At 38.5% G+C, this 121896-nt stretch overlaps 2 protein-coding genes across 2 annotated transcripts; one reads left to right on the forward strand and one right to left on the reverse strand.

Annotated features, from left to right (window-relative positions):
• Nucleotides 1-13823: 13823 nt before the first annotated feature.
• On the reverse strand, nt 13824-14600 carry FGFBP3 (fibroblast growth factor binding protein 3). Its single transcript, XM_052661189.1, has one exon. It carries the CDS (start codon nt 14598-14600, stop codon nt 13824-13826), a length of 777 nt encoding a protein of 258 aa, XP_052517149.1.
• Nucleotides 14601-30270: 15670 nt separating this feature from the next.
• Nucleotides 30271-115032, forward strand: BTAF1 (B-TFIID TATA-box binding protein associated factor 1). Its single transcript, XM_052661211.1, has 38 exons — nt 30271-30560; nt 43794-43917; nt 49151-49265; nt 50969-51115; nt 59311-59474; nt 62099-62235; nt 63794-63923; nt 64183-64251; nt 65249-65338; nt 66219-66314; nt 66432-66608; nt 67317-67457; nt 68269-68393; nt 71118-71238; nt 79272-79376; nt 81094-81243; nt 81533-81672; nt 82269-82443; nt 83762-83965; nt 88876-89302; nt 90562-90752; nt 92620-92773; nt 93192-93301; nt 94676-94877; nt 95993-96141; nt 100848-101000; nt 101234-101355; nt 101446-101613; nt 103325-103402; nt 103535-103664; nt 104812-104953; nt 105092-105222; nt 107575-107700; nt 109072-109224; nt 111280-111491; nt 112702-112861; nt 113337-113507; nt 114880-115032. Exons 1-38 carry the CDS (start codon nt 30271-30273, stop codon nt 115021-115023), a joined length of 5823 nt encoding a protein of 1940 aa, XP_052517171.1. The 3' UTR covers nt 115024-115032.
• The last annotated feature ends 6864 nt before the right edge of the window (nt 115033-121896 follow it).

Genomic DNA, 121896 nt, shown 5'->3' on the forward strand with positions numbered 1-121896 from the left:
GTATTTATTTACAATCTGTTTTCTATGCATACAGACAGGTAATTTGTTGGTTTTAACAGTCAGATCATATTATTTAACCTGAATCTTTTAATGTTATAGCCAAAGTATAACTCCTCTTGGAAAAGCTTTCTAATGACTGCATTCTGTTTCATCATATAAAGTATCTCAACTTAGGTTGCTTTACCCAAAGTAGTATGTTTTACTTGAGGCGACAGTGTGCACAAACAAGTGTGTGTCACACAAACAAGATGGAGTATCAAGATTTTCCCCCGTGAATTCACATTACCTGATACTAAAATACACTACAAGGCTATGATAATTAAAACGTGCTGTTATTATAAGGAGAGATGGTTAAAGTCATCGAAAGAATGAAAATGGTATTTCCAATCAATAGGGAAAGAATGAATTATATAGAATTGTATAGAAGGAATTATATCTTCCTAGTAGAAGAAATTAACTAAGGAAAAGTTAAATTAGATATTTTACATCATAGTCTAAAATAAATTCCATGTGGATCTAAAAAATACTTTTTAGAAATAGAACTAAAAGGTGATAAAGGTGAATATATAATCTCAAGTATAAAAGCAAAAGTTGTAAATCAAAAGACAATTATGTTTAAAATTTTTAATTTTATATGTAAAAAATAGATTTAGACAAAATAGAAATATGGGAAAAAGTTCACTAGAATTAATAAAATGAAAGAATAAAATGAAAGTTAAAATAACTTTATATCAGTTTTATCTATCAAATTGTCAACTTTTGTTTTAAGAATGATGCTCTGTGGTGGAGGAGCTAAAATTAGGTATTCTTGTGGACTGCAGATGGGAGTGTGCGTTGGTACAACCTCTCTGGAGATTTATTTGTAGATCTGTGAATCATAAAACAGCATTTTCCAGCCTTTTCAGAGATTAAAAGAAATAATAAATGCCATTTATTGTGTGGTGTTACATAACTGGCTTTTTACCGAAGTAACCATTAATTTTCATAGCAGACCTTGGGGTTTTATCTATAATGATCCCATTTTATAGATGAGGAAAGGGAGTTAAATATTTGTCAGCTGTATGTATTTCATTGTTCTGATGCTAGTTCCCATGTGTTGTTTTTTTTCTTTTGACCTGATTAGACCCCAATACAGATAATAAAAGCATCAGCCCCCACCCCCACCCCCCAAATAAAGTTTAAAGGAAAATCCTTGTTCACAGTTCTTCATTTGCCTTCTGAAGTCTTCAGAGCTGCCCACTGGTGAGAGTGTGCGGGGAGTGATACTCTGCACTGTGAGACCCACTGACTGCAGTCAACATCGCAGCACCACGTACCCATTCAGGCCCCAGCCATAGAGACAAGGAATGGCAGAAGGTTATCTGTGTAGTTCAGATTCCACAGGAGTCCTCTAAGGAATGGATGGAAGGCAAGAAATGCTAAGAGAATAACCCTGTGAGTTAAGAAGCTTGGAGAATACTTCTTGATTCCCCAGAACTGCCACCAAGATATTTCATCCCATCTCATGGATAAGCCCTGATCTAATGTGCATCCAGAGTTGACAGCCACGATGTTGGATCCCTTGTTAACTGCCTTTCCAAGTTGGCTACCAACTCCGTATAGATAGGAAGCACATCAGTGTTATTCATGACTGTCTTCCAGCATCCTGCCCAATGCCATGGACATATGTTTGAGATGAGTGCAGTGATATCCCTGAGAGTTCATTGATTCAAGGCCTGAGTGGATTTTTGGGGGGATGCTGAAGGTTCTGAGACCCAGTACAGTTCAGTCGCTCAGTCACGTCCGACTGTGACTCCGTGGACTGCAGCACGCCAGCCCTCCCTGTACATCACATCTCCTGGAGCTTGCTCAGACTCATGTCCATCAAGTCCGTGGTGCCATCCAACCATCTCATCTGTTGTCCCCTCCTGCCTTCAGTCTTACCCAGCATCAGGGTCTTTTCCAATGTTAGTTCTTCGCATCAGGTGGCCAAAGTGTTGGAGTTTCAGCATCAGTCCCTCCAATGAATATTCAGGACTGATTTCCTTTAGGATTCACTGATTCCTGTAGGATCATTTATCTTGCAGTCCAAGGAAGGGACTCTCAGGAGTCTTCTCCAGCGCCACAGTTCAGAAGCATCAGTTCTTCTGCATTCAGCTTTCTTTATGGTCCAACTCTCACATCCGTACATGACTATGGGAAAACCATAGCTTTGACTAGACAGACAGTTTGAGCCAAGTTTGGAGGTACCTGGAGGAAGCAGGCGAAGATGGCACATGATAGGTGACCAGGGTATCTGGGGGTTTTAACAAGGATTAGGGGCAGGCTCAGCTAACCTTGAGTTCGAGAAGACTGATTCAATGTGAAAGGCAATTATTTATCCCTTGAAGGACTTGGGATGTCATCTGTATGAGGGAAGTGGGTTGTGGGGCCAGTTAAGAGTTTGCAGTTGAGAAAGAAGCTGGCCAAGCCTAGGGAGCTGTTGAGACACCCATGTATAGAGCTGTGCTTATGGTTTCCTATAATTCCAAGCACGAAATTGTGCTGTAAATCAGCTCTGGTGGCTCCAGCAGTTGGAGGAAGGCCCAAGGAAGATTGATGAGAGTTGAGTAAGGGCGGTAGGTAGGAGAAAGGGGGGTAAGTAGCATGGGACAATTCTGAAGACTAGGATGCTAGAGGAAAGAGACGCTGCCTTGGATTTTCTGCAAATCACTGTTTGAAAGGATGAAGGGAGGCCCAAGGGCTGCCTTCTTTAAAAGAGTTGTTCTGGCCCAGAACCAAGACCATAATGGCCATGCTGGGATAAAGGAGGGGGAAGCCAAGGAGTAATTTTTATAGGTTCATTCATTTTAAAACATGAGCTGTTTAATTTGTGGTGCAAGACTAAGGAAACACTAGACCCAAGAGCTCCCAGGAACTGCGAACCAAAGTGAAACCGTCCTGGGTCTTGTCTGGGTGACAAGCTACCAAAAGTGATTCTTAGCAGAATCACCGGGGCAATCTGCAGGTTAAAAATAGTCTTCCTAGTGCTGCCCCAGATCCAAGTGAAGTCTAAAAATCCGTATTTTTCATGAGGTCTGAGGGTGGTTTAAAAAGAGCTACTGATGGTGAGCCTGATACCCAATACTAATGGTACTGAAGAAATACAGTGAATAGAAAGAGCACTGTAAGTCAGACAGGTTCAGGGGCAGCTGTTCCCTACAGGGCACTCACCCTAAGCCTTAGTTTCTCACAATGTTAACTGTGGGCGGCAGGGAAGAGGTGGGTGGAAGATCATGCGTGCCCTGCCAACCTCACAGGGTGGCTGTGAGGCTCAGATGAGGTCATGTCAGTGAAAACACTTGACAAATTACAGACTGCATATAGACGGGAGGCGGTGTTCCCTCACTGTGCTCAAGAGAAAAAAGATCTTTGGAAGAGCCTGACTGACTGATTTTCAGGGCTTAGCAACAGCTCCCAGCTACCCTTGGGAAGCCTGCTGCAAAATCCACACTTGTTTTCCTCCATTCCTTCTCCTTCCCTGTCCCTGGGCTTTGCCTGGAACTGGCTTCATTTCAGGTCAGCTTCCACTTTGCACAGATTTATGCTGATTGGTTGGTTTCAGAGACTTGGTCTCTATTGGATCATGTATGGGACAACTAATGAAAAGAGTGCTGTCTCTCCAGACCATTCCCAGCCCTGATTGAGGAGCACCTTTGTGGCTTGAATCTAGGTCACAGGGATTTTTAATCCCATGGGGTCACAGTTGCAACCAGTGCTTGGTGGGGGGACGGGTGGGGGAATGGAATAACACCCAGCCCCTCGGGAAAAAAACAAAGTTCATATTCTGTGGTAACTGATCTGCTGAAAATGCTGCCTGCCTCAGTCTGGATTACAAGAGGCTTTCTTTCCCCCTGCCTTTTAAAGTGCCCTGGGCTCCCTAGGCAGCTCAGTAGTAAAGATTCCAACTGCTAATGCAAGAGATCCAGGTTCGATCCCTGGGTCGGAAAGATCCCTTGGAGAAGGGAATGGCTACCCACTCCAGTATTCTTGCCTGGGAAATCCCATGGACAGAGTAGCTTGGCAGGCTATAGTACAGTGGAGTCGCAGAGAGTCCCACGCACCTGAGCACACAGGCACAGCATGCAGGCATGGAACTGCCATTTATATCAGTCAGTCAGTTCAGTCGCTCAGTCATGTCTGACTGTTTTTTCAACCCCACGGACTGTAGCACACCAAGCTTCCCTGTTTGTCACCAACTCCCAGAGCTTACTCAAGCTCATGCCTATTGAGTCAGTGATGCCATCCAACCATCTCATCCTCTGTCATCCCCCTTCTCCTGCCACCTTCAGCCTTTTCCCAGCATCAGGGTCTCTTCCAATGAGTCAGTTCTTCACATCAGGTGGCCAAAATATTGGCGTTTCAGTTTCAGCATCAGCCCTTCCAATGAATATTCAGGACTGATTTCCCTTAGAATTGACTGGTTTGATCTCTGTTCGTTTCCAAGTCATTTATATAACAAGAGGTAAATTCCAAGAGGCTATTTCATGCCCAGGTAGAATAGCATCTCAGAGAATGCTTAACTAGGAGAGCTTGATGGGCAGATCCTGCTCCTAGAGCAGTGGGCAGAGAAAGTGGCCCCTGGGTGGAAGAGCCCTAGCTTCTGCTCCGCATGGATTACCTCCACTCACTTGGAGGAACATTCTTTCCAGTGGCCTCTTCCTCAGGTTTTTCTTGACAGTTCATGATTAATGTACCCATAACAGCAGATGTGGTGCTTTTTTTAAAAGGGGACAGCCATTTTCAAGATAGAAACAATAATCCTGTAACTTGTCTGAAGTCAAAGTGTTAGTTGCTCGGTTGTGTCTGACTCTTTGCAACCCCACTAATTGTAGGCCACCAGGTTTCTCTGTCTATGGGGTTCTCCAGACAAGAATACTGGAGTGGGTTGCCATGCTCTTCTCCAGGAGATCTTCCTGACCCAAGGATCAAACCTAGGTCTCCTGCATTGCACGTGGATTCTCAGCCACAGGGAAGCCCAACTGTTGCCTGAAGTCGCTCAGTTGTGTCTGATTCTTTATGACACCATGGACTGTAGCCTGCCAGGCTCTTCCGTCCATGGGATTTTCCAGGCAAGAATACTGGAGTGGGTTGCCATTGCCTATGAAGTGACAATTACACAATTCCCCCCCTAGTTGTCAGAATGTTGCATTTTACCTTGTCTTTAGGGGAGGACCTACCATTGTAAGTTTCAGACCCTAAGGAGTGACAGCTGGCATTCTTTTGGAGTGCCTGGTTTTCTTATACATCCAGATTTTGATTGGCTTTTTCTCCAACTTCAATAAACATTTCCTGAAATGTGTACTAGAGGCAGGCGGTACAGAGGAGAAGCTGGAAGCAAGAACAATGAGTAACAACTACTACATGCCTGCTGGGCAAACGTTTTCCTTCAGGAAACTGAAAAATGTCAGCTTCCCTCCATTTGTCTTAGTAATTCCCACAAGTTTGCTGTACGTTGAGGTTACCTGGGTTTTAAAATACTTGTTAAAAACACTGTTGCCAGGTTCTCACCCCTAGACATTCTGATTTAATAGGAGTGTGACCTTGACAACAGGGATTTTTTGAAGCTCCCCAGATGACTTTTTTTTTTCCCCTGGGCAGGGGGCGTGCAGAGGCTGCTCTGGGTCTTAGTTGAGGCATGTGAGATACTTAGATGCTCTAATTTCCTGACTAGGCATGGAACCTGGCCCCCTGCATTGGGAGCCTGAAGTCAGCCTCTGGACCACCAGGGAGGTCCCTCTCCAGGTGAGTCTAATGTCCACAAAGTTAGGGAACCACAGGCCCAACTTCATTCTTCAGATTTCAGCTCAGTATTTCTTCCTCCAGGGAGCCTTCACTGATTCCCCCTTTCTGTCACCTCCGCACACATCCATGAGCCTGACCCAGTTGTATGTCCCTCCCATGGGCTCCTGCAGCACCTGGTACTTAACTCTTTAATTTCTGGCCCCCTCATTCAATGCTCTTCCTCAGGAATACTGGGAGATTCTGAAGCACAAGACATACTCTGAAGGGCAAGGGTGTCCCACACACTCTTGAATCGCCAGAGCCTGGGGCCTTGTGGGTTCTCTATTAATTGAAGGAGTGAATTGGACATTTCCTTTTACTCATTCTGTACATGCCAGTTTACTTTCTCTAGTGATAATAAATGTCACTTTGTATTGCCACTTAATCACACTTTCTCTAGTTTTCATGGTGGTTGGATAGGTGATAAAAATAAAGCATTCACATTATTTTATGTTTTATATATTCTGTAAAATATTTTAGGAAATATACCCAGCTGATGGTATCAAAAATACGGTTATTACAAAAAGAATAATTATTAGATTTGGTGGAGCACGATATATGATCATAATATATTATTTTCATCTAGGTCTCTCTAGCCTTAAAAACCGGTTCTATTATTTTTTTTTTAAGTTTATATTTTATGAGGTGGACTGCTGTCTATGGGGTCGCACGGAGTCGGACACGACTGAAGTGACTTAGCAGCAGCAGCAGCAGAGATGTGCTCTGTAAAGTTAGACAAGGGCAAATCGAGAAAGGTTTTTGTTTGGTTCATAGGGACTTAATGAAAGCACACACACACACATTTCTTAAATTGTAACACGCTTTCTTTCCAAAATTCAGGCAAAGGAACAGATCTGCAAACACAGGACCCCCTGTCACATCACAGAAGGGGTTAGATTACTAGGCTGGTCGACGACGGGGGCCTTCAGAACCCCGGTAATTGTCTCCACGTCTCTAGCCCAGCATTTCTAGATTCTGCGACGACGTCCTCAGACTTCTTAATGTCCCGCTTTGTAACCCCCGTCGGGCCGCGTGAATGGTGGTGAAGACAACGTGACTGCGGAGCGCAGGGTCGCCGGGAGGGGCTGGGGGCCTGGCCAGTTGGAAGGTTGTATGCGGAGCGGTGACATCACCCCACCGGAATCAGACCATGGCCTCCATTCAGTGGCGGAATGTGGGCGGGCATAGGATGCACGGGCCCCTCGGCCTGCAGTTAACCCTGTGCGCGCCCGCGGTGGAGCATTCCCAGGCGCGCGGAGCATCGCCGGACACGCACAATATGTCACCCGGGGTGCGGAGCATCTCTCGCTCCCAAGGACCATGCACAGTACTTTAGTTTGCTAAATTTATTTTCCTCTAGATATACTCGTGGCTCTTTTCGTGTTGCCGCCTTTTTCCCCCCACTCTCATCATTTAATCACCATAGATAGTTATATTTCTCAGGACCACGTTTTCTCAGTGCAGTTCAAATAATTTAGAAAACATTTAAGATAATCGTGGGGCTAGATTAGGATTAGGGTTAGGGTTAGAAAAGTTGAAAAGGTAATACAAGACAAATGAACGTTTCTCTACCCTTCATCTGCATTTACCATTTGTTAGCATTTTGCCATTAGCTTTTATCATATATCTGCATAGAGGTTTCTCTCTCCTGAACTACTTACAATTTCAGATCTAACATTTTGCCCTGAAATAATTCACATGAAGGAATTGCCATAAGGACGTTTTTCTTCATAACCACAATACTGTTATCACGCCTAAGATAATTAACTCTGCTTCACTAATGCCACTTAAAATAGAGGCCATATTTAAAATTTCTCAATTGTTCACAAAATACCTTTAAATTTTTTAAAAATCCAAAATCCAGTAAAATTTCATGTTTTGCGTTTGCTTTTTCTTTTTACAGTGATTATGTTATACAGTTGTTATTTTCAACCTCCTTGGCATATTTCTGCAGTTTAAATTTGTACACTGTGCCCAACAGTGCACTGTGGATCTTGACCATAATTCCGTATGCTCTGTGGTAGGGCCTTGTTTATCCATATTACACTTTATTTTTTAATCCTTCATATCACTGAGAATGAATTACTAGTCAAGATTGTGAGAGAAAATATCAAATGGAACTCATAGCAGGAAAAAAACTGAAGGAAAAAAGGAAATAGAACATTTTCAGAGAGATCTTTTTATTTTTTTAAACCCTAAACTATAGGTTAAGACCATACAGAATGTGAAAAAATATATATATAAATTCTTTAATGAATATTTAACTACTAAGTGCAGAAGTAATGACTAATCAAACCAATTAAAAATTTTAAAGAATTGTCCCTTTTAAATCACAAATCAAAACCTCAAATGCTATTTTGGACTATTACCTGGTAAAGAAAATTGCATCCATGAAGTTAGCAAGCTAGATGAAAAAGAGGAGACCCCTGGAACTTTTGGGGTTGTAGGGGAGTAAGGATCCTTGAAAATGACAATTACATCTTTCCAGCATGAAGATGTTCCTTGCATTACATTTTTTAAACTTAATTTTTAAAAAATTATTTTCTTGGCATGGCATGTAGGATCTTAGTTCCCCAACCAGGGACTGAACCTCACCCCTTGCATTGGAAGCACAGGATCTTAACTCCTGGACCACCAAGGAAGTTCCTCTTTGTTTTGTTTTGTCTTAGCCCCGCTATTCGGCATGTGGAAATCTTAGTCCCCCAATCAGGAATCGAACCTGTGTCCCTGCAGTGGAAGCACAGTCTTAACCACTGGACCACCAGGAAAGTCCTACATATATGTGAATTCATTTTCTTTGATATTTACCAACTTTGAATCATATAAAAATTATAGTTTTCATATGTATATATTAAAAACGTTTGTTGTTCAAAGGTATAGTTGAGACAGGATAGGCTGTTTACTAGCTTGTGTCATGATTATTTACTATTCAGACATACGATAAGTGGACTTCCCTCCATTGGAACTCCTGCTCCAGACTCTGCAACTGTTGGAGGAGGACCTGAAGAGGGAAATGCTACTTGGTGTGGTGTCTCTGCCTAAATAATCCTCGTATTCCCATCCCTGTTTTCACAGCTCTGAGAACCAATTCTTTACCCCCCGTAGCCTCCCCTGGCACATTTCCAGAGAAACTCTAGTGGGACAGACCTTCCTTCAGATGTGCTTCTGGGTTTAGCACAGCCTACCACTCCCTGGGGACCTAGCAGGGCCCTTTTCCTGGGGGTTAAGTGGGAAGTCAGTTTGAGCAAAACCACACAGTGCAGGATGCCTTTGATCCCCACCAGCTGTTCACCTGGGAGGTTAATAGGCAACCATTGTTCCCCAACACATGCTGGGTTCAGACTTGGGAACAGGCCACCAACGCAAGTTCACAAACTCGTTAACCCTTCTCACTCTTAGAACTGAGCTCTCACTTTCAGTATTTAACAAGGACCAGGAAAGACTATGAATTTCAATTAGGATCTAATGGCAAACTTTGAGATTAAACAATAGAATGACAAACAAAGAAACTTTTATGCTATTGATACAGAATTTTGTGAACCGGCATTCATTACCAAAATAACACACCAGTCCTGGAAATGGCAACCCACTCCAGTATCCTTGCCTGGAGAATCCCAGGGACGGAGGAGCTTGGTGGGCTGCCGTCTATGGGGTTGCACAGAGTTGGACACGACTGAAGCAACTTAACAGTAGCAGCAGCAGCCTGTCTAAATGGTTATGTCTAAGTTATTTTCAAAATTCAAGAAGATCATTGACATTAAACTATAGTTATTATTTAAATGGCAAATGAAACGTCATGGCTATTAAAAGAGAAGGCCTCCTCTACTATTTTGAACAATTTATCATTAAACAGTAGCCAGATTTTGAGGGTGCAGTCCAATGCCGCTGCTGGCCACTTCCAGCCCCTGCCCTGTTACATGCTACCAGCTGGTCCCATGAGGCTAATTATCCCTCCTGCAAATAACTTCAGCTCTCCCAGCTTCAGTCCGCCCCCAGCCTTCCTAAGCCAGCCAACCTGCTTTCAGGCAAGCATGCTGTCATCTTGCACTGAGGTCCTCCTTCATTCTCAGTGACTCACTCAAAGTTTTTATAACGGTGTAGGTGCCAGCCATTCACAGTTACTCAAAATGATTTCACCCTCCAGATTTTACTGAGGGTTTATGTTGTGGATTTTAACAGGGCTTTGCAGGAATATCCAAAGCCATCCAAGAAGCTGGTTGCCTACCCACATGGTAGAGACTGTTGGTGTGAGCTCAGGAATAAAAGATGCGACTGTCCTAACCAGCTTCCTCCTCTGAGGCACACTGCAGCAGTAAGTTTTGGAAGTACTCCAATCCTGTGTGTGTGTGTATTCTGTTGTGTTGTATGTTCTTTTGCTTTGCATTTTTAAATATAATTGAGAGCCCTCCCAAGCCTTGAGCAATAATCAGAAGGGAGGAAAGAGAGAAGGTAAAGAGCTGCCTCTAAATGCTGGAAAATATTTCATTCTGTGACACTCCCAAGGAGTACTGACACTTGATTAAAGGTAAACTGTGACCTCTCACCCTTCTGGGGATCCCACACTAGTCATCTTCCCTTCAACCTCTCTACCTACATCTTAAAATCAATGCATAAGGGCCCTCTCCCTGTCTCCATGTGGAGAAGAATCGTCCTCATTGTGATCATTATGCGTGGGAACAAGAGAACATACGGATCAAGCCAGGATCTCATGACCGCCCAGCTCAAAGGCGGCAACTGTCAACTGAAGTGCTGGTTGGTAGTTTCTGGCCTTTTATGGAGAGTCCCTGTGGTTACCTAGAAACCATGCCCTCACGTCATTTACACTGTTTTGCACTGTGCTGCTGACAGTCCTTTGGGAGATTCTGTATTTAGCCATTTCAAGCTGCGTCCTTAATGAAAGCATTCTTTTTTTCTCTTCCTCTCTGAAACATACAACCCTGCACCCGTCCAGTCCCCAGATTCATTTTGGTTTTCCTTTGGAACTTTAGAATCAGTCTACGTAGTTCTCACACCACAAAATCCTTTTGGCATTTTGTTACCATGTTTAAATGTGTAGATTAGTTGACATTTTTTAAATATTAAGCCTTCTTTAATAATAGTCATAATCACAATCCATATATGTTTTAATTTACTCAGGTCTTTCTGTTCTGCCCTCAAGTGTATTTCTGTGTTCTACATGTAGCTTTTGCATATTTTTTCATTGAGTTTATTCTTTGGTATTTTACCGTATGTGTGTGTGTTAGTCACTTAATCATGTCCAACTCTTTGCAACCGCCAAGGCTACTCTGTCCATGGGATTCTCCAGGCAAGAATACTGGAGTGGGTTGCCCTTTCCTTCTCCAGGGAATCTTCCCAACCCAGAGACTGAACCCAAGTCTCCTGTACTGCAGGCAGATTCTTCACTGTCTGAGCCACCAAGGAAGCCCAAGGTATTTTGCCTTGGCTAGTCGGAGAAGGCAATGGCACCCCACTCCAGTACTCTTGCGTGGAAAATCCCATGGACAGAGGAGCCTGGTAGGCTCTAGTCCATGGGGTCTCGAAGAGTCGGACACGACTGAGCGACTTCACTTTCACTTTTCACTTTCATGCATTGGAGAAGGAAATGGCAACCCAGTCCAGTGTTCTTGCCTGGAGAATCCCAGGGATGGGGGAGCCTGGTGGGCTGCCGTCTGTGGAGTTGCACAGAGTCAGACGCGACTGAAGCAACTTAGCAGCAGCAGTCATTATTAGTGGCACTTTACATTATCTTAGTTGTGCTGTTGTCTGTATATAATGACCGCTGAATAATTTTAATATGGCTGAAGCAGCTGTCTTGCTTTACAAAGGGGAAAGGAGAGCTCTGGAGCCTGTTTTTAATGATTGAAATGGGGAAGAGTTTGAATGTGGTGAGTCACAGGTCACAGGAGAGACGAACTTGGGGTAAGTTCATCAAAGCTCTGAAGTCCATAAGCATCCGGTGGGAAGTAAGAACTGCTCTTTGAAGTTGTAAGAGAGCCATGGAGCTGGGAGGGCAGCTGTGGTCCCCAAGCCTCCAAAAGCAGAAACATTCTCATCTCCTTTCAAGTCGTTGTCATTGAAAGACATCTCATCAATATCAATGTTTTGCCAACTATGTGAAGAATGTACAGAACAGGTAAAAGTTTACATTTTCTAGGGGCTGTTCAAGGAGGGAGAAGTTCAGGAGATATTCAGTATCTGTCAGATTGTTGCATTTACAATTGTTCTTCTCACAATTAGGTCAGCCAAAAACCCTTCTATCTGGTGGTGGCTCAAATGTCTCAGAGGTTGAGCCCTATAATATAAATGAATAAAGTCAACTGAGAAGATGTGCAGGAGCAGTGGAAAAACTCAGGAAAATATATCTAAGGGCTTCCCTGGTAGTCCAGTGGTTAAGAATCCACCTTGCAATGCAAGGGACACCAGGTTTGATCACTGGTCTGGAAAGATCCCACATGCTGCGGAGCAGCTAAGCCCAGGCGCCACAACTACTAAGCCCTTGTTCTAGAGCCTGGGAGCCAAAACTATTGAGCCCACTTGTAGCAACTTCTGAAGCCCACACTCCTGCAGCCCAGAGCCCCTGCTCTGCAACAAGAGAAGGCACTACAGTAAGAAGCCCTTGAACCACAATGAAAAGTAGCCCCTGCTAGACACAACTAGAGAAGGCTTGTGGGCGGCAACGAAGATCCACCACAGCCAAAAGTAATGAAATAAATAAATCTTAAGGAAAATATATCTAATCTAAAGAGGGCAGCCAACTTCAGCATCATGTTGCCATGTAGAAAGGTGTGTCGAATGTTGTCAGATCTAATTTTACACAAGAATTCAAACATCTGGCTTTTTATATGAAATTATTTAATTTTCAATGCTGGCAACAAATCCCAATTGGGAGGAAGGGAGGAAGAGCAAAAAAATGCTATAACTACATGTAGGGCAAACAGAGAAATGATAGGGCCCAGGTTTGCCAGTTTGTGATTTTTCCCTTATGCAGACTTCTTACTTCTTGTCTTCCCCCAGCAATTCAAGATATTTTTAGGAACTTAACTTCAACGTTTAGTCAGAACTAGATCAAATGCAATCAAAATTTCCATTGTCCTGCCAGTTCTTTAAATCTAGCCATACAATTTCTATTGAGCACCTAATGTGTGCAAAGTCTATTATTACGTCTTATTTAAAATGGAATATGTTAACAATTACATGAAACAGATATGACTTCCATTCTGAGATGTGTGCTTACATTTTAGCTGTTTTTAAAAACACGATCAAACAAAGAGAATTGTTTTTTAAAACCAACTTCTATAATTCACTTCTGAATTTGGAAGGTTAATGGGGAAGTTTCAGAATACCAGGCATCACTCTGTTTAAAAGCAATACTTCTAAAATAATTCAGAGGCAAATCATCTGGAAAATGTTTTCACTGGAGTCAAGTTTGAGCTCCCATTGGCTTTGATCCCTATAGGGATCATCTATGACTGGAGACAGCACCCAAGTTCATTCTAATTCCTAAAGAGAGAAAAAGTTGGTAACCTTGTCAGTCAAGTAGATGAGAAGACACTGAAAATCAGTCTGGCTCAGGTTATCAGTTGTAATATGAATGTGTTAAATAGTGTACGTTGTATCCTGCTTCCCACAGGAGTCACAGCATTTTAGTCACTTTTTCCCACTTCCTTTTTTCAGCCTCTCTCTGTACCCATCTTTCTCCCCAGTCTACAATTTTTGCACATTTAAGGTATGCCTACTTACGTCTGTTTCCACTGTTTCTTCTGCTCTTAATCAGGCTCGACTCAATAGTTTTTAACTTCTCTGCTGTCTCAGGGACTGTCCATACCCTCTACATTCCCATCCCAAGCCCCCCACCCCCACCCCCACTCTACCCCCAGTCCCCTTCTAGAACCGGTACTCTTCCCCCACTCTCCTGCATCTCCTGGCCTAGGATGCCCTTAGTCTTCCCTCCCTGGCTGGGCATAGACCCTCCCTCCCTCGCCCCCCACCCCTCTTCCCCAGGGTTCCCCAGGCCCTCGTCCTCAGCCATTCCAGAAATTGACAAAGAAGTTGCAGAGAGAGTGCCACTTCTCAGCACAGTAGGTGTCCGTGAGCTTCGCGTTCTCGTCCAGCCCATCGGGATCAGGCCCGGCCCCCAGTGGTCGCTCCTCGTCTGGGTCCCAGGCCGCCTTCCTCTTGCCCCCTTTGGGCTTCTGCTCAGAGGGCTTCCTAAATTTGGGCGGCGCGCTCGGGAGAGGCGGGGCCCCTGCCACCGGGCGGAGCGCGGGCTCTCGGGGCTGCCCCCGGCTCCTGGCCCGGGGCTTGGGATCCCGGGTTAAGCCCGCCGCCGCTTTGGGGTCGACGACCGGGAATGCCTGGGGCACCAGGCGCAGCTCCGCGCCACGGCCCTTCTTGCCGGCGCACAGGCGGGCCTTGAGCGGCGCGGGGTCGTGGCAGGGCCGCCGCTTCCTGCGCAGCCCGCTCAGCACCTGCTTCCAGTAGTGCGAGCGGCGGGCGGCGTAGACAGCGCAGCGCCCCGGCTCTCCGCGGTAGGCGCATTGGTGGCGCGCCCCGTCCGGGCCTTCGCAGCGCAGCGCCAGCTCGCTGCCGGCTTCGGGCCCTGGGGCGGGCGGCAGGAGCTGCCAGCTGCACGTGTGCCGCTCGGGGCTGACAAAGCGGCCGGAGGAGCCGCCGGAGGAGCCCGAGGCCGATTCGGCCGCGACGCCGGCCGCCCCCTGCTTTCTCCCGGCGGCCGCGAGGAGGCAGCCGCCCAGCAGCAGCAGAAGCGAGAGCGACGCTCGCCACCTCAGAGGACTCATGGCTTGTGGTGTCTGCGCTCAGGTCGGCTCTCCAGGGACCCCCTGGGCGCTTCAGCGGTAGCGGGGCCAGGAGAGCAGCATCCTTTGGTCCTGGGGACAGAGGCAGAGACGGCTACTGACAGAGTACAGGCATCTGCCAGCCCTCCTCCCCAGACTCCCTGGGCGCTGGTTTCCAGGGGGCAGTAGGAGCTTGCGAAAGGCCCTTCTGAAAAGTTTTCCTGAGAAAAAGCCAATTACTATCTAAACAATCTTCTTGAAACTATTTGCGCATTGAGGTTATCTCCCCAGTGCAAATACTGTAGCAAAGCGACGCCTGGTAATTACCACCTTCACCCATTCCCACCCTCCAGTAATTATATACAAAATCGTTTCAAATTATTCTTTGGAAAAATGCACTTTTACTGCACTTTGAACTTACCGAATTCTGGGAGAGGTGGCAGGGCCTTATTAAGATAGAACGAATTACTGCGTGAAGGATTAGTCTGTTTTAGCCGACTCCCAGTGAATGAACGAAGTTATCAATGGAACAGAAGGGGCCTCCCCCACTACGCCCCTCCCAAACTTCTCTTTCACTGGGAGATTTCCCATCACCGCGACACACACACACACACACACACACACACACACACACACACACACACGATGGAAGTGATGATATAACATGAAATATAAATCTTTTTTGATTCCAGGGTTTAATCACGCGAATTGTAACGTCATTCTTTTCTTTCCTCTTACATATTTTTTCTTACTTGAACTGTATTTATTTTAATTGAATTATCGTTGATTTACAATACTGTATTAGTTTCAGGTGTACAGCAAAGTAACTCAGATATACATATATAGCGATATTCCTTGTAAAAACTCTTTTCCATTATAGTTTATTACAAGAGATTGAATATAGTTCCCTGTGATCTACAGTAAACCCTTGTTGTATATCTATTTCATATACAGTAGTGTGCATCTGTTAATCCCATACTTCCAATTTATCCCTCCCTCCAAATCAGTTGTTCTCAGTACTCTTTTAAAAATAGGCATTCATAACTATATTTGCAGTAATAGAAAAAAAAATGTTTGAATAGTGCTTCCTTCATCTTTTAATAACAGCTTTATTTACCATTTTGCTGTGCTTAGTTGCTCAGTCGTGTCCGACTTTTTGCCACCGTACTGACTGCCAGGCTTCTCTGTCCATGGGGATTCTTCAGGCAAGAATGCTAGAGAGGGTTGCCATGCCCTCCTCCAGGAGATCTTCCCAACCCAGAGATCAAACCCAGGTCTCCCAAACTGCAGGCAGATTTTTTACTGTCTGAGCTACCAGGGAAGCCCTTTTATACAGTTCACCAATTTAAAGTGTAAAATTCAGTGGTTTTTAATATATTCACAGGTGCAACTATCACTACAGTTAATTTTGGAACATTTTTATGACCACAAAAAGCAACCCGTACCCTTTAGCTACTATACCCGCTCTCCTTTTACATATTTAATCATTTGGAAACGAAAGTTAAAACAGAAAGATCTGAGTTTTAAGAGTTAAATAAAATGAAATGAAGCAAAAACGACTGTAAATAGCCTAAGCTGGGCACTGTTTACACTCTGATTTTTGTATCATTCTGAATTCTTTATTTTCACCCACCACTTTGAATCATTTTTCTCATCCTAATAATATTAATCCTAATAACTGTTACTACTGATAAAAATGTAATATCCTAGTTTACTGACTTATTATATTGTCCAGCATTTCACCCAGGGGTGAGCATTGATCTTTTGATTATTTTTAGGTATTATAAATCAAACTTAACTTCTTACAGAAATTAGAAGTTTCAGTTCAGTTTAGTTCAATAGATCAGTCATGTCCAACTCTTGGTGACCCCATGAATCGCAGCACGCCAGGCCTCCCTGTCCATCACCAACTCCTGGAGTTCACTCGAACTCATGTCCATTGAGTCAGTGATGCCATCCAGCCATCTCATCCTCTGTAGTCCCCTTCTCCTCCTGCCCCCAATCCCTCCCAGCATCACAGTCTTTTCCAATGAGTCAACCCTTCTCATGAGGTGGCCAAAGTACTGGAGTTTCAGCTTTAGCATCACTCCTTCCAAAGAACAACCAGGACTGATCTCCTTTAGGATGGACTGGTTGGATCTCCTTACAGTCCAAGGGACTCTCAAGAGTCTTCTCCAACACCACAGTTCAAAAGCCTCAATTCTTCAGCGCTCAGCTTTTTTCACAGTCCAACTCTCACAACCATACATGACCACTGGAAAAACCATAGCCTTGACTAGATGAACCTTTGTTGACAAAGTAATATCTCTGCTTTTGAATATGCTATCTAGGTTGGTCATAACTTTTCTTCCAAGGAGTAAGAAACTTTAATTTCATGGCTGTAATCACCATCTGCAGTGATTTTGGAGCCCCCAAAAATAAAATCTGACACTGTTTTCACTGTTTCCCCACCTATTTGCCATGAAGTGATGGGACCAGATGCCATGATCTTAATTTTCTGAATGTTGAGCTTTAAGCCAACTTTTTCACTCTCCTCTTTCACTTTCATCAAGAGGCTTTTTAGTTCCTCTTCACTTTCTTCCATAAGAGTGGTGTCATCTGCATATCTGAGGTTATTGATATTTCTCCCAGCAATCTTGATTCCAGCTTGTGCTTCTTCCAGCCCAACGTTTCTCATGATGTACTCTGCATAGAAGTTAAATAAGCAGGGTGGCAATATACAGCCTTGATGTACTCCTTTTCCTATTTGGAACCAGTCTGTTGTTCCATGTCCAGTTCTAACTGTTCCTTCCTGACCTGCATACAGGTTTCTCAAGAGGCAGGTCAGGTGGTCTGGTATTCCCATCTCTTTCAGAATTTTCCACAGTTTATTGTGATCCACACAGTCAAAGGCTTTGGCATAGTGAAGAAAGCAGAAATAGATGTTTTCCTGGAACTCTCTTGCTTTTTTGATGATCCAGCAGATGTTGGCGATTTGATCTCTGGTTCCTCTGCCCTTTCTAAAACCAGCTTGAACGTCTAGAAGCTCATGGTTCATGTATTGCTGAGGCCTGGCTTGGAGACTTTTGAGCATTACTTTACTAGTGTGTGAGATGAGTGCAACTGTGCAGTAGTTTGAGCATTCTTTGGCATTGCCTTTCTTTGGGATTGGAATGAAAACTGACCTCTTTATTGTTGCGGCCACTGCTGAGTTTTCCAGTGAGTGATTACACTGTCGTGATTATCTTGGTCTTGAAGATCTTTTTTGTATAGTTCTTCTGTGTATTCTTGCCACCTCTTCTTAATATCTTCTGCTTCTGTTAGGTCCATACCATTTGTGTCCTTTATCGAGCCCATCTTTGCATGAAATGTTCCCTTGGTATCTCTAATTTTCTTGAAGAGATCCCTAGTCTTTCCCATTCTGTTGTTTTCCTCTATTTCTTTGCATTGATCACTGAGGAATCACTTATCTCTCCTTGCTATTCTTTGGAACTCTGCATTCAGATGCTTATATCTTTCCTTTTCTCCTTTGCTTTTGGCTTCTCTTCTTTTCACAGCTATTTGTAAGGCCTCCTCAGACAGCCATTTTGCTTTTTTGCATTTAAGTTTAAAAAATTGTTATTATAGTATAATATTACCAATTCAAATGATTAACCTTTAAGAATTAACATGTTCTTTTTTTTCTTTCTCCAATCTTAATTTTTTTAATTTATTGATTTTTTAATTGAAGGACAGTTGCTTTGTAGAATTTTGTTGTTTTCTGCCAAACCTCTACATGAATCAGCTGTAGGTATACATATTAAGAATTAACATGTTATTGAATCTTAAAAATATTTACATTTAAACAAAGCACTTTTTTCTACATTTCAGGATGCTCCATTATCTTTTTAAAACTGTTCTGAGTAATACATGTGATATTTTTTAATTCAAGAGTTTATGCCTCTGACTAAATGATACAAGTAAGTATTTTCCTGAAATACTCCTTCAGGAGGTCAAGAAGTCTCAATGTACTTCCTAATGTCTTCTTGTGGACAGTATTTTCTGTTGCTGAACTCCACTGGTATTATATCTCAACAGTTGCAATTTGATTACTACTATAAAAATCAGAATATTTTAGTATTAGAATGTATTTAAATATGTTTTTGCACAAAGTAAACATCCAATAGTGTATGTTGACCTAAGGAAGGACATTTCTACCACTCTGGTGAAATGAGAGAGATTAAAGGACTTACCCAATGTCACACATCATTTAGTGTTAAAGCCAGAAGCCACCTGACTTTAAAATGATCAAAGATCTTTACATTTCACCTTTAGATTTCACTACTATCACTTGCAAAGTTAGTTAGGTCTTGATTACACCAATTCAATTTAAACTGAAAAACAGTACCAATGAAGTTAAGAAATATTAATATAGATTTTATAAACAGTAGCTTATTAATCCATTTCACAGATGTAAAATGGATTCTCTTTCCCAGAAAACCTTATTTGTACAAGCAAAGTATTGTATACAGGATTTTATCTGATGCTCTGGTATTACTTATAGTTACTGGCTACTGAACCAAGTAGGAATAATTTTTCAGCTAAAGAGTGACATCTTGTGACATTTTTCACTAATTACAATGAAAAGTTTGTTACTGAAAAGTCCTAATTATTAAGGGAGATAGATATCTGCGACCACTCTTCCTGTCAGAAACATTGCCTGCAGAACAGAGGGGGCACATAGATGTGCTCTGCCATGTCAGAAAGGGGTAATTTCTTGTAAATTGTCATTAAATACACAAAACACAAAATTTAACGATTTAAACCATTTTAAGTGTACAATTCAGTGACATTAGGTACATTCACATTGTTGTGCAACCATCACCACCATCCAGCCCCAGGACTTTCCTCTTCTTCCAAAACTGAAATTCTGTACCCATTAAATGCTAACTCTTCATTCTTCCCTTCCTCCTCCCCTGCAACCTTCATTCTACTTTCCGTCTCCATGAACTGCCTACTCTAGGTACTTCATGCAAGTGGAATCGTACAGCATTTGTCCTTTAGTTTGTTGGGTTTTGTTCTTGTTTTGGCTCCGCTGGGTCTTCGCTGTGGTATGTGCGCTTCTCTAGTTGTGGCTCAGAGGCATTTGTCCTTTTGTGACTAGCATATTTCACTTAGTCTAACTTCTTCAGGTTTCATCGATGTAGTAGCGTGTGTCAAGATTTCCTTCCTTTTCAAGGCTGAGTAATATTCCATGGCATGTATAATCCACGTTTTGCTTATGCATTCATCAGCTGATGGACACTTCGGTTGCTTCCACCTTTTCACTATCGTGAATAATGCTGCTGTGAATATGTGTGTACAAATATTTGTTTGAATTTCTGCTTTCAGTTCTTTTGGTAATCTACCCAGAAGTGGAATTCCTGGATCATAGGTTAATTTTTTTTTTTAAGCTTTTTTAGGAAACTCTGAACTGTTTCCTATAGTGGCTGCACCATTTTACATTGCAACCAACAGGGCACAAGGGTCCCAATTTCTCCAAATCTTTTCCAATACTTGTTATTTACTTTTTTTTTTTGTTTGTTATCTTGTGTGTGTTTGCATGTGTGTCTTATAATGGCCACTCTGCTGGGAGTGAAGTAATTTTAATTTACATTTCTCTGATGATTAGTGATGTTGAGCATCTTTCCATGTGCTTCTTGGCCATCTGTGTGTATCTTCTTTGTAGAAATGTCTATTCAAATCCTTTGTTTCTCAATTAGATTGTTTTTTGTTGTTATCGAGTTGTAGGAGTTCCTTATATATTCTAGATATTAACCTCTTATAGATGCATTATGCAAATATTTTCTCCCATTTTGTGGCTTGCATTTTTACTCTGTTCATAGTATCTTTTGATGCATAAAAGGGATTTTTAAGCAGATTAATCTCAAAACTATAATGTTGAACAAATGAAGCCAAACACAAAAGAGCCCATATTAAAAGTGAACGTTGCTCAGTCATGTCTGACTCTTTGTGACCCCATGGACTACACAGTCCATGGAATTCTCCAGGTCAGAATACTGGGGTGGGTAGCTTTTGCCTTCTCCAGGGGATCTTCCCAACCCAGGGATCGAACCCAGGTCTCCCAAATTGCAGGCACATTCTTTCCCGGCTGAGCCACCATATCTATTTTAAGTTCTATATCTATATAAATTTCAGGAACAAGCAAAACTAATCAATGGTGGAAAAAGATCAGAACAGGGCTGCCTCTAGGGCATGAGTGATGCTTGCATTAACCAGGAAGGGATTAAAAAAAAACTTCTAGGGGTTATGGCAATATACTATATCTTGATAGAGGCTTGGGTTACATTTAAGATTTGTATAATTCATTGTATGAAAAATTTCCCAAAGAACAACCCCAAGCCTCTAAACAATTATTAAACCCAAGTTGTTTATATCCATGCTAACGTGTTTAGGGGTGAAGTATACAGAGTACATCATGAGAAACACTGGACTGGAAGAAACACAAGCTGGAATCAAGATTGCCGGGAGAAATATCAATAACCTCAGATATGCAGATGACACCACCCTTATGGCAGAAAGTGAAGAGGAACTCAAAAGCCTCTTGATGAAAGTGCAAGTGGAGAGTGAAAAAGTTGGCTTAAAGCTCAACATTCAGAAAACGAAGATCATGGCATCTGGTCCCATCAGTTCATGGAAAATAGATGGGGAAACAGTGGAAACAGTGTCAGATTTTTTCTTTTGGGCTCCAAAATCACTGCAGATGGTGATTGCAGCCATGAAATTAAAAGAGGCTTACTCCTTGGAAGGAAAGTTATGACCAACCTAGATAGCATATTCAAAAACAGAGACATTACTTTGCCGACTAAGGTCCATCTAGTCAAGGCTATGGTTTTTCCTGTGGTCATGTATGGATGAGAGTTGGACTGTGAAGAAGGCTGAGCGCCAAAGAATTGATGCTTTTGAACTGTGGTGTTGGAGAAGACTCTTGAGAGTCCCTTGGACTGCAAGGAGATCCAACCAGTCCATTCTGAAGGAGATCAGTCCTGGGTGTTCTTTGGAAGGAATGATGCTAAAGCTGAAACTCCAGTACTCTAGCCACCTCATGCGAAGAGTTGACTCATTGGAAAAGACTGTGATGCTGGGAGGGATTGGGGGCAGGAGGAGAAGGGGACGACAGAGGATAAGATGGCTGGATGGCATCACTGGCTCGATGGATGCGAGTCTGAGTGAACTCCGGGAGTTGGTGATGGACAGGGAGGCCTGGCATGCTGCGATTCATGGGGTTGCAAAGAGTCGGACACGACTGAGCGACTGAACTGAACTGATACTTATATTTGCAAGTTATTTTCAAACATATAAAAAATTAATATGGATGATATGAATAGACAGAAATGAGTATTAGAGTTATATGATAAAGCAAATATAGTAAAATATTAATTGTAGAATCTAGGTAGTAGTTATATGAGTGTTGACTGCATAATTTTCTTCAACTTTTCTGTATTTTTAAAAAATTCCGTGATAAATGTTGGAAAAAATAGAAATAGAAGATAAAACTATTTTGAAGTTACCAATAAAATTAACTATCATTCCTATAGTTAAAATTAATGTATATTAGTATCTTTTCAGATTTGCGTTACATAATTTTTTAAAGGAAACAAAGGTCACGTAATTCTTACATTTCCATTACCCTTCACAAATTTCATTTTGCTCCGCACCCTACTTCCACCCAGGGGTAATCAGCATTTTATCATAAGTTTGGAGTGTATTCTTACAATCCACTTGTAAAAATTTTATACTTGTCTATGCATGTATGTAAAGCTAATGTCAAGTACAGTCATTGTGTCTTCATTTATAATAATGAAAAATTGGAAAAACCTAAATGTCAATCAGTGGAGAAATGAATAAGCTATGGGTTTTCATATGATGCAGTTGATCTTGGAAACAATGTTAATTAATGAAAGCAAGCTTATAAATTATACTTTTATTGTTAATGGATACACAGAGAAACATGGGCAGGAAGTACACACACAGACTTTACAGCAACAGTCATTTCTGGGAAGGTAGGGAGGGCAATGTGATTAGAAAGGAGTAAAAGACCTCAGTCACACCTTTAGTTTTTGAAAACTTATTTGATGCAAATATGGTAAAACATTAACATTTGTTCAGCTTGAGCAGTGAGTACCTGTGGGGATTTATTTGTTGTGTTTTTCTGTATGTTAGAAATAATTCATAACTTGAAAGTACAATAGTGTAGCTTTGTAAATACAGGTTTTAGAATCTATAGAAATCATATGATAGTGTAAATGTTCTGCAGCATGCTTTTTAAAGTTCAGCTTATGGTTTTAAGTTTTGTCCATACTGGCATATACGGATCTGGTTGTCTAATTGCTGTTCTTGGTATCCAGTCATACAACTCTATCACATGCAATTTAGCCATCACTCTGCTGATGGACATTTAGGTCATTTCCATGAATATTATTATCAATACAGTTTTATGCAACAGACTCTGCATACTATAAATCTTTCTTGACAAGATATACAGACTGTATTAGGAGGATGAAGAAAGAAAAGAAGCAGAGGAGACTCTTGGAAGCAGCATATGTGTTCCTCAAAAGTCAAAACAATTGCCTGGTGATAATTAATGAGACATTCAAAGCAGATTAGCTTTCCAAGTGATTTGGATACCACTCTACAAAGAATGGGCTTCCCAGGTGGTGCTCGTGCCAGTGCAGGAGACATAAGAGATGAGGGTTCGATCCCTAAGTTGGGAAGATCCCCTGGAGTAGGGTATGGCAACCAGTATTCTTGCCTGGAGAATCCCATGGACAGAGGAGCCTGGCGGACTACAGTCCATAGGATCGCAGAGAGTCGGACATGACTGAAGCGACTTAGAACACAGGTTTTCTGAATAAATAACGCTGCAGTGAACAAGATCTTGTGTACAGGAGTGTTCCCTAGAGTGGTGATCTTTAAACTGCAGTGTGTGTACTCCTGAGAATACCAAAAACTTTTCAAGAAGTTTTTAGGCCTAAGTTGATATTTTTAAAACTCAATTTCAAGATCTTCAACCTCCATATGTGTGCTTTCCTCCATATGTTTATTTCAAGCAGTCCTGGGTCTAGGCCTGTGGTTGGATGCTGTGCAGGTTGTCATTTTCCACCTCCATTCACAATTGCTCTTCTCTCACCTGACTACAGAAAAGCGTAGTTCTCATCCATATCACCTTTCATTTGCTGTTTTATGCATACAATTTAATATTTCTGTGTTTTATATTAAATTTTTATTTTGAAAATTTAACCTATTTATCTAAAATATACTTTTGTTTTTAGCATGAGACAACAATGTAATTGTAAATCTAATGACTTTGACATAATAGTCTAAATAATACAACTGGACACTTTATACTCTAATATTCATATCAAAGTCTCTTTGATCTTATGAGAAGTATAAAGTTTATGGAAGTATCATTCCACTATCTTCCTAGAATTCCCTGAAGTTATGGTGGCCATATAAGACAGTTCTGGTCATGAGATATCATTCTGTTAAGAATTGGTGGAAGCTTTCTGCTTTCTTGAAACAAACGCTACTCCATTTCCTTCTTCTTTTTGGATGTATGACACCTGGTAGCAAAGGAGCCATCTTTCCAGCTCATCTTTCCAGTAGAGCTGTTATCTCAGGGGAAGCTGACTCCACTCTCATCTCCTGGATGGTCTAAGGATAACTCCGTCCCCATTGCCAAAGGTTGGTTTAGTTTTAGGTGTGACACAATTCTGTATGCTTTGTCCATGTTTGCAGTCAGCTTCTGGGAAAGTTTTTCCCTGTTCTTAAAAGAGATTCAAGGAAAGTCAATCTTTCTCCCCCTTCCCTTGGATAATTTTCTTTTGCAATATACAAATTTTACAGTTTAGTCAGTTCAAGTTTATGTTTTTTTTTCCTGAATGTTAAGGATTTTTTGTGCATTAAGAAATCCTTTTCTACCCTGAGGTAAAAATATTCAACATAGCCTCCTAATAGTTTCCAAGTTGTACTTTCAATTTCAGAACCTTAATCCACCTAAGATTTATTTGGGAATACGATATGAAGTAGGGATTTGATTTTCCCCTCCACATGGAGAGCCAATGGTCCAACATTCTTTATTTAATAGTTCTTTTGCCTTTGATCTTTGAAGCCACCTTTCTGGTGATTAAAAAAAAAAAAAAGCTAAAATTTATTTACCACTTAGTATTTTTTAAGCATATCATGTATCAACTCATTTGATCCTTACAACTACTTTATAAAGTACAGGTTCATGATCCATTATTTACAATTCTGGAATTGAAAAACACATGAACACGATACTTTTAAAAAATTCATTTGGGAGCAAAACCTGACCTAAACTTCCATGCCGCTATTTATTTATTTATGTTGTTGTTTTTTAAAGATATTTTCTGTTTATTTACATTTGGCTGTTCCTTATGGCATGTGAGATGTGAGACTTTAGTTCCCCATGGAACCCATGCCCTCTGCATTGGAAGCACAGGGTCTACCCACCGGCCCACCAGGAAAGTCCCTGCCGTGCAGCTATATATAGTCTCTTGTTTAGTCCTCTTAGTATGGCTATTCATACATTTTGCTGCAGAACTGTAAATATTCTTGATTATTGGGTGCAGCCCTAGAAGCTTTTGGGGTGCAACAAGGTATACGCATTGGATTACTTTTCAAAATCTAAAACATTCTAAATTCAGAAAACCATTTAACCAAGGTCTCAGATAAAGGGTTGTGTTGTTGTTGTTTAGTCGCTGCTAAGTCATGTTTTTTTCCAACCCTGTGGACTTGTAGCCCACCAGGCTCCTCTGTCTATGGGTTTCCCAGGCAAGAATACTGGAGTGGGTTGCCATTTCCTTTTCCAGGGTATCTTCCCGACCCAGGGATCGAACCTGCAACTCCTGCCTTGGAACACGGATTCTTTACCACTGAGCCACCAGGCAAACCCCAAAGGTTGTGTACTAGTACTATTTTTATCCGCATTTCACAACTGAGGAAATTGAGACATAGAATTTAAGTCATTTGCTTAAGGTTGCATAGTTAACAAAAAGTTTACTCAATGGAGTTAATAACATTTTTGAGTGCTTAAAGTTATAGTCACTTGGTTAAATGCTTTATATCCATTATTTCCTTTAAACCTTGTCCAATAACCTCAGATATGCAGATGACACCACTCTTATGGCAGAAAGTGAAGAACTAAAGAGCCTCTTGATGAAAGTGAAAGAATAGAGTGAAAAAGGTGGCTTAAAGCTCAACATTCAGAAAACTAAGATCATGGCATCCAGTCCCGTCACTTCATGGCAAATAGATGGGGAAACAATGGAAACAGTGTCACTGCAGACTGCATCCATGAAATTAAAAGACGCTTACTCCTTGGTCTAGTTATGACCAACCTAGACAGAATATTAAGAAGCAGAGACATTGCTTTGCCAATAAAGGTCCGTCTAGTCAAGGCTATGGATTTTCCAGTAGACATGCATGGATGTGAGAGTTGGACCATAAAGAAATCTGAGCTCTGAAGAATTGCTGCTTTTGAACTGTGGTGTTGGAGAAGACTCTTGAGGGTCCCTTGGACTGCAAGGAGATCCAACCAGTCCGTCCTAAAGGACTGATGTTGAAGCTGAAACTCCAATACTTTGGCCACCTGATGTGAAGAACTGACTCAATTGAAAAGACCCTGATGTTGGGAAAGACTGAAGGCAGGAGGAGAGGTGGACGACAGAGGATGAGATGGTTGGATGGCATCACTGACTCAGTGAACATGAGTTTGAGTAAACTCCGGGAGTTGGTGATGGACAGGGAGGCCTGGTGTGCTACAGTCCATGGGGTCGCAAAGAGTCAGACACGACTGAGCGACTGAACTGAACAACCCTATAAGGTGCTATTATTGTCCCCATTTTCCAGAAGAAGCAGTTGAAGCTTAGAAAGGTTATACAACTTCCCTGGACACACAACTATTAAATGTGGTAAGGAAGGATTTAAAAACAAGCTATTCTGACTTCAATATATTTATTACACTATGCCTTACCAGTCTGTAACACCTCTCTTCTATATGTCATTTAGAACTACAGATCGTATCTATTTACCTCTTGGATATTAAAGAGTAAGTTTTTTTTTAATGCATATCAGATCATTTTACTCCCATGCTTAAAACCCTCCTATGACTTCCTATTGATTTCAAATGCATGCAGCAGTAATTGGCAGCTTGCAGTGAGCAGTAGCTGGAAGCAAGATCTTAGTATCCCAGACTGGGAGTCCTAACCACTGGACCACAGGGACCAGCAGTTAGGGCTAGAGGCCCTAGTCTGTGCCTGCCTAATAAAGAATTAATTCAGGCAAGAAGGCAGAAGATAAAGAGTAAGTAAAAAGTTTACTTGAAAAGAAAAGTATGATCAAACTCAGAAGAGATTCGTGCCTTTGGGAAGTTTAAATCCTTTAGGGGACAGTTTTCCAGGTCTTTGTCTTCCTTCAGGCCAATCATCTTGCTTTGTTCCCCCACCCCTCATGGATTAATCTGTCTCAGGACCTTCCCCTGAGGTGTGCATGCACCCCTCAGCCAAGGTGGTCCTCAAAGTGCAGGCTTCTGGGAGGAGCAAGACTCATTATGGCCTGGAATTATCCCCTGACTTTTGACCCCAGTGAGCCTTTCTGCACATATGTAGTGTTTCCCTTGTCCCCAAAAGGGGGGAATGGAGATCCCTTAATCCTTTACTCAAACAGGGATTTGTCCCTGTTTGTCCTTGCTATGGGCTGAATGAAGCACAAGCTGGAATCCAGATTGCCAGGAGAAATATCAATAACCTCAGATATGCAGATGACACAACCCTTATGGCAGAAAGCAAAGAAGAACTAAAGAGCCTCTTGATGAAAGTGAAAGAGGAAGAGTGAAAAAGCTGGCTTAAAACAACATTCAAAAAACTAAGATCATGGCATCCGGTCCCATCACTTCATGGCAAATAGATGAGGAAACAATGGAAACAGTGACAGACTTTATTTTCTTGGACTTCAAAATCACTGCAGATGGTGACTGATCCATGAAATTAAAAGACGCTTGCTCCTTCGAAGAAAGCTATGACTAACCTAGACAGCATACTAAAAAGCAGAGACATTACTTTGCTGACAAAGGTCCATCTAGTCAAAGCTACAGTTTTTCCAGTAGTCATGTATGGATGTGAGAGTTGGACTATAAAGAAAGCCGAGCACCAAAGAATTGAGGCTTTTGAACTGTGGTGTTGGAGAAGACTCTTGAGAGCCCCTTAGACTGCAAGATCAAACCAGTCACTCCTAAAGGAAATCAGTTTTGAATATTCTTTGGAAGGACTGTTGCTGAAGCTAAAGTTCCAGGACTTTGGCCACTTGATGTAAAGAACTGACTCCTTGGAAAAGACCCTGATGCTGGGAAAGATTGAAGGCAGGAGAAGAAGGGGAAGACAGAGGATGAGATGGTTGGATGGCATCACCAACTCGATGGACATGAGTTTGAGCAAGCTCCAGGAGGTGATGATGGACACAGAAGCCTGGCGTGCTGCAGCCCATGGAGTCGCAGAGTTGGACACAACTGAGCAACTGAACTGAACTGTCCTTGCCATGATTATTACCTTGGCTATTGCCACGACTATTACCTTAAGGTATTTACAAGAGAGAAAGACTGGTTATTTACCCTGTTTCTGTTGTTACTTCCATTTTGGAGGGCAAAGGAGAGGCTGATTGTAAATTCCTCAACTAGAGCCCCTCTATCTTGTCTCAGGAAATGTAAACAAGAGGCTAATTTTAAATATCCAGTCTGAAACCCACTTCTTCGTAACCCATGAAATGGAAACAGGAGGCCAGTTGTAAACGTCTAACCTGGAGCCTATCTATCTCCTACTTCACTACTGCTAGACGAAAATCCAAATTCCTTACAATGGCGCCTTTCTACCTCTCCCATCTTGTTCTCCAAGACAGCCAGCTTCTTTTAGGTTTTTACCTGAGGTGTATCCCCTACCTGGAAGACTCCCCAGGTTTTCACATAGCTGACTCCCTCCTGTTAGGCCTCAGATTAAGCTCCTCCTTGGTTTTTCCCTAATTATCCAGTTTGGAGTCTCTAATCATGCTCTGTATCCTATCATTCTGTTTTACATAGCATATAAACATTATATTTTCTCATTTACTTGTTCACTCTCTTTCCTTCCATTAGAATGTAAGTTCAACTACAGTGGGCACCTTATCTGTTTTGCTTTCTTTTGAAGTCCTAATCTCTAGTATAGAGTTTAGCATGTGGTAGGTACTTAATTTTGGCTGAATAAATTAATGTAGTGTATGATCAGTAAATGTAGCTGCTTGTTAGTTTCAGTGGTGGTAGATGAACTGAGAAGGCAGGTGGAAGGAGCTGGTGAAATATGAAGGTATTTAAACATCAGTTTTTGTCTAATAGTACAAATAGTGTCTAACAGAGTGTTTGGCATAAAACAGGGGCCAAAGTAGTACTTAAGAATGAACAGTATATATTATTAGTAGCTTGGCTCTTGGGCAAATTTCTTAACCTTCCTGAGCTTAGTTTTCTAACCTATAAAGTGATGATTAAAACTTACTTTACAGGATTAGCCTACAAATTATATAAGATAATGCATGCCAAATGTCTAGCACATAGGTTTTTAAATTTCTTTCCCTTTACACTTTGTAAACTCTGGGAAGCTCTTCTAGCTGCATGACCTCATTTTATTTCTATAGTACTTCTCATTAGTCTTATTTTATGGATGAAAAAGACTCGGGGGCTGAGGCAAAGCTTCTTCAGGTAATGACAAGCCAATGGACAAGTTTTATAAGCAGAGGGGTGACTAAATGAAAGCAGTGTTTCTTGAAGATTCATCTGTTGGAGGCCTTTAAGATGGGCTCAATTGAAGAAGCTGGAGAAGTATTACTTTGACTACTATCATAAAAATCTAGTTTAAGGTGATAAGGGCACGCACTAGGTGACAGAGAACGTTTGAAAACCTAACAAATTAAGAGACTGAACAGCTACAGGGCAAAAAAAGGCACAAACGGCTGACAGTTTTCAAATACGGTTGAGAAAATGATGGTACCAACAACTTAAACAATTAAGATACCAAACTTTGCAAAATGGTTGGCAGAAGTTCTTCCCTCTAATACCTATGCAGAACATAGGGCGGTTACATGGCAAACATTTGAGCCGTGTCTTCACTGCCGTTGCACATCTTTGTGGATTTCACCCTCCCACTGGGATCGCCATCTGGACTAGAGCATCTTATGGACCCTGTGGATTCTGTTTTCTCTAGGAGCAGTCTGGTGAGATGAGAATCGGGGCGATGAAGAATCAGAAGTAAAGGTTTCGAACTCTGAGAGTCTCAGCTAGATCGACTTTTTTGCTTCTATGAAAATGAAGTCCTTGAAGACTAACGACCCCCTCCGGAAGAGCACAAACAGCCCTTTTGGCAGCTCGTGCCGCCAGGCCGCAGCGGCTCGTACTCCTCCGGCTCAACGGCAGAGCGGAGCACCTCGCGGTGAGCTGACGTCACTTCCGGCGCGCTGACGCTCAGTCCGGCGTGCCGACGCCTGCGTCAGCAAAGAGCGGGGCTGGGGGCACCCGGTTTGAAGTCGTGCGGGTCGGAGCACTGCCGTCTCCGCCGCTGTCTGAGACCCCCTGCTTCCGGGCCGCGGCGGGGAAGAGCTCGAGTAGGCGGCAGGGCAGATGCCCGAGGGCCCGCGCCGGGACGTTCCGCGCCGCACCGGCCGCTCCCCTCTGCTCCGCGGCCTGGGCCTGCGCCGCTCAGCTCTCTGGAAACTAGCGCCTCGGCTGCGCGGCTCGTCGCTCGCGGGGAGCTCCGAACCGCCGGCGTCCGGCCATGGCGGTCTCCAGGTGGGTCTAATTCCTCCAGAGCTAACAGGAGGTTCCCATTGTCACTGGGCTCGGGCGCCTTCCTGCCCAGACTCCGCAGTTCGCCCCTCAGTCAGCGGGGCTTTGGCCTCGGGTTACTCCACGTAAGTCAGTTCAGGAATGCCTTTTTCTTGCTGAATAGACCGTTTGGCACGTTAGAGCTAGTTTTTCTCTTTCCTCACCATGTTTCTCTTCTCTGGTTTCTCTTCCCTCTTTGAGTGCTAGGAGAATCTCTTCTATTTCTTAGCATTCGAAGGCCGATCCCTAACCTCCATTTCACGGGAAAACTTGGTAGTAACTGACGAAGTCGGGGAGACTTTGAGTTACAGTTATCTAAGTGACCTTCTAATTATGTTAAAATTTGTGTTTACGGCTTTAGGGATATGTTCTTTCCTGAGTACTTTTTTCTCACATTATAGTATAATTCTTCGTTTTGTTTGGCAGTACACATTAAGTCGTCAGCTTTGGAATCTTTAGCAAATTATTGTATTAGTATCATCTTCTTTAACCAAGGCGTGAAAGATGTATCACGAATCTTAAATTATTTTAAAGTGATGGCCCCTCGATAGGAACGTATAGGAGACTATAGGGAGACCAGCAAGACATTTCTTTGTATAGGTAGCAGGAAAGTCTTTTTCTCCGATATGAGAGACTGGGGTGGGGAGAACATTTTCTCAGAGCCTTGACGTTAGTGGACATTGAAATGTGTAAGTAGGGGATAGACAGAAGGGTTCACCAAGTTTGTTAGTTTTCATGAGAAATTGGTCCTTCTACCATATAGACTGAAAGGGAAAAATGATGACAGTTCAGAAAACATAGGTTTTGTTCATTTTTCAGAGTTAATTGAACATTCCTATTTTGCAAGCAAAAGGATAACCCATACCTCACAGGTTCCCTAGATAACTGATGAGAAAGTGTGTGGGAGAAACCCAATAGAGTTGAGTGTGAGTGTGGCAAGGTACCTGTAGTAGGGGGCAACTAATTTTTATTTCATAGATTATTTGATTCCATTCACTGTGAGGAAATTCTTATTTTCTGATGTATAAAATAGAGAAAAAAACGAAAGTTTAAAGAGACCCTAATCTGCTTGACTAATGCAAATCTATTTACAGAAGTTTAGGGCACCTACATTTCTGAATGAATGAGTTTTCCAAGCAGCTGCTTTTTGTTCTTGACATTGGATTTCAAAGATTGGTGCTCTCTTTTTTTCTGTAGATCTTTTTTATTTAGCTTGCCAAAATTCTGTTAAAGTCTGCTTTAAAAAGAAAACTTGTCATGGTTTTATAGAAGAGCTAGTCCTGGGCTTATTCTGATAATACAATAGGTTCATGGAAAACACTTCAGACACTTTCTGATATGGGGATACTGCCAGTCCTTGACTTTTTCATATGAGGATTCACTTTGAATAAAATACTTTAATTTTAAACTGACCTTCTCCATGCACTGAGCACACATGTTTATGAACTAAATTTCCTTTCTCTTCTTGATGTGAAATACAGGCTCATTTGGGCTTCCCTCATGGCTCAGACAGTAAAGAATCTGCTTACAATGCGGGAGACCTGGGTTTGATCCCTGGTTGAGAAGATCCCCTGGAAGAGGGCATGGCAATGCATTCCAGTATTCTTGCCTGTAGAATCCCCATGGATACGACGTGCCTGGCGGACTATAGTCCATGGGTCGCAAAGAGTCCGACATGAATAACCGCATACACATACATACACACTCATTTTAATATTTTATTGTAGAACAGGTTGAAAATGGTTGAAGAGATAAAAACCATTTGCGAGAATCAAATAAAAAATATTTTTTGCACTGTTTGTATCAGTGTGTGACTGAAAAGAAATGGTAATGTTTTTATAACCTTTAAATATTTCCAATAGGAGGGAAATGTTAAGTTCAGAAATCCAGATCCAGAGATCCAGGAATAATATTTGACTTTGCCCTCGCTTCCTTTCCCCCAGTCCAGCCAGTCCCCAGATCCAGTCTTGTCAGTTCTACCTTTCTAATCTTTCTCTGGCCAGTCTTTTCTTTCCAGGCCATGTATCACAGTCCTGCTCCATAGCACCATCATCTCTAATCCAAGACACCTGTCACAGCAGCCATTCTGCTCTTCCTGCCTCCATTGGTGTCTCTTTCTAATTTATTCTTTGCTTCTTTGCTAATGTTAATTTTAATGTAGCCTTTTTTTTCCCCTGTTTAAAACCTTTTAGTTTTCTGTTGCTTAAAGATAAAGGACAAATTTTGTAACAAACACATCTTACCAGATCATTTGTAATTTGGTTCCTGCTTTATCTTTTTAAGCTTCATCTTGTCAAGTTGTTTGAGTCTCTCTCTCTCTCCCTCTTCATTCTGAATCTTTGTTCTTTTTCACCTCCTAGTCTCTAAAACATTGATTCCTGCCTTAATCTCTGGAACATTAATTCCTACCTTCTCCTCCTACCCCCAACCTTAGTTTTTAGATCTAAACCCTAAGCCTATACATGTGTCACTGTATTTGGGAAGCCTTCTCTGGTATTACTTCATCTCAGCTGGTGAGATATTGTCTTGCCAGTCATATTTATCGTACTTTGTGATTGTTTAATTGTTCGCTTTCTTGCTTGAGTTAACATCAGCTCTGTGAGAGAAGTGATTGTCTTTACTTTTTCTTTCCCCAGGAGAGTGCCTTTTCTCATAGTTGCTCAATACACTTTAAAAAAAATGGGTGACTGTTTTCTTGTTTGATTCCTGTCATGATTTTTCTGTAACTTTTGTAGAGTATTTCTGGTGTTTTTCAGGAAGTACTTCTGAGTTTTACAGATTTCCCTAAGAGAGAAAAGCTTTCATTATAGGTTTGAATATTGACCAAAATTATAATTTAAAAAACAGTAAATATCATCAGAACTAGTTTTATAAATTTATAGTCTAGTACAATTCTGTGATAGCATGATCTTTTATAATGCAAATTGGATATAATGTAACTGCATTTTCTGTAATCAAAATTTTTAGACCCCCACTTAGTTTTTTTTTCCTAATTATTATTTATTTTATTTTTGGCTGCATTGGATCTTCGTTGCTGCAAGCAGCCTTTCTCTAGTTGTGGTGTGCAGGCTTCTTATTGCAGTGGCTTCTCTTGTTGCGGCCCCCGTGCTTAGATGGCTCCAAGGCATCTGGAATCTTCCCAGACCCAAGATGGAACTCGTGTCCTCCGTATTGGCAGTCAGAGTCATAACTGCTTGGACCACCAGGGAAGTCCCACACTTAGCCTTTATAAAGGCTTAGTTTTAATGTAGTACTTTGAATTATAAGAATGTAGCAAATGCTAAAATGTATGGTCAACTCTTGATCCCCTATGGGTGAGTTAACTCTTGCCACAAACACCTATCCCACCCCTCAAAAAACCCCACATATCTTTGTGACTCTAAAATTGCAAATACAATGATAGCATTTGAAGTTCTCCCATAAAATGCGGTGAAATACTACTAAAAATGTATGACTCTTTTAGACCGCTAGTAAAAGAGTATACACATGTGCGAGAACAATGTTGCCCTTAATAAGTGAATGCTGGAAAGTCAGCCAAACTCACTCACTAGCTGCTTGACTTGCTCTCATAATATCAACCTCAGCAAAAAAAAGAAAAACCGACAAACTAGTATATATTACAGGCTTTCAGTGTTGTTTGCAAGCAATTTAAATAATAATTATTAAATCTTTGAATACTGTGTTGTTTTGTAAGCCTCTCTCCCTGTATCATCTGTCACTAATTGGAGTTGAGCCACCAACAGTAAAGGTAATGTTAGAGGGATTGTTAAGTTATGTTCATTACAGAAGGTGGTGGGTGAATCTGTAACAGTGTTGGGTTCCACAGCTTAATTTTTTAAAAGATTATTTTTGATACCTTTGCCTGTTTATACCACGGTTGGTTGTTGTTATGCATCGATTAGCTATTATGAATTTAGTTTTTCCTTGATCATATACAGAGAATGTAAAAATATACTTTAGAGACTTTTCCATCAGTGATCTCTGCTATAAAGGTCATTTCTAAAATATGTAGACAATGGTTATGACTTGACTGTTTTAGAAGCCATACCTTAAGTCTGTGACACACATCTTTGCAGTTTAAAAATGATGCTGTGTTCAGAAAAGATTCTGAACATACCCTATTATGGAAGAAATAAATTGCTACATGTGAGCAGAACTTTGCTCTGTTGTGTTAATTCTCTCTCAACACTGCTGATGCTTCAGAGAAACATTGTTTCAGTGACCTAATCTGCACAGTAAAGGGAAGTTTCTTGATGTGGGGGTCCTTGCTCTTGACAGGGAAAACGCTAATATGATCTTACCTGTGGGAGAGCACAGGTGTTTTTTGTTTGTTAGGCCTATTCCTCCATTATTACTAATTTCTATCCATTATAAGATTGACAGAAGACACTGTTGTAAATTGTAATATATTGAATATTTTGTACTTTAAAAATGGGGACCAAAAGCTAGGAAAGATAGAGGAGGCATTATTTAAGTGTATCCATTTTAATTACTTTGGTTAAATTCCTCCCTGTTTCTTTAGTCTGTTTCTCAAAGTACTGTACACCTAACAATTCACCATTTTAACCATTTTAAAATGTACACTTTCAAATGAAGTTTTAATCCACTGTACACTTTTTTCCCCTGAAAAATCTAGATTTTTATGTTTAAGATAAAGTCATACAAGAGGCAGAGGTTAGGAAAAAAAAAGTGTCCTGAAGGAAATAATGTACCTTGGCTTTCCTTTTCAGCACTCATTTAACAAGTATTTACAGAGTGCTTTCTGTGTTCCAGGTGCTGGAGATACAGCAGGGAATAAAAATGGATTTCCCATTCTCATGGAGTTCCTGTTCTCGTGGGTGTGGGGAGAATGTAAATAACACACACCTGCCCTTGCATCTGGCTTTGGTGTTGTTTCACATCTTCATATCTGTTCTCAGCATTCTTTGTGGTATTTCAAATTAATCTACTTTCTTCTAGCATTAACATAGTTTCAAATAACCCACAGTAGGAACTTGAAGGCATTTTAAAACATCAGTCTAGGCAATTTCTTAAAAGACATTTCTTTTGATCATAACTTCCTTGCTTAATGATGTTATGTAGGACTAAGCACAGTGTTGATACCAGATATTTATGTTCTTATTCCCTAAGTAACAGAGAAAAGAAAAGCCTCACATAGTAAATGTAAAAAATGCATGACAAAATGGACAAACTTGACTGATCATTCCCTTTTGTTACAATTACAAAGCCATCTCTGACGTATTCTGTCAGTTGACCTCCCGTAATTTTCTTAGAGTGATTAAATTTATTCAGAGAATACTGAGATTGGAAATAGATTGTGAAAGTTATATTTTAAACACTTTCTTTTTCCACCCTCAAACAGCTTTTCCACCCTCAAATAGCAGAAATGCAATATATATATGTTTATTGGTGTTGAAGTAGTAGTCTAGGACATTTTTATAGTTTAGCATGCATATTATTTCTTTTTATATTCTTTTTGAATTATGATAACACAAACAGCTGAAGAAAAGTTAAATTATAGTTGCCAGCATAACCTCTACAAACTCCATGTACTTTCCTTTTTCTAACAGCCAGTTTTTTAAGCCACGTTTTCTGTTTTAATTTGAAGTATAATTAATTTTCAATATTGTATAAGTTTCAAGGATATAACATAGCAATTCAATGTTTTTATATTATATATCATTTAAAGTTATAATAAAATAATGGCTCTTTTTCCCTGTGCAGTACAGTGCATCCTTGTGGCTTATTTGTTTTATATATAGTAGTTTGTGTCTCTTAATCCCACATACCTATCTTCTCATTCCCGTCTTCCCTCTAGGCAGTCTTTAGAGCAGTTTTCTGAAATCACAGGTTTATAAAATAAACACGGATCATGTCTTTTATAGTTATTTCTCTGAATTAAAATCCAATTGAAAATGGGCCAGATTATCATCATCAATAGATTCAGAAGCATTTGTTGTCATTCAGTTGCTCAGTCATGTCCGATTCTTTGTGACCCCATAGACTGCACCATGCCAGGCTTCCCTGTCTTTCACAATCTCCCTGAGCTTGCTCAAGCTTACGTCCATTGCATCTGTAATGCTATCCAACCATCTTGTCCTCTTTCATCCCCTTCTCCTCCTGCCTTCAGTCTTTCTCAGCATCAGGGTGTTTTCTAATGAGTCGGCTCTTTGCATCAGGTGGCCAAAGTATTAGAGCTTCAGCTTCAACATCAGTCCTTCCAATGAATACTCAGGACTGATTTCCTTTAGGATTGACTGGTTTGATCTTGCAGTCCAAGGGACTCTCAAGAGTCTTCTCCAACACTACAGTTCAGAATTATCAGTTCTTTGGTGCTCAGCCTTCTTTAGGGTCTAACTCTCACATCCATACATAACTACTGGAAAAACCATAGCTTTGACTATACAGACTTCTGTTTCAAAATGATGTCTCTGCTTTTTAATACACTGTCTGGGTTTGTCATAGATTTTCTTCCATGGAGCAAGTGTCTTTTAAATTCATGGCTGCAGTTGCCATCTGCAGTGATTTTAGAGCCCAAGAAAATAAATGTGTCACTGTTTCCATTGTTTCCCCATCTATTTGCCATGAAATGATGGGACCGGATGCCATGGTGGTTGGTTTTTTTTTTTTTTTTGGAGGTTGTTGGTTTTTAATGTAATCAGTGGATACTGTCAAATATAATTGTACCATGTTTTATTTAATTTATGCTTCTACAGTCTCTGGTATCTTCTCTTCAGCTTGACAGTCTATTACCTCTTTTTCCTCCATTTGTCTATCCTTTGGAGAATGAAGAGTAGCATTAGCTGTTATGCTACATAAGCTTTAGCCAAAAGAAGTATTGTGGTAAGTACTGTGTTCCCTCAGTCAGCCCTTCTTTAACTTTCTTTTTCTTTTGATCACCTGGCTTCCTTCAGACCTCTCCTTCATCAAGGGCCCTGTCTGCCCTCCAGCATAATACTGGCTCTGTCTCATACCCTTTCCCTCTCCCCTACCTGTTCATTATACCAGTCTTTTCCATTGTGTCCTGACCCATGCTTACCCTGCTTGCCTCATAGCTGGCTATCCTGGTGTAATAGGTCACATTGCCCTCTTGTGAGATCCTGGTCTGCTCATCCTTTTGTGTTCCTTTTATGTGGCATCTAATCTGTTATCCTGGAGAGAAGAATGAAAAACTCCAAAAGGGGCTTTGAGTCAAGAGCACCAAAGAAGCATTCTTCTATTCAGGGAGTCAAATCTGACTATCATAAGGTGGGAGAGGTAGAATAGACAGGTCTGGAACTGGATGAGAGAATGAGCTGATTTACCCTCAGGGCAGCTGACTGGTGAGGGAGCGGAGGTGACATGACATGGCTTTGGGGTGTAAGACTTTGAAGAAAGGAGAGGCAGAAGGAACTGTGCGTTTGTGAGGCAAATTCAGCATTAAGTTAGAGGAGTAGAAGGTCTTTAGGCAGGAGTATGTGTCTGCAGAGGACTAAAGGAAGGTTTAGGAAGGGTAGAAATTATTGAAGGAATACAGTGCCTACTGCCCAGTCGTTTTCAGCTTGCTCTTTGCAGCAGCCGTAACTGCCTGATGTTCAGATTGCTAAAGTACTGCTGTAGTCATCTTTTTACTTACTGAAACATTGCTTTAGCATCACTTCTGTTATTTTTATAACTTGTTTTTGGGTAGTATAGCTATGACAGATTAAGGATATTTCTCAAAGGAAGCAAAAAAAAATATAGTACTCTCTTTGTTTAAAAATGGTGCTTCAACCTGTCCCCGAGAAACTTGAATTTTTCTTTATCTATAATTCTAATTACAGTAAATACCAGGTACTCAAAACAATATTTGAATTCTGTGCAGAGACACTTTGAGCAATATTGTGGGGGACAAAAAGAATCATTGAAGAAGGTGAAGCCTAATAAGCATAAGACAACATGTGACAATGTAAAGACACAAAAATGCATAATAAATGGAAAAATGGTTGTGCAAAATGAGAATCCCAGTGGATTTTAGAAGAGGATGTAATTGTGTAGTAGTCCCTGAGATGGTGTCAAGAAGGTAAAGAACTTGAACTGAGTCTGAGTGGATGGGAGTGAGCTGAAGAATTGGACCAAGAGAAGACATTCCAAGTGGAAGAAACAGTGTAGACAAAATTGTGGACACCAAAATTTGGGAGATACTTTCTTGTTTTTGATTACTACCTGGTAGGTAAGGGTGAGCCATTGAAAGTTTTAGATAATAATTTGATCACAGGGTGTTCTAGGAAGTAAACTTAGCATTAGATCTTATTAGTATGGAGTTTTGCTCATCAGGCAGTTGAAAGTTTGCACTTGAGCTCCCAGATGGGCTAGACTTGAGAATTATTTGTTATATGTTATAGTTTAAACAAATTACAGTTTCCTACAGGAGAAACTGATGAGAGATGGACAGCCAAGGATTGAATTTGGGAGAATGTTCTTATTAAGAGTGTTAAGAATAGGGAAACCATGGAAAGAATTAAGAGGTCAGAGAAGAACAGGGTAATAGAATGTTTTGAAAACTTAGGAAGGAAAGTATTTTAAGAATGGGGTATGTACTGAAATCAGATGTCACAGAAGAATCATGAAAATTGGATTTATAAAAAACAAAGCCATAGGTTTTAGAGCTTAGAAGTTCATTGGTGACCTTCAGGTATGCTATTTCAGTAGTAGAGAAGGATAGAAACTTGATTTATAGGGATTAAAATGTATGTGGTGAGAAGATAAAAGAAGTGATTTTAAACACTTGTTCAAGATGCTTGGCAGCAAAAAGAGTGTTCTAGAAGATGGAGGTCAAGCGGTTTATCTTATTAAAGATGGGGCTTCCCTGGTGGCTCAGGGTATAGTGTCTGCCTGCAATGCAGGAGACCTGGGTTTGATCCTTGGGGCAGGAAGATCCCCTGGAGAAGGAAATGGCAAGCCACTCCAGTACTCTTGCCTGGAAAATCCCATGGACAAAGAAGCCTAGTAGACTACAGTCCATGGGATCACAAAGAGTTGGACACGACTGAGCGACTTCACTTTCTGTATATTTGAAGACAGAAGAGAGTAGATTAATGAGGCAGTGATGTAAGATATTAGAGAAAGGATAATTGAATGAGGGTAGAAGGAGATGGTATCAAGAAAATGGTGAGACATTATGCAAGTCTTGAAGAAAAACAAGGACTGTCTTTTCATCTGAAATTGAAAGGATGAGTGTAAAGACCTTTAAAGGTAATAATTGAGATGAGATAGTTTGTATTCTAATAACCTAGGGATCTACTCAGTCCATTCATTTTTAAGGAATAGGTAATAGCAATTGGGACTTGAGGAAAGTGGAAATGATTGGGGGGGGTGGACTTGGAAAACTCAATTTTAACTATTTATACATAGACTTACAAACAGGTTAGTATTGTCACTTCCTTAGAGTGTTCATTTTGCAGCCAGCTTTTGCTTTTCATCGCAAAAGCAGAAACTCCATCACTGAAAAGGAGTTATGAAGTATTGGGCTGGTTAAAAAGTTTGGGTTTTTCTGTAAGATGTTACAGAAAACTCAAACGAACTTTTGGCCAATCCAGTAGTTGAAATATATCCAGAGGGGCAGTCTAAGGAACTTTGTATCAAATAGATCGAAGATATGACAAACATGGTATATAAGGGGGAAAAAACTATAAACATTTGCAGTGATGTGGAGCTGTGAAATATGACTGGATCTAGTTTCACCCTGTAAAGTAAGGGGTTAAGTGGGTTTCTTTTCTAAACCTTCTAACAAGTGACAAAAGTAATACTTTTAAAGATCTCCTAACTTCCAGTCTGGTTCTACCATTTTGCAACTTTTCCTGTAGGAAGGTCCTGGATTTATGTAAACTGTACACAGACAGTTTATATTATTATAAAGAATACATGCATCATATACAGATATAAGTCCGTTGTTGCATAAATATGACTTAAGACATAATTTTTATAATAAAACATTTAATTTTTGATAATTTTGCTTGCCATAGAATATAGATTTAAAATGAATGTTTATTTGCCTTGATAGAAAATTGTTCATAGATATTAAATTTTCTTTTTGCAAATTTCTTTTCATTCAGCAGAGGCATTCAAAATCAGTCCTGACAATAGGCATATATTTGTTGTGAAGTTTTAGAGACAGTTTCAGTAACTTTAACATCATAATCAGTTATAAAGATGAAAGTACATCAAAGAGCATTCTTAGAGTTATGTATGGGATGTATGAGGGAGGTAGTTTTATGGGAAAAGGATTTGGGATCTGACTTAGTGTTAGAATTTTATGAAAACCACCACTGTCAGAAGATTTTTTTTTTCTCCCTTCTGTCCCATTATCTCTGAGTCATTCTTCACCAAATCCTGTAGCAAAGCCTGAAGAGTAAATGAGTGCAGGCAAGTATTTAGGCAGCCTTGGGTGGATAAAGAGAAATATTATGTCAAAAGGTGGGGTGTGTCTATGCACAGCGTTTTTTCAAAATTAATTTCTTTATAATCACTCTGTGTGTCATTCAGTATATAGGAAGCAAAAATTGTTTTGTATTACTCTTTTTTCTTTATGTCACTGGCTTTAATTACCTCATATTTTGTTTAAAATATGTCCTTCTTACATACCCTTAACTGTAAAATTTGAACCTTGCCTCTTAGTGTTTTGAGTCAGTTGAAAAGTTTTCATGGTACCCTTAGCCTTCTTGACTGAAAAAGACCTATTTTGGTTGCATGTATGTGAAAGTTGCTCAGTCATGTCTGACTGTTTGTGACCCCATGGTCTGTACACTCCATGGAATTCTCCAGGCCAAAATGCTGGAGTGCGTAGCCTTTCCCTTCTCTAGGGGATCTTCCCAACCCAGGGATCGAACTCAGGTCTTCTTCACTGCAGGCGGATTCTTTACCAGCTGAGCCACAAGGGAAGCCCAGTTGTGTATGTATATATATATATATATATGTGTGTATATATATATATGTGTGTGTGTGTGTGTATCTTTATATATATATTTTACTAGTTGTATATATGTGTGTGTGTGTGTATATCTTTCTATATATATTTTACTAGTTACAATGATTTTGTGTTTATTAGTGACTGGCTAGTTTGATAAATACTGCCTCCTCCAAAGGGCTTCCCAGGTGGCTCATTGGTAGAGAAGCTGCCTGCCAGTGCAGGAGAAGATGTGAGTTCAATACCTGGGTTGGGAAGATCCCCTGGAGAAGGAAAAGATCACTCCAGAATTCTTTCTGGGAAATCCCATGGACAGAGGAACCCAGTAGTTCTATGGTTCATAGGGTTATAAAAGAGTCAGACTCAATGACTAAACAGCAACAACCCCCTCCAAAAGAAGAAAAGACCCTGCTTATTTCATGTGACCCCTATTTTGTTATATAAAGGGATTTTAGAACTTTGCTTTCTAGTTTTTTAGCTCTTTGCAAAAGAAAAATAATCCCAGAGGTAAAAGATGAGCCTCTTTGCAGTTTGTTAGTACTTAATATTCATGCTTAACTTTGGGACCTTGCTTGCTTTCTCTTCCTCATTAGATGAGATTTAAAGGTTTGTTCTCGAAATCTCCCGTCATATAGGATTGGGGCACAATTAATATCACCTTGCCCCTTTTCATCCTTCATCCTGTATAAATACCCATTTATTTTGTATGTGAGACTGCCTTCCTTTCTTGACCTGTGGTATCCATTTACTTCATTGAACCTGATGAACATTGTGGTGGAAGGCTAGACCTATATGACACATGGACAGCTGGTAGTAATTACTGGTTCCTTTCTCTTTTTCAAATCTTAGGACTTTCCTGTATCCCAGAAGCGAAGTGACACAGTTTTCCATGTTCCCCCACTTATTCCAGGTGTAAGACATTGTGATTTTATTCCAAACTATCTGTTGGATTAATGTCAGAACTGGGATTTGAATCGTGGTGCTGTGGCTCTGGCCCATAATGGTGTTTGTCTTTTACAGACTGTTTGCTCAGAGGTCTTACTGCCATTCTGTCATTTCTATACAAATGGCTCATTCATCTATATACCTTTCATCTCAACTTTCTTCTGAACATCAGATGTCTATTCCAACTGTTCTTTTTGCTTTCCCCTAGCTTTCCTGACCCGGCCACTGATAAACTTGTCATCTTTCCTCAGAGACATTTCCTCCACTAGTTCTTCCCATTTCTTTAATGACATCTTCATTCCTAAGTTTCAGAGTCTCAGAATCTTTGCATTTCCTTGACATCACCATGGTAATTCTGCAGCATTTTTCCCAACTTCTTTCTAGTCTTGTAACCATGATTGTAGCTCAGGTCTAAAAGTTCTCATAAAAGTTTCCTTTTTACTTCATGCTTCACCCTGCTGCAAGACTAACCTTCCTGAAGCATAGCTCCAGTCCCATGACTTTCTTTTTTAAAAAATAATTTTATTTGTTTTTTGGCTGTGATGGGTCTTCCTTTCTGAGTGGGCTTCTTGCTGCGGTGCGTGGGCTTCTCGTTGTGATTTCTTTTGTTGTGGAACCAGGGCTGTAGGGCGCAAGGGCTTCCGTAGTTGGAGCATGTGGACTCAGTAGTTGCAACTCCCTGGCGCTAGAGCACAGGCTCAGTAGTTGTGGCTCATGGGCTTCGTTTCTCCTCGGCATGTGGGATCTTGCCAGATCAGGGATGGAGCCTGTCTCCTGCATTGGCAGGCAGGTTCTTTACCACTGAGTCACCAGGGAAGCCCCCGTGTCTTTCCTGATCAGAGTCTTGCATGGCTGAGCTATAATTCAAGGGTCTCCACAGTAGGTCTCTCTCTAGCTGCTTTTGTAGCTACATCTCCTACTGTTCTCTTAAGTGTTCCCTGAATTACAACTAGACTGGGTTACTCACTTCTCTAAATGCAGCCTCCTTTGTCTTACTGCTGTTTGCTTCTTATTCCCTCTTCGAGATGTTTCTCCCCTTTTTCTCTTTTACCGCCTCATTTTCACCAGAATTGAATTTTTTTTGCTACCATTAAGGTTCAACTCATACACCATTTCTTTTAGAAAGCTCTTTTAGTATTATACAGTTGGGGATATAGTATTTATTGCTTCCATTCCATCTTCTCAAAGCACTTTCTCCTCTTCTGACATATGCTTGTTGAACATGTATATGCATGTACAATTCCTATATTATACCCTGTACTCTAATTATTTGTGTACTTGCCTTACTCACTCACTCCACCTCCATAGCAAGTTCCTTAGGAGTAGATTAGTTTGTCTCCTACAGCTCTGCCATAGCTCTTTCTTCACAGATGCTGAATATGTACATTTATTGACTCAAACATATATGAGGAAACACTTGAGAGTAATCATGACATTTTTATTATTTTAGGCTTGACCGTCTTTTTATCTTGCTGGATACTGGCACTACTCCAGTTACAAGAAAAGCTGCTGCACAGCAACTTGGAGAAGTGGTGAAGCTTCATCCCCATGAACTGAATAATCTATTATCTAAAGTAAGAACTCTTTTTCCTCTTTTAGTATAATACAGTTGCAGAAATTTATCCATGGGTGAAAACATAAAAGAGAAGGAAGTTGTCTTATTAGTGACAGTTTGTGGTCTTCAAATTCATTAAATAAGTTCGGTATTTTCCCAAATATTTAAAATTTTTTACTATCGTTTTGTCATAAGGTTTAAAGTACTTTGTTTTTTATGTAAAGTTTTATTGTCAAAGGGATTTGACAATAAAGAACCTTTGGCCTGTGGTACAAATTTGAATCTTATCCAGTGTGGTAATGAACTAAGTTGTTAATCTAGTTTGTTAGTGGTCTAACTTGTTCTTAGCAGCTAATAATTACATCAGTTGACAGTCTTCAAATGGATGAGTGCTCATGGGTAATGGTGGAAATATATGAGAAGCTACTTGTCATTACATTCTTTTAGTTATTAGCTCTTTGAAAGTGGAGGCTTTCTCCTTTGGTGGATAAGTGTTTTCACAATCCTAGCCCATGTTCTTTCCCTAAGCACTTGCTTTATTTTTAGTGACTCCTGTGGGCTTGTAGTGGAGAAGGCAATGGCACCCCACTCCAGTACTCTTGCCTGGAAACTCCCATGGACGGAGGAGCCTGGTGGGCTGCAGTCCATGGTGTCACCAAGAGTCGGACATGACTGAGCGACTTCACTGTCACTTTTCACTTTCATGCACTGGAGAAGGAAATGGCAGCCCACTCCAGTGTTCTTGCCTGGAGAATCCCAGGGACTGGGGAGCCTGGTGGGCTTCTGTCTACGGGGTCGCACAGAGTCGGACACGACTGAAGCGACTTAGCAGCAGCAGCAGTGGGCTTGTAGAAGTGTAACTGTATGATGTGCTCTGCTCAGTCTTATCCGACTCTTTGTGACCCCCATGGACTGCAGGCCACTCGGCTCCTCTGTCTGTGGAATTTTCCAGGCAAGAATACTGGAGCAGGTTACCATTTCCTACTCCAGGGGATCTTCCCAACCCAGGGATAGTAAGCAGCAAATTCCATGTATTTAATTCTCTGGCATGCAAAATAAAATCAGGAGTGCTTGATATATGTGTTTAGTGGGAGTAGGGGCAGTGGATAGCAGATGGGATGGGAAGCAATATGATAACCCAAATATTGGAAGACCCAAGATACCTCTATTCCCACCAGTCTTATCTCCTCCTCTAGTTCTGATTTGTCCCTCCCTGAATCCTATGAGTAGGAGTCCTAAGCCCTTGTCATCGTACACAAATCTGCCCTCTATTATTCCATCATGGGGGCGAACAGCAACTCTCTCCAGCACACTCCTCACTTAGATACTATCAGAACTTTCTAACCACGACGTAGATGGAGAGATAGTGATTTGACATCTATAGGTTCCATGTTCTCAGAATGAAGAAAGATGCACACTTGGCAGTACTAAACTCATGTGTTAGATGTGGGGATAGAGAGGCACCTGTTTCTTCTCATCCCAAGGGAAGAGGTGGAGGACTGAATGAACTGAGAAAAAGTTTCCAGCCTTCCAAGTGAGTTCTGTCCTTCTTAACTCAGACACCACCATATGACTGCCATCGAATAATTCTAAAAGAGGCAAAGTTTGTTTCTAGCACTTTTCTCATCTCCTATCCCCTCTCTGCCCTCAGTGTTTTCCTTTTGCCTTCGGTTTTATTTTTGTGAAAAATAGCTTTATTGAATAGATTTTATATACCGTGTAATTCATCCAGATGAAGTGTACAATTCAGGGATTTTTAGTATATCCACAGACACATGCAACTATCACCACGATCTGATTTTAAAACATTTTTGTGTGCTAAGTCATTTCAGTCATGTCCTACTCTTGGCAACGCTATGGACTGTAGCCCACCGGGGTACTCTTTCCCTGGGATTCTCCAGGCAAGAATACTGGAGTGGGTCACCATACCCTCCTCCAGGGGCTCTTCCCGACCCAGGAGCCAAACCCATGGCTCCTGCTTTACAGGCAGATTCTTAACCACTGAGCCACTGGGGAAGCCCTGAAACATTTCTGTCTCCCTCAAAAGAAACCTCGTGTCTATTACCAGCCACTCTCTGTCACTCTCCCTTCCATACTCGGTCCTAGGCAACCGCTAATCTCCTCTCTTGTTATATTAAATATGTGGTATTTTGTGATTGTTTTTTTCACTTAAATGTTAGTTTCAAGGTTCTTTCATATTGTGTGTGCTAAGTCACTTCAGTGGTGTGCAGCTCTTCGCGACCCAATGGGCTGTAGCCTGCCAGGCTACTGTCCATGGGGTTCTCCAGGCAAGAATGCTGGAGTGAGTTGCCATGCCTTCCTCCAGGGGATCTACCCAATCCAGGGATCAAAGCCCATGTCTCTCCATGTCTCCTGCATTAGCAGGCAGGTTCTTTACCACTGGCGCCACCTGGGAAGCCTTCTTTCATGATTTTGCATGTTTCGTTTTTCACTCTTTTTTATTGCCAAATATCGTTCTTTGTATGGGTATGGATAATATTGGATATACCACATTTTATTTATTTCTTTATCAGTTGATGTACATTTTAGTTGTTTCCACTCTGGGGCCTGTTTTAAATGATGCTGCTATGAAAATTTGTGTGCAGTTTTTTGTATGGATGTATGTTTTCATACATGGGTGTATACTAGAGAGTAGAATTGCTGGGTCATATGGTAACTGTGTTTAACTTTATGAGGAACTTATTACACCATATTACATTCCCAACAGCATGTATGAGAGGTCTGATCTCTTCATATCTTTGTCAGCACTTTTTTTTTAACTTTGTGTATTTTTGTCTGTGCTGGGTCTTTGTCGCTGCATGTGGGCTTTCTCTGATGGCAGCAGGCAGGGACCACTCTCTAGTTGTGGTGTGTGGGCTTCTCATTGTAGTGGCTTCTCTCGTTGCAGAGCACAGGCTCCCGCGTGCGAAGGCTTCAGTAGTTGCAGCTCGCAGGTCCTAGAACGCAGGCTCGGTAGTCATGGCACACAAGCTTAGTTGCTCCACGGCGTGGGGAGTCATCCTGCACCAGGGATCGAACTTGTGTCCCGTGCATTAGCAGGCAAATTATTAACCACTGTACTACCAGGGAAGTCTCCAGCATATAACTATTAACTGACTGTATATTCATACCAGTGTGTATGAAGTGATACTATAAGTTTTGATTTGCATTTTCATGACTAATGATGTTGAACATCTTTTCATTTCTTTATTGACCATTTCTATACCTTCTTTGAGGATCTGTCTGTTCAGATCCTTTGACCATTTTTAAGTGGGATATCTGTTCTTTTATTGATGAGATGTAGGATTCTTTATACATTTTAGATAGAAGCTCCTTATCAGATATGGGGTTTGCAAATTCATTCTGCTAGTCTTCAGTCTCTTAATGGTATCCTTTGATGCACAAAAGTTATTAGTTACAATGAAGTTGACTTTATCTTTTTTAAACACATGACTTGTGTGCTCTTGAGATCACATCTAAGAAACCTTTGCCTTATCCAAGGTTACAGAGGTTTATCCCCATGTTTTCTTATAACAGTCTTATAGTTTTAGTTCTTATTTTTAGGCTCTTGGTGTATTTTGCGTTAGTTTTTGTGTCCGGTGTGAAGTAGGGATTTTATTTTATTTTTTTTTAATGATTTTATTTATTTTTGGCTGTGCTGGGGTCTTCATTGCTGCACGGGCTTTTTTCTGGTTACAGTGATTGGGGGTTACTCTTTATTGCGGTGCACAGGCTTCCCATTGCGGTGGCTTCTCTTGTGGAGTGCAGACCCTAGGCGCTTAGGCTTCAGTAGCTTGTGGCATGTGGGCTCAGTATTGTGCTCCCTGGCTCTAGAGCACAGACTCAACAGCTGTGGCACACACGCTTGGTTGCTCTGAGGCATGTGGGATCTTCCTGGATCAGGGATCAAACCTGTGTCTCATGCATTGGCAGGCAGATTCTTTACCATTGAGCCACCAGAGAAACCATGAAGCAGGGATTTTAAGTCATTATTTTGTTGCTGTAGCACCATTTGTTGAAAAGATCCTTTTTCCCCATTGAATTGTCTTGACACTGTTGTTGAAAATTGGTTGACCATAGACACATAGTATTATTTTTGAACTAAATTCTTTTCCATTGATCTGTGTATCTGTCCTGCCCTTACCACACTGTCTTGATTATTGTTGCTTTGTAGTAAGCTTTGAAATAAAAAAGTATGAATCTGCCAACTTTATTATTATTTTTCAAGATTGTTTTGGCGATTCTGGGCACCTTAAATTTACATATAAATTTTAAGATCAAATAGAACTTGTCTATTTCTGCAAAAAAAAAAAAAGCTGGGATTTTGATAAAAATTGTGTTGAATCCATATTCAGTTTAGAGGGTATTACTATGCTAATAATATTAAGTCTTCTAATCCTTGGCATGAGGTGTTGTTTATTTGGGTCTTCTTTAATTTCTTTCAATAGTATTTTGAATTTTTTTTTTCTTTTTTTTTTTTTTAGTCTTCAGTATACAAGCCTTGCACTTTTTTGGTTAAATTTATTCTTAAGTATTTTATACTTTTTGATATTATTATGAATGATATCATTTTCTTAATTTCATTTTCAGATTGTGGAAAGTGTAAAAAAATACAGTGGATTTTTGTTCAACATATTGGTCTTATATCTTGCTCTCTTGCTGTACTAATCTTTTCTAATGGTTTTATAACTCTTGCATTAAGTAAAGGGGCTTAATGACTAATATGCACTTTGCTTTTTAGTATGTTAAAAACTTATTTTTTAAATTCACTTAAGCATTCTTTTATTTATTAGTTTCCTGTTCCCTTTTTTAAAAAGTTAATTACCTGTATTTATTTCTGGCTGTGTCCAGTCTTAGTTGTGGCATCTGGGATCTTTCATTGTGATGCTCGGACGTCTCTCTAGTTGTGGCACAGGGACTCAATAGTTGCGGCTCAAGGGTTTCGTCGCCCTAGGGCTTGTGGGATCTTAGTTCCCCAACCAGGGACTGAACCTGCATCCCACTACATTGGAAGGCGGATTCTTAACCACTGGATCACAAGGGACGTCCCCTCCCTGTCTCCTTTCTTTAAAGTGTAGCGATATTTCTTGGGACTGATAGAAAATCTTATAAATGATTTTAATAATTGCAAAGTGTTTTGTATAAATTTGAGAGCTGCTAAATTAGAAGTAAGTATATTTATGTTCCTCTCTTTGACTATTTGAACAAACAATATTTTTTGGTGTGTAACTTTTATTTTACAATTTTTTAAGGTATTGATATATTTAAGGAGTACAAATTGGGATACTCGGATTGCAGCAGGACAAGCTGTTGAAGCTATAGTGAAAAATGTACCTGAATGGAATCCCGTGCCAAGAACCAAACAAGGTGCTTTTAAGAGGAAAAAGTAGTTTGTAGTAAAAACTATACATTTTGTTTTAGTAATTCCACTTTTAAAGGCTGAATTTTCATACTTTTAGGGGCAGTCTTGTCAGGAAATAAAATAGAACAAGGTCCTTTTTCACTATGTTTTAAAAATTGTACTAGACAATCTCTTCTCATATATATTTTAAATTATTCTACAATATGGTTGATTTGCAGAGATTATTTCTTCCCTCAAGGATTTATGCCCTAAAAAATGAAATTAATTCAGTATAAATATTTTATATTTAAAAAAGTCAAATTTTTCTTGTTGCTGTGAGAATAGGGTAGTTGTTTACTATATTTAATAAGCACAATTATGTGTGGCTATTTGGAAAGGTCAGTCTTTAGTCTTTTTATGCCTTTTAGATGTCTTTTTACTTGTTTTCTGACTGCCTGTTATATACGACACTTGAAATGAATGTATGCTTTTACAAATTTATAAAGTTACACATTTTAATTAAGTGAGAATTTAATATGGTGTAACTGCATTTCATTTTCAGGTCACTTTTAGTAATACGAGTTTTATCCTGTTGTAACTCGTCCAAAATTTGCACTTTGATTTGCTGCACCTATATTTTGAGAGATTGTGTTAGTTTGTCTTCTCTCATCAAAAGAAATACATAACCAGAAGAAGTTATACATTGTTTTAGAAAAGAGCCATTTTCTTTCCAACTTATTACCCTGGCTTATTTTGGTATACAGATACTAGGACTTAAATTCTTTTCAAAAAAACTTTTTTTTCCTTCAGCACAGCCTTGTTAATGAAATCTTAGTTCCCCCACCAGGAATTGAACCCAAGCCCATTGCATTGACTACATGGAGTCTTAACCACTGGACTGCCAGAGAATTCCACCCTGCCAAAAAGCTTTAAATTAGTTATACAAGCTTTAAATTAGTTACACTAGCATTAAAATATATGGTATCATTAGTATCAAATATATAGTATCAAATATATTGTCATCATTAGAAAACATTAAGAAATTCATAGCAGTTCCCTTTCAATTTAGCAATTATACTTTAGTTTATAGAGAATTATATGCAAATGGCCAGCTAAACAAACTATTGTCAGTGAACAATTTATAGTATATATAAAAGTTTACAATGGCATAACCTTTTTGGGAGGAATACAGAACATTTTGTAAATAGTTTTAGGCCCCAGATAGATATTTAATTTTAGCAGTTTGCCAGGAGATTGTAATTGGCTTATATTATGAGAAATGAGTCCTATTGACTGAGTAGTTCCTTTATGTCCTAGATATTCCTAGGTATAGGGAGTGATGATGCTCATTAGTGTTATTTATGAAAATTTATATGAATATATTTATCTTTCAGTTTATAACTGTGATAAATTATCTTTCAACTGTTTAACATGATTTTTAATATACATATTTCAACATGGGGATACATTTCTTCCTGTAATATTGTGCTTGTATAGTCAAAAAGTTACACACCCACTAATATTCTGATAGTTTGTAGAAAGGAAGCCATCTGCTAAATAGTTTTTTCATAAATAAGAATTGATCATAAATAAATCCACAATAGCTTTTCTACTTCCTCCGCATTTTACTTTTCTTAAAATACTACCCACTCACCTGAAGTAATGCTATTTTCTTTCATTCTGCACTTTGGCTGTATAATCAAATTGAATGTTTTTAAACCTCATCTAGAAACTACTTCAGAAAGTGCTATGGAAGACTCATCTACTACAGATCGATTGAATTTTGACAGATTTGATATATGTAGATTGTTACAACATGGGGCATCACTTTTGGGATCTGCTGGTGCAGAATTTGAAGTACAAGATGAAAAATCAGGTATGTAATAGTCCTGTAGGAAAAAAATCTGAAATGTGCGTTCAAATCAGTTTGTTACTTCGTGTGCTATGTTATCAGTCATATAAAACCTAACAGATGCCATGAAATGTAAATTCACGGAAGTTTGCAGTTTGAGATGTGGGGCATAGGGAAGGTGACTAGGAGTACTTTGTCTAAAACAAATAGGAATATTTTTCATCCCTTAATTGAATATGTGCTATATATAGATACACACACACATATATATGCATCATTAATAGATACTAGTATGTCAGCATACATACTAATATTTTAGTATTTCAGTATAGAAATTGTAAAGTGGTACCTAAGAGCTTTAGTTGAATAGATTTTAAAATCCAGGATTAGCACAAGTTGTGGTAATGTTTTCAGAATTCTTGAAATTTAAGAGACTACGACAGTTCTTTTTATCATATGTTTTAAATATTTCAGTAATTGGATCTACTGATGCTAATGACCAAAACAAAAATGAAAAATAAGTCTTAGATAGGTAATTGTCCCATTATCTTTAAACTTACAGAATCCATCTGGATATAAAATAAATGTTTTGGCCATTCAAGATTGATGCCTTGAGTGGAAAAAACCTTGATGTTTTTAATGGATTTCTGTAAGTAAATAAATTGCTTTTTTGACTTAAACCAAAACAGAACAGTGTTTTGTTTTGTTGCTAATAAATCATTAGTCAAAGGATATCTATCTAGCTAGGTTAATGAAATGATCTTCAGTTTGTTCATCTTAAAAAAAGTCAGATATTCATTTGCTCTTGCCTAATATGCTTTCTATTGAAAAATCTAGTGTAGTTATTTATGGAGAGAATAAAGAGGAGACTTTGCTTAAGTTCCAGAAAAGCATAGTTTTTTTAAATAAGGGAAGTAGAAGTCTTCAGAAACTTTACAATTTGAAAAAAGTTATCTTTAAGTTTACTAATTAGTTTACCAGTCTTAGTAGTGTTCCCATAAACATCATGAGAGATTATTGGGCCTTATCTAGGGAAAAAAAGTCAGTGTGACTTTTGTCACTAAAAAAGAAAGTGTGCTTGGGACATGTCTTAAAGATGCCGATTTAATACATCTGTGGAGACTTCTGGGAAATTGTATATTAAATGAAAAAACTCCACAGATGACTGATATGTAAGCAGGATTGGGAACCCCAGTTTTTTTAGAATTCAGCTTTTTTCCCCTAAGTGCTCATTAAAACCCTCTAATTAGGTTTTCTTTAAATGTCTGTTCATCTGTGTTGACCTCTACGTATTTATAAATTACACGTACATGATTAGCATAGGTGCCAGTCTGTTTCCTTTGCAGTTGTGTTGATCATTTTCCCCAGTAAACTTTCCCTGAAATGAGAGGGCTGATTTGGAGCTCTTTGTGAGTGTACTGAATTTATGATCCAGAAGTTTTCATGTTGGATGCCTAGTGTTTTCCCTCTGAGGAGAGCAGCCTTAATTTTTTTTTTTCTTTTACTATAGCTATAGAGAGGTATAATTCACATACCACATAAATCACCCATTTTAAAAATGTACAATTCACTGAGTTTTAGTATATTTACAGTTTTGTGTAATTTTAGAACGTTGTCACTACCTCAGGAAGAAACTCCATATCCTTTATCACACTCCTATTCCCGTATACCCCTCCTTTTTCTTCCCAGCCCTAAGGAACCGTTAATTTACTTCCTTTATCTATTAGATTTGTCTTTTATGGGCATTTCATATAAATGGAATCGTATGTAGTCTTTTGTGTCTGACTTCTTTTTACATAGCAGAATTTTTCCACCATTTAACTATATTGTAGTGTACATGTTAGTACTTTTTAGATTTTTTTCCTAAATAGTATTTATTACTGTTACAGGGTATATCCATTTTTAAATTTTGATCAAATATAGATAACATAAAATTTACCATCTTAATCATTTTTAAGTGTATAGCTCAGTAGTATTAAGTACATTCATATTGTTGTGCAGCCAATCTCCAGAACTCTTTTTACCTTGCAGAATGAAACCTTATACCCATTAAACAATAATTCCCATCCCTTTCTCCCCTCAGACCCCCCACCCCACGCCGGCAATCACTGTTTTACTTTCTGTCTTTGAATTTGACTACTCGAGGTACTTCATCTGAGTGAAATCTATGGTATTTATCCTTTTTTGACTGACTTTCTTCACTTAACATAATTTCCTTTCACTTAACATAATGGAACAACAGACTGGCTCCAAATAGGAAAAGGAGTACGTCAAGGCTGTATATTGTCACCCTGCTTATTTAACTTCTATGCAGAGTACATCATGAGAAACGCTGGACTGGAGGAAGCACAAGCTGGAATCAAGATTAATGGGAGAATAACCTCAGATATGCAGATGACACCACCCTTATGGCAGAAAGTGAAGAGGAACTAAAGAGCCTGTTGATGAAAATGAAAGAGTAGAGTGAAAAAGTTGGCTTAAAGCTCAACATTCAGAAAACTGAGATCATGGCATCCAGTCCCATCACTTCATGGCAAATAGATGGGGAAACAGTGGCTGACTTTATTTTTCTGGGATCCAAAATCACTGCAGATGGTGATTTGCAGCCATGAAATGAAAAGACACTTACTCCTTGGAAGGAAAGTTATAACCAACCTAGACGTCATATTAAAAAGCAGAGACATTACTTTGCCAACAAAAGTCCGCCTAGTCAAGATGATGGTTTTTCCAGTAGTCATGTATGGATGTGAGAGTTGGACTGTAAAGAAGGCTGAGCACCAAAGAATTGATGCTTTTGAACTGTGGTGTTGGAGAAGACTCTTGAGAGTCCCTTGGACTGCAAGGAGATCCAACCAGTCCATCCTAAGGGAGATCAGTCCTGGGTGTTCATTGGAGGGACTGATGTTGAAGCTGAAGCTTCAATACTTTGGCCACCTGATGCGGAGAGCTGACTCGTTTGAAAAGATCCTGATGCTGGGAAAGATTGAGGGCAGGAGGAGAAGGGGATGACAGAGGATGAGATGGTTGGATGGCATCACTGACACAATGGACATGAGTTTGGGCGGACTCTGGGAGTCGGTGATGGATAGGGAGGCCTGGTGTACTGCAGTTCATGGGGTCACAGAGAGTTGGATACGACTGAGCAACTAAACTGAACTGAATCTCCTTTCATGTTTATCTGTATTGTATGTGTCAGAATTTCCTTCCTTTTTGATAAGGCTGAATAATAATTCCAGTGTATGTTTATACCACGTTTTGTTTATCGATTCGTCTGTCATTAGACACTTGGGTTGCTTCTACCTTTTGGTTATTGTGAATAATGCTGCTGTGAACACAGACATGCAAATATCTGTTAAAATTCCTGCTTCCAGTTCTTTTGGGTCTATGCCTAGAAGTGAAATTATAGGATCATATGGTAATTCTATTTTTGGTCTTTTTTTTAATTAGAACTGCCATACTGTTTCTGTAGTGCCTGTTTCATTTTGCATTCTCACCAACAATCTATGAGGTTTTCAGTTTCTCCACATAACTTTATCAACTGTTGTTATTTTGATTTTTTTGGTAGCAGCCATACTAATAGGTATGAAATTATTTTGTTTTCTGGCTGAATAACATTCCATTGTATGAATATAACATTTTGTGTATTCTTTCATTGTTAGAAGACATTTGGGTTGTTCCTACCTTTTTGGCTTTTAAGTAATGCTGCATTAAATGTTCACGTACAGATTTTTGTGCATGTATGTTTTCATTTCTTCTATGTAGATAACTTTTGTTGACTATGAGGGCTACTCCATTTCTTCTGAGAGATACTTACCACACTAGTAGATGTCATGGTCCTTTGACTGTGCAGATCACAACAAACTGTGAAAAAGTTTTAAAGAGATGGGAATACCAGACCACCTTACCTGCCTCCTGAGAAAAATGTATATAGATCAAGAAACAACAGTTAGAACCGGACATGGAATAATGGATTGTAAAATTGGGAAAGGAGTATGTCAGTGCTATATATCGTCACCCTGCTTATTTAACTTCTATGCAGAGTACATCATGAGAAACGCTGGGCTGGATGAAGCACAAGCTGGAAATCAAGATTTCCGGGAGAAATATCAATAACCTCAGATATGCAGATGACACCACCTTTATGGCAGAAAGTGAAGAGGAACTAAAGAGCCTCTTGATGAAAGTGAAAGAGGAGAGTGAAAAAGCTGGCTTAAAACTCAGTGTTCAAAAAAAATAAGATCATAGCATCCAATCCTATCACTTCATGACAAATAGATGGGGAAACAATGCAGTGTCAGACTTTATTTTCTTGGGCTCCAAAATCACTGCAGATGGTGACTGCAGCCATGAAAGTAAAAGACGCTTACTCCTTGGAAGGAAAGTTATGACCAACCTAGACAGCATATTAAAAAGCAGAGACATTACTTTGTCAACAAAGGTCCATCTGGTCAAGGCTATGGTTTTTCCAGTAGTCATGTATGGATGTGAGAGTTGGACTATGAAGAAAGCTGAGTGCCGAAGAATTGATGCTTTTGCACTGTGGTGTTGGAGAAGACTCTTGAGAGCCCCTTAGACTGCAAGGAGATCCAACCAGTCCATCCTCAAGGAAATCAGTCCTGAATGTTCATTGGAAGGACTGAAGCTGAAGATCCAATACTTTGGCCACCTGATGCGAAGAATTGATTCAGTAGAAAAGACCGTTGCTGGGAAAGGTTGAAGGCAGGAGGAAAAGTGGACGACAGAGGATGAGATGGTTGGATGGCATCACCAACTCAATGGACATGAGTTTGAGCAAGCTCTGGAGGTGATGATGGACAGGGAAGCCTGGCGTGCTGCAGTCTATGGGGTTGCAAAGAGTCAAACATGACTGAGCAACTGAACTGAACTGATGTAGATACCTAAGAATGGACTTGCTGGGTCTTGTGGTAACTGTTTTACTATTTGAGAAACTGCCAGACTGTTCTCCAAACTTGCTTCACCATTTCACATTCCTCTAGCAGGATACAAATGTTCCAGTTTCTCCACATCCTTGCCAATGTTTGCTTATTATTCACTGATTTTGACTATATCTATACCAGTGACTATAAAGTGATACCTCATTATACTTTTGATTTGCATTTTCCTGATGACTAATGATCTTGAGCATATTTTCATGTGTTTATTGACCATTTTTATATCTACTTTGGAGAGTTCTCTATACATGTTTGCCGATTTTTAAGTGGAATATCTGTTCTTTTATTAATGAGCTATAAGAGTTCTTTATATATTCTGTATATAAACCTCTTATCTAATAAATGATTGACAGATATTTCTTCCCATTGTATACATTATCTTTTCACTTTCCTGACCTTCGAGGCATAAAGTTTTTAATTTTGATGAAATCCTGTTTATCTTTTTCCTTTTGTTTCTCAAGCTTTTTGATACCGTATGTTAGAAGTTTTTGCCAAATCTGAGGTCATATTTACCCCTTTGTTTTCTCTAAGAGTTTTATAGTTTAGCTCTCACTGTTAGGTGTTTGATCTATTTTGAGCTTATTTTTGTACGTTCTGAGGTTGAGTCTTAATTTTTTTCTTTCTGAGGCTGTTTTGGATTGTTAGTTTAACTATCATTTCTTTGGTTGCACTGGCCTTCACTGTCGGGCAGAGGCTCTCTCCAGAGGTGAGGGGGGGCTCCTCGCTGCCATGGAGCACAGGCCTCTCACTGTGGTGGCTCCCGTGTTGCAGAGCACAGGCCCTGAGTGCATGGACTTCAGGAGTTGCGTCACGTGGGCTTAGTAGTTGTGGCTTGTGAGCTTCGGTTGCCCTGTGGCGTGTGAAATCTTCCTGGGCCAGGGATCGAATTGGCATCCCCTTCATTGGCAGGTGGATTCTTAAACACCGTACCGCCAAGGAAGTCCCCAGTATCATTTTTTTATATGTGGCTATCCTGTTGTCTCAACACCATTTGTTGAAAAGATTCTTTTTTTCTCCATTGAATTGTTTTTGCATCCTTGTCTGCAGACATGTAGTCTTATTTCTGAACTCTCAATTCTATCTGATTGATGTCTGTGTCAGTATTTCATTGTCTTGATCACTGTTGCTTTCTAGAAGTAATTTTTAAAATCAAGAAGTATGAGCCTCCAACTTTGTTGTTCTTTCTCAGGATTATTTTGGATATTCTTGGTCTCTTGCATTTCTGTATGAATTTTAAGATCAGTTTGTCAGTGTAAAAAACCAGCTGATATTGTGATAGAAATTGTTTTGAACCTGTATATCAATTTGAGAAGTACTACTGTCTTACTATTAGGTATTCTGATCCATTAACATAGAATGTTCTTCCATTTATTGAGATCTTTAATTTCTTAAACTAACATTTTGTAGTTTTCAAAATATAAATTCTTAAGTTTTGCTTTTGATGTTGTTAGTAGAATTATTTTGTTATTTTTATATTTAAGTCGTTTGTTTATTCAGATCTTCCTCCCCCTTCTCTGTTCTTTAGAGGAGGGATTTTGTATAGCTTTACCTTTAAATTCACTTATACTTTGTCCTGTTATCTCAATTAAGTTGTTAAGCACATTTGTTGATTTAAAGTTTTCAAGTGTTTTTTAGTTCCAGACTTCCTTAAAATAAACTGGCATATTTTGCACATATAAGTCACCCTTTTCAAGTATATGATTCTGTTTTTAAAAATAGTTTCTGTTTCTGTAATGAGGTATCCTATCTTCTCATTATTGTGACAGTATCTTCCTTTACATTGAATATTGTTATATTAGTTGCTTAAAAATTTTGTCTTCCAGTTCCAGCATCTAGGTGATCTAAGAGTTGATCTCCATTAACTGGCTTTCTTTTGGGATGGGTTACGTTTTCTTGATTCTTTGTATGTCAGTTATTTTGGATTGTATTTCTCACATTGTAAATGTTTATACTGCAGGCTAGATTCTGTTACATTCTTCCAGAGAGTGTTTTGATTTGTTTGGTTTAGTTTGGTTGTTTTTGCTTGCTTGTTTTAATAGGTATTTAATTTGATGAAACTCAAATTGCAAACTCAGTGTCATTTGTGGTGGGCAACAATTCAAATCTCAATTCAATTTTTAGCTTTATTTGAACTATTTGGAGTCTGTGCTGTCCATGCATATTTCAGAGATCATCCAGAGATTTGGCTTTCTGCCTGGTTCTCTTCTTTCTGGGTTTTCTCTCTCTATTTTCCAATGGTTATGCTGTTCCTGACTCTCTTTCCTCTAGTTCTTCAAGCCAGACATACTAGGTTTTTGCACAACTTTTAAATGTAGGATATGACTGCCCAACATACCGTAGACTGGGTCTGCTGCTACTGTTGCTGAGTCGCTTCAGTTGTGTCCGACTCTGTGCTACCTTCAGGCTAAAAAGGTTCAAAAATGGGAAAGTCACTTAATGCCATGCTTTCTTCCAGGCACTGATAACTCCTCCAAGTATATGCCTACTTTTGTTCTCTTTCCAGTGCCTTCAGGTAGTTGTTTTACTTTTTTTTTTTAGCTAGAATATATTTGTTATCTTTGGAGGGGTAGTCCAAAAGAACTTAGTCAGCTGTTATTGGAAACTAATCATGGTAGAACCATATCTTGCAGCTTAAATATTTTAAGCCCAAATTTTTATTTTTAAAATGATACCATTTGATCTATTTTCTACTGAAATACTGAGGGATTTTACTTGGAACATTGAAAATCTACTTTTTTGTGCCTTTGTCTTTTATTTGGGCTATCAAATAGGTAACTAAATAAAATAGAGGAATTTCAGAATACTATAAAGGCCACACTTGGAATAAGCATGTATTTGTTGAGATCTTTTCTGTCAAATAAGAGTCTAGATTTTTTTTTTTTTAAAGCCTGGCTAGATACTTTGGAGAATGTTCAAAGGGTAGCTATAAAATAATAAGATTGATTTATCTTCATAGGAATAGATCTTATTTTATATATACTTTGTAATTGACAGTAGGGCAGTGGGGTAATATCAGTGAGTGATATTACTCCTAGAGTGTTTTTGTTAGCCAGAATGCTATTTTCTGAGATTCAGTAAAATACTTAGTCTATTAGGTAATAAAGTTTATGACATGTTCAGCGATTATGAGTGGTGTGGTTTGTTTTATTATCAAGAGAGGTGTTCTAATAGTTAAAAAGATTTTTCTAATTTAATCAAGTTTGATCTTCATGTATTGGAAAGCTTCTTAACTGATTTGAAGAAAATATATTTCTTTTTTGTTTAAAGGTGAAGTGGATCCTAAGGAGAGGATAGCACGCCAACGAAAGCTATTACAGAAAAAACTTGGCCTTAATATGGGAGAAGCGATTGGAATGAGCACTGAAGATCTCTTTAATGATGAAGATTTGGATTATACCCCAACTTCAGCAGCCCTTGTTAACAAACAACCTGTAGGTAAAACCTTTGGTTGTCTGACTATAAGTAATAATACGGGCGATTTGCTTTTATTTTGCTATGCAATTGCAATTAAAAAAAAGGCGTTCTTTATTTCTGCTCATTGTTGCTTAGTGTCACCATAATTTACTATCTCCATAGCTGAATTTCTAGTGATAGATTCTGAAGAGGTAGAAGGTAGCGTCTGCCTGCCTCCGAGGTGCTAGACTATTACATAAAAGCTGTGCTGGACCTTTCAAGAGACATTGGTGTTGAGAAGTCATAGTTGAACCAGTTGCTCTTTCCTTTATTCTTCAATGAAGAAAAAAAATATTTCGGAGGGTAGGAGATGGTAAGGGCTATCATAGTTAGATATGCTGATACTAGAAATCTTTTAGAGCTGATTCTTTTGAGAAAGAGCAAACATGATGAAAACTTTGAAACAGTGCAAAAGGACCTATGATATGAAGTAAGCTTCTTTCTGATAAATGATGGGCACACATTTCCCTGTGTCTCACAGCAGCCCTTTAAAAATTATTTGTTCTTTTTTTCCTGAAATTTTCTGTGTATGCACAAGTCCTTTTTAAGCCATGTCTGCCTGTATGTGTGGGCTTCCAAGGTGAAACACAGCGGTAAAGAATCCATCTGCCAGTGCAGGAGACATGGGTTTGATCCCGGCATCAGGAAGATCCCCTGGAGCAGGAAATGGTAACCCACTCTAGAATTCTTACCTAGAAAATTCCACGGACAGAAGAGCCTGGCAGACTGCAGTCCACAGGGTCATAAAGAGTCAGACATGACTGAGCATGCATCCATACCCGTCTGTATATACAGACTGATCACCTTGTTTTTTGATAACTTCTTTCTGTTTATATGGCTGTACCATAATTTTGCTCTATTTTTTGTTTCTGTTTTTCCAGTTCGCAATGAATGCCTCTGTGCTTCTTTTCTTATACATTAAAGCTTATTCTCCATAAGCTCCAGTAAAAGCTGTGGCGCTTTCTCCTAAGAAGAATGTACATACATGTGAAATAGTACCTTTCAGGGATTTAGTGCTCTTACTTCTTGGCCTGCTTTACATGAGACCCATGTCTTCTCATTCCCTTGGCCTTTCCTTTTGCTTAAGTGGAGAATGGTTCTATTTGCCATTATTCTAGTTGTCCTCTAAATCATTAGAATTTGTAAGTAAGTTTTTTAGCATTGAGGAATGTGTGATGATGATGGGACTTTTGTAGACAAGGGAAAAAGAGCAGATTCTGGAGGGAAGAGTATAAAGAGGCAGAAAATATAATAACAAACATGAAAGAACAGAAAGATGGAGTATGAACTGAAGCATAAGATATAAAAAACAATAGAATAAAATAAATGAAAACAAACGTGATCACAGTGTGGTAATTGGATATTGTGTAGGGAAATTAATAGGTAGGTGTATTAGAGAGAATAGGCTACAGACAGAATAATTGGAAAGGAGATGGCAGCAGCAGATTTGGCAGGATCCAAATTCGGTTGGCATTGGGTGTCAGGGCCCTTCGGGAAGAGTTGCTGAGGCTTGTAGTGTTCATCGCTGCTCCACTGCCTTGTATATATGCTGGTGGCCCCTGGACCAAGTCTGTAGCAGGGCACCCGCACTAGTGACCCTGACTGCTTGTGGTAATGTACATTTCAGTTGAATCTTAAATCAGTTAAGGGCAGAAGGATTTTTAGGCTTGTATTAAAGCATTTTTATTCACAGCCTTAATAATGTCTCCTATGAATGGAAGAAGGAGCAAAAGTGGTATGCAGTGAGTGGTTAAGGGGGAAAGACCAGTTACTTACCAGGTATTCTTAGTTGTGTCTGACTCTTTGCAACTCCTTGGACTGTAGCCTGCCAGACTCCTCTGTCCATATAATTTTCCAGGCAGGAATAGTGGAGTGGGTTGCCATTTCCTGCTCCAGGGGATCTTCCCAACCCAGGGATTGAACCCGGGTCTCCTGTGTCTCCTGCATTGCTGTAGAATCCTGCCTGCTGAGCCATCTGGGAAGCCAGTTACTTATGGCAACAGCTATTTTTATTTTTTCAGTAGAAGATGATTATAATTTTTTTTAAATTGACATTCTTTAGGCTTACATTATGGCTTCCCTGGTAGTTCAGTTGGTAAAGAATCTGCCTGCAGTCCAAGAGACCTGGGTTCGATCCTGGGTCGGGAAGATCTCCTGGAGAAGGAAATGGCAAACCACTCCAGTATCCTTGGCTGGAAAATCTCAGGGATAGAGGAGCCTGGTGGGCTGCAGTCATGGGGTCACAAAGAGTCGGGCACGACTGAGTGACTTGAGTGACTAACATGCTTACAACTTTTAGATTATATTATGTTTCTTTTAAAGTTTCACCTCTTCAGAGTCCTCACTGGAGTTAGGATCATATACTTTTGCCACATTTATGACATAAAGTTAAGAAACACATGAGCTTTTCCTGGCAATTGGAAGAATAGGGAAGAAGGAAGAAGAAATTATGGTACAGCAGAATAGCATAAATCTGTCAAAGAAGAATGTAATCAGTTTGTTTATAGTGACCTTACAAACTTTAGTCCTCTTCTGAGGCTGAGACTGTGGGTATATATTTTAACTTCAGAAGTTCAAACTGCACATTCTTTTATTCTTTTAGACTCTCCAGGCCGCTGAACTGATTGACTCAGAGTTTCGAACAGGAATGAGCAATAGACAAAAGAACAAAGCTAAAAGAATGGCCAAATTATTTGCAAAACAGAGATCCAGGGATGCAGTAGAAACGAATGAGAAGAGGTAGTAATCCTTTTTTTGCTCATTTATGTATTTATTTTAGTTATACCATTTTATTTAATTAAAATTTTTTTTTATTGGAGGATAATTGCTTTACAATATTATGTTTCCTGCCATACGACAGTGTGAATCAGCCAAAACTGTGTGTGTGTCCCCTCTCTCTTGAGCCTACCTCCACCTCACCCCCATCTCACGCCTCTAGGTCGTCACAGAGTGCCAGATTAGGCTCCCCACTGTCTGTTTCACATATGGTAGTGTAAATATGTCAGTGCAACTTTCTCAGTCTGTTTCACCCTCCCCTTCCCCTGCTGTGTCCATAAATCTGTTCTCGACATCCGTGACTCCATTCCTTCTCTGCAGGTAAGTTTATCAGTATGATTTTTCTAGATTCCATATATATGCATTAATATATGATACTTGTTTTTCTCTGACTTATTTCACTCTGTGTAATAGGCTCTAGGTTCATCCACCTTACTACAACTGACTCAGGTCTGTCTCTTTTTATGGCTGAGTAATATTCCATTGTATGTGTGCATATGTATATGCAACAACTTTATATTCATCTGTCAATAAACATCTAGGTTGCTTCCATGTCCTGGCTTTTGTAAATAGTACTGCAGTGAACATTGGAGTACATGTGTATTTTTGAACTGTGATTTTCTCAGAGTATTTGCCCAGTAATGAGATTGCTGGGCCATATGGTAGTTTATTCCTAATTTTTAAAGGAATCTCCATACTGTTCTCCTTAGTGGGTGTATCAACTTACATTCCCACCAACAGTGCAAGGAGGTTCCCTTTCCTCCACATCATCTCCAACATTGATTGATTGTAGACTTTTTTGATGATGGCCATTCTGACTGGTGTGAGGTGACACCTCATTGTAGTTTTGATTTTCATTGTAGCTTTGATTTACATTTCTCTAATAATGATCCATTTTTTTTGCTTATTTAAAACAGTGATGTTGGTTAACTTAAATCTTGGTCTGCTTGATTTCCAAACACATTTTGATGACATTGCCTTTAGCTGTGGAATACTGTTTGGATTGTTTTGCTCAATTGTCAGAGAGCGTATTTACTATTACTAGAGACTAGGACAACTTCCCCAGGAAGATCCATATATGCAGATTTTTTTTTTTCATAATAATTACGAGTTCTGAATGATGATTGAAGATCTTCCAAGGGGAGTGCATTCCAGGTAAAGGGAACAAGTATAAATACCTGAATCATGTAATATTCAAGAAACAGAAAGGTTGTATGCCTGGGATGAGTAGACAGAAGTAAGAGTATTAGAGAGTGAATTCAGAGGGATGGCCTGAGGGCTACAAGTTACGACTACTTTTGTAAGGTGAGAACTGTCACCATATTACATCATATGTTTCTTTGGCTGAGGGCTAAGCCAAATAGTAGATAATAATCCAGGGTTATTTACCAAATCCTGTTGGAGGAAAGAGCTCTGTGGGTAAACTCAGTCTTTACTTTCTTACATTCATTGTGGTTCACAGTGTTCTGTATTCACTTCTTCTAAATAAATGGTGACCCCCCCCCTTTTTTTTTTTTTTTAGCAATGACAGCACAGATGGGGAACCAGAAGAAAAGAGACGAAAAATATCAAATGTTGTTATTAATCAGTCTGCAATTGATTCCAAAGTTCTGATTGATAATACTCCAGACAGTTCTCCCTTAATTGAAGAGGTACTACTGAAATACCCTGAAGCATCCTTTGAAATCATTTATAATTTTTTCATACTAATGTGTTAGTAGATGGTATATAATATAATAATCTGTTAATTGAGAAATTTTGTTATTAAAAATTAAAGTACTTTTTGTTAGTAAAATTTTTTGATTATTTAAAAGCCTAACTATTATTGTTAGTCCTACAAGTAAATACACTTAAATTATTGGCATAAAATAGATCTTTTAAAGTAATATTAATTTGGTTTTTCTTATTCAGACAAATGAATGGCCTTTGGAAAGCTTTTGTGAAGAACTTTGCAATGACCTTTTTAATCCCTCCTGGGAGGTAGGATTTCTTCATTACAGTTTCTCTCAACTCTGTTTTCTTTGCTAATGATAGGAACCATATCAATCATAATCTGTCTTATCAGAGTCCTTATTTTTCCCCTATGTCCCTCTCAGAACCACTTGTCAGAGCACTTTTCATAAAGAGCTGCATATCTCTCTCAGTAAAAAATTTCCTTTGGAAGTGGACAATTTTGATTAAGACCAGTAGTCTGCAAGTGGTAGCTTAGCCTCAGAAATATTTCTTCAAAAAAGATCGTGAACAGCTCTCAATATGTAGAAGATACGAAAGTGAAGTTCTTCTGGTTGAAATTGAGGGTTGGTAATCTCGAAAGATTCTTTGGTTGGTCTCTGAGTAATTTTAAAACACTGTTTTGGAATACCTTTTAGATTTAGCTTTGTCTTTAGCTTTCTGCTCCCAGACGCACTTCTGTTCAAAGCTGTTCACGTTTTAGCTCGAATGGGGCTTTAGAAAGTGGGGGCAGCGTCAGTGGCATGTTTCCTCCCTCCCAGATGACATTGCAGAAGCTTCAGGGCTACGATAACGTGTTAGTCATGAGACATTTCATTTAAATTGTCTTCCTTTGATGTTTAACACTGGTGGCTTTGGAACTTAGTTCTGATGTATTTATTTCTAAAATATTGGTGTTTGGACTATAAAGAGCATTATGTGATGCTTCTTTTCTCTCCTTTGCTGTGGATAATGCTGAATGCAAGTAGAGAGTAGAGGAGTGACAGCCAAGCAGATCAGTGTCTCAGGAAGAACTCAGAACAGCTATTTTTGCCTTTTTAAAAAATAAAATCAATATAATCAAACTTGTGAGATTAAATATATGTAATTCTTCTTGGATAGTAGAAGAAAAACACATTCTTGTGAAGTCCCACTCAGTTTGTTCCAATTTCTTAAAAATCTAGTATCCCTTTTTCATATTGAAGGAAAGTTAAACACTGTTTCTTAAGCATTTAACTTCCGGTATTTGCTTCTTGGTTCTTTTTAGGTTCGACATGGTGCAGGCACTGGACTTCGGGAAATCCTTAAAGCTCATGGGAAAAGTGGTGGTAAAATGGGGGATAGCACTTTAGAAGAGGTAAGTGTAAGTGTAGTAAATCAGCATTATCATCAGGTTTCAGTAGATGTCCTCTTTCTCAGACAGGAAAGTAGCAGAGCATGTGCCGTGAAGTAGAAATGAGAGGTAAATAGTAAGAAAGATGGAGGGGTGAACATAAGGAAAAGGTGAAAAAATTAGGAAGAGGTTTATTTATATTACAGATAGAGAAAGAATGAGTTCAGGAGAAGGATATGTTCAGAAATATTGGGTGGAAAAGTATGTAAAAACACTCATATTTGAGCAGGGTATAAAGGATTAGAATGTAGAGTAAGATGAATGAGAGTATAGTTTAACGGTCAACAAGCACTGACTGGTGTAACATGGAGGCAGTAGTAATAGGCTAGATAATAGATACTTTGGCCATCTGATGCGAAGAACTGACTCATCGGAAAAGACTGATGCTGGGAAAGATTGAAGGCTGGAGGAGAAGGGGACGACAGAGGATGAGATGGTTGGATGGCATCTTTGACTTGATGGACATGAGTTTGAGCAAGCTCTGGGAGTTGGTGATGGACTGGGAATCCTGGCGTGCTGCAGTCTATGTGGTCGCAAACAGTCGGACACAACTGAGCAACTAAACCGAACTGAATAGATGTAGTTGATATTACAGCACCCTTAAGTGGTTTCTCAGTTTCTCTGGGAGTGCACGTAAAATACAGAAGTCATGAATTTGATAGATTTTGGCACAGTATATCTAAATAATTGAAGGTAGTAATTGGGACTATTCCATAGTTTGGTTATTGTTCCTACAGCTAAAATAATCTGTCCCAGTGTTTTGTTTTAGTTTGCTGTAATAGTTTAATTTTAGTTTTTGGATCTAATATGTTTTAATGTGTTATTAAAATGATTATTTTAACAGATGATTCAACAGCATCAAGAGTGGTTGGAAGACTTGGTTATTAGACTCCTTTGTGTGTTTGCTTTAGACAGATTTGGAGACTTTGTTTCTGATGAAGTAAGTATCCTAAGGGAGGCTTTACCCAATCAGATTTCAGATTCTTAAAATATATATATATATATATATTTTTTTTTTTTTTTGCAAATGTGAATTTTCTTGCTTTCTCATTTTTAGGTTGTGGCACCAGTTCGTGAAACTTGTGCTCAAACATTAGGTGTGGTGTTAAAACACATGAATGAAACAGGAGTTCATAAGACTGTGGATGTGCTGCTTAAATTACTTACACAAGAACAGTGGGAAGTTAGACATGGTGGTCTGCTAGGAATAAAGTATGCTTTGGCAGTTCGTCAGGTAAACACTTCAGTTTTTGAAGCATGTATGGGAGAGTTTTTTCCCCTCTTAGTTTATTCTCATTAATTAAATGAAATGGCTCTAGATTCTTAGTGTTACAGATAAGCCAGTCCTTCAAGATTTGCCTTCTTGAGGTAGTATCATAGAGACAGGTGATGCTAGTAAGAATATAAGTACGAATTAAAAGAGAATTATGCTTGGAAACCTGTTTCTGTTTCGTAGCAAGACCAATTCCCAGTGAGATTTCTAGTGTATGATCACAGGAGTAACCTTTGGGGGCTGACTGTTGGGGCAATTGAAAAGAGGGTAGGTTGGAGTAATGAGAAGCAGGAAGAGATGGTTTTCTTTTTTCTTTTCTCTCATATTCCCTTTGGTTGTCAGTGGTATTGAGTGAGATAGAAGTTCAGGTTCTAGCACAGGAGTATATATGTATGTGTATTCACACTGGGAATTCATGTTCTTGCCTTGAAAACATGTTCTGATATTTCAAGTCACATTGAATAACGAGATATTGATACTGTTATGTTCTTTTTCAAATGAGATTAATTATATAGGCATCTAATGACACTGTTTTTCATTTCTGTTTACATGATTCTTTTAAAATAAATATTGGAATTTATACTTTTGTATGTTAATTTAATGAAAGATTTTTTTAAGCACATCACTTGTACTGTAGAAATTAATCGGTTTTGGTGCATTCTTTTGCAGGATGTAATTAATACTTTATTGCCTAAGGTTTTAACTAGAATAATTGAAGGGCTCCAGGATCTTGACGATGATGTCAGAGCTGTTGCTGCAGCGTCGTTAGTACCTGTGGTAGAGAGCCTTGTGTATCTTCAGACACAAAAAGTAAACATTCTGCATGTTTTTCTTATAGAGCCTTTTACATTTGTTATGTAGCATGTTAGAAAAAACATTGAGGTTGGCTTTTTTTTAAATCTTTCTCCATTTTTCTTATGACAGCCCTCTGGTGCATAAGATCTTGATATATATATTCTTGGAAAGAGTGAATTGTGAATTGTGTCTTTTTATCTTTCCCTTTCATGTACAGAATATGTAGAGAACTTCCCTTAAAAAGAAAGCAACCATTCCTTGTTCATTTCATTCCTGGTTTTTAGGCAAATGAGATTTTCGCTTGTTTTGATTTTTTATTATGTTTTCATTTTTGAAATGCCTCTTTTAAGGTCCATCTGATTTCCCTCTATTGTTAAAACCAGAACATGTGTATTTGAGAGTACTTCAAAAGCTCAGAAACTAAATTTGTCTTTTCATGATGATTAAGAACGTTTTAACTATATTAAAATTGCTCAGAGGTTGCTGACATGTATGTGTAAGCTATATTGTTTTCAGAGTTTATGATTTTTTTTTTAAATGGAAAATACAGTTGGGATATCTTATTTCTTGAATTCTCCATCCATTATGAACCTCGCTAGAAAGGTAAATGCCAAAGTAGAGCTGAGTGGCATTAAAAAGAGGGGTAGAGAACTGTTGAAGACGAATGATGTTTCCTCCTTAACTGTACTCAGAACTGGGATTATCCAAGGTCATTGGGGTTGTATATGTTGTTGAATCAGTAGTGACTCCTGAAATACAGTTTGGCATGGCTGGTGAATATTTCTTGCAAAATTAATAACTGTTTTTTTGATAACTGATCTTATAGGTACCTTTCATTATAAATACATTATGGGATGCTCTTCTGGAACTAGATGATCTAACAGCTTCAACAAATAGTATTATGACTCTTCTGTCATCCTTGTTAACTTATCCTCAGGTTCAACAATGCAGGTAATTATTTCTGTTCAATGGAATAAAGCAGAAAGTGTTTACATACAGTTCCAGATAATTAAAAATATGATAGTCTGGCGTCTTTTAGAACAGCACTGTAATTAGGGGATGCCAAAGACAGTTATTTTAAGGAGGACTTTTCTTCTTCATCTCTAGCCAACAGCTCTTTGAGGGCAGAAACTTAGAGAAGCTATATTCTTGGGTTAATTCCATTATATAATCATTCAGCTTGTTCATCCTATGAGAGTTAACTTTAGATAAACAATTATCCATTTTATTTCCACTTCTAGTTCTAGACTATAGAATTTTGTAGCCTTTGTGACTGTGGTTAATAGAATTATCAGTGAACATCAGTTTTACATTTCCAAATTTTGCTACTCTGTGAGCATTTTCTTCGTGATGTTCACCAAGAAATATTTTCTTGATTTCAATAATCACTTATCAGGAAGGGAATACATAATAATGTAATATAATCTTCAAAAGCAGAGAATGGGTAAAGCAAAGACGTAAACCAAAAATTTAGTGTCATTTATTTTACTGTCTTGATATCTGAAATGAAGCTTAGTTAATTAGTGTATTCCCTACCTTTTAGACTGGCTCCTAAATATTAATATCCTTGGAGATACAGCAAAAAAAAATTACAGATGAGAAAGTTAATTACTTTTCTTAGGCTAGTAAGTTAGAGAAGGCAATGGCACCCCACTCCAGTACTCTTGCCTGGAAAATCCCATGGACGAAGGAGCCTGGTAGGCTGCAGTCCAAGGGGTCACTAAGAGTCGGACATGACTGAGCGACTTCACTTTGACTTTTCACTTTCATGCATTGGAGAAGGAAATGGCAACCCACTCCAGTATTCTTGCCTGGAGAATCCCAGGGATGGGGGAGCCTGGTGGGCTGCCGTCTATGGGGTCGCAGAGTCGGACACGACTGAAGCGACTTAGCAGCAGCAGTCCAGTAAGTGTATTCAATGAATGTTTATGTAATTATGATTATAAATGATTTCTGGTTCTGTGAGTAAATCTGTTTCCAATGAAAATCATTGATGTGTGAAAAACATGGAGAGAATGTTTAAAATAATACTGACCTGTGGTCATCCTTCAATGTTAAATTTAGGCTAGTGGGACAACCCAAAATTGGAATAGCAAAATAAGTGCTTATAAAGTAAAGAGGAAAATTGAAATGGTAGTGCATATATGGTGTTTCCTGATTTTCAGACACTTTCATTGGTATAAGGATTAAATGAGTTAATCTGTGTGAAAGCTGCAAAATGCAAGAATTCTTAATTATTATATATTAGGGGTTGGTAAACTTTTTCTGTCCAGATAGTGAGACTTTGGCTTTGTGGCCATATGATCTCTGTCAAAGCTACTCAGCTCTGTCTGTGTAGCACAAAAGCAGTTGTAGATAATACATAAAGGAATGAATGTACCTGTAATCCAGTAAAACTTCATATAAAAACTCATGTAAAGTGAACTTGAACTGTGAGCCTTGGTTTGTTTGCACTTGCCCTAAAAAATAAAAAAGGCTTTGGACTTAAAAATGTATGTATATAATCAAGTGGACAGTGTTGGAAAAGCTAGATAATGTAAAAAAAAAATCAAAGAATGTCGTGAAAATTCTGTTAATTCAGTGTGAAATAATGTAGTTTTTGATCTTTTTTTTTTTTTTCAAAATTGCCTTAGAAAATTTGCTTCATATGTTGTGATATTTGGCAGATACTTTCCAGCTTATGTAAGAAGAAATGCAGCATGTATTTGGAGCATGAAGAGTTACACTATTAACAAGACCTGCTATAATGCTTTTTCATATTTGAATCTGTTTTATGTCTGTGTGTGCATGTGTTTAAGTTATAATTTTATAAGTAAATTTACTAGATGTGTAAATAAATGTAAAAGGCGACATTCATTTAAATCTGCAAGTAATGAAAATATCATTAAAAGATGGACCTCCTGAGAGGAACCAAAAGAACAGATAATTACACTGACATATTCTTTTTTCCTCATGTCTTTTTCTATCGAGGTATATATTTAAAATGCTACTTACAAATAATTTGCTAATTTGAGGTAATTTATAAATGAATCGTGGATGTGACAGGAATCCTATGGTCCAAGTTGTTAGCCAACTCGTGCCTTTGCTTGCTTTCACATTTAAAATCTAATCTGTGAGAAGGAAGATAATTTGAGTTTGCCTAATTTAGTAATGCTAGATTAGGATAACAAATTCCAAAGCTACTACCATTACCATCTCTTGCTTCTTTTGATATGTGATAGAGATGGCCCCAAAGGGGGATATAAATTCTGTGCACCTGTTGGTTACCTGTTGGAGTTAACAGTAGGAAAGGAGTAAGGATTAACAATCCTGATTTTTGTGTAGGCTGACTATCAACTAAGATACATGTCCCATTTTCCTGAGTGAGAACAGACTAAATGCAGTTATACTGAAAAGTTCTGATTTGATAGAGGTGATTGATGATATTAGTACCACAGAATAACCCCATGTTAATGTTTCTGCTACTCTTTATGACTGCATTTGTTCTGTCTATTCTGGTGTTACAACAGTTTTGTATGAGGGTGTTAAGCAAGTGTTCATAGGAAAATTGTATTGTCTTTTTAGAATTTATTCATCGAAAAAGTTGCTAGGTCCATAAGGAAATGATATTTAGATGATATATCAACAGAATTTCAACCAGGAATGAATAAGATTAATCTGTGTCTTCTTTATTAGTATTCAGCAGTCACTCACAGTTTTAGTTCCACGTGTCTGGCCTTTTTTGCATCACACTATATCATCAGTTCGAAGAGCAGCCTTGGAAACTCTGTTCACTTTATTATCAACACAAGACCAGGTAAGAACTAACTTGGTCTAAATAACTACAGTAATCTTGAAATTTTTAGAGATTAATTTTGTAAGATCAATCTGACCACCAGGTTACCCTTGCTTCACATAAAGATCAGGAGAATGTTAGGGCTAGTAAAATTGGTATGGTGAGTATGTAGATACATAAGAATATAATCATCATAAGGGCAGAAATATTTTAATACTATTCTAGATTATATTCCCAGCCCATAGAATATTGCCTAACACAAAGGTGGCTCTCAGTAAGTTTTTGTTGAACGAAAGATTGAATCATCCCTTCCTGTCAAAGATCATGTTATTCATTCTTTGCCTACTCTGTATGGTTGACAGTTGGATGGTTGGCAAAAACCATCCCAGGTTAGAAAGCTACCTGTGAAGCTCTGCAGTGTGACTTGAAAAGACTGATAATACAGTTGCTAGGCACTTACTTCCTTTTAAGGAATACTCAGTCTTAAGAGCATTTTATTTCCAAGGAGTAGCACATTGAAATGCCTACAGAGAACCGTCAGTTAATATCACTGTGTAAATAGAAATCTGTTATGAGCTGAGTAATCCTTGCCCTGTCTGTAAAAGGCTTCACATTCCTGTTTTAAAAATAGACTAAAGGTCAAACAAAATACTAGAATTTAGGGAAACATCATAAGGAATCCATTTCTTATGCTGTTACTTATAGGTGCTGCAGTTTGAGTGGTCTTTAAAAAACAATGGTTAATTTTTTTTTAGACAATATATTAATACTGTGGATAAATGTCTCTTTTGTGTTCACCAACCATGCATTCCTATGTGAATTAGGAATATTCCATGTAGACCTACTTTAATTTATAGCATGATATTGTGTTGCACTACCATGAATCAACATTTGTAAATTTCCTTTTGCATTATCTTTTTTGTCTGATCAGACTCTTCTAAGAAAAAACTATCATGTCCATTTTATTAATATAATGCTTAGTTGATCAGTCATGGGTTCATATAAAAAGCTGCTGGCATGGGTTCTGAGTTTTCACATTATTATTTTTTTTTTCGGTTTTGTGAGTTTTGCCTAAATGTTTTTGATGTAAATATTCTTAAATTCACTTTAGATAGACCTATTAAAATTACCAAATTTCTTCCCTTCATGTTGTTGTTGTTTTCTGGTTTTTTTTAGTACACTTGACTTTTAGGAGCAATCTTAGGTTTACAGAAAAGCTGAGCAAAAAGTACACAGTTCCTATATGCCCCTACCCATATGCACAGTTTCCCCTTTAGCTAACATCTTGCATTAGTGTAGTGCATTTGTTGCAGTTGATGAACCAGTATTGATACATTATTAACTAAAGCCCACAGTTTACACTAGGGTTTACTCTTTATAGTGTAGATTCTATGGGTTGACATATGTACAGTGGTATGTGCTCACCATTAGAGTATCATAAGGAATAGTTTCACTGCACTAAAAAATGCCTGTGCTGCACCTATGCATTTCCACTTTTCCTCCCTTCAAAACCTTAGCAACCACTACTACTCTCTTATTGTTCTCATACTTCTGCCTTTTCCAGAATACCACATAGTTGGAGTTATGTCGTATGTGGGCTTCCCTGGTGGCTCAGATGGGTGAAGGATCTACCTGCAATGCAGGAAACCTGGGTTTGATCCCTGGGTTGGAAAGATCCCCTGGAGAAGGAAATGGCTACCCATTCCAGTACTCTTGCCTGGAGAATTTCGTGGACAGGGGAGCCTGGCAGGCTGCAGTCCATGGGGTGGCAAAGAGTTGGACATGACTGAGTCACACACACATGTAGTATATTGCCTTTTAATAGTGGCTTCTGTTTCATTTAGCATTACAAAATTAAGGTTTCTCCATGTCTTTTTTTATAACTTGATAGTTCATTTCTTTTTATCACTCTGTAATACTGCATTGTATGGGTGTGCCACAATTCCATATATTCACCTATTAAAGGATAATTTCATTTCTTTCTGTTTTTATCAGTTTGAATGAAGTTTTAAACATTTGTGTGCAGGTTTTGGTATGGGCATAGTTTTCAGTGCACTTGGGTAAATCTGAAGTACACAATTGCTGGATCATATGCTAAGAATATATTTAATTTTATAAGAAAATGTCTTCCAGAAATGTCTGTACCAATTTACATTTCCACCATCAAGGAGTTTCTGTTGCTGTATATCCTCTCCCAGCATTTGATGTAGTCAGTGTTGTTGATTTTAGCCTTTCTAATAAGTCTGTAGTGGTATCTCACTATAGTTTAAATTTGAAGTTCTCTAATGATATATGATGTTGAACATCTTTTCATATGCTTATCTTTAGTAATTTTGTTTTGTTTTGCAAAACCATAAGACTTTATAAGGAAGATAGCCTGAATCTTACAACTTATCCCATCATAAGTATGTATGCATATATGCTTGTCTCTAAAATGTTTTTGTATAGAACGACAGTTAATAAGTTATTTATAAATTCTCTTTTTAAAAAAATTTATTTGCCTGCACCACATGGCTTGGAGGATCTTAATTCCTTGACCAGGGATGGAATCTGGGCCCTGGGCAGTTGAAGCATGAAGTCCTAACCACTGAACTGCCAGGAAATTCCTGAAATCTCATTTGTATTAGACTCTTTTATGACATACCTTGCAGTCTTTGAAGATAAATTGTTTAATCCTTGTGTCTTTATCTCTCATGTTAACATGTGAAAGTATTAGCAAGTCTGGCTTCTCAGAGAGTATGAAATAAGAACTCTTAGGCAAACCAAATTAATTTTATTTGGTAATGACTGAAAATCAGGATGTAACTTTTTTTTTGGCTGAACAAAGAGCTTGACAAAGTGAAGTAATTTATCGTTTGTTTTTCCTTTTTTAAAAAAGTTTTTATTGGAGTTTAGTTGATTTATCATGTGTGAGCTTCTCCTGTGCAGCAAAATGAATCATACATATATATTCATTTTTTTAGCTTCTCTTCCCATGTAGAGCATTACTTGATTTTACTTTCTATAGACTGTATTTATTCATGCAGGTTTATATATGAATATGTATGTTTACCTGTGAATTACTTTACTGAAATGTCTAGATTAATTAGTGTTGATAACCACTATCTTTAATAGTGGTTTTAGTCAGAACTCAACTAGGAAAATATATTCTGGACATTAACCTCTAGTTTAGCCATATTTTGTTGACTGGGTAAGCTTTTCCATTCTGTTTGCATCAGAGTCACCATCTGAGTCATTGAAAATTTTAGTACATAAAAGTATTGATTTTTATTTGAAAGGCAAGCATTAGCATGATGCTTATAAATTTAGCATGAAGATATACATGAGATTGAGTTGGAATTTGGGGGCATATTTAGTCCAGGATGTAAGAAAATTTAATGTATGCATATGTAGAGAAGGGAATAAAGACCAAAAAAACAGAGTTGACTGAGACTTTGGCATTTGAGAACATTAGCATAATTAGGTATTGGTCAGATTTTATAAAGGTATGAAAAGAGAGCAAAGTTTAAATATTTATCTGACTTTCAATAAATATTGGTTGGACAAATAAATAAAACAAGGTGTTACGAGTTATTTAATTATAGAATTGGGTTTTGTTTTTTGGCAGTGGGCCAAAATAGGATTTCAGATCAAATTAGTAGAGGAGCTGAGAACTCAGTATGATTCATAACTTTGTTGTAGCTTCTTTCCAGATTTTCTTCCCTGCAACCCCATATCATTTGATATGGTGATAGAAATGATGATACCTACTGACATGAATCAGGTGTTCATGGTAAATGATAATCAGATTGCTGCTCCGCCCCACCCCGCCCCACCTCAACATCTACACACTTCATGGGTGTGCTTGTGGGAAGATAAAAGGGGGGGCATAGCAAAATGGTGCTGGCAAGATCTTATCCACCTAATATGTCAATTTTGCCAGTTAGGGATTTATTGCAATCCTACAATTGTGGAAAATTTTCCATATTACCAACTATTCCTTGTGGCTTTGATTATTCTTATAATCAAGGTAGATTTGCTCAACAGTTACATTAGCTCCTACAATTTTCTAGATACTGATTGGTAAGGGAAAAGTTCTGTTTCCTTCTGTAGAGCTTAAAACAGGAAGCTAACCAAGACAGAAGAAGACAACTAGACAAGCGCTTATAATTACATAGTGGCCATTTTATAAAGCCATCATTACATAGTGAGGTAAGGATCTGTTAGGGGAAGCAGATGGTGCTGCTGGGTCCTTACTAGTGAGGTGAGTAAAGGTCAAGGAAGTGTCTTGCTGAAAGTACAGTTGAAACGGAGACCTGAAGGATGAATGGAATTTAACCAGGTGAAGAGCAGGTTAACAGTCAGAGGAAGAGCATGTGTCAGACTCTGGGAGCAGGAGTGAGCATGGTGGCACTAAAGAGGGAGGGAAAGGAAACTGGTCTGGCTGAGGGACTGAGCGCAAGGGGATGCACCAAGAGTTGCACCTTGAGTTGGTAAATATAGTGACATGTCTGACGGTCTTAGTTTTGTTATCAGCGTTCCTTGTTCTGAGTTCCGCAAAGGCAGAGTGAAGGCTGGAACACCAGTCTGAATAAAGGAGCTGTACAGAGACTGCCCCATTCTCTTTACACTAAATAAGTATCAATCACTCCCCTGAGTATTCCCACAGATGCCCACCCCTCCATCTGACCCTCATGATAAAAATGACATAAAGTGCTAATACTGTGTCAATTATTTAACATAAACCAAAATATATTTTTTAAAGCCCTCTTAAAACGTGAATTATAACTTGAGTTGTTGTAGTATAGCTTATAGTTAATTTAAACCTGGTAAAGTAAACAGTCTGTGGTAAGAATTTTTCTGTAATTTGGATTATACTCTGCTAGACTACTACTGAGGAGAAGGCAGTGGCACCCCACTCCAGTACTCTTGCCTGGAAAATCCCATGGACAGAGGAGCCTGATAGGCTGCCGGCCACGGGGTCGCTAAGAGTCGGGCATGACTGAGCGACTTCACTTTCATTTTTCACTTTCATGTATTGGAGAAGGAAATGGCACCCCACTCCAGTGTTCTTGCCTGGAGAATCCCAGGGACAGAGGAGCCTAGTGGGCTGCCGTCTATGGGGTCTCACAGAGTCGAACACAACTGAAGCAACTTAGCAGCAGCAGCAGCAGACTACTACTGAAGTCATCAAAACTTTCCAGACTTTGCCTAAGATTAGAAGGGAAATTTGTGACTAGTAGACTCCTAGTTAGTAGCATACTAGAAGTCCACTGACTATTTTTTAAAATTCTGGGATGGAAAATCCCAACGTCACTGTACCCCACTCCTAACCAATTCAGTTTAATAAACCTATAAATAAAAAGCAACATTAGGTTACCTGCCTAAGTCAGTGTCTCCTGGAAGACAGGCACAAAATTTATGAAAACAGGTGAACCAACTTTCAGATTTGCAAGAGGCAGGTTGTTTCTGGGTGGGCCAAATTGTGCTTAGTGATTTTTGGAGAAAATACTAACAGCTGAAGCATGTAACTTTTTGTAACAGTGACTAAAAGGAGATGCTTGCACAATTGTTCAGATAGAACAGCTTCAGCTATTTTCTCAGCTTTATTTTGTAACTTGTGTTTTCTGCTAGGCAGACTTTGTTATGTTGCTGGAGAAATCTGCATGTTTAAAAATACTCGTTCCTGTGATGATAGTGACCTGCATATTCTGGGTTGGATTTTTTGTTTGGTTGGGCTTTTGGTTTCTCTTTTATTTTTTAAATTTTTTTTCCTCTTTATTTATTGACTTGACTTTATAAAGCAAAATTAAACAGAAAATACAGAGTGCCCATGCATATACCTCCTGCCCTGCCCCAAATAGCTGCTCCCACCATCAACGTCGCACACCAGAATGTTACAGTTAGTGAACGAACGTTGACATGTCATTATCAACCAATCCATAGTTGTATTAGGTTTCACTTTTTTTTTCCCAGGCTGTGCCACATTGCTTACAGGATCTTAGTTTCCTGACCAGGAATTGAATGTCGGCCCTTGGCAGTGAAAGCACTGTCCTAACCACTGGACCTCCAGGGAGTTCCCTTGGCTTCACTCTTAATGTTGCACGTTCATTTTACTGATTTTCACAGATGTGTGATGATCTTTCCATTATTATATCTTACAGAATAGTTTCTCTACCGTAAAAACACCCTGTGTTCTTTCATTCATTTATTCCTTTGGTTGTTTTTTAAATAATTATAAAGTAGAATTTACTAGAGTAACAAAGTTTATAGCCTGAGAAGACTACTACAATTTATATTACATTCACTATTTATTAATATGGGGGAAAAAAATCTTCAACTGTAGGTATGGCTTTGGGATCTACAAGCAACTGTTTTGATTTCCAGTGATGAGGTTAGGGGTAGATTAAGAGAATTGGTAAATATGGCAGGGGAAATGAGAAGAAATCATAGGAGAGTAATATTAAATTATTGGCTTAGTACTGTTACAGCTTTCCTAATTGTGCCTGTTCTCTCTGCTGAGGAAAGGAGAACTTTTCTTCTTTCCAGTGTCCCTTTCCCTTTCAATGAAAAGTAGTTCTTTAAGGCATCCCCTGTCAGTGAGTAGGCTCCCCCGAGCTGATGATTTTGCAGTCTATTTTAAATTTCTTTCAAGCCATTTTGAGAAATGTGAAAAAAAGAAGACCAGGGTTATTAGTTTCCTACTGGCAAGAGAACTATAGGTAGCTTTCTGAGTTATGCATTATCCCTAGACCTTCTCACTTTCTGGAAATTCAGTTAAACATTTTCCAAATTTCTCTTCAGTCTCTTCCAGACAGTTCAGTTCAGTCGCTCAGTCGTGTCCAACTCTTTGCGACCCCGTGAACTGCAGCACGCCAGGCCTCCCTGTCCATCACCAACTCCCTGAGTTTACCCAAACTTATGTCCATTGAGTCGGTGATGCCATCCAACCATCTCATCCTCTGTCATCCCCTTCTCCTCCTGCCTTCAATCTTTCCCAGCATCAGGGTGTTTTCAGATGAGTCAGGTCTTTGCATCAGGTGGCCAAAGTATTGGAGTTTCAGCTTCAATATCAGTCCTTCCAGACCCAGGACTGATCTCCTTTAGGATGGACTGGTTGGATCTCCTTGCAGTCCAAGGGACTCTCAACAGTCTTCTCCAACACCACAGTTCAAAAGCATCAATTCTTCTACGCTTAGCTTTCTTCCAGACAACATAGTTTTTATTTTTAAAAAATTGTGGAAGGATGTGATATTAAGTACTGTGAACTAGTTAATAAAATTTTTAGTTCTTATTCAGTGAGCTTATAATTTGTGCAGTAGACAACATGAGATTACTTTTCTACAATTCTGAGCACACAGTCGATTTAGTTAAGCACCATTGGATTGCTTGATTTGGGTGGGCTTTTGATTTGTTGAGAAATTCCTTAGATTGAGGTTTTAAACCTGAGCTTAAGGAAATCCCTGAAGCTGAAAGCAAAACATTATACATAAGTATGTAGATAAATGTATTTTTCTAAGAGAAGATTGTGCGTAGTCTTTCCCCAGTTTTCAGAGGGTCCTTAACCCAAAATAAATTAGGAACTTTGGCTTTAATTTTGTAGTGAACTCAAAGTTGAATTTTCTAGATTGGATATCATCTCACAGTTCTTTTCTTGCATTAATGATGAGCACATACAACTTAAGCTGATTATCCAGCACAACTGTAGTGTGATCATTTATCAAATTTCCCTGACAGAGCAGTGATACACAATGAAACCAAAGAGTTGTCACTGGTTAGAGCTTGCTCCCATATACAGGATGCTTTCAGTTTATTAGAAGCAAAATTCAGTGTTGTTAATCATACAGACTTTCTCCAGATTCCTAGAGACTGTATGCCATTTAATTTCTCCAAATCGTTGGAATAATACGGTGTTTTTGCTCAGAATCTTGTCAAAATTTATCACCAGTTGAACGTTTTTGATGAAGTCATAACAGTCTTTTCATGGTAGTACTTCTGTTATTTGACTTAAAACTTTTAAAATAAGCTAACACTGCAGAATTATGTTATAATTTTGATTTTGCTTTTGTTTTTAGAACTCTTCATCTTGGCTTACACCTATCCTTCCTGATATGCTTCGACACATATTTCAGTTTTGTGTTTTAGAAAGCAGCCAGGAAATTCTGGACCTCATTCACAAGGTATGTGGTGAATATATCTGTACTCCTTTTCCCAGTACCTTGGTAGATGTTAAAAATTTTTTTTCAAAATTCTGTGCAGTTGTTGATCAGGGATTTAAGAAGTTAGAAATCATCCAAGACATTTGAATAGTCTGGAGATCAAGGAAATAGACTTTCTATGGATTATAATGGTGAAGTCCTAGTTAGTTGTGTGACCCAGTAGGCAGGTGTTTTAAGCACTTTCTTCATAGCCTCAATACAGAAAATTAAAAATGAAGAAAAGACAACTTTTTTCCATCACTTATTTTGCTTTCTGTCAGGATGCTTATCTGTCCTATAGAGTATCTTGGGGTTTATTGGTAATCATAATTTAGACTTGCACTTTTTCCTTTTATTTAGGAATATTGGTCATATGTGTTGGAACCTATAAAGAATAGCCACTTGATATGTTTAATAATATTTACGGGAGGAAATGGCACTGTTGTACCTTTAATACCTGTTAACGTAGTCTTGAATCATTGGCCTCTGAAGTGGCTCATTGTTAACAGCTGTGGGTTAACATTGGTGGTGTTTCTACATGGTGGCCCTAGCCCATTAATGTCAGGCATCAAGAAAAGTGCTTCAGGGCTTCCCCTGGCACACTGGTAAACAATCCGCCTCCAATGCAGGAGACTTGGGTTCGATCCCTGATCAGGAAGCATCCCACATGCCTCTGAGCTAAGCCTATGCGCCACAACTGAGCCTGTACCCTAGAGTCTGGAAGCCACAACTACTGAGCCGAGTGCTCTAGAGCCCTGCTCTGCAACAAGAGAAGCCACTTCAGTGAGAAGCCCCTGCAGCACCAAGGACCCAGCACGGCCATAAATAAATAAATAAATAATTTTTTTTAAAAAGTGCTTTATTGAGTAAGATCATGAATCAAGATTTACATTGTTTTTTAAGTTATACTAGGATATTACTCTAGTATATTACTCTGATATGGCTTCCCTCATAGCTGAGTTGGTAAAGAATCCACCTGCAGTGCAGGAGACCCCGGTTTGATTCCTGGGTCGGGAAAATCTGCTGAAGAACGGATAGGCTACCCACTCCAGTATTCTTGGGCTCCCTTTGTGGCTCAGCTGGTAAAGAATTTGCCTGCAATGCGGGAGGACCTGAGTTCGATCCCTGGGTTGGCATGATCCCCTGGAGAAGGGAAGGGCTACCCACTCCAGTATTTTGGCCTGGAGAATTCCATGGACTGTAAAGTCCATGGGGTCACAAAGAGTTGGACACAACTGAGTAACTTTCACTACTCTGATATGTTGGATATTACTAGGATATTACTCTAGCATATACTAAGGGTATCACTTCTCTAAATTTAGCAGGAGCTGTTATATATTGAAGCATGTATTGAATATCGGAATGCATATAGAGCTTTATGATACAAAGAAAGGATTCCAGATATTTACTGAAATTTTGATAACTGTTTTTATGGGTATTTTAAAAAATGATTTTCGTAAAATACTGAGGAAAATACTTTGTATTCTTTTTCAAAAAAATTTCTTTTGTATTACATTTTTAGTATACAAACTTATCTACCCTAAAACAGTATTTCAGAGTAAGCCTATTTGTTGAATTTTAAAATTAATTTTTGTGCTATTTCCTACTTTTTTTTTCAATTCAGTGTCACTGAAAGTATTAGGTTTTATTAGGCCTTGCTAGTAAAATTTCATTTTCTTGTTCCCTTCTCATTCTGCAGGTTTGGATGGAATTGTTGAGCAAGGCTTCAGTTCAGTATGTGGTAGCGGCTGCTTGTCCATGGATGGCTGCGTGGCTTTGCTTAATGATGCAGCCTTCTCATTTACCTATTGATTTAAATATGTTGCTGGAAGTAAAAGCTAGAGCCAAAGTAAGTGTAGAGGAACATAATGTATTTGTATGTTCAATTCATAATTATTAATACAGTAACTGTTAAGAAACCTGTATTGCTTTATTATAAGTGTGATATTATGATTGTAACAGAAGGAAAAATTGTTTTATTGGAACCCTGACAAAATGCATAGTAATTTTTATCCATTAAAGTTTTGTGAAAAAACTGTATTCTAGTGGAATTGTAACAAATTAGATTATTTTTTATGTGGTCTATTAAATTTTAATGGTAAATCTTTAATTACTGTTTTCCCTGCTTATTCACTTAGGAAAAAACAGGTGGTAAGGTGCGCCAGGGCCAGAGCCAGAGTAAAGTACTTCAGGAGTACATTGCAGGTGCAGACACCATCATGGAAGACCCCACCACGAGGGACTTTGTTGTTATGCGGGCCAGAATGATGGCAGCCAAGTGAGTATACATAAATTCAAAAGTCATTGAACCGAAAGATTCCTCCCATGTGTCTGTCAATCCTTCCTCCATCATACTAGAGTAAGAAAAAAATTAAAAAGTAAGAAAACGTTTTTCATTCTTTTGAGGCTTTAAAAATAAGATTTGTATTTTTTTGGTGCACATATACTTTAATATTTAAGCTTAGGTGAAGTCATCTTAAATGGCAGATACTAAAATTTGTTTCTGAAGGCAACCCAACAATTGCACAGTCCGCCACAAAATTTGAACATCTAGGCCACATAACTGTGTTTTCAGGTCTGAAAATCTCTTTTGTTTGTTTTGTTGTTTTAGTTGCTAAGTCATGTTCGAATCTTTGTGACCCTCTGAGCTTTTGCCCTCCAGGTTCCTCTGTCCATGGGATTTCCCAGGCAAAAATATTGGAGTGGTTTGCCACTTCCTTCTCCGGGGATTTGTATTTTTTTTATGAAGATAAGATAGGAGTTAAGTCTTCCCTGGGAAAAGTTATAGCTTCAGTAGGGGAAACTTTTTTATAAAGTAATTTTATAATTTTGTAAAGTTATTTTTATAGTAACTTCTTTTTTTCTCCCTCTTAGGTTGTTAGGAGCCCTTTGTTGCTGTATTTGTGATCCAAGTGTAAATGTGGTAACCCAAGAAATTAAACCAGCTGAATCCCTTGGCCAGTTACTACTTTTCCATTTGAACTCCAAATCTGCCTTACAGAGAATTAGTGTAGCTTTGGTAATCTGTGAATGGGCGGCTTTACAGAAGGTAAGATTTTGCCCCCAAATAAAAAAGACAATCTAAACTAGGTTCCATTAGCTATTAGGATTATTTTCATTGTATTTTACAAACAGAAAAGTGAAAATTTTCTCTGTAAAAAAAATTGAACATTTATAGAAAAGTATTCCAAGTTGTACTGAAACATTTTTTCTCTCTCATTTGCCTTTAACCCTAGCCTTTTTTCTAAACCCCCCAGTTTTGTACCTGAGAACTACAAAACATAAGAGGCTTTGAGAGCTAGAAGTCCATTCGTATGAGTAGTAGCAAGGGCAGATTTTTGGTCACAGGAAGAATAAAATCAGCACATTTAAACCCAAATCTTTGTATTTCCAAATAAACCATTCCCTTGCAGCCCCTTTAATTTTTAACTTCTAGTAAGATGTATTGATTTTGTGTAAGACTTGCTTCTGTAAATCAAAGAAACTTCCTGCTGGCTTTGTTTATTCCATTGACTGGAATTCTGGAAATTTAACTGTCTGCACTTGCTGTGAGAGTTGCTTTTTACTGCCTCTTAACAGTTTGTCAAAGCTGTGTCTAAAAGTAATTGAGCCATGCTCTACTGCAACTGAAACCCCAGCTTTGCCTCTGGAAAGAAGCAAGGCTCATCTGTTTTTAGGCAGGACGTGGTGTGCTGGAGAGGCAGTGATGCTGTGTTTTTGTGCCTCTCAGACTCAGCAGCAAGTGTTGACAGTTCGGTTTCTGGACCCTCACAGAGCTTCTCTGGACTTACTCTGTGAAGCCCAGGCTGATCACCCAGATCCCACAGAATCCCTCATGGCTCACCACTGAGGTCATTCCCCCTCTGGTTGGGGCAGGCAACAACCAGAGAGAGTGGGAAGGGTTAGTTAAATTTGGGGGCAGGTGAGTAGCTTTTAAATTATATATCCATTTCTACAGTATGGCATGTGAAACTATGGGTTCAATTGTTAAGAAATCTAATGAGTTTTTAAATAACATTTTTTAGTGCATGCTAAGTGTTCTTTTCTGACTGATTTCTTTTTACAGTTGTATATTTTTAAATCTGTCTTGGAATAAATTCAGAATAAAGTAAGAGTAATTAGGTGGAAAATTTAATGGAATTGTAATAGTTCCATGTGCATGTTCTGTAATCATTCATATTAAAATTTTAGAGTAGTTCGGGTGTGTTACCTTTTCTCTGTGAAACTAACTATGTTCTGGGAGATAACAGAATATAGATTCAAAAACAATAGAAATTTAGACTTGGTAGTTTGCAAGTGAAGATTATGCATTTCTAGAATTACATTTACATATTTGCCCTGAATATTTGTTGTCTGTTACATTTTAGGAGTGTAGAGCTGTTACCCTAGCTGTGCAGCCACGTTTACTTGATACCCTTTCAGAACATTTGTATTATGATGAAATTGCCATTCCATTTACACGAATGCAAAATGAGTGTAAACAGCTTATTTCATCATTAGCTGATGCACATATTGAAGTTGGTAATAGAGTAAACAACAATGTTTTTACAATCGATCAAGCTAATGACCTGGTGAGTAAAGAAATAACTTTAATTTTAGAGCATAAGATAAGAAATTTGTCAATGTCATGTTTACCACAAAAACACTTAATTTGTTGAATCTGTTTGTGGCTTGGTAGCCTATCATATATTCAGAATAAAGTAAGAGTAATTAGGTGGAAATTTTAATGGAATTAAATTCCCTTTGGAAAGTTTATTTCATTGTATTGACTTTTCTTCAAACAAGAGAATGGGGAAGGGATTTTTTAAAAAAAATCTCAGCTTTGACAAACCAATACACCTTTATTAGAAAAAGATGTTGCCTTTTGTCATTTCTCAGTTTTGCCTAAGACTGGCAGAGTATGGGGTAAAAAGAAGTTTCTGAGTATTTTCTTCTCCCCCTTCCTAACTTACAGTGAAAACATTCAAACATAAGAGAATTATACAATTAATACTCAGATACCAACCAACTAGATTCCAGTTAACACTTTACTAAATTTGCTTTATCATATATGTATTAATTGCAATATGCAACCATTAATTCATATTTTTAATGTATTTCTAAATAAGTCGCAGACAGCTATCAGTACACCTCAACTGAAATTCAGGGTTTTCCCTTTTTCTGCTCTTTTTTGTGTCATTAACTAAAATTTAGTTTTTATGGTGATTTGTTCTTTCTTTGAGGTAGAACTTATGTTCTATGAATTATACAAATCTTCAATGGAATATATGATGAATTTTAACAGAAATGTATACCTTTGAAACCCAAACCTCTGTCAAGATACAGCCAGTGCCATACCCACTTCCCAGTCAATCTCCTACCCTCAGAGAACCCTAGTTCTGGTTTCTCATGCACTATAGATTACTTTTGCCTGTTCTTGAATTTCATATAAATGGAACCATACACTCTGTGCTGTTCAGTGTAAGGATCTTTTTCAGCATGATGTTTTTTAAAATCATCTGTGATGGTATATGTATCAGTAGTTCACTCTTTTGTATTGCTGAGTTTTCTTTCATTTTATAAACTTGCCACATTAAGTGTAAGCCCTTCTTCTCTTAATGAACACTTGGGCTGCTCCAAGTTTTCAGCTGTTATGAACAGAGCTGCTATAAACATTTTTGTATAAGCTTTTTTTAAGACATGTTTTCATTTCTCTTGGGTAAATACATAGTAGAATTGCTGGGTCATAGGCTGAGATGTTTATTTAGTTTTATAAAAAATTGTAGTTTCCCAAAAGTGGCTATATCATTTTACCTTCTAATCAGCAATATATGAGAATTTTGGTTGCTCCACATCATCACCAACAGTTGGTGCTGGTCACTCCTTGTAATTTTTGCCTTTCTGGTGTTTGTGTGACAGTGGCATTGTGGTTTTAACTTGGCATTTCCTTGATGACTGTTGTAAGTGTAACACTTTTTTATGTCTTATTCACCATTTGTTGATTTTCCTTTCCAAAATGTGTGTTCAGCTCTTGTCTATTTTTAAGTAGGTTGTCTTTTTATTATTGAGTTGTAGGAGTTTTTTTAATATATTTTAGATACCAATCCTTTATCATATAGATGCTTTCAGAACATTTTCTACCAATATGAGGCTTGCTTTGTCTTTGAATGAGGAGGTATTTTTAAGTTTGATGAAGTCTAGTTTATCAGTTGTTTTCTTTTATGGTTATTGTGTTCTGTGATCTAAGGTACCTTTGCTTATCTCCAAGTGGCGAAGGTATTCACACACATTTTCTTCTAAAGCATTGTAGTTTTAATGTTTAATCATCCATATTTATGTTTATATATAGTGCTAAATAGAGACTGTATTGTTTCATATAGATTTTCATTGTCATTTATTGAAAAGATGTTCATACTGTTTGTCTCTGTATGCCAGCAGCAGTGTCTTCATTGCTGTCTCTTTGTATTTAGTAAGTCTTTGAGGTTAGGTAGTGTGAAAGAGTTCTTCCTGAGTTATAGAATCAGAAGTTCAGCTACTTCACATGAATTAATCCTGTGAAGGAGCATATTTCATTTCTTATCCCCCTGTCTCATTAAAAAAAAACCTCAATGTAGTTGAAATTGGTTTTGGTCTCACCTGTGAGAAAAAGCTATAATTGCTCTAGTCTTCTTATTGTTTTTATATAATTTCTCCTTTTTGCCTCCCCTTCCCCATGTTTTGCTTTCTTAGAATAAAATCTCAAATTTTCTTTAAGGTCTGGGGTCCCTTTTTAGTGTTTCTGACGAGATTTTTTTAAAGCTATTACATGGCCTCTTAAAGCTTTTCTGATTCAGACCTCTTAGTCCCTAGTGGAACTACTGTTCTGTTTCATCAATTTCCTTAGTCCAGTGGTTTTAACCTAGGATATCAGAGTCTCCAGAAGAGCATATTTGAGGGAAGAACAGTTTTAAAAGATCAATCTTGGCCCTGGCTAAGAGTTGTTATTTGTGTCTTTCTTTGCGTTCCTGTTTTTCTCTTACCTGCCAGAAACAGGGACTTCTGACGGTCTTCCTGTGTCTCCCACCATTCGCATAATTTAGTTCTTATCCATGGCCTGTACTGTCTTCTCTTGCTCTTTGGTGTTCTTCAGTTAGGCATTTTTGTTTGGATATCTCACTGTCATTTCAAACTTAACACCACCAAAACTAGAATTTATTTTTTAACAGAAAATAGCCCTTTTTATCCACAGTCTCAAATCTTGTTAACATTTCCTTTCAGAAAGTTTCATGTGTTTATTCTTTCTCTGTTTCCATCACTACAACCCAGTCAAAGGCCTTAGTATTTTATGACTAGGTCCTGACTCATCTCCAAGGCTCCAGGCAGTCTCTGGTTCATTTCACCCTGCCTGCTATGCCAGACTAGTGAAGTTCTTAGTGCCATTCTGAACACATCCCTCCCCTACTTAAAAAGCATTATTCTCTTTTTCCTTGATTTTGGTTTTTTCCTTTTTTACCTTCAGCACCACCTCTAAACTCCCCATCTGTTTTCTCATTATTTCTCAAACTTCCTCCACTTAAGCCTAGTTAGTTTTTCTCTTGCAAAAGTACACCACCCTTGTTCACTTTCTTTGCTTCACTTATTCTCTCTTCCGTGTCTGAACACCTCTTCCCTTTGCCAAAAGTTCCCTACCCTCAACCCTCTGTGCTCATACCAAGTTCATTTTTTGACACTCTTTCATCTAAGCCCTGTGCTTAAGCCATGATGATTGCTGTCAGTTCCTTGAACAGTGCCTCGACTTCCACTCACTACCTCAACTCTTTTTTCCAAGATGTCCTCATAACTCCGGACTTAACTTGTTTAAAAACCTAGCGTAAGTGTTAACTGCCTCTAGCAAGCTTTCGTTGCTTTTGTCACCTGAGAGGAGTTAAGGTACCCTTGTGCTACCGCAGCAATTTGCACTTACCTTAGCTTCACGTTATATTGTCTTTGTCTACCTGTGTATCTCCCACATTAGTCTCAACGTTTTTTTGAGTGTATAAAGACATTGGTTTTACTCATATTTAAGCTGCCTATAATCATTGAAAACTGACAGGAGCATAGTGTATTTAGGACAGTGTGTTTAAACTTTTAGTAGTGAAACCCTGTTTCAAATAATCTTATGCAGAGCTTGAACACACAAAACAGACAAAGCAAAGTGGAGAATATAAGCTAGAAGTGGTATATGATCATGTTTGTTTGTAGAGAACAGATCACAATCAAACAGATAAAACTCAATTTAAATCTTTCATATTTTATAGTGATAAAAGATCTTAAAGTCTTTCATAGTTTTAGTGATAAAAGAAGATCTTAACTGTGTGTCTGTTGTGCTTCTCATAATAAAAGTCTGGTATTATCAGTCTTGCCCATAAGAAAGTTGATCATTTCTAAGTCTGAAAAATTGCATTATCCATTTTTAAAAAGTTAGGTTCTTTAATGTTACAGACTTTTCTGACCAACATTGATCAGACTGGATCCATTTATAGAGACTTTTTATGATTCCAGTTATTATCAAACAAGAAGACTATTTTTGTTATGTAAGCCATCATACTATCTTTAAATGGTAATTTTAAAAACGTGCACACAAAATCTTGTACGTAAATGTTCATAGTAGCATTATTTGTAATATTAACTAAGGTGGAACCAACCCAACCATTCATCAGCTAATGAATGGAAGAATCCAATATGGTATATCCATGTAGTATAATAATATTTAGCCAAAAAAAGGAATGAAGTAATTATACATGCTAAAACATCAGTGAACCTTTAAAGATGCTAAATGAAAGAATCTGGTCATAAAAGACTGTACATTGGTTTATATGAAAATGTCCAGAATAGGCAAATCTGTGAAGATGCAATGTAGATAAGTGGTTACATAGGATGGAGGAAATGACGTGTTACTACTAATAGGTATTGAGTTTTATTTTGGAGATGATGAAAATGTTCTAAAATTGTGGTGATGATTGTACAATTCTGAATATAGTAAAAACCATTGAACTGTATACTTTGAGTATACTGTATGTGAGTTACATCTCATTAAGTTTTTTTAAAAAGATACAATGAACAGTCTTTTAATGGAGCTTGTAAAGTAGTCTGATGCCACAGTCCTGGCTTTAAGCAGTTCTTGGTAATTAAAGAATTAACAACTGTTATACCATTCTCAAAGAATTGATTTATATTTGCTCAGTGTTATTTCACCAAAGTACTATGTGGGCATTATGTGTTGATTTTTCACTCAAACTTAAATATAAGAAGTCTCTGAAGAGATTGTGTCTTTCTTAAAAAAGTATAATACAATGTTAAATTAAGTCAGATTAAAATAAAGTTTACTTGGAAGGTTTTAGACATTTAGTTTACTGAATACTAAAATGTACTAGTTATTGTAGAATTTACAATTGAAACAGAAAGCTTGCTGTCTTCCCTTTAAGAATTTATAGGCTACTTGGGGTTGATGTCATTAATGATTCTTGATTTCTCTCTTTAATAGGTCACTACTGTTTTTAATGAAGTCACATCATCCTTCAGTTTAAATCCTCAAGTATTACAGCAGTTAGATAGTAAACGACAGCAGGTCCAAATGACAGTCACAGAGACCAACCAGGAGTGGCAAGTGTTGCAGTTGAGAGTGCATACTTTTGCTGCATGTGCAGTTGTGAGCTTGCAGCAACTTCCAGAGAAATTAAATCCTGTTATAAAACCATTAATGGAGACAATTAAAAAAGAAGAGAATACGCTAGTGCAGAACTACGCAGCTCAATGGATGGCCAAACTACTTCAGCAGTGCACAACAAGGACTCCCTGTCCTAATTCAAAAATTATTAAAAATCTCTGTAGCTCACTTTGTGTGGACCCATATCTAACTCCTTCTGTCACATGTCCAGTACCAACACAAAGTGGCCAGGAAAATTCTAAAGGTATATATCTAAACCTTTATTTGGGGTAGAGAAAGAATTAACCGTTTAAATTTGTTTACAGTTATCTACAGGTGTATTAAGCAAAATCCAGTTTATGTTGGAGCTTTTTACCATTTTGAGAGAATTTGTACTTATTGCTATTAAAATCACAGCCCTCTTAACTCATAAGTTTTTTTATAAAAGACCTGATATCTTTGAGGTCTTTAAGTTCTCACTTAAGAAGACTAAATCCTATAAGACAGGTATTAACCCTTAACTTCCCTTTCAAGATCATCATTATAGGGTTTACTGTTAACAGGGCTAGAAAACTAAACTGCATCCAATGGTGATTGAAAGTTCTTCCTATAAAATTCTGTTTCCTCTAGTTTAGTACATGTCTTATGAGATAACTGGACTCTGTTATCAAATAGTGTTTAAACAGCTTTTCTGTTTTCCTCCAGAAAATCTATATGTAAAGTAGTAACTGCTCTTTGTAGTCTAGTCTCAAGGACCAATGTTTTGTCACATGCCTTAGTCCTAATTTCCTCCCATCCCCTTCCCTGAGGGCTAGTTGAGGCAACAATATTTTGCATTGGTTGGTGTTTCTGACTTCATGGTTACTCAGAGAAGGCAATGGCACCCGACTCCAGTACTCTTGCCTGGAAAATCCTACGGACAGAGGAGCCTGGTAGGCTGCAGTCCATGGGGTCACTAAGAGTCGGAAATGACTTGAGCGACTTCACTTTGACTTTTCACTTTCATGCATTGGAGAAGGAAATGTCAGCCCACTCCACTATTCTTGCCTGGAGAATCCCAGGGACGAGAGAGCCTGGTGGGCTGCTGTTTATGGGGTCGCAGAGTCGGACACGACTGAAGCGACTTAGCAGCAGCATAGACTTCTTTTTTTTTAAGAGAACTTACTTGCAGTATTTTTTCATGTGTTTTTTTTTATGCCTGGAAACAGTTAACTCATTTTTAAAGAATTAATGTACTTTTAACAGAGGGAGGTACAGTCAGCCTTGCATTAGATATTTCTGGTTGTTAAGAGGATTCTGCAACCTTAGTTGTATTAAGTATGGCCCTATGCAGATCAAAATGTTTAACTTAATGTTGCAAATTACTGATTTTTGTGATCATTTCATTGTCTAGAGAAAATATCATTGGCCTATAAAAATTGAGGCTTAAAAGACAATTTTAAAATGTGTTGTATCTTTTGGAGCAGGAAACCTTTGGTTGGAGGTTATATGCTTTAAGGGTTATGTGACTTATCTCCTTAATAGGATCCAACTCTGAAAAAGATGGAATGCATCATACTGTCACCAAGCACCGGGGTATAATTACACTCTATCGGCATCAGAAAGCTGCTTTTGCTATCACAAGTAGGCGAGGTCCTACCCCCAAAGCCGTCAAAGCTCAAATAGCAGATCTTCCTGCAGGAGGTAGTGGAAACCTCCTTGTTGAACTTGATGAGGTAAATAGTTTTTCTTCTTTGAATACTCTGATTTTAAAACAAAATTTCTTACAGATTGAGAGCTAAATTGTCATATCAGCTTCTAGAATTACATTTTTAAGTGAATGAACTGGGGCTAATAAGTTTTTGGAATACTCCAGCAACAGAGTTCAGAAAAACTACAAACTTCAAATTTCTCAAGCTTCTTATTTTTACCAGTTTAGTTTTCTGATTATCTTCCTAGCAAGAAACCCTCTCCATAGTGGGTGTATAAATCATTCATGAATGTGAACTAATTCACTCCTGTAACAGTGACTACGGAGATGTTAAGTAATAGTGAAAGCTAACTTTTCTCAGTCTTATCAGTGTTAGGAATTACTGTTGATATTCAGAGGATAAGTTTATAATGTCAAATAACTTGTTACCTTTTAGTCAACTTGAAATTTATTAATTGTGGGATGTGAGGTAGGGTTCTAAATTTATTTGCCCATAGGAACAACCAGTTATCCCACCACTGAATCTTTTCATCCGTAGTTGATGATGATGGCTCCTCTGATATATATCCTGCTTTCCTATATTTAAGGATCTCCTTGGGCTTTCTATTCTGTTTCATTGATCTACTTGTTCTACAGTACAGTTTTTAAAGACAATTTAAAAAAATGTTTGGTGGGACTTCCCTAGTGGTCCAGTGGTTAAGACTGCCTGCTTCCAGTGCAGGTTTGATCCCTGGTCAGGGAACTAAGATCTCACACTGCTGTGTGGCTGAAAAAAGAAGAAAACTGTTTAACTATTTGGTTTTGAAAAAATCTTACAGTCACATTTTTAACAGTGGAATTCTCTAGGTAGCTTTACTAGTTGCAAGACATAGGAACTTACCTGAGTTGAGCAATAAACTATCAGTGCTAAAAGACATGTTTCTAATATATTTCTGTAAAGTATAGGCCTATTTTAAGTTTTGTTTTTTTAAACCAAAATCTTATTGTCTATATTCCTTTAAAAATACTCTGTGAATGAAGACTTTTTCGCTAACTATATTATTCTTATGTTAATTTTAATAAAAAATGTATACTTTGATGATTTGCATAGTTCCTTCATTTAAAAATATAATTGTATCTTTCTGGGGGGACTTTTTTGTATTTAATTATTATGAAATTACTGCTAAGTATGAGGTTATATTAATCTTGTTAAATTAAACAGATGCTTATAGTCTGTCCCTTGAAAGTGAAAGTCACTTAGTCATGTTCAACTCTTTGCAACCTCCTCGTGGTCTATACAGTACATGGAATTCTCCAGGCCAGAATACTGAAGTGGGAAGCCTTTCCCTTCTTCAGGAGTTCTTCCCAACCCAGGGATCGAACCCAGGTCTCCCTCATTGCAGGCAGATTCTTTACCAGCTGAGTCACAGGGGAAGCCCAAGAATACTGGAGTGGGCAGCGTATCCCTTCTCCACGGAATCTTCCTGACCCAGGAATCAAACCGGGGTCTCCTGCGTTGCAGGCAGATTCTTCACCAACTGAGCTATCAGGGAAGCCATGCTATCCCTTAAGCAAATATAAATAAGGGCAGATTATGGTAAGTTTCTTTGGGATAGAGAGAAGAAGAAAACATGTTACTTAGGACTATCTCTAGAAACAGCATGTATTCTTCTATTTCTTTTCTCCAGCCCCACAAAAGTATTTTATTTTGGATGTAAAAATCTAGCTCAGGATTTTATGCCTATGTAAATTTATTGAGAGGTGTTTTATAATTATAACATGTCCAGTAATTGTTTCATTGGTTAATGGTAATACTGATTTCTTAACACTGAATTGTAAATTCTCTTAATAACATTTTGAAAGCATTATACTTTTTTCTGAAATCTTGTTTTCACCTAACATTTAATTTTTAGGCCCAGAAGCCTTACTTGGTACAACGGAGAGGAGCTGAGTTTGCCTTGACAACTATAGTGAAGCATTTTGGTGGTGAAATGGCAGTGAAGTTGCCACATCTCTGGGATGCAATGGTTGGCCCACTGAGGAATACAATCGACATACATAATTTTGGTGTGTACATATTTTTCCGAGTTGGGATTTAAACAGATTTCAGTGTATATCCATTACATATGTCTTTATAAAATAACAATGCCTGTGCTTGTTTATCCCAGGCCAGCTGGTAAGTTTTTAAATAGAAGGTTGGTTAAAAACATTGATTTTCATGTCATTTTGTATACTTTTCTTGCTTTTTACTTTTCCTGTTATGTATTTAGAAAGAGATTTGAAATGAATCATTATATTAAGCTTCTTTAGTTCTTTAGGAGTAGCACTTCAGCAGTTAAATTAAGGATGTCGTATTTCATTTTACGTTATAAAGCAAAAGAGACTCTCCCACAGTAGCTGGGGGGTGCTAAGACTTTTTGTAAGCTCTGGATTTTGAAAAACTATTTGTAAGGTAATATGCACTTAAATCAATGTATCTTAATAGATGGAAAGTCCCTCTTGGAAAAGGGAGATGGCCCTGCCCAAGAACTGGTGAATTCTCTGCAAGTTTTTGAAACAGCAGCAGTGTCAATGGATTCTGCGCTTCATCCCCTGGTAACTAACTAATGCAAGTGTAGTTTTTTTCCTAATAAAATGAGTAGCCTTATTAGAAAGACTTGGGCTTGAATGAAAAGTGCAACTATGATGTCATCCCTTATGATTTCATTTTCTTTTAGATGCTATAACTAGATTCCTTCTTCCTGACAGCTTAACTCTTCCAGGCTTTGAGGCAGAGCTGGGTGCGTGATGAGAGAAAACCCACTCTGAGAGCTCAGAGTACAGGGCAGTAGGAACAGGGCTCTGACGCCCTGAAGCCAGCTGCAGACACAAAAGAAGGCTGTATCCCTGTTCATCTGCATCGTCTGAATAATACAGTCCAGGAACAGGAGAATACAGATGATAAGATCGCTTCCCTAGATAAATGTAATGGTAGGAGGAAGTTCCCTCTCTGAGATGAAACTAGTCAGTGGCAGAGATAGAACATGGGTTTATTTTTTAACTATTAAAATATCTCTCAACAAAAAATTAGAATAGAGGGAGGAGGAACATAGACCAGAGAATTAATTATCTGGTTTTTCCACTGAATAAAGTATTGATATTATTCTTTCCATGTAACTGTATTAGGAAGCTCTCTGCAATTTATAACATCATAAAGGGTGCTAGCGTCGATTCTCTATTCATATAGGAGAGAGTAGAGGGAAACTTTTCCGTTTATATAGTAATAAAGCATATTCTTTTACTTGTTAAATTTGGCGAATTTATCATTAGTAAAGAAGGGCAGAATTCATCTGTATGTGCTCACCCTCCATGATCAAACAGGATGCATTCAGTTGCACAGTAAGGCTAGTTTGTTAAGCAAGTACCTGACTCTCATCAGCATTAATCCTGGCTTCTGTGCATCAGACATTTAGTAATAGGATATGTCATGCTTTTGTGATTATATTGTGTATGGAAAGCCAGGAAGTTAAAGTGGAAAATAACTACCAGAGTATGGTGCCTAGAACAAAATCAGGATCACCCAACCCAGTGAATACAAAGTATGTACTTACACCTAAGCCAGGTTTGGAGGCGGCTGATGATGTGTAGTGTCATTTTCCAAGCCTCAGTAGGAGAATCGTGCAAGTGCCTTTGATGTGTTCCCTACGAATTTTGGAAAGTATTGAGTGTTCCCTGATGCTTAAGAGAATATTCAACAGGGGAGAAGTTCTGCACCCATCTATTCTTTTTAAAAGCATTCTAATAATGAAGATTTAGATTAACTTTTTATTGAGTATGTTCTGACAATGTTTTAAGGTAACTGGAGATAATTCTTGGATTTAGCATCACTTGGAATATTGAGAACCTCTGAGTAAGGGCCATTATAGTTGTATTTTAAATATTAGATTCCCTAATGAGTCTTCTAACTTGTCTTAAATTTTTTGTTTTTAGTTGGTACTGCATTTGCCTCATCTTTACATGTGCCTTCAGTATCCCAGCACTGCAGTGAGGCATATGGCTGCTCGTTGTGTGGGCGTCATGAGCAAAATAGCTACCATGGAAACAATGAATATATTTTTGGAGAAGGTTCTTCCATGGCTGGGAGCAATTGATGACAATATCAAACAAGAGGGTGCAATTGAAGCACTTGCCTGTATCCTTTTTCACTTTGACAAACTACTCAAATTATATTTGCTTTATTTAAGAGTGACTAAAATACAATTTATTCAGATATATACAGGGCAGTCCAGTGGTTAGGACTCCACACTTTCACTGCTGAGCAGGCCATGTCAGGATTAGGGGGTGGGAGGAGAACAAGCCAAAAAAACCCAGCACCAAAAACAAATGTGCACACAACCTGCCTTGTTCCAAAAAACTACTTTTTTACATTTTATTTCAGTGTTATTTTTATTGCATTATATTATACCTGTATTTACATTTTATTATAATATTCACACAAAAAATTAAAGAATTACTGTTAATTTTAAGAAATCTTTTTATAAGCAAAAAATTTATAGTCAGTGTATTTTTAAATATGAGGTTGGCCAAAAAAGTGCGTTTGGCTTTTTCTGTATGATGTTATGCTACTCTTTTTGGCCAACCCAGTATTAATCAGATACTATGTAGGTAGTTCTTATAAATTTACTATGTTTGCTTTGTTCATTGATTGTCTGGCAAAACGATTAATTAACTTTAATTAATACAGACAAACTTTTTACCAAGGGTATGACATCCATGAACACTGTTTAACTCAAAATACCTAAAAGATAGTTTAGCAAGAAAGATGGATAGAGATCAAACCCGTAGAAACTCTAGCTAAAGAAATGCTAAAGATTATGGGACTGAACTCACTGGACCTGCTATCTCCAGCTCAGGGTTGTTGGGATCCTGGTGGGAAAATTGGAATTAATCTTTGACACTTAGCTGTGCTCCCTTGCTTGCAGTGTAAATCAATCTATTTTGATATGTGAATTCTAGAAACTTGCAGGAATTTCTGTATGCAAAAAAACTTAGTAAAGATTCCCTCCAGCATTCCTCAGATGAAAAAAAATCATCTTAATCTTGAGAAAGTTACATACTTTTTACAAAGGAGTAACCCTGTATAAATGCTGTTATAATTGAATCATAGACCTTGAGGGATAGTCAGTCCCTCATAATACAGGTAAGCAATGAGGAACTGTTTTAGAAGTCACAGTCGTGGTGTATCATTTTGTTTATGAAAACATCTACCCTGGAACCAGTTAGAAATTTCCTTAGTAACTTACTCAGGTGTAATGGAACAACTGGATGTTGGTATCGTTCCATATATTGTGCTCTTAGTTGTGCCTGTGTTGGGAAGGATGAGTGATCAGACGGACAGTGTAAGATTCATGGCTACACAGTGCTTTGCAACACTAATTAGACTCATGCCACTTGAGGTAAGTTGATGATAACTTGGTTTATGAACTTAATGTTTTCAGTAACTTCATAATAATTGTAACACCTTTTAAAGAACAACTTTTTTAAAAAGATGTTGAATATGTTTACATTATAAGTGTTAAGACTTTTATGTTTTAATAGGTAATTTTTTTAATACTGTTTTAAATAAAACTGGTTCGTAAAAGAATGATAATTCTTTAGGTGATGCTAATTTCTAGATGCTATTCTAGAAGTGTGTTCCTGAGTATCCCAGTAATATCTAAGATTCTGTTCTGGAGTTCACATGAAAGGTAAATTTGAGAGATGGTAACTGAAAGTGTAAAAAGCAAATGATATGTCTGTTGGATTATGGAGAAAGCAGAATGCAAGGCTGAAGTTGAACAATTTTGGAGTATATTTATGGGACAGAAATAAGATATGTGGCCAGTGCAGTAAATAGAAGTGGCTTGAAGCGAGAGAAAAGCCAGGACCCTGTCACTTAGCCACTTAATATATTTTTATGGGATTTTTTAATTCAAGAAATAAGTATATATGCATTTCATCCATTCTGTAGTATGTGTCCAGTAGTTCCTTTTTAGGCCAGATAATACACTAAAATACCACATTTTGTTTATCCATGCATCAGTCGATGGACGTTTGGCTATTATGAGTAATGCTGCTGTGAGCATGCACATATAAAGTATTTGGGTGTAAGCTTTTTCCGCTCTCTTTGCTTTCTCTGTGAGGCACATGGGGTCTTAGTTTCCTGACCAGGGATCAGACCTGTGCCCCTTCAGTGGAAGTGCAGACTCTTAACCACTGGACCACCCGGAAGTCCCTGCTTTTCTTTCTTTTGAGCAGACATTTAGGAATGGAATTACTGGGTCATATGATGTTTAACTTCTTAAGAAACTGTCAAACTGTTTTCCCAGAAAACTGTACCATTTTATATTTCTACTAGAAAAGTATGAGCATAATACTTTGGAACAGTCTCTCGGCTGGGGGACTATATCTGGTTAAAAAAAAAGCTGAGTCAAAGGACTTACTATAGGGTACTGAGTACAGTCTTCAGAAGTACACTGCCTGAGTAGTGGGGCCAAATTAACCCTTGCAAGAAGATTGATTTGAGCCCACATTAGCAAAGCCTTAAAAAAGCAACCCTTAAAGGATTGAGCTGGTTTCAGATATTTAACTACATCCCAGAAAAAAAACTAAAAAAACTAAAATATTTAACCCCCAAAAGTTCAGCACCTAACAGCATAAAACTTAGGATATTTAGCACACATCAAAAAATTAACCAGAGGGAATTTCCTAGTGGCCTAGTGGTTAGGATTCTAGGCTTTCACTGCCATGACCAGGGTTCAATCCCTAGGTGGGAAACTGATCCCACAAGCCATGTGCCGTGGCCAGAGGGAAAAAAAAGAAGTTATCCAGGAGAAAAGTCAGTCAATAGAAGCAGACCCTGAAATGACCCAGATAATAGAATTAGTATACAAGGTCATTAAAATATGCTCCATATGTTCAAGAAGGTAGAGGGAAAGCATGAGTGTAATAAAGAGTGAAATGGAAGAAATAAGAACAACCCACATTGAACTTCTTGAGTTGAAAGATATACAATTACAAATAAAAACACACTGGATAGGATTAATGACAGATTAGATGCTGTGAATTTGAAGACACAGCAGTAGAAACAAGAATGTCATGCAGGTTAATTCCTGTTCCGCTTTAAGGATTCAGGGCCTATCAAGCAGTGGGGTTGGATAGAAGCTTTTACTCCCTGCACTGCACTCTTGTTGCTTTTATGGGAATTGGAGTGAGGAAGATATCAATGCTAGGGTTCCTGGCACTGTACAATATTTATGAATCCTAATCATTGTTAGGAAATGTGCCTCATTGTATGGCCTTATGCTAAGTCACTTTAGTCGTGTCCAACTCTTTGTGGTCCTATGGACTGTAGCCCTCCAGGCTTCTCTGTCCATGGGATTCTCCAGGCAAGAATACTGGAGTGGGTTGCCATTTCTTCTTCCAGGGGATCTCCCCAACCCAGGGATCAAACCTGCATCTCTTATTTCTCCTGCATTGGCAGGCAGGTTCTTTACCCGTAGTGCCACCTGGGAAGTACGGCCTTATATCTGGTTGTTATTATTAAAAGGTCCATGAGGATAAATGCCTGAAGATTTGTTACTTCCATGTAAAGCACTGTGCAGAAAGGCCTTGTTTTGATGGTTATCATTAGGATATTGAATGTGTTAAAATGTTAGTTTCTATCTTGATTAAGTTGTTAATTCTAAAACCTTTTGACGGAATTCCCTGGTGGTCCAGTGCTTAGGACTCTGAGCTTCTACTGCAGAGGGGACAGGTTTGATCCCTGGTTGGGGAACTAAGATCCCTTGAGCTGTACAGCATGGCAAAAACAGAAAACCCCTTTTGAAAATATAACATATAATCATTTTAAGACAGTATATACACCTCACTCCTGATACTATTTCTGGTATTATAAGAAACATACACTTGAATTTAATTGAAGTTCTGTTCTCAGAATATTACTTAACTTTGAAGTTCACATTTCTTAATCATAGGGCAGTAGTTCTCAAACTTTTTGGTCCCTGTACCTCTTTACACTCTTAAAAATTAAAGACCCCAAAGAACTTTTGTTTATTATACTTTCTGTAGTAGAAATTAAAATTGAAAAGTGGAAAAAGATTTATTAATTCATTTAAAGAATAAATCCATTAGACTTTTAAATAGACCTTTTACAAAGCAATGGTCATTTGGAGAACACTGGCTCACTGAGTTATGTAAATCTTTTAAAGGTTGATTCATATGAGCATACAGTAACAAAAAACAGACTCCTTAGTATCACCAACAGAAAATTTTTAAATATTGGGAAGCACCTGCAGTGCTAAGTTTCGTTTGACAGCTTGCATTTTATCATTGGCAACAGGTTGTGCCACTCATTTTCCTTGAAGTGACCAAATTTTTTAAAGAAAATAATCTGCCAAATACTCAAGTCAGAATAACCATAGTTTGTCAGTCCATTCAAGTAAACTCGTTCTGTAAAAGACAGCTAGGTCAACTCACAATTTTAAGAAATCTTACAAGTGCTTTTCCTAAATAGTTTGTATTTCAGTATGCATGGTATAAAGCAGAAATGCTTTATGGAATACTTCATATTTTGTTGCACAGAGTGTTAAAAAAGATGTGCCATTCAAAGGTTGAGGTTTAATAAAATTATTTTTACTGCTTCAATGACATTCTTAAGTGAAACCAGCTTGTTTTAAAAAAAGGCTGGTGCATGGCTGCAAGTAATAGTGACTGCTCGCATACTTGGTGGTGTCACCGCCTTGATTCTTTCTGAGGCAAAAGCAGTCTTGCCCACCATTACTTTTGTGCATCAGAGCAAAAGTCAGCACAGTGGAAAAAGCAAACAGTGTCTTATCCTTTGTCATGAAATAGCTGCAGTCAGTAACCCTTTGAAAAGGTCTTAGAAATCCTGAGGGGTTTGCAGACCACATTTTGAGAACCAGTACCCTGGGTAACCGTTAACACTAAAATTAAGAGGCTCTATAGTAACAGCATTCCACTTAAACAGTACAATTTTGTCATTATCAAGTAACAAATGGTATGGGAAAAATAAGTTGTAGCTATGTTCTTAAAATAGCATCAGTTCAGTTCAGTTGCTCAGTGGTGTCTGACTCTTTGCGACCCCATGAATCGCAGCATGCCAGGCCTCCCTGTCCATCACCAAAGTTCACTCAGACTCACGTCCATCAAGTCAGTGTTGCCATCCAGCCATCTCATCCTCGGTCGTCCCCTTCTCCTCCTGCCCCCAATCCCTCCCAGCATCAGAGTCTTCCCCAATGAGTCAGCTCTTCTCATGAGGTGGCCAAAGTACTGGAGTTTCAGCTTTAGCATCATTCCTTCCAAAGAAATCCCAGGGCTGATCTCTCTCAGAATGGACTGGTTGGATCTCCTTGCAGTCCAAGGGACTCTCAAGAGTCTTCTCCAACACCACAGTTCAAAAACATCAACTCTTTGGCACTCAGCTTTCTTCACAGTCCAACTCACATCCATACATGACCACTGGAAAAACCATAGCCTTGACTAGACAGACCTTTGTTGGCAAAGAAATGTCTCTGCTTTTCAACATGCTGTCTAGGTTGGTCATAACTTTTCTTCCAAGGAGTAAGCGTCTTTTAATTTCATGGCTGCAGTCAACATCTGCAGTGATTTTGGAGCCCCCAAAAATAAAGTCTGACACTGTTTCCACTGTTTCCCCATCTATTTCCCATGAAGTGATGGGACCAGATGCCATGATCTTCGTTTTCTGGATGTTGAGCTTTAGGCCAACTTTTTCACTCTCCTCTTTCACTTTCATCAAAAGGCTTTTTAGCTCCTCTTCACTTAGATGTGCTTATTTAATAATCTCATTATATAGTGCTTTTAAAACCTAATTCTTAAATATTTGTCTTCCAGTCATTAAAATGATACTGTTTTTGAATTGGTTTTTCTTTGCATATGTGTGTGTGTGTGTGTGTGTGTGTGTGTGTGTGTGTGTGTGTGTGTGTGTTAGCTTTGGTATTTTTTTAATTGAGAATAGTTGGTTTACAATATTGTGTTATCTCTGCATTTACATTTTGATAAGACTTGAAATTTCATAATCTGGGGATAGACAAATTAATAGATAGTAACAAATCGTTTTAATACACTTAAAAAATAATTTTAGGCAGGCATTCCGGACCCTCCAAATATGTCAGAAGAATTAATCCAATTGAAAGCCAAGGAAAGACACTTTTTGGAGCAATTGTTAGATGGGAAAAAGTTAGAAAATTACAAGATTCCAGTACCAATCAATGCTGAACTCAGAAAATATCAACAGGTAAAGTTTTATACTTATCTTATAAATACTGATTATTCCTTTTAAATGTACCTTGAAGAATTTAAAGATTGATTTAATAATTAAAATTTTTGTGTTTGGTGTCTTATATCCATTTATTTCTCCCTGCCTGTAAAAATACAGTGTGTTTGGTCTTTGTAAACATGTTCTTTACAGAAAAATATTTTTATGATCTGTTCACATTTACCATTTTTCTCTTTCTCCCAATGTTTCAGGATGGTGTGAACTGGTTAGCATTTCTTAATAAGTATAAGCTTCATGGAATTCTGTGTGATGACATGGGTTTAGGGAAGACTTTACAGTCCATCTGTATTCTAGCAGGAGATCACTGTCACAGGTAATTTTAAATGTTACTTTAACACAAGGCTTTCAGATGCTGAGCAATATAAGCAAGCTGGTTAATTCATTGTGTTTTGCTGTTGTAAAGGGCCCAGGAATATGCAAGATCAAAATTGGCAGAATGTATGCCACTTCCTTCCTTGGTGGTTTGTCCACCAACATTAACAGGTCATTGGGTGGATGAAGTAGGTAAATTTTGCTCCAGAGAATATCTCAATCCACTGCATTATACTGGACCTCCTACTGAAAGAATAAGGTAAGAACTGTATAACCAAAAAATGTTTAATCTTTAAGTAGTTTGGAAGAATAAAATTTATTAAAAATGAATTCTGGTTAGCTTTTTTGGTTGTCAGACATAGAAACTTACTTTAACTTATTTAAGAAAGGTAAATGAACATATTAAAAATATAATCAGTGAGACGCATCAAAATTTAAGAAGTTTTGGAACTTCCCTGATCATCCAGTAGCTAAAACTCTGTGCTCCCAATGCAGGGGGCCTGGGTTCAATCCCTTGTTGGTGGACTAGATCCCATGTGCTGTAATTAAAAACCACAGCTAAAACATGGCCTAGCCAAATAAATCATAAATACAAAGTGTAAGGACATTAACCACTGTCAACAATCAGTTAGGCTCTAAGTTTTTGGAGCTAGGAAACTGTCAAGAACCAAAACCGTTCTTGGTGCCTTTCCTGAAGTCTTGTGATCATAGCATCTCCTAGGTGCTTCTGTTATTTCTTCATTTTCTATGCACTTTCCCTAAGAGCTACCTCTTCCTTCTTTCCTCTCCCCAAAAGTGCTTTTGGTGCACAGTGGCTTGCTCTAGCTGCCCTGATCCCATAGAACACTATAGTTCTGTTAATACATCTCTGTTCCTAAATACAGGTGTTGAAGAGTGGTGTATCATTAATTCCAGTTTGTCTTTTAAAGCTTGGATAGTCACAGATTACTGATTAGTCTGTAGATTTCCTGCCCTTCTGTGAATTAATAGCTAACATATACTGAGCACTTACTGGTCAGGCATTAGATATTCTAAGCAGTTTTATTTACATTTATGTAATACCATGTATTCTCTTAATTACCTTATGAGGTATGGGTACTATTATTCCCAATTTGCAGAGGAGGAGTCCAGACATGGGGCCTGGGAAGAAGATCACTCAGCTAATTAAATAGAAGGTTACTAGGTATCGTTAAATGAAGATTTGAACACAGGCAGCTCAAGAGCTTGTACTCTTAAAGAATTTACTGTAAAGGAATTCATCCATTTATAAGTGGTAGAAACTCAACTCAGACTAGCTTAAGCAAACAGGAAATTCATTAATTAACCTGAGCATCTTGGGGTGAATTCTTGCTTCGGGTATATCTAAATTACTGTTCTTCCTCATGTGTAGCTTGTTCTGTTGGTCTCTACTGGACTTTTGTCTATTGTTGGTGTAGATAAAAGGTCATGGGCAGTCTTAGGCCTACATTCTCCTAGCTTGGCAACTGTAAAGAACAGAGATATTCTCTCAGACTGGCCGGCCTTGATTGCATCATGTCCCCAAACCAGCCTCCATGATTGGGGAATAAAATACTGTGAATGGCTTGATCTGATTAAAATGCTTCACCTCTTTGGTGATTATGGGGACATGTGATTGATGGCTCGCGCTCGGCCCCCAGCACAACATGGAGTGATGAAGGAATAGTGTGCCTCCAAGGAAGAAGTTTTGGCAAATAAAATGACCTTCACACTGTGAGTCAGGTACTCATCTCTTCTCTAATCAGACTGAGTTAGGGCCACATGACCAAGTTGTAAGGAGAATGGCCTTCAGGTAGCAGGGTCATGGATGTCGAGTAAGCAGAAAGGAATATTGGGTTTGGTAGGCAGATTGAAATCACTTTATACAATGGCATCTGTGCTTTCCACTTTGAAAGTATATTACAAACTTTGCAGATTCCCTATTTTCTAATCTTCCTTATTTTTAAATGCAGGTTACAGCACCAGGTGAAAAGGCACAATCTCATAGTGGCTTCATATGATGTTGTGAGAAATGACATAGATTTCTTTAGGTAAGAATTAAAATTTTGTAAAGGAAAACAGTGTCAAATTCAGAGAGAATTGTATCTTTCTGCCTCAGACTCCTCATATTGTTCCTGACATGTAGTAAAAGATGCTAACATTTTTTGTTTATTTTTCCTTAGAAATATTAAATTTAACTACTGTATTCTTGATGAAGGCCATGTCATCAAAAATGGAAAAACAAAATTGTCAAAAGCAGTAAAACAACTGACTGCTAATTATAGGATTATTCTTTCTGGAACACCAATCCAGGTAATTATTTACCTTTTCTTTACTTGGCATTTGACAGTGAATTAAAGAGGTTTTTTTTAAGTTTTTGGAATAATTTCCAATAATTATCTTGCTTTTATAATGGTTCATTTGGTATGTAGCAGTATCTGAGCAAACCTGGTTTTAAATCTCATAGTTTAAAATGTGATTTTAGGCTATAGTAGCCCATGAGTCCGGAGAAGGCGATGGCACCCGACTCCAGTACTCTTGCCTGGAAAATCCCATGGACGGAGGAGCCTGGTGGGCTGCCGTCCATGGGGTCGCAAAGAGTCGGACACGACTGAGCGACTTCGCTTTCACTTTTCACTTTCATGCATTGGAGAAGGAAAGGGCAACCCACTCCAGTGTTCTTGCCTGGAGAATCCCAGGGACGGGGGAGCCTGATGGGCTGCCGTCTATGGGGTCGCACAGAGTCGGACACGACTGAAGCGACTTAGCAGCAGCAGCAGCAGCAGCAGCCCTTGAGTCAGGAGGCAAAGCCCAAGTGGAGTTAGAAGGGCTTCACTGCAGGAAGGCAGCCCGCCACGGTGAGCCAGAGCTTAAGCAGAGTGAGAAGGGCTTCTGGAAGGGGTAAACAGATAGGGTGGTACCTTAGGATCCACACATACTGGGAAGGCATCCAAAATGGAAAAGTGTGGGGGTTTTTTTTTTTTTTTTGGTTTTTGTTTTGTGAAACTCCAAGTAGAATTGGAAAGAACCTTTACCTTTTCTCATGACCCATAAATACTGGGTAGACATGACCTATAACCAAACTCTTCTAGGTTTTCCTGTGTTGAATAAATGGTGGTGATGGCCAAATTTCTTAACTCTTGCTATTAATCTTAGTCTCAGAAAAACCAGAAACGTATTCATCATTCTGCTCTATTTACAACTTGATAGAACCGACCAAAAAGATTTAAATACTGTGGACCAAGGCTTATTGTGGTGGAAAAGACTTTAAGTTCCTCTAAATAGGATAGAGTATTTTCTCCAAATTTTACACAATAAAATGTAGACTCATATCCAGAAATATAGTGATAATGTCTCTCATCTATGTCATTACAGTGGGCTTTCATTAATGTTCCATTTTTTAAGTGTAAGGAAATAATCCTAGCACACAAGATAACTGGTGTTCCTTTCTTATATTCAGAACAACGTTTTGGAGCTGTGGTCATTATTTGATTTCCTCATGCCAGGATTTTTGGGGACTGAACGCCAGTTTGCTGCTCGGTATGGTAAACCTATATTAGCAAGTAGGGATGCTCGAAGCTCCAGTCGAGAACAAGAAGCAGGTAGGAAAAAGAGATACCATTATATATTCTATGCACGTGAATCTAATTTATATCTAATTTGAGGAAGTCATTTAATTTTCTTAGAGAAATGAGAATAATAAATAGAATAAAATTAATTCCGTTAATAATTATTAACAGGTGTTCTTGCAATGGATGCACTGCACCGCCAGGTCCTGCCGTTTCTTTTGAGAAGAATGAAAGAAGATGTTTTACAGGATCTACCACCCAAAATTATTCAAGACTACTACTGTACTCTCAGTCCTCTCCAGGTTAGGAGTCTGGTGATTGTGGTTGTTGATGCTGTGTCTGTTACTGGAATGCTTTGAATAAGTCATAAAGGTAGTGAGTAAAGGGATTTAGCCTTTGGTTTTATTGCTTTAATCTAGCTTCTACTTCCTTAGACTTCAGGAATATTCTGTTTCAAACAGGTGTAGAGAAAACCTAAGTGAATCTGTTTGGGTATATAAGCACACATATGGGTTTGTGCATTTTCAACACAGCATTAATACAAAATCTACTGTCATAATCACTTTGTTATATGTCTCGAGTTAATTGGAAAAGTTGGAACGTTAAAATGATAAAGAAGTAAGTAAGCCAGAGATAAAGAAGTAAGCCAGTGTTTTTTAGGGCCAGAGGTCTGCCTGTGATGTCTTACAGCAGCATTATAGGTGTATACATCAGGGCTGAGTTGGGAAGTGGGACCTCATCTTTTCTGAAGTATTGCCAGTAAATTTTCAAGAGAAGTATTGCCATCTGCCCAGTTCTGATTTTGTACATAGAGACCATTGTCAAAGGTGTTTATTGTATGCCTTTCCTTGTGCAGTATTTGTGTGTGTGTGTGTGTGTGTGTGTGTGTGGTATTTTTGTAAGGGGAAGCTATCTCTTGTCTTAGTAAAATATGGCCTATACAGAATTTTCTCTTTGAATGTTTATGTTGTGTTCTAGGTTAATAAGCATCAGTCTGTGTCAGTATCAGATGATTTCAATTCAGTTCAGTTGCTCAGTCATGTCCAACTCTTTGCAACCCCATGAATCGCAGCACGCCAGGCCTCCCTGTCCATCACCAGCTCCTGGAGTTCACTCAGACTCGTGTCCATCGAGTCAGTGATGCCATCCAGCCACCTCATCCTCTGTCATCCCCTTCTCCTCCTGCCCCCAATCCTTCCCAGCATCAGAGTCTTTTCCAATGAGTCAACTCTTCTCATGAGGTGGCCAAAGTATTGGAGTGTCAGCTTCAACATCAGTCCTTCCAGTGAACACCCAGGACTGATCTCCTTTAGAATGGACTGGTTGGATCTCCTTGCAGTCCAAGGGACTCTCAAGAGTCTTCTCCAACACCACAGTTCAAAAGCATCAATTCTTTGGTGCTCATGACCACAGGAAAAACCATAGCCTTGACTAGATGGACCTTTGTTGACTAAGTAATATCTCTGCTTTTTAATATGGTGTCTAGGTTGGTCATAACTTTCCTTCCAAGGAGTAAACGTCTTTTACTTTTCATGGCTGCAGTCGCCATCTGCAGTGATTTTGGAGCCCCCCAAAATAAATTCTGACACTGTCTCCACTGTTTCCCCATCTATTTCCCATGAAGTGATGGGACCAGATGTTTCTGAATGTTGAGCTTTAAGCCAACCTTTTCACTCTCCTCTTTCACTTTCATCAAGAGGCTTTTTAGTTCCTCTTCACTTTCTATGATTTAGTATGGTTCAAATGAATAAAAGATACATAGACGTATCTGCAAAATAGCTCCTTTTCCCTCCAGTATACAGACAATTAATCTTTTAGTATTTATCTACCCAACTTCAGTTTTGTGGACAAAACACTAATTTAAATGCTAAGAGCTCCGTGATATTATCTACACATCATTTCTCGGCCCCCATCCCTTGTTTGTAAAAATCGGATTAATGTTTCTTGAAAGAAAAATTTCAGAGTAATGAGATGAAGACTTTAAGTATGATAAAGAAAAGGTGCCATATGAAAAAACCTGAGATATTATGGTGGTATTATAACATCAGCATAAAACACATTTAAGTAGTCTGGAGGAAGGGAGCTGGAGAGGGAAGTGACATCTGGGTTTGTTTTGCACCTATAGGTTTTTATTCTCTGACTTCTGTTCTTTAGCACTGTAGATTTCTTCCCTTTCACATTGTTTTAACATATACAAAGCAGGAACCCAGACTCATAAGGAAATACTTAAAACTTGGTGTGGGTTCTGTGGTTAGTATCTGTTTTAAAACTTGGTCTTTTGAAACTTACCTGTTAGGGTCTTGACCATGTAACTTCACTTAAGGAAGACTTCCTCATTTACTTATAAGGGTTCAGGTTCTCTTTTATCGGTAACTTATTTACCTTCTTGAATAGAGTGGAAAAATTGAATTTAGGATTATTTGACTATTTTAAAAAAAATATTTTAGCAGCTGAACAATGTGTTAAACTTGTTTTCTAAATGTAATTTAAAAGGAATCTACCACGATGCAGTGGATCATCTATACTCAAGTAGGTTGTGTAATTTATTTTCTTCGATGAGGGCTGATTTACATTGCTGTTCTTACTGGCCTTTTTTAGTTATGTTTTGAACAATTGAAAAAAATATACTTACTGCTTTTGTGGGGAATTTACAGGTTCAGCTCTATGAGGACTTTGCTAAGTCTCGTGCCAAGTGCGATGTTGATGAAACAGTTTCTTCAGCTGCACTTTCTGAAGAAACTGAAAAACCAAAGCTTAAAGCTACAGGTCATGTATTCCAGGTACATACTATAGCCCACTTTTTAAATGTTGAAGAATGCTCTTCAGTACAGCAATGTTTATATGAAACACTGAAATATGGATTTATCTGATTTTTTCAGTTTTGTGTATACATTCTTGAAAATAGGTAAAAGCCAATTTAATTAATTTTCATGTTAGTATAATTAGTAATAGATAATTTAATATTAAAATTAAAGTGAAAACTGCAGTATGTTATTACATGAAGAGTTTTGTTTCCTGTTCATAAAATATTTGAATACCTACCACAAGGCAGTAATTTTTCTAACCTCAGGGGTTAATTAAAGCAGTGAATAAGATCCTAGGGGTGGAAAATACAATAAAAAACATGTATCATGTAAAAGAAAATCAACTGTGGGCTTATACAGTATAGGAGTCAGGGTAGGTAGTTTCTCAACAGGATGAGCAGGGATATACTGAGAAGGTGACATTTGAGCAAAGATCTGAATGAAGGTTGAGGCATGTAGATTCGTGGGAGGAAATGATTCCTGGCAGAGATATTACATACAGTACAGAAGTCCTGAGACAGATGATGAATGTGCTTGAGAAAAAAGAGAAAGCGTCAACTCATTTTTTCTTTCCCTTTTGAAATATTCCACTGTAGAATATCTCCCAACCCCCCCTTGTCACCAAGATATGAAGATATTAAAATACTACAGCATTTTTAAAGATAGAAACGGGAAAAGGTGATTTTGAAAGCTCATACCTCTCCCAGTTTTATCATAGTGCCCAGCAGTGGAGCTTACTGATACAAATCTGTGTGCCAAAAGTGAGACCCAAATCATAGGCCCAGTAAATGACAAAGACAAGGGTATGGCTGAGTCAGAGGAAACAAACCTGATTCTCAAACACAACTACATAGTTCCACCTTCCGTTTCCCACCACCAGACATGTTGGATCAAAATACTGTGTAGAGGGGAGAGATATACAGATTTAGAAGGATCTTACGAAGCTTTCATACCTACTAATGTTTGAGGAACCTTCCTTTAGGAAATGATGTCTAATTCTAGAATGATCTAGCAACATTATAAGGCACTTTCAGTTCAAAAGGGTTAGCTGTAGGAGCTAATAAGACTTTTTGTCATGAGAAGGTCATTGGTCTAGTGGGGAAGATAGACATCACAGTACAATTTATAGGTTATAAATTGTCTCACAGAAATAAACACAAATTGCACAAGAAGTACAGATGAAGACATAACAGATAAGATATTTGAACTGGTTCCTGAAGAATGAATAGGAGTGTAAGAAGGTGAAGAAGGGCATTCTAGACATGCGGTAGCACAGGACAAGATCCTGAGATACAGATATTTGTGTCATGGGAAGGAGACTCATATATGCTTTTTTCCCTCTTAAAGGCATTACAGTACTTACGTAAACTGTGCAACCATCCAGCATTAGTCTTAACACCTCAGCATCCAGAGTTCAAGAGTACTACTGAAAAACTTGCAGCTCAGAATTCTTCTCTCCGTGATATTCAGCATGCCCCTAAACTCTCAGCTTTGAAACAAGTAAGTGCATCTTTTAAGTGTTAGATGTGTGTTGTACATTCCTGATCTGTAACAGTAGATAAATTTGCTTTTCCGAAGGATTACTGATTGATTTACCATTTTCAAAAAATTAGGTTAAATTTTTCATACAGCTTTTTAAAAAATTGTGGTAAAGTATAACAACTGCCACTTCAACTGTTCTTGAAATGTAGAATTCTGTGGCATTAATTACATCCAGTGTTACGTACCCATCACCACTATTCCAGAATTTTTCCATCATCCAGATAGAAACTGTGTACCTAAATTTATTTATTTGTGGCTGCACCGTGCAGCACACAGGACTGAACCTGTGCCCCCTGCAGAGGGAGTGAGAAGTCTCAACCACCCGGATGCCAGGGAAGGCCTGAAACTCTACCTATTTAGCAGTAACTCCCCACTTTCCTTTCTATAACCCTGGGAACCTCTAATCTACTTTGTCTGTATGAATATGCCTGTTGTAAATATTTCATGTAAGTGGGATCCCATGTTTGTTCTTCGGTGGTTGGCTAGTTCTCCCTACTCCCGAGTTTCCTCGCGTCCCAGCATGCACCAGCACTTCACGTTTATGGCCAAATAATGTTCTTCCACTGTTGCTGCCGCCACCACCACCACGTTGCAGGCTTCCCTGGTGGCTCAGATGGTAAAGAACCCACCTGCAGCAGGAGACCAGGGTTCCATCTCTGGTTCAGGACGCGCCCCTGGAGGAGGGCATAGCAACCCAGTCCAGTTCTCTTGCCTAGAGAACCCCCTGGACAGAGGAGCCTGGCGGGCTAGGGCCCATGGGCTCACAGGCAGACACACTGAGCACGGCGCAGCAAGCCACATTTCCTTTCCCAGTCATGTGCGGGTGGACACTCCGGTTGCCTCCACCTCTGGCTGTTGTGAATAATGCTGCAGTGAACATTGCCTTACGAGTATCTGTCTGAGTTCTTTTAGGTATAGATATGAGAGTGAAACTGCTGGGTTACATAGTTATTCTGTGGTTAACTTTTGAAGGAACTACCAAACCTTTCCACAGTGGCTGTAACGTTTACATGGCAAGCCATGTGCCAGGGTTCTGACTCCTCTACATCCTCCCCAAGATTTTCCTTTTTCTAATTTAACCATCACTGTGGGTATGAGATGGTGTCACACTGTTGATTTGATTAGTTTTCCCTAATGACTGATAATGGTGTTTTTTTCATGTGCTTATTAAGACATATCTTCTTTGGAGAAATACCTGTTGAAGTTCTTCAACTATTTTTTCATTGGGCTGTTTCTTCTGGTTGAGTTTTAGGAGTTTATATTCTAGATGTTAAGCCTTTATCAGATAAATAATTTGCAATACTTTCTCCAATTCTATAGATGCTTTTCACTTTCTTGATAATGACCTCCATGGCTTCTGATGAGAAAACAGGTGTTAATCTCATTGAGAATCCCTTTCACATGAAGTCACTTCTGGGCATTCCTGGTGGTCCAGTGGTTAGGACTCGGCAGTTTCACTGCCAGGGCCTGGGTTTGCTCCCTGATCAGGAAACTTAAGATCCCACAAATCATGCAGAGCAGGGGTGGTGGGAGTCACTTTTCCCTTGGTGTCTTCAAGGTTTCTCTTTTTGTCACTGTGATTATCACTCTGATTATGACGTATGGTCTTGTGGACCATTTGAATTTATTTTTCTAGAAACTGCTCACTCGGCCATTCTGCTCACATCACTTGTAGTACATCATATCACAGACGGTGAGCTCCTTATTGCAAAACTCAGCTTTTAGTTTACCCTTAAAAGAAAGCCTGTTTAAGATCTGTACTTCATTATTGTTTTAGGTTTTATAGCTTTTCTGGCTTAAGTTTTATTGAGAATAATTAATGGATGAAGAGTTTTGATTTCACATGGGCTAGAGTAGAAAATATTACATAACGATAGCCCAAAATGCTAACCTGTTTTTCAGGTCACAGGTAAGTTAACCTTTTCTCACCACAAAGAGAAGCATTTATTTCAGTGAGACTGATTGCCTGCTTTTATGAGACACTTGAATATAACAAGCGATTCTTTCTTCAAGCTGCTGTTGGACTGTGGTCTGGGAAATGGCAGTACTTCCGAGAGTGGCACGGAGTCTGTAGTAGCCCAGCACAGGATACTGATCTTCTGTCAACTTAAAAGCATGCTGGATATAGTAGAGCATGATCTTCTCAAACCTCATTTACCCTCTGTCACTTACTTGAGATTGGATGGTAGTATACCTCCTGGTCAGAGGCATTCCATTGTTTCGCGGTAAGTGTCTTCTAAAACTCATAAATAAGTTTTAGTAAGTGTATTACTATTACTTCCATAGAAGTTTGCCCACGAGCTACTTTGACTTAATACCTGAAAATGTGTTTTATTATATAATTCAACCCAACTAAATCTTTACCTTTTTAAAATACAGAACTGCAGAAATATAATTGAGTAGTTTGTTTAGCTAGGGGGAAAGACCTCTATTAGGAAAGCATCCTTAAGGGCATGAAAGAAGTTTAAGGCATCAAAAGAGAGAGGTAACTGTTTCCCCTTCATCTGCATTTGGTGGTTGGGGGTAAGAGGTGGCAAACAGGTGGCTTAACTGTGATCTTTATCCTCATCTCTCCCTCTGCACTGGGAACAAGATGGAAGCTGGCCTGGCTTGGAAGCAGTCTGAGTGCAGTGTTTCTTATATGTGGTCTGCTTTAGAAATCTCAGTGGTTCGTTTTTTAAAATGCAGATTCCTAGGATCTGTCATGCAGGCTGCTGACTTCAAAGCATTTTTAACAGACATTCCTAAGAGATCTTAAGGCACAAATCAGAGCCCTAGGAAGGGACTCAAAACCCAGGCTTGACTCCAGACTCCACCATCAAAGCAGTGTTCTCTTGGGCACTAACGTTTCTTATCCACACAGCCTGGGTCTCTTTCAGATAGTAATATCCTTATAGAGCTACTGTAACAAATAATATAAAGCATATAAAGCAAAGCCTGGTGATTGTCTCAGTCAGTAATAAATGATAGCTTGGTAATGTTAGTTTTTCTTTTTCCTAGAAGCTACTAGATGTCCTTTGTCAATATCTTCTAGGACTAGTATGATTTTAGCAACCCTTACCACCCTAATCTGCCTTCCCTGACTGATCTGACCTTTTCCCACACTATTCTGTCTCCATATGTTAAAGGTTCATGCTTGGGTTTTGTCTTAGTGTTCCATTTTTGAAAATTACTCAAGTACATTTTGCAGTTGGACTTAATTGCTAGGTATGAAATTTCTAACATGTTACAGAATACCTTTTCTCTACTACTACAGATGTTATGTCTATTTAAAAGAAGGTGGTCTCAACTCTAGTGGTCACAGAAATGGCTGTATCATGGATTTATAAAGCAACGTTCTTATTTGTGCTCTTTAGTATTTATTAACCTTTTTAGTGTCTATAATTGGAACTTAAGCAATGTACTAATTTTATTTTTTAATATCTATGTTTTTAGGTTTAACAATGATCCATCCATAGATGTTCTTTTACTTACAACTCATGTTGGTGGCCTGGGGCTTAACTTAACAGGCGCTGATACGGTGGTATTTGTGGAGCATGACTGGAATCCCATGCGTGATCTACAAGCCATGGACCGGGCCCATCGCATTGGGCAGGTAAAAAGTCAGCACTCCCAGGTGTTAACTTGCACACTGGGAATAATACTTCCCCCAAAAGACAAAGTCTTGGTTTGAGTTCCTATTTTTATGTTAATAAGTGTTGTGACATTAGGTAAGTCACTTAATTTTGTTGCACAACTTTCTCACATTAAATGAGGTGCTTGGGCCAAGAAAACCTGGGATACTGTCCATTCCTAATATTCTGTGATTGCAAACATTTTAAGGTCTTGGGCACAGATTTTAAAATAAACCTGCAATCCTAATTCAGTAGTAGTCAAGTACCTAAAACAAGCATACAAATCCCTCTGATTTGGTGAATCTCAAAGCTTAACCATTTATTTGTGCTGCTGCTGCTAAGTCACTTCAGTCGTATCCAACTCTATGCAACCCCATAGATGGCAGCCCACCAGGCTCCCCCGTCCTTGGGATTCTACAGGCAAGAACACTACAGTTGCTTCTTTTTCTCATTCAGAAACGTGTGGTTAATGTGTACCGATTGATAACCAGAGGAACGTTGGAAGAGAAAATAATGGGTTTGCAGAAATTCAAGATGAACATAGCAAATACTGTTATTAGCCAAGAGAATTCTAGTTTGCAGAGTATGGGGACAGATCAACTCCTTGATCTGTTTACTCTTGATAAGGTAAAAAACTTATACAATTTTTGTATTTATAATATATGTGTTCACAGACTTCTGGCACTACTTGGTCAAAGTATTAAAAGGGGCAGCAAAGGTGTTCACTGTAGTATCAACTAGATAACCCCTTGAGGGCATTTTTGATGTCCAGATAAAATTCTCGGATACTAGGGGATGTTTGAAGTTTTGACTTTCTGATTGATGGCTCTAGCGTGCTCCCTGAGTTTTCTTTCCTTAGCTGTCCTTTAGCAGGTAGGAACTATCTCGAGTCAGCTAGACCTGACTCTTCATTCCTTGCCCTGCCTCCTATTAACTGGTGACTCGAGGCAAATTAACTTCTCTGAGCATCTTCAGCCTTGGCAGGATAACAATGCCTATATTATCACAAAGGTATGAAGATAATAGGTATTTTTGTTGTTGTTTACAGAACTAATAGGTAACACTCCATTAGCAAATAATGCACCAGCTGGAAATACTGTCAGTTTAATAATGTAAAACGAACAGGGTTGATTTAAAGTCCTGTGTCGGTTCAGAAAATCAGTTGTACACTCAGTATAAATTATGGTAAGAGATAGCTTTATATAATGCAGTTAAACCAGCCATAATAACAGGGTTATCATGTCCAAATTTTAGAGAAAGTAGTTTCCCTCTGTATATTAAGCCACATTTAGAATATTATGTCTGATTCTGGGTGTGGCATTTGCAACAGTAACAAATTAGTCCCCCAAATGTGGCCAGAATGGAGAAGGATTCCTTAAGCATGTCATGTAAGATAAGGTAGAGAAAACAAGATCTGTGTAACCTAGAAAAAAGGCTCAAAGAAACATGGATTGCTTCAAATGTATTTTTATTTCATTAGAATATTCTTATGGGTAACTTCTTTCAGCAAGCAGAACTGGGCTCAAGGGGTCTTCCAAGGAAGCAAGAGCTGTTGGCATAAACCATCTTAGTAGCAAAATCTGAATATGAGATCTTGATTTTTGTACTTTGTACTCTGGTTATATAAGAGTGTCCTGTTCTTGGGGTAAAGGGGCATAAATAATACCTACAACTTAACTCTGAATTGGTTTGGGGAAAGGCTGATAATTTATATATCTAACCTTGTAACGTGTACAGGGAGGAAGAACGATAGAGCCCAGAGTGACACAGTTAGCAGAGTTCTTTGCAACGTTCTTAAAATTCTTCTCAAATAAAAAGCATAAAATGGTAAATTATTAGGGCAGTGGAAAATAGAATAGGCTATCTTACAAGATCATGAGCTTCCCCGTAGTTTGAAGTGTTTTCAACTCTGTTGAAAAAGTGCTGTGTTAGAAACAAGTGTGGTATTTTAAAGAAAAAATTTTTGAAATTTTCCATTTTATCTTTCTTCCAATTAAAGGATGGCAAAGCAGAAAAAGCTGACACCTCTACTTCTGGAAAAACAAGTATGAGATCAATTCTTGAAAATCTGAGTGATCTTTGGGATCAAGAGCAGTATGATTCAGAGTACAGCCTGGAAAATTTTATGCATTCTCTCAAATAACTATCAAATATTTTAAATGCAATTGCTGCTAGTTCAGTAACATTTCTGCTGATATTCAGCAAATTTCAAAGTTTATGGTGAACTTTTAGCTCAATTTGTAAATAGATCTGAAGAATATTCAGCATAACGCTGGTCCTTGTTTCACTGGGGGGAACAAGTTATTCTCAAACATTTGCACTGTATTAAATTTAAATGTTAATGTGAAAATGGTTTAAATTTTACACGCTGAATAGCTGCAGAGCAGAGGAACCAAACCAGGTTTACATGTGCTACCATGGGGTGTTCTTACAGGGAACGAGCCTCCTCTTTACATAGTCACACTTTGTACAGGATAATATCCATGAGTACTTTAGTGTTCATGTACATTTTTTCTTTTAAATAGAACTGGTTTTTTATAAATGATTAAAACTAGGGCTTTTTTTTTTTTATAAAAGCCTTAATGAGCCATAATTTTAAGAATAATGACTACAATTATTGGTTACGCTTGGAACATGAGAATCTTAGAATGAATTAAACCAGGCCCTTGCTGGAAACGTTTATATATTTAATGCAGAGGCATAGTGTTTTTCAAATCTTTAACATCATTTTGTCAACTTTTAAAATATTATCAGCTATTCTAAATACAGGTAATGTTCTATTTAAGCCTATCATAACATCCTGTTAAGAGGGTGTTTTTTAATTTATCTAAGGGCTAGGATATAGCCAGATTCAGAGAACATATGTACTCACTAGGTTTCAATCATATATATAATATATTTTTTGTAACTATGAACATATACAGTTTTCCAGAAGTAGATTTTACACTGTTTAGAATTTCAAAACCTATGGTGAAAAGACTGTTTATTGTAGTAATGCATGACTGAAGCATAAAAGGGAGAAATGATTCCTTTATATACACAAACATACATAAATACACATATCTATATGCACAGGCATACCTGTCCTGCATCTGAAAAGGTGCTTGGTATTGGCACTAAAATCATGTAGTTATACTGGGCAGCAATAATTGGGCATGAAGCTGATTAGTGTTAGAAAAGTGAGCTCAATAGCAAGGGTGGGTATATGTATATAGATATGCATGTATGTGTATATATATAATTTTATAAATTTCACACATAAATTAATACATGCCTGTGTGCATATAAATATGTATGGATATATTTGTATATACATGTACAGGAAATAGACATCCCCCAGGTTTGTGGCTGGCCATACACATAGGCATCGGTTTAAAAACCATCAGACCTCAGCTGTAAAATAACTTTGTTTAAAGTTATACTGTTCTGCAGCATTTAGACATGGACGTGTGTCACATTTCAGTAGCTTTGACAACTATACTGTAACATTAAACATAGCATTCCACAAGAGAATAAAAAAAGATTTAACTGTAAAATATGTGTAACTGTGTGTTATTTATAGGAAATGATCACTAGAAAAAGCAAAAGATTAATTTAGATACATCCTTAAAAAAAGAAAAACCTCTTTTTTCTAATGGTTATTTTTTCCGTTATTGAGAATTTATGTCAAATTCAATAGAAGACCAGAAGGAAATTCTTGACTTTATATAGAACATCCAAACAGTAAAGCTGTTTGGGAATGTGACCACTTAGAGGCAAAAGTGGGGAGACTATAAGAACATTATCTCAGTACAATCTTACATGTCCTGATTAAAGATAGACCTCCCCAATTTCCCAGAACACTTGCTGGCATCATCCAAATTGACTGTAGGAGCATATGTTATCAAGTGCCAGAGTAGACGATGTGAGGCTCTAAGGCAAAAACTTGAGTTGTGCCAATTAACAAAATATTTGCCATCCAACAAGTCAGTGTCAGACATCAAAAACTGCCTCTTGGGACTTACCTGCTGGTCCAGTGGCTGGAAAAACTGGACAGCTACATGAAGAAGGATGATATTAGAACATTCCCTAATACCACAGACAGAAATCAACTCTGAATGGATTAAAGACCTGAATGTAAGGCCAGACACTTAAAACTCTTAAAGGAAACCATAGACAGAACACTCTGTAATATAAATCACAGCAAGATCTTTTTTGACCCACTTAAGCATAATGAAAATAAAAACTAAATAGTACCTAATTAAACTTAAAAGCTTTTGCACAGCAAAGGAAAGTATAAGACAAAAAGACAGCCCTCAGAATGGGAAAAAATATTTGCAAACAAAGCAACTTACAAATGATTAATCTCTAAAATATACAAGCAATTCATGTAGCTCAGTATAGGAGGAAAAAAAAAAGCCCAATCAAAAAAAAAAAAGGGTGGAAGACCTAAGTTGACATTTTTCCAAAGATGACATACTGATGGCCAGCAAACGTGAAAAGATGCTCTACACTGCTAATTTTTAGAGAAATGCAAATCAAAACTACAATGAGGTATCACCTCACACTGGTTAGAATAGTCATCATCAAAAACTCTACAAAGAATAAATGCTGGAGAGGGTAAGGAGAGAAGGCAGCCTTCTTAGTGGGAGTGTAAACTGATGGAAAACAGTATGGAGGTTCCTTAAAAAATTAAAAATAGAACTGCCGTATGACCCAGCAATGCTACTACTGGGCATACACACAGGGAAAACTAGAATTCAACAAGACACAGGTGCGCCAGCGTTCACGGCAACAGTATTTACAGTAGGCAGGACATGGTAGCAACCTGAACGTCTGTAAACAGAGCAAAGGATGAAGATGTGGTGCATTTATATAATGGTCTATCACTCAGCCATAAAAAGTAACAAAATTGGGTCATTCAAGAGTGTCATGCACGGTGAAGTCAGAAAAACAGATACTGTATATTAACACATATGTGGAGTCTAGAAAAATGGTACAGATGATCTTATTTGCAAAGCAAAAACAGAGGTGTTGAGAACAAACATACAGATACCAAGGAGGAAAGGCGGGAGCACTGGGAGACGGGCATTGACACACATGTGCTACTGATGGCTGTTGCCGTCGTTCAGTCGCAAGTCACGTCTTACTCCTGTGACTCCGTAATCTGTAGAGTGACAGAGTGCCCGTGGGCTTTCCCAGGCAAGAATACTGGGGTGGGTGGCCGTTCCCTCCCGAAACCAGGTATCACACCTGAGTCTCCAGCTGACTGCCGACCAGAAAACTTGTAAATGGACATTTGATGTTACTGCAAATAATTCAAAACAGATCTGGGGGGCGGAAACCAAATGTGTCTCCATCTCCATTTTGGTTCTTGCAGAGCTGGGTAAATGGTGTCATGAGGAGACATGAACACTGAAAAAGGAACAGATTGGGAAACAGGAGAGCAGGAAATCAAGAATTATCTTCTGGTTGGTAAATTGAGATCCTTGTATCAAAGTAGAGATGCTGACTTAAAGGAAAGGTCAACCTGGAAATATAAATTTGGGGAAGACAGTATTTGTAAGATGTGTGGGACCGAATGAGATCTACAGTATTATTTATATAGTGAAGTACTATACAGCAGGGGAAAACCAATGGGTATAAAGTGGATAAGTCTCAAAAACTTGAGGTTGAATGCAAAAATAATATGTATAGTTGAGTCTACTTATATATACTAAAAACAGGCAAAAATGAAACACTTATTTGATACAAATCACATACATTGTTATTTCACATTTGAAAAATAAACTGAGTGACATTCATATGAACAACACATTGATAATGTCCTACTCTGGTGATGGAAGTAAAGCCCAATGCTGTAAAGAACAATACTGCATAGGAACCTGGAATGTTAGGTCCAGGAATCAAGGTAAATTGGAAGTGGTCAAACAGGAGAGTGAACATCGACATTTTAGGAACCAGTGAACTAAAATGGCCTGGAATGGGTGAATTTAACTCAGAGGACCATTATATCTACTACTGTGGGCAAGAATCCCTTAGAGGAAATGGGAGTAGCCATCATGGTCAACAAGAGAGTCCAAAATGCAGTACCTGGATGCAATCACAAAAACGCCAGAATGATGTTTGTTCGTTCCCAAGACAAACCATTCAACAATATCACAGTAATCCAAGTCTATGCCCCAACCATCATGCTGAAGATGCTGAACAGTTCTGTGAGGACCTACAAGACCTTCTAGAACTAACAAAAAAGATGTCCTTTTCATTACAGGGGACTGGAATGCAAAAGTAAGAACTCAACAGATACCTGGAGAAACAGGTAAATGTGGCCTTGGAGCACAAAATGAAGCAGGGCAAAGGCTAATAGAGTTCTGCCAAGAGAACGCACTGGTCATAGCAAACACCCTCTTCCGACAGCACAAGAGAAGACTCTACACATGGACATCACCAGATGGTCAATACCAAAATCAGATTGATTATAGTCTTTGCAGTCAAAGATGGAGAAACTCTATACATTCAGCCAAAACAAGACCAGGAGGTGGCTGTGGCTCAGATCATGAACTCCTTATTGCCAAATTCAGACTTAAATTGAAGAAAGTAGGGAAAACCACTAGACCATTCAGGTATGACCTAAATCAAATCCCTTACAATTGTAAGGTGGAAGTGACAAACAGATTCAAGGGATTAGATCTAATAGAGGGCCTGAAGAACTATGGATGGAGGTTCGTGACATTCTACAGGAAGCAGGGATCAATACCATCCCCAAGAAAAAGAAATGTAAAAAAGCAAAATGATTGTCTGAGGAAGCCTTACAAATAGCTGAGAAAAGAAGAGAAGCGAAAGGCAAAGGAAAAGATATACCCATTTGGCAGCAAAGTTCCTTTTGCAAAAGGCAAAAGGAAAGATATACCCATTTAAACGCAGAGTTCCAAAAAATAACAGAGATAAGAAAGCCTTCCTAACTGATCAACACAAAGAAAGAGGAAAACAATAGGATGGGAAAGACTAGAGATCTCTTCAACAAAATTAGAGATACCAAGGGAACATTTCATGCAAAGATGGGCACAATAAAGGACAGAAATGGTATGGACCTAACAGAAGCAGAAGACATTAAGAAGAGGTGGCAAGAATACCCAGAAGAACTGTACAAAAAAGATCTTCACGACCCAGATAACCACGACAGTGTAATCACTCACCTAGAGCCAGACATCCTGGAATGCGAAGTCAAGCATCACTACGAACAAAGCTAGTGGAGGTGATGGCATTCCAGTTGAGCTATTTCAAATCCTGAAAGATGATGCTGTGAAAGTGCTGTACTCAATATGCCAGCAAATTTGGAAAACTCAGCAGTGGCCACAGGACTGGAAAGGTCAGTTTTCCTTCCAATCCCAAAGAAAGGCAATGCCAAAGAATGCTCAAACTACTGCATAATTTCACTCATCTCACACTCTAGCAAAGTACTGCTCAGAATTCTTCAAGCCAGGCTTCAACAGTAAGTGAACCGTGAACTTCCAGATCTTCAAGCTGGATTCAGAAAAGGCAGATGAACCAGAGATCAAATTGCCAACATCCATTGGATCATCGAAAAAGCAAGACAGTTCCATAAAAAAATTTCTACTTCTGCTTTATTGACTATGCCAAAGCCTCTGACTCTCTGGATCACCATAAACTGTTGAAAATTCTTCAAGAGATGGGAATACCAGACCACCTGACCTGCCTCTTGAGAAATCTGTATGCAGGTCAAGAAGCAACAATTAGAACTGGACATGGAACAACAGATTGGTTCCAAATCAGGAAAGGAGTACATCAAGGCTGTATATTGTCACCCTGCTTATTTAATTTATATGCAGAGTACATTATGAGAAATGCTGGGCTGAAAGAAGCACAAACTGGAATCAAGATTGCTGGGAGAAATATCAATAACCTCAGATATGCAGATGACACCACCCTTATGGCAGAAAGTGAAGAAGAACTAAAGAGCCTCTTGATGAAAGAGGAGAGTGAAAAAGTTGGCATAAAACTCAACATTCAGAAAACTAAGATCATGGCATCCAGTGCCATCACTTCATGGGAAATAGATGGGAAACAGTGGAAACAGTGTCAGACTTTATTTTCTTGGGCTCCAGAATCACTGCAGATGGTGTCTGCAGCCATGAAATTAAAAGACACTTACTTCTTGGAAGGAAAGTTACGACCAACCTAGACAGCATATTAAAAAGCAGAGATATTACTTTGCCAACAAAGGTCCGTCTAGTCAAGGCTATAGTTTTTCCAGTGGTTATGTATGGATGTGAGAGTTTGACTATAAAGAAAGCTGAGCGCTGAAGAACTGATGCTTTTGAACTGTGGTATTGGAGAAGGCTCTTGAGAGTCCCTTGGACTGCAAGGAGATCCAACTAGTCAATCCTAAAGGATATCAGTCCTGAATATTCATTGGAAGGACTAATGCGGAAGCTGAAACTCCAATATATTGGCCATCTGATGTGAAGAACTGACTCATTTGAAAAAACCCTGATGCTGGGAATGAGTGAAGGTGAGAGGAGAAGGGGACAATAGAGGATGAGATGGTTGGATGGCATCACTGACTCAATGGACCTGAGTTTGAGTAAGCTCCTGGAGTTAGTGATGGACAGGGAGGCCTGGAGTGTGCAGTCCATGGCGTCACGAAGAGTCGGACACAAATGAGCGACTGAACTGAACTCTACCAAACACCATGGGAGAAGCTTGAAAACCAGTGAGGAGGGAGCAGACATAGGCCAACAGCTCACACAGTCACATTAACCTCAGAAGTAGACCTCGAGGCAGAAACTATTATTTGGAGTAAAGAGGGGTATCTCATAATGATAAAGTGATTTCAGTTGACCAGGAAGTTAGAACAACTCCAAATTGATATACACCTCAAAATCCATAAAGGACAAAATAGACAACTACTTAAAAGGAAATGGACAGGGAATATTAGAGATCTTGACACACCTCCTTCAGTAGAATAAGCAGACCCTCCCACTCCCAAAAAAGGCAACAGTATATAAGTAATTGA

The sequence above is a fragment of the Budorcas taxicolor genome, chromosome 23, assembly GCF_023091745.1.
Source record: "Budorcas taxicolor isolate Tak-1 chromosome 23, Takin1.1, whole genome shotgun sequence".
NCBI classification, from domain to species: Eukaryota; Metazoa; Chordata; class Mammalia; order Artiodactyla; family Bovidae; genus Budorcas; species Budorcas taxicolor.

Bases quoted from the DNA above. Each gene is read 5' to 3' on its own strand.
- FGFBP3 (XM_052661189.1), bottom strand. From the start codon at position 14,600: ATGAGTCCTCTGAGGTGGCGAGCGTCGCTCTCGCTTCTGCTGCTGCTG.
- BTAF1 (XM_052661211.1), top strand. From the start codon at position 30,271: ATGCCCGAGGGCCCGCGCCGGGACGTTCCGCGCCGCACCGGCCGCTCC. The intron at 93,302-94,675 runs GTAACTAACTAA...TTTTGTTTTTAG, and splicing joins ATTCTGCGCTTCATCCCCTG to TTGGTACTGCATTTGCCTCA. The intron at 101,356-101,445 runs GTAATTTTAAAT...GCTGTTGTAAAG, and splicing joins GCAGGAGATCACTGTCACAG to GGCCCAGGAATATGCAAGAT.